This window comes from Vidua chalybeata, chromosome W (assembly GCF_026979565.1).
Source record: "Vidua chalybeata isolate OUT-0048 chromosome W, bVidCha1 merged haplotype, whole genome shotgun sequence".
Taxonomy (NCBI): Eukaryota; Metazoa; Chordata; class Aves; order Passeriformes; family Viduidae; genus Vidua; species Vidua chalybeata.
The window spans coordinates 961,708-1,105,886 of NC_071569.1; the positions used below are offsets into that span (position 1 = coordinate 961,708).

The 144,179-nt window shown below is 43.7% G+C and overlaps 1 protein-coding gene across 2 annotated transcripts; it reads right to left on the reverse strand.

The window, feature by feature from the left end:
• Positions 1–51,939: 51,939 nt before the first annotated feature.
• Positions 51,940–104,847, reverse strand: LOC128802379 (ubiquilin-1-like). Of its 2 annotated transcripts, none has more exons than XM_053968698.1 (11): positions 104,689–104,847; positions 84,565–84,716; positions 79,163–79,278; positions 77,787–78,049; positions 76,838–76,996; positions 75,894–76,134; positions 75,220–75,362; positions 74,043–74,126; positions 55,307–55,422; positions 54,810–54,978; positions 51,940–53,104 (listed from the first exon to the last, which is right to left on the reverse strand). In XM_053968698.1, exons 1-11 carry the CDS (start codon positions 104,845–104,847, stop codon positions 52,952–52,954), a joined length of 1,755 nt encoding a protein of 584 aa, XP_053824673.1. In that variant the 3' UTR covers positions 51,940–52,951. The 2 variants fall into 2 exon arrangements, with proteins under 2 accessions (XP_053824673.1, XP_053824672.1); XM_053968697.1 differs by having other exon boundaries at positions 51,940–53,107.
• Between the last annotated feature and the right edge of the window lie 39,332 nt (positions 104,848–144,179).

Below are 144,179 nucleotides of genomic sequence, written 5' to 3' on the forward strand. Positions count from 1 at the left end.
GCCTGGGTTGCCTAGAACATGTAAAAAGAAGGCGTGCACATATGCCCCTTATATGGGGCAATTGGTAATGGAAAAGCTTGTTGCTGGGGGAGGTGTGGCATGACAACACCTGACCCTCCAATCAAGTTGCAAGAAAGCAGTCTCCACCAATAAACGGCAAAGAAAAGTGTACTGACAGACTTTGGGAGGGGCCAGGGTTGGCTGATGCAACCCCCAGTAGTATAAAAGACTAAGCATCCATCTTGAAGATGAGTCAGACACGTGGTAGGCAGCCACGAGGGCAGCTTCCAGGCCTGTTTTTCCTTATTTTGTCCTTTTGTTGTATTTTTGTTAAGGTTTTATAAACCTTTTGAATTTTTGAAGTGAGCAGTCATTTCTCACATTTGGCATGGGGTCCTCCACAGACTGCATGTGGATCTCTGCTCCACTGTGAACATCCATGGGCTACAGGGGAATCTCTGCTCCAGCCCATGGAGCACCTTCTCTCCCTCCCTCACTGACCTTGGTGTCTGCAGAGTTTTCTCTCACATATTCTCACTTGTGTTGTTGGAAATTATATGACTTTTTAAAGTTTTTTTATTTTATAACTTTAGTCAGGTTTGTTTGCCTTTGCCCAGGGGAAAAGGGAATTGAAGTTTCTTTTCAAAAGAGACTGTTTCACAGGGCTAGGCCTGATGAGTTTAACATCTACATAGATTGGGAGTAGCCAGCAGACATACAGATAGCAGCAGGTAAGCAACCATCAACAGATATTAACGAACATCAACCCCAGACATGACCCCCTGGCATGGTTGGAAACACTTGGTCCAGAAAAGACTGTTAACAGAACCAAGGAATTAAGACCAAGTTAGCACCGGAGCCAAAGAAATCCATATCCAATAGGAAACTGAATACTAAGAACTGCGTGACTTGGGACGAATGAATGGGAACTGCATTGAGTTTTGTGTGTATAAATCTGCAGAAAGTCGAGTAAAAAGAATGTCTATATGGATTATTTTCTGTGACACATCCTGGCCAGAATAAAGTAATGCCTTATTCTCTCTCACTTCAAACAGGGTTAGAGGGTTTTTTCTTTTCTTCATGAATTTTGGTGTCAGTGTCTCACAGATGGTTTTACAGTGACTTTTACCCTTTCTTAAATATGTTATCACAGAGGTGTTGACACCATCACTGATTGTCTCATCTTTGGCCAGCAGTGGGTCCATTTTGGAGCCAGCTGACATTGACTCTATTGGACATGAGGGCAGCTTCTGGCAAAAGGTTAACCACAAGTAATAGTGTAACAAGATGTGCAGGTAAAGCAAGCAAGATAGCAGAGCTGTAGTAGTGGGATTTTGAAGTTTATGTTTAAGAAATTGTTTAAAATAATTGTAATGGTTTGTTCCTATTCACCCCTGTTCACTTTTCCCAATAGTCTCTCCCCAAAGTTGTTTTCCACCTGCTTTCCCGCCTTTCCCCGTGTCAGTCCTGGGGTATACCTCCCTTATTTCCACATCCTTCCCTGTCTATCTTCCAAATCCTGTCCCTGCAGCTTGTCTGTCATTATTTGCTACACCCGTTTGTCTAGAAGCTTCCCTGTCAGTTATGATATTTTCCTTCACTCATTGGCACATTATGTATGCACTCTCCCTTTCCCCTTCCCTATTGGTTTTATGTTTACACATATCCACCCCATACTCCTCCTATCTAGCCCTTGATTTGTTGTTAGGTTGCCCCCCCTGAAGGGGCAGCCCCCTCTTAAAAGCCGCCGTTTTCCCCTCCTTCGCGCCCTTTTGCCTTGCCTTTACTTCGAGTCGTTACACTGTAACACCTGTGCCGCTGAGATTGCTCGGAGAAGCAAGCAAAGGGTCCTTCCCTCTTCCTTCACCTTGGTCCCTCGACGTGGGTCCACTCCTATCGGCTGCTTCCGTCAGTAAGGGATCACAGCCAGCGGCCGAACCGCCACCCTCTGCTGGCTTGCGCCAGAGGCGGGGGGGCAGCCACTCCTGACACACACTTCGGGGAAAGCGGAGTCAGGGCTCGCTTGCAGGCAGCGCTGCTCCCTTCTCCTGTGACCGGGGCATGGCATCACAGAGCAAGCGAGATAGCAGAGCCAGTGAGATAACAAGCGCCATCAAAAGCAAGATAGCAAGTTTTAACAGAACTTACAACTTGCAAAATTAGCTAAAAACAAGTTAGACTGAAAAACAAGAAGCACAGGGCATGCATTGAAGGCAGAAGTAAAAAGTTCACACGTGTGAAAAACTAGGTTCATTCCCCTGTAAAAATTTAAAAGCTTAATAAAGGACAATAAGAGACAAAAATAAAGCAAAGTTTAATGGCTGGGTGCTTGGCATTCAGCCAAGAGTACACCTGCTATTTTGGAGATGCCCTTTACATACCTTTCCTATTGCATCAGACTATTGCATATTCATAAACAATTATGCGTATTTAAACTTTTCCCCAAACTAGTTTACATGTTCCAAGAACTGTTTAGCATGGCTCCTTCTCGGGTCCACCTTTTTAGAGCATGCGCATTTCTTGGCTGTGGTTTTAGTCCATTCTTATTATCACCTCCAACTTGGGCTTTGATCCATACTTTCTACAGATGGTAGGTGCTGATAGTTGGCATATCAGTAGCGGGGGTCCTCATCATATGTTCATTGGATGTTATTGTTGCAGCCAGAATTGCTGCTAGTTAAGTCCAGGGTAAGGAAGCAAAAAAGGCCTTTGCATAATATCCACAGATGTTTAATTCAGCTGTGCAGTAAGATGTTCAGGGTCCTGGGCACACTCCTGGGGAGACTCCAGGTTTCTCTCTCCTGAGGGGCAGGGGGTCAACCTGGTGTCCAGGCAGTACAAAGATAAGGGCCAATCAGGGACTAGGGAGGGAATGGCTCAGGGACATATGAACAGGGGAAGGAGACAGTGGGGTCTTAACAGCTTTTTGAGGGAAGCTTCTTGTGTCTCCCTAACATAGGGGATGTTCCCCAGGGTCTCCACATGTTATCCCAACCAAGAAGGCAGTTCAATTACCACAAGCATAACTATATCAGCTATTTCACTGCTATGTCTAAGTTTAGTTAATAGCAGAAATAAAAAATATCTTTATGGCAAAGTTATTTAAAATTATAGATATAGCATCCATTTTAATATTTGTGAAAAGCCAGTATTATAATATGTATTTATAACAGTCCTCCCCCTTATTTTTATAAATCATTTGGCTTGAGCAATAATTCTTGTTGTCTGACCTCCATTATTCGCTCTTTTTTTTCACAGATCAATTTTGCTTCTTCAAAAGGGTCTTCCATATTATTTTGTTTCTTTAGCACCATGATCTTTTGTGCCATCCCAGATATAGCCAATTTTGGGTTCATAGGCATTGTTACCACTTGCATGCCTTGTACTAGGCTGGTGATTAGCCGAATAAAACAGGGAATCAAGCAAGGAAGAAATATCAAACCAGCTGTAGCACATAAAAGGAAGAAGCCTAGCTTCTTCCACCATTCTATTCCCAATATGTTATCCCACCAGCTATTTTTTAGCATTGATTCCCATTTTTGGACCCGTACATGGGCTATTTTTCTGATATTCTTAGCTATATCCAGAACAGCATCCCCATTGTCATCTATTTTCAAACAACAATCTGATGTATTAAATTTTCCAAAAACATCCCCCTCTTTAGCTAATGAATAGTCTAAAGCCAATCTGTTCTGATACACTGCAGATCTTGTATGGCTTTGTTGACTTGATATTAATTCCCATGCCTGAGCAGTTTTGTTTGTTATTATCTCTACAATTGCTTGGAGTCTTATAATACGATTCAGCATATAAATTGGGGTTCCATATCCCTAACTCCCATCTTGTGCCCAGGTGGCTGGCCCATATGTTTTCGCTATGTGTTCAGGAGACCATTCCTCATCTCCCCATTTTGAAGTCCTCCAATCAATTCCCTTTTATTTCTTTTTAGGTCCTCATAAACTGGTACTTGTAATTGATCTCCATCTGGTCATGGTAAAAGAAAAAATCCTGGCTGTATGATTCCCGGAGTACAACTCCCTTTCCACTGGGAAGGGAGTCTTGGGTATGCTCTTTTTCCACATATCCAAAATAAGCCATCTGGTGCTTTCCAATAATAATTTTTCTGTTGATCTATCTTTTCCCAAAATTTGGATATTTCCTGGATCCTAAAATAAGGATTTCTTGCCTGTATCATGACATTGGAAAAGTCTGGTTTTGTTATTAGACTTGAAATTTTTTTCTTTTGTTTTTCTCTGAGTCCAATACAGAGTCGGTTCTTCTGGGATGTATCATGTAAAAGTTCCATTACTAACTTTATATCTCTTAGAGGGAGCATTTCCTACTTCGCTAAGAAAATCTTTCCCAGTACGCCAGAGACATTCTTCTCCTCTCACTGTTGAACTTAAAATCCACCCTTCTGGTCAGTTTTCCCTCCTTATATTTGTTCAGTTCCACTTAAGGAGTTCAACCGGGCCTAAGCTACTGTCTTTCCATGGCCATTCCTCTGTCATCAAAGCCCCTCCACAGACTGAACAGTTGATTATGTTAAGTTCCTTACTTATTCTTTCCCCCAATTCCACAAACAAGTTTTTCCTAAATCTCAAGATATCTATTTCTGTTTCTAATTGATGTTTAAGTTTCATATACAAATCTTGATGTGGGGTTGATACAGAGTTAGATTGCTGTGCTGGCTTTGCCTTTTTGTTTACTAATTGTTCTTTTACCAAATCTTGGACTCTACCCCTAAGGACAAATGTGAAACAAACACATCTCTCTCCTTTTGGACATTCACTTCCCAACCTATTACCACTTGTTCCTAAGTTTTCCGCAATCCAGTATTTTTTCCCATTTTGCATGCAGGTACCAAATTTGGATGAGTTATAACACTGACTGTTGACATGGGTGTGAGTAATAAAAAAGGAACCTCAGTTTTTTTCCACGTAAAGCATTCTGTAGCATTTGTGACATGATTTTGCTGGTATCCCGAAAGGGAAAAGACAAAAAATGAGTGACAGAAATGGGAATAACAGAGGTCCAGTATGGCTTATACCCCCACTTCCCATGCCTATGGGGTTGCTAACCATAGCAGCTGTATATGATCTTCTCGGTGACGAGTACAGCGGCCAACCTGGGCTTGCCCTCTATTTCCCTTGTCACTTCCTTTTTACTAATTTCCAGGCAAATAATTTTTGACACTCCTTAACTGTAGTTTCCCATCGTTCCTCAGGTATCTCCCGCTCAACAGGCACTAGTAATTCCCATCCACAAAGCAAAGTTATTATTTCAGTTGCTCTGAGTTCTATCTGGATAGGGAATAGATTTGGTGCTCAACACTTCATGCAATGAGAGCGTCGATTTTGTGAACTTCAATACCAATTTTTTCCCACAGTTTAAACAATTACATTTAACCCAGCTAGCATGTCCAGTATTGGGATGAATAAGAGTATACAGTATGGCACTGATGGAAATTGTAATTCCCCCTCTTCTTTGTATAAGTCACAGGCTAAGGCCAGTATATGAGAACTCTCTGACTGAAACAGTCCTGATCCTTCTGTTTGAAGTGGAAGTATTCCTCCCCAAGGGCGGTATCGGAGGTGTCTCAACTTGTTCAGGCAGTACTTGAAACCACTGATAAAATCTTGGCCTTATTTCCCAGTTAGGTGTGATTCTTTGTACATTTCTTGGGTCATTTGGGTCTTCCCCATTCATTACTACCCAGTCCACACTTAGGAGTCAATTTTGTAACACCTGGTTTAGATGTTATAGTCCTTTCCTCAGGTTCCTTCACAGGTCCTTTGATTCTGCTGGTGTGGATCCACCCTCTTTCCCTGGTTCGGATTGCTGCCTCAGTTGTCAGCAGTACCAGAAAAGGTCCTTCCCATTATGGAGTTAAAGATTGTTCTTTCCATGATTTCACTAGTACCCATTCCCATGGATTGATATTATGGATTTTAAATTTTAAAGGTGTGGTTTGATGGATTATCCATTTCAACCGCAAATTTTTAAGTGTTCTTGCAATTGTGGTGACATATTTTTTAACACTCATTTCCCCTACTTCATAAGTAGCAGTTTCATATTGGGTGGTCAGAAAGGGTAATTCAAACATTATCTCATAGGGTGACACTCCCAGGTCTGACCTGGGCTGTGTTTGGACCCTGAACAGAGTCAAAGGGAAGCATTTTACCCACAACATTTGGGTTTCAATCATTAATTTTGTTCAAGTTCTCTTTAAAGTCTGGTTCATTCTTTCTACCCGGCCCGAACTCTATGGATGCCATGGGGTATGTAATTCCCTTTTTATTCCCAAGGCTTGAATTATTTGCTGTAAGACTCTTGACATAAAATGTGTTCCTCTATCTAAGTCTATTCTATTAACCATTCCATACCTGGGAATAATTTGTTCCAAAAGGGTTTTCCATACCACATTAGCTGTAGCTCTGACAGTGGGAACAGCTTCTGCCCAATGAGTTAGATGGTCTGTTACTACTAATAAAAACTTCCACCTCTGCACTTGCAGAAGTTCAGTAAAGTCCACTTGGATACTTTGAAATGGTTGCAGAGCTAACCCGTGAACTCCTAATGTTGTTTTTATCATTAGCTTTTTGTTTACCTTTTGGCAAGTTATACATTTCTCAGTTATTTGCTTTGCCAATCCAAAAATTCCAGTGCACCTGTAATTCCTTAAAAAGTGTTCACACAAAGCCTGCATGCCCCAATGAGTTGATGCATGTCTTCTAATATTTTTTGAGTAAGTGGCTTATTAAGTAACGGTCTCCCATCAGGAAGTTTCCATTTCCCAGACTGATCTTTCTCTCCCCCTATCTTTCTTAAGTCCTTTTCTTCTGCTTCAGTAAACTTTAGAAATTCCAATTCTTCCTTGTCTGGGGTCAAAATTAACATAATCCTTTTGCTCCCATTTTCTGCTGCATCTCTAGCCTCTTGATCTGCCAAATTATTCCCTCTTATTTCTGAGGTCATTCCCCTTTGGTACCCTTTAACATGTACTACAGCTATTTCTTCAGGCAATTTTAATGACTCTAAAACATCTAAAAGGAGTCTCTCTTGTATCAGTCCCTTTCCTATTGAATTTAGTAACCCCCTTTCTTCCCAAATTTTTCCAGAGGTGTGTACTACCCCAAAAGCATACTTTGAATCAGTATATATGGTTCTTTTCTTGTGTGCTAAATATTCCAGTGCTCTTTTTAGAGCATATAATTCACAAGATTGGGTCAACCAATTTGAAGGTAATTTCCCTTTTTCGATGGTCTGCACATTTTTCCCATCAGCCAAGGCATATCCTGATGTCCTTTTTCCTTGTAAGCATCTGGATGAACCACCAACATATATTCTTTCCCCTTCTGGGAGGGCTTGTTCTGCTAGATCTTCCTGAACTTTAGTTTGTTATTGGATTATTTCTAAACAACTATGTGTTAAGTTACTTTTTGGTTCCCCATATAAAAATTGTGCTGGATTTGAAACAGAGTAGAAGTTTAACGGAGTAGAAATCCATTTGGATTTCGGTGAAATGTGTCACATAGTAGCTTGATAGCATGGGTAAAATATGCTGTTTAGTCTGTTAACTCTGCTGTGCTTGTAAAACTGCCCCAGCCAAGGAGAAAGAATCTCCAAGCTGAAGAGATAAGAGAAGCCCCTTGAACTCTGAAATGAAGAAGAAAAAAACAAAGCTAAGTCTGCAAGAGATGGACAAAGGGATTAGAGAGTTCTCTATACAAGGACTAATTGCAAATTGTAATGCGAAAACAGCAGAATGAATATGCATGAACCTATTGTGAAATTCTATGCATATGTAAATTAGTAAGGGGTAATTAAAAGGATCGGGAATCCTCAGGGGTGCACATGTCCTTTGAAGGGGAACAATCCCCACATGCACCTAGCGCTGTAATAAACATACTGTCCCTACAAATCTTTATAAGAATTGTGGGGTTTTGATTTTTCACCGCGTTTCAGATTCAAACTTTTGTTTACTTCTAATGTCAAGTCATCGCTGTCTATCAAAATTGCTTCATATTTTAACATCCTAGAGTCTGTTAACAATTTTTCAGCTTTTTGATTTAACACATTTCAGACTGAATGAGGTGTATTCACAATTAGTTTACTTCCAAAAGTAAGTTTACGGCTCTCTTCTACCAGAATATCAGTAGCTGTTATAGCTTGAATACATACTGGCCAGTCATGGCTCACTGGATCCAACAATTTTGATAAATAAGCTACTGGTCTCTTTACTCCTCTCCACTCCTGGACGAAAATTCCATGAGCTACTCTACCTTCCACATTCACATACAGATGAAAGGGCTTTTCTAATAAGGGTAACCTCAAAGCTGGTACTGAGGCTAGTTTCAGTTTCAGTTCTTCTAATTTATTATCATTTTCCCTGGTCCACTTGATATCATCTCCCTCTGTCAATTTTTCATATAAAAATTTTACTGCCTGTGTATACCCTTCAATCCATAATCTACAATATCCCAATAATTCGAGCAGCCTTCTAACTTCCTTCTTTGAAGAGGGAGGGGGAAGAGATAAAATCCTTGCAGTCCTCTCAGGATTTAGCTTTCAGCTACCTTTGCTTATTAAGTGGCCAAGATATTTTACTTTTGATTCCACAAATTGTAGTTTCCCTTTTGATACACAATCCTTTTTCCCCAAGAAAATCCAAAAGTTCTGTAGTAGCCTCCCTAATTTCAACTTCAGCGTCCCCTGGTAATAAAAGATCATCCACATATTGGGTAACTTGTATTCCATGAGTGGGGAAATTTTGTAATATTTCTTCTAAAACTTGTCCAAATAGGTTTGGAGATTCAGTAAATCTCTGTGGTAATTTTGTCCATCTTAGTTGCTGCTTTCTCCCAGTATTCGGATCCTCCCATTCAAAGGCAAAAATATTTTGGCTTTTGCCTGCTAATGGGCAAGCCCAAAAAGCATCTTTAAGATCCACTACACTAAATCACTGATGTTGGGGTGGGACTTTACTTAAAAGAGTATAGGGATTGGGTACCACTGGGTAACGGGTCCAAGTTCTCTTGTTAAATTCCCTTAAGTCTTGTACTAATCTATAATTCCCATCAGACTTCTTTACTGGGAGAATAGGGGCATTATGAGGAGACGTACAAGGTTCCAATGTCCCATCCTTTATCAATTCTTCTATTACTGGCTTTAAGCCTTCTCTTCCTTCTAAAGATATTGGGTACTGCCACACACATATGGGACATTCTTCTCTCTCAGTCGTGACCCTTATAGGGTCAATATTCAGTCTTCCCCTATTTCCTTCCCCAGCCCAAACTTCCTTGTTAATCTTTTCCTCATCTTCTTGGTCGAGTTTTAACAATTTAGCTGTCATCTTCCCTTCTTCTGGTATAACCCCTATTCCTAATTGTACTTGTAAGTCTCTTCCCAATAAGTTGCTACCTGCTCCATGAACTAATAAGACATCTCCCATCCCTACTCTGTTTTCTTCTTCAATTACTACATTTTTAATGACAATAACTTTAAACCCTTCTCCTTTTGCTCCTGTAACCTTCACAGTGTCATTACTCACATCACATCCATTTGGAATATTCACTACACAAGTTCTCTCTGTCCCAGTATCAACTATAAATTCTAATACCTCCTATTGTAAAATGCAGGCGAACCCAGTGGGAAGAAATTATGATGTCCGAGTCTAGTTCAGAAGGCTGAACGATTTCTTTATTATAACTATGCTATAATACATTAATATACTATATGAAGGAAGATACTAAAACTACATACCTACTTGTTCTAACTACCAAATCTAACTCACAACTCATGACCCTCTTCTTGCAAGTCCAGACACAGGTGGATCTGATTGGCCATCAGGCTCAAACAATCCTCACCAGAATCCAATCAAGCAATCACCCCAGGTAAACAATTCTCCAAACACATTCCACATGAGAAAACAAGGGGCAGAAATAGAAATTGTTTTCTCTCTCTTCTCTCTGTGCACCTCTATGAAAAATCCTGAGATAGAAATTTGCTTGCCACAACCTCCTCTTGGGGGCCTACTTTTAAAGTTATCAAAGGCTTTAGATGGTGTTTTTCCCCAGAAAATAGAGCCCATGACTTCCCTATTCTTCTTCTCGGTATATCTCTTGGAATATTTTCAGGTCCTTTTTTTAGGTGAGGGCATTCCCTCTTATAGTGTCCCTCTTCCCCACAATAGAAACAGGCATTTTTAGTTTGCTCCTGGGATTTTGATTGTGCTGGGATTCTGTTTCTTCCCTTTTCCCTTTCTCTAAAACCCGAATGCTTGGGAGTGGTACCTGAGGGCTTCAGATTCCTCTGGAAGTTACTCTCTCGCATAGTGGCTATCATAATTTTTGCTTCCACTTTGGCTTTTTCTTCATCTCTCTGTACATAAACCCTTTGAGCTTCTTTTAGTAGGTCATTTAATGATTTATCGTGCTAGTCCTCCATCTTTTCCAGCTTTTTTTTTAATATCTGGTCCAGCATGATTGACAAAATTAACCCTCAATAGGGTTTGCCCTGCTATGATCTCAGGGTCTATTCCAGAGTATTGTTTCATATTCTTTCAGAATCCCTCTAACCACCCAGTTGGAGTTTCTTCCTTTCCTTGCTGTCCCTCAAAAGCTTTTCTGACATTTTGCCCTCAGGGTGCTGGCTCTTTTATTCCTTTGATTATCAGATTATAATAACCATTCATATGTTCTCGCCCTGCCTCTTCATTTTGGTTCCAGTTAGGAGGTGCTGTTGGTATTTTCTGGTCCCATGGTGGACCTTGCTGATTCTCTCTTTCCCAAATTCTCATTCCAGCAGCTCTAATAATTTGCCTATCCTCTTGGGAAAATATTATTTTCATTATTGACTGAATTTCTTCCCAAGTAAAAATGTTGGGACCTAAGAATTGGTCTAATTGTTCAGCTGTACCTATGAGGTCTTCCAATAATCCTTTAATATATTTTTTAAAAATTCTGACTTCTGAAGAGGTCAAAGGAGCATTCACAAATCCTGTCCCTCTGGAAGTCCTCCCATATGTACTTCTCCCAATGGGAATAAACTAACTTCTTGATCCCAACCTTTTTTGCTCTTCAATCTTTATAACCCTTTTCCCTTGTTTTGGAGTAGTGGTAGGGGAGGGATTATTGAGCTGCTTTTGGGTTTTAACTGAGCTCCTAGTATTTTGGTATGGTGCCCCTCCGCTAGGAAGGGGGTTCACTTGGGCAGCAGGAGCCGGAATCGCCAAGGGGACAGACGCAAAGGCAGAGGTCAGCAGTGAAACCAGAATCGCCAAAGGGACAGAGGTAGGGTCATCTGGTGAAAGCAAGACCACGGAAGGGGCAGGAGTGGTTGGCTCGAAAGAAGCCATGGCAGGGGCAGGAGCAGGGGCACCCAGTACAGGTGCGGGAGCTGGAGTTCCTGTCATGGGTGGAAGGGGGCAATATTTCCAGGGGGTCCCAGCCCTTTTCTTTCTTTTCTTCTGTTTGCTCTGTCTCTGGGGTTTCTGATATCTTAAAAACTTTTACCCCCAGGGGTTCTGTGTCTCCTGTCCAACATGAGGCATAGTCTCTTTCTTCCGGATCAAACGGTTCCTTTGAATTTACAAATATATATAAGGCCTGGCAAATCCAAGCTAATTAGTAATTAATTAACACTGGAGGTTCCACTAACCAAGCTGGTCCTGCCCAATCTGAACCCCTGCATACAATAGATAGAGATATGGTTCCTATGGTACATATGTGTAGGAAATGGAAAGATAGAAACTTCCAGAGATACTGAAGGGTTTGATTTACAGCCTTGGAAGAAACTTGGATTGATGTAAAAATAAAAGTACACAGACAGCAAAAAATTTATAAACTTATGTTTCTATAGTTATAAGTAAGAATATGCCTTAAGTTAGTAAAAAACTGTATTAGGTAAGATGGTGAAGGGTTTTATAGTGTAGTAAAAATTGTATAGAGTAAGCTAAGAGTTTAGATGTTATAATAGAAGTATATGTGTGTACATGTAATAGTAGCCCATTGGATAAAAGTATATGCAGTGCAGCAGAATTAAATAAAGGTGATAGGTTAGAAAAACAAAATAAACTTAGTGGCAACTTTCTATTGGATTAGAATGTTTTATATTGCCTTGTAACGAAGAAACTTGTGACTACCTTGAGCTATGGCAAACTTCTTACTCCTCTAAAATCTCACGACCCTTTGAGGCTGATGTTTATCTGAGTAATAAATCGTTTTTAGCCCAACTGTGGTCCCGTTCTTTCAATTAAGGCATCGATAATAATATATACGAGAAGTATGTTAGGAAAGACTGTTTGGATTGATTATGTCTTGGGCAAAGACAAACACATCCGTGGTGTTGTCTTCGCTCAGGGACCTGGTTTCACCTGGTGGATGATGCAGAAAGATGGAGAAACACGATATATACCTCAAGGGGACCTTATTTTGAGGTGAATCATCCCTGACACTGTGCCTGTATCCATATCTGCATGTATATATGTATATAACTAGGATAATGCATGTATGTATGTAGTTTAAAAGTCTAAGCTTGATGTAACGTTGGTATGGGAAACAAATTCGGGTGGATAATGTTGGGGGTTAGGTTTCTTTAAGGAATTTTCTTCCCATTTGTTGTCATGGAAATAGCAAATGGACGTCCATTAAAAGACAATGCCTTGGCATACTGTTTGAATGGTGAGGAGGAGGAGTGGTGTGGTTATGGCAGTTTCTTAGCTGGGGTGGTTCGGTCTTTGCCCGGCTTGGAGAGGAGACAGTTGAGGTGTTTGGTGCTGGACTTCTCTTGGCCAGGGGGTTCAGCACTGCTGTGAAATTTCTCTTGACTGCCTACTGGTCAGGCCACTGCTTACAGTGAACTGTTGGTGGACTGGGACTCACTCTGCAGCACCCATCCTTGCTGGGAGAGACCCCCACCATCTGTGTGGGTGTTTCCAAGGGAAAAGACCACACCCCCTTCTCTCTCTCAGGAGAGAGCTGGTGGACTGAAACCTCACCAGAGCCACCATTACCAGGATACTACACTGGACACATGAGAGCAGGGGAAACTGAAAACCCTTTCCCCCCAACCATCTCTCTCTTCCCATGGCCACCATTAACCCCTGGGGAGGCTCAGGGCTTGCATCAGAGCGCCACCGAAGCTGCAGAGGAGTCACTGCAGCCTCTCTGCCTTGACATGAGCCAACAGTGCCCCCTGCCGGTTGTGGTCGTAACTACACCAAAGGGAAAATGGCTTGACACATGGGAAAAGACTGGTATTGGGTTTTCTTTTTTTTTTGCTGTTGTTGCTGTTGTTGTTTGTCTGTCTTTATACACATTCTAGTAAAGAACTGCTATTTCTTTTCCTATATCTTGTCCTGAAACCCCATAATTTCAAAATTATAATAATTTGGAGGGAGAGGATCATCTTTTCCATTCCAGGAAGGTTCCACCTTCCTTGTCAGACACCAGTCTTTTAAATAGGACAATGTATATTCATAAACATACTTGCAAGTGTTGGAAAAACATGGGCCCCAGGGAGCCAGTCCCTAGGGTATCTGTCTAGAAGTTTTTTGCTGGTATAGGGGCCTGCTGAGAAAAACCCAAGAGACCTGTTCAGTGTCCATCCTGATATGTAGGCCAAGAGCATGCCTCCCCCATTTTATTTCACTCACATTGTCAAATACCTTGTACATAATCATATTACCGGTGGGAGTCAAGGCCCCTGCAAAGTGCACTTTTGCTTTCAGAGGTCCAGTGTTAATCAGGGAATAATGATCAGCACATTCAGGTCAAAGGCATACAGAGTATAGCCACAGGAAAAATTCTTCTTTGTCATCCAGCAGGGAATGGTCTGCTGGTTGAATGAGCTGCATGTATTGTCTCACACAGCAACCACTCTCAAAACAGGCTGCAGCAGTTTTGCTGGCATTTGTTCACTATCCACATGGAGGGCCACAAAATTTATATCATAATGTTTAAAGTTGAAATGTTCTTAGTATAATTGCCACTAAAAGCATTGTTATCTACAAACCCAGTAACAACGAACTTGAGTAGCTCTCCCTGAAAAATTTTCCTGGTTGTTTGACACTACTGTCAATATGCTGAACACTTCTGTGACAGGCAGTCCACCTGGAATTCAGCACTGTCTGTAAGTAATGCCTCAGTATGCCCCAAATGCACTACAGGCATCACCCACACTTTTCTCACAAACATTGAGGCATAGGTAATGATCACTTGCAGGCTTCTGCTGCTGGGGAGCTCATCAAACAAAAGCTGGTTTTGCTATGCAGCAGCATGGTGATTACTCAGCAAAAAGCTGTCTTCTGCTTATGTTGAACTTCTAGCACCTGGTAGAACCAATGCAGCCACACAGACAGAGCTCCTGCCAGAGCAAGCAACCATATAGGCTTTAGGCTCCATGGTGTGTGTGGGGATACTCCCAAAGATAAATGGTGACAACAAGCACACCTGTGAGAGGTGTGCCCAGGTAGATGAACTCCTCTGCCTGGTGGCTGAGCTTCAGGAAGAGGTGAGCAGAATGAGAAGCATCTGAGTCTGAGGAGATTGACCATAGCTGTGCTCTGCTGTCTCTGGTACACATAAGTCAAGTCAGCATGGCCACTGGAAGTAGGTTCAGTATCTGTTCTGTAGCAGGAGGAAGGCAGTGGTACAAGGGATAGGGAGGAGTGGAAGGAGGTTACTGCATAGAGCTGTAAGAGGAACCCATCCTTACCCTCTCAGCTACCTTTACAGAATAGGTATGAGGCTCTGGGTATGGTAGGAAAAGCATATAATGAGATCGATTAAGAGGAACTTAAGCATTCTCATCAAGGTCAGATCAACCGTTCGCATCAAGACCCGTATTAAGACCAGCGCTGAGAAGAAAGAGCAGTGCGTTATGGCCATAGGTAACTCCCCCTGATGCCTTAAGTTTTAGCTTTTCTATTTTTCAGATTCTGTGCTGCTTTAGTGTGTAGTTCTGAGCTTCATATTAAGGGATGGTAAGCTCTCTGCACAGAGTAGGTAGACAAAACAATTCCTTTTCTAGCTTGGAACCAAGGACAACCAATCCAAATTTCAGGCCCAAGAGCATAAACAACGGTGGACTGAAGAGAGAAAAACAAGAAGGATGGGACTTCATAACCTAAAGCTATAATTGAACAAATAACTCCAATATGCTAATGAACCAGAACTTATAAAAGTGAGAGACCTCATGATGGGTCGTCCATTTTTGTGGCCATTTTGGGTTCATCTTGGGTGTCGCCCTGGCCGGGCTCTTGTACTGTCCAAGGTGTATCCACTGAGGCCTTTTAATAAATACCTACTTTATTCTTTAACTCCGTCTAGCCTCTGTTCTAGGTCAGCCTTCTCAAGGCATCACCCCCTGTGAGGAATGGAGGCACTCATTTGCAGATTGGACACTCCTTTTAGGGAAATTTGCTGCCTCCTTGGGGCCCAGATCAGGGATATCACCTTCATGGAAATTGGAAGGAAAAAGAAATTGTATGATCTTTGGAAACAAAGTCAGGCTTTGCAGGAAGATCAGAGCGCTGTGGTTTGTATATGCAGGAAGAAGACATAAAAGGCCAAAGCTCAACTGGAGTTGAAATTGGCCAGTGTTGCGTCAGACAACTAGAGGTTTTTTTAAAGTATGTGAGACTGTGATGAAAGATAGTCGGGTCAACTGGGCAAACTGGTCTCCCAAGGTTGCAGCCAGCTTCCAGGTGGATCCTCCACCCCCCACCCCTTCCCCAGCATGGACACCTGCAGGGTACATCCAGCCGGAAGACAGGGGACACTCACTTTTGGATAGGTGGCTAAAAGCGCCAATTGGGTTACATATGGAGATAAAATCCTGAAGTAGCTCCATAGCTGCTTTGTTGCTTTGTAATTGTGTATTCTGCAAGGTCAAAGACTGCAAACCTGTACATTTCTAGCTGAACCTGCTTATATTATATAATGCATTACCAACATTTAGGTAATGTATTAGTAATAAATCTAATCATAATCATCCACATAATCAGTGTCCTACTTCTCTCTACTACTCTGCCACAGTATGTTAATAGCAAGAGGAGGTCCAAGGAAAACATTGGACTGATACTTGTTGAAGATGGTCACCTGACAAATAGGGATGAAGAAAAATCAGAGGCATTCAATGCTATTTTTCCTTCAATCTTAATATTGATAGACCTTGGGTAGCCAAGTCCCCTTAGTGGCCTACTCTGGACTCATTCCAAGAGGTTCACATCCTTCTTGTGTTGGGGACCCCAGAGCTGGACACAGTACTCCAGGTGGAGTCTCACAAGGGCAGAGGGGGAGAATCACCTCCCTCGACCTGCTGGTATCTTTTGAGGCAGCCCATGATGCAGATGGCTATTGGAGGCTCCAATATAGAGAACGGGACATGCCCTGGCTTGTCTAGCCCCTGCTGCTGGACCAAATGGCGGCAACTGTGGTGTTTCACCCCAGAGACACCTTTGGCTAGCTGGATGTTGCAGCTGGGCGCATGGAGACAAGTCCAGACATGCCGGACCTCAGGTGACGGCGGGATGGAGCTTCCTCTCACAGAGGGTCTACTCCTCAGGTTTCCCGCTGTTATAAATAGAGGTGAATAATTTGTTCAGCCTTTCAAGAGTCAATCAGAAATTTATTGATTACAGCAAGCGATAGCAAGCAAACAGCGCTGGGTGGACCTGGGGAGTCCCCGCTCCGCAAACGGCTCACCCCGTTTCCCCCTTCCCACAGTCTTTTTATACTCTTTTTCTCCGGGTCCGCGGTATCTCTGGGTGTACTCTGCACTTGCGCCCTCTGTTGCTAGGGGGTGATCTTCTACTCTCTGGTGGTCGTTTGAAGGAAGCTCCTCTCTTCTTCCTTGGTGAAAGTCCACGGCCCTGTAATGGTCTTTTCCATATGCACCTAAGTTCTAATTACACAACCAGCTTAAGTAATCAACATACTAACTAGTTTCTGTCTGGCGGTTTTCTGTTATCTACACAAGGCTTCTCCTTTGATTTTCTGTTATCTACACAAGGCTTCTTCTTTCTGTCTTGATGAACAAAGAGTCTTCTCTAACTTATCACAATCCCCCCCTTTTCTTTTTCTTTATTTTGTTCATCAAACCTTTTTAGTTCTTGTAAGCTAAGGGCTAAGGTTTCATTAGTCTCAGGATCCTCCGGTACGGGTTCATATTTGGCCCTTATTAACATGAGGTGAGCAGCCTCCAATCTCCCCTTTACCATGTCTATGATCCTATTAAAAATGCACGGGCCAAAGGTTAGTCCCAAAATCAGCAAAATTAGGGGCCCTGCCTTTGTGGACAATAGGGTAGTCAGCCACGGGGAACTGTTGAACCAGGTTTCATACCAACCTTGTTGGGCTTCTCTTTCCCTTTTTCGTTTCTCTAATCCTTCCCTTAGTTTTGTCATTGTATCCCTGACTACCCCTGTGTGATCTGCATAGATACAACACTCCTCTCTGAGTGCTGCACATAGCCCTCCTTGCTGTAGGAGCAGGAGGTCCAATCCTCTCCTGTTTTGCAAAACTACTTCAGATAGAGATCTCACTGATTTCTCTAAGGCTGATATCGATTGCTCTATTCGCTCTAAGTCCTCATCTATTGCTACCCTTAGAGAGTGAAATTCTTTCGTTTGTTTTACTAAGGAGGCCACTCCCGTGCTTACACCTGCTACCCACATGAGCATTAAAGCAGCCACTGTAAGTGTAGTAAAAGGTTCTCGGTTTTGTAGATGGTGTGCTGGGGTAGTTTGTAGGTTATATACATAGTCTTGAGGGTGATAGATAATTTTTGGGATTATGACTACTTGTATGCAGTAATCTGAGGTCTCATTGAAAATTTCCAGGGAGATGCAGGGTGTGAGTCCTCCTTTTGCACAGATCCACTTTGTGTTTTTAGCAGGGAGTAACCACTTGGCTGGCTTATCCTCTCGTTTTGCTGTAGTTATTATTTCGCACAGGAATTCCATGTGCTGGGGCACTTGGCCAATGCATCTCCCCTTCCCTGTTACTGAGGCCAATGTGATTCCTTGCCCCCGCGGATCTTTCCAATTACATGAAGGGGGGTTACTGCCATTTGCACGTCTCGCCTTTTCTGATATTCCGATAGCTTCATAAAATGGGGGTTTAACATCAAAGCAGAGCCAACAATGCTCTGTAAGCCGGGGGTTAGTTACATTCAAGACCCGGTATGCTCCCTCTACCAGCTTCCAAAGGGTGTTAAATCGAGAATCCTCGCTAGGGGGTGCTATTGTCTGGGTGACAACCGTTGAATTTTCCATTCCTGCGTTACTTTGATTATTGATTATTTCAACATGGCTTGGCTCTCCATCTTTAGCTATTACCGGGTTAGGGCCTACTGGTCGGGTATCTGGTGAGATCGGCTCCTTCTTCATGGTGAACATGTTGCCTCTGTCCTTACCAGGTTCCACATACCGAAAACCCCATGTCCGTCCCACTGTCCATCCTGGATCTAATGGTTTAGTTACATTCAGATACACAAATTGACAATTCCCCTGATTGACTATGCCGCCCGACCAGGCCTTCTGTGGAGCTTTACAGCCGTAGGGTCCCCAAGAAACAGTAAGCCATTGATCTCCTTCTACTGACCAATTCGATGCTATTGTTTCACAGCCCCAATACCCACAGAAGTATTCCCCAGGGTAATTGCAATATCCCTTTCCTGGATTTGATGCTGGACACATATAGAAACCTATTTTATTTAGACATGGTTTGATGGGGGCCAGTGTGCATAATGACAGTGTAAAGCTAGGAGATCCGGATGATATCCGAGTTTGGATTTTCTTCCCATCTACTCGGGTTAGTATCCACTTAAAGGGTTGATGTGAAAATTGAGAATATCCTCCTGGCAATAACATAATCAGAGTTACAATAATGACAACTTGCCAAGGAGGATGGAGTCCTGTTTTTGCATTTAACTCATAACTCCCTACTATTCCCCTTTTAGTTTGTTGCCCTTTGTGTCTACCCGGGGTGTTTGAGTCGGTACCTTTGGGGAGATTATCAATACCCAGTCGGGAGTACTTCTGTATTATTCCACTTGGGATTGGGAAGAGCCTGGTTCTTTCCCCTCTGCCTCGCCCGCCAACTCGGGTGCTTCGAGCCGCAGGGATTACCATCTCCTCGGCAGCAGCGGTACTCTCCAGCACATCCATTCCCTTTTCCCCTTCTAGCCTTATACTGCTCCCAGTTCTTATCCTTGACCGGGGATGAGTTACACAGGATTTCTTTCAGCTCTTTCCGACAACACCGGTTTACAATATGGGCAACAAAGGGGGCAGGTTCATTCAGGTGGAAACAAAAATTCTCAGGGTTAACCCTTTTTCTGTAAACCTCCCACCACTCTTCTGATTTGAACCTTACCCACTTATTCTCTAATTCTCCTAACTCTAATATGATTCTTGTTAATCCTCGCTCTAGCTTGCAGCAGCTGGAGCAAATCCCAGTAGGTGGCTTTCCTTTGCAACAATGGACCCACCACCGTTCTTGGCAAGTTTTACAAACAAAGCACACAAAAGGATAACAATCACCACGTATTTCTTCAGATACTACTCTATAATCATCAGCTGAGGGGTAAGTGTACCCTTTCTGTTCCCCCTCTTGGTCTATTTGGATTACCCACACTGAGTCCGTTAGTTCTTCTTCAAGGTGACCTTCAGGTTTCCGGGTTGGCTCGTTACTCTCCAATGGTCAGCCGTAGTGATCGGTCCTTTAACTCTGCTTGCGTGGGTCCATCCCTTCTCGGCGGTCCGAATTGCAGTCTCTGTGGTGAGCAAAACAACGAAGGGGCCTTCCCAACGAGTTGTTAAAGAATTTTCTTTCCATGATTTAATGAGTACTCTATCTGTCGCCTTCTGATGAGAAGGCGGGCGACCTGGTTTCAAGACACAGCACGGCGACCCGGCCTCGCCCGGGTCACTCGGGCCACAGACATGCACAGACACCAATGTGGTGGATGGTCAAATGGCATTTATTATCTCATCTCGTGGGGTTAAATAGTCAAGGGGGCTTCACTACGTCAAAAGGGGATGGTGGGTCTGGCTAGGTTTAGTAAGGAGTGGAAAACTACAGAGTTAGGAGGGGCTGCATGCTTTAGGGGTGATTGATCACTTATAGCAGGAAGAAGGGGGGAAGGGTCTAGCTTTCCGTCACATCCCGAGATTTTCCGTTCGCCTGTCCCTATCTACCATATCTATCTCCAGGTTTAATCTTATGTATTGCTAGGTCTAACGGAGGTCTCTGAGTTAACAGCCCCTTTTCCCTCAATTCTCTCCTTCTGTTCATAATTTGCACAATATAGGTATTGGTCTGAGAATCTTTCAAACAAGGGTGATCTACAGGGGCCTCCATATCATAGGGCATTCCGAATAGCATTTCAAAAGGGGATATCCCCACATCAGTTCGGGGTTGAGTGCGGATATTTAATAGAGCCAAGGGCAAACACTTGACCCAAGACATCTTTGTTTCTAGCATTAATTTAGTTAGTTGTTTCTTGATTTCCCTATTCATCCGCTCCACTCTTCCAGAACTTTGCGGGTGCCATGGAGTGTGATACTTCCACTGGGTCCCCAGGGCGGTGAGAACATCTTTTGCTATTTTTGAAGTAAAGTGGGGGCCCCTATCAGAATCTAGGATCTCTGTCATCCCGTATCTAGGTATGATTTGTTCTAAAAGTATCTTAACCACCGCATGAGACGTTGCTCTGGCGGTGGGAATGCTTCTACATAGTGTGTCAAGTGATCTATCAATACCAACAAGTACTTGTATCTCCCTATTTTGGGTAGTTCAGTAAAGTCCACTTGTATATGAGAGAAAGGTCTTTGTGCTAACTCTCTCCCACCCATTGGTCTCTCTCTTTGTTGCTGCTTGTTTACCTTTTGACAGGTCAGGCAGCGTTGGGTTACCTGTTTAGCCAGAGTATAGATCCCTATACACATGTATTTGATAGCAAACTGATCAACTAAGGCCTGAGTGCCCCAATGGGTTTTATCATGTATAGCCTGCAGGATTCTCATGGCTACTCCTTTCGGGAGTACTTCTCGACCATCGGGTAATACCCACTTGCCTTCCTCCTTTTCCCGTATTCCCATTTGGTCTAATTTTTCTTTTTCTTGTACTGTGAATGTTAATAAATATTTCTTTGAGCCATGATACCAGCAATGTTTCTTTTGGGGGTTACCACAAGCACTTCTGATGGAATCATCTCCAAACATTTTACAACCTGACCAACACGGTGTTGTTCCTGAATCATCTCCACAAGCAGAGCAATCCTCCCTTTGTGTAACCTCAAGCTTATGTTTTAAAGTCAGTAGCGCAGCTCTCTTGGCCTCTTGATCAGCTAAATTGTTTCCCCTAATGGAGGCTCCTATTCCTGTCTGATGGCCACGGACATGCACTACTGCTATCCTTTCCGGATATCTGAGAGCTTGTAAAACTCGTCGGATTAATTCCTCATGCATTAACCCCTTTCCCTGTGAGTTAATTAATCCTCTCTCTTCCCAAATTTTACCAAAAGTGTGTACTACCCCATAAGCATATTTAGAGTCAGTGTAGATGGTTCCGGATTTTTCTTTTAACAATTCTAATGCTCTGAGTACTGCATATAATTCACATGCTTGTGCTGACCAGCTAGGGCTAAGGGGGCCAGATTCTATTATCCTGAAGGTTTTCCCATCCACCACAGCGTATCCAGATTTCCGTTTCCCCTCAACAACCCGGGAGGATACATCTACATATAACCGGGCCCCTGAGGCTAGTTCTTCCTCTTCCAAATCTGGCCGTATTTTGGTTTGTTCCTCAATTTGTTGGAGGCAATCGTGTGCCAGCTCAGTAGTTGGTTCCCCATATAGGAATTGAGCAGGATTTTGTAAACTGGTAGTTTCTATAGTCAATTTAGGGGATGATATTAGGATGCCCTCATATTTAAGCAGCCTGGCATCTGTTATCCATTTTTCAGCTTTTTGTTGCAAAACTCCCCGGATGTTATGAGGAGATAAGACCCGCAGCTCACTTCCAAAGGTTATTTTCCCTGCTTCTTCTACTAAGAGAGCAGCAGCTACAATTACTTGTAAGCAGGTGGGCCACCCTCTACTAACAGGGTCTAAAAGTTTTGAGAGATACGCCACTGTTTTTTTGTTCCCGGCCCAGTCCTGGGCCAGCACCCCATATGCAGTTCCCTCTTCCACATTAATAAATAGGAAGAATGGTCTTTTTAGGTCAGAGAGACTGAGGACTGGTGCATTTACCAATTCAACCTTTAGGGCCTTTAGTCGGTCCTCATCTTCAGGTGTCCACTTGAGTAATCCTTTTTGAGTTAATTTTTCATACAGGAATTTAACTTTCCCACTAAAGTTCACTATCCACTGTCGACAGTATCCAAAAAAGCCGTATCTGTCTCTTATTCTGTGGGGCTTGTAATGAGAGTATACCTTGGACCCTTTCAGCATCCAATTTCTTAGTTTCTTTGGTTAACTTATGTCCCAAGTATTTAACTTCTTCCTCTACAAACTGTAGCTTAGACTTTGAAACCTTAAGTCCCTTCAAACTCAGGAAGTTTAGTAGCTTTATGCTTTCTTTTCTTACTATATCCTCCTCCTTGCCTGCGATTAGCAAATCATCTACATACTGTACCAAAGTTGTTCCTTCACCTAAGGAATAATCTGCCAATATTTGCTCTAATGCTTGTCCAAATAAATTAGGGGATTCTGTAAATCCCTGAGGGAGGACAGTCCATCTTAATTGTTGCTTTCGATGGGTATCCGGGTCTTCCCATTCAAAGGCAAAATAATCTCTGGAGGCTTCTTTAAGAGGGCAGGCCCAGAAAGCATCTTTTAAGTCTATTACACTGTACCATTTATTTTCAGGGCCTAATTGACTTAAAAGTGTATATGGGTTAGCTACTACGGGAAATTTTTCAACAGTTCTTTTATTAATTTCTCTTAAGTCATGAACTAGCCTGTAACTACCATTCGGTTTCTTTACAGGTAAGATGGGTGTGCTAAAAGGAGACATGCATGGTTCGAGGAGACCTTGTTTTAAGAGTCTCTCAATTTCGGGTTTTAACCCTTGCCTCCCTTCTTGAGACAGAGGGTATTGTTTTATTCTCACAGGTGTTTCAGGGTCCTGGATGGTTACTTCAAAAGGTTCGATATTCAATCTTCCTACAGTATCGGGGGTGTACCACACTTCCAGATTGATTTTAGCTTCATCCGCAGTCCCTAGGGGACACAGTTTTACGCTCAATTTCTCCTCTATTACTTCCACTCCTATTCCTAGTTCAATCATCAAGTCCCGTCCGAGTAGATTATAGTCTGCCTCGGGAACTAATAAAAAGGATCCCACCCCCAATTTAGAATCAGTCTCCAAAAAGACATCTTTTATCACAGGTACTCCAAAAGGCTCCCCTTTTGCCCCAATTACCTGTACCGTGTCAGATGAAATTTTACACCCCCGAGGAAGGGTCTGGACGGTTGATCTTTCCGCCCCCGAGTCCACAAGGAACTTGTATTCTTGCTGCTGGGGACCTATCTTTAGCTTTACCAGGGGCTCCGTTCTTTCTCTTGTCCCCAGCAGATAGAGCCCCTGACACCCCTAGTCTTCCTGAAACTGTTTTTCATCAGCTATCCTTTGTCGGCATTCCCGCTTAATGTGACCCCTCCTCCCACAGTAAAAGCAGGCAATTCTTCTCTCCTCTTTCCTCTCATCAATCCCATCAGTCCGCCTTGGAATTTGCTTACTTCCCTGCACGGCTGCCCCCTTCTGTAAATGAGAGGGGGCAGTTTTCTGCCCTTCTCGAACTGCCGCTACCATCATCCTAACTTGCTTTTTATGAGTTTCATCCTCCCTCCTTACATAAACTTTCTGCGCCTCTCGCAATAATTCATCCAATCCTCTTCCTTGCCAATCCTCCAATTTTTCTAACTTCTTCCGAATGTCCACCCATGAGTTCGCTACAAACTGTGCTTTTAGCAAGGCCTCCCCTACTGGGGTATCAGGGTCCACTCCAGAATATAACTGAAAGATTTTTCTCAACCTTTCCAACCATTCTGTGGGGTCTTCGTCCCTTTTTTGCTGTTCTCGAAAAGCCCTGTGAATATTCTGTCCTCGAGGGACAGATCTTCTTATTCCTTGTATTATAACGTTCCGCAAATCTGCCATATGGGCTCTGTGTTGCGGATCCTGGTTGTTCCAGTCAGGGCGTTGCATAGGCCACTTGGTGTCTGCGAGGGGCCCTTGTTGGTGTTCATCATCCCATATTCTCATCCCTACATCTCTAATCATCCTCCTTTCCTCAGAGGTAAATAATATACCTAAAATAGATTGCATCTCATCCCAAGTATAAACGTTCGGATCCAGAAATTGGTCTAACCTTTCGGCGACTCCAAAGGGGTCCTCTAAGAGATGTCCCATTTCCTTTTTGAACTCCCTCACATCTCCTGAGTTCAAGGGTATCCAACATATCCACATATCCAACTCCTAAGATTTGGGCCGGTTGCCCCGGTTGCCCTGCATTAGGGTTAGGGAACATCCCCATTCCTGCTTCTTGGAGTGGGAACAATCCCAATTCCTCCCGCCTTTTCCTAGTCTGGCTTCTAGTAACCCTCTGGTTATTCCCCTGGAGCTCAGCATTCAACTCATCCCCCTCTGAGTCATCTTTTGCCGAGTCGTTTTGTGCTGGGGCAGAGGGGTCAGGATGTTGTGGTGAATGTGGAGGCAGGGGTGGGTAAAGGTTCCAGGGAGGAGAACGGGGAGGGGGAGCTGGTGGTAGAGGAGGTGATGGAGGGGGAGGAGGTATGTAGGGTGGAGGGGTGGAATCGGGTAGGTCTGTATCCTCTTTCAATCTTTTCTTTTTCTCCTTAGTACTAAGTGTAAACAACTTAGTGCGAGTTTCCCCCATTATCCAGAGGGAGGCGTACTCGCTGTCCTCTGAGTTCGAGGGCTCTTTAGAATTCACGTAAATATTTAAAGCCTGACATATCCAATCCTCAAATGAGCCAAACACTGGCCAGTACAAATGGTCCCCTCTTATTTGTTTCCCTCCCCACACCTCTATGCAGTAGTGCACCATTTTCACCTTGTCCTTTCCTTTCCTGGAGGGGAAGGAATCCCAACTTTTAATCATTATTCCTAATGGGCTATCTGGAGGAATCTGGGGAAGCTTTACAGGGTTTCCCCCACTCATGGGACCAGAGGGCTTGCTTTTCCTCTGTCCCATCTTCCGGAGTGCCTTCTCACACACACCTCTACGCTTCCCTCAATTCGTGGCCCAGCCCGTCGCCGGGTATGGGAAACGCACTACTATGAGGTCCACACTCACGTCGTCTCACAGAGACGTCTCACTCACCACACTCTGGGATCCCAACCCTGACCGAGCGGGCCCCGTCCCCTTTGAACGGAGCAACCTCAGTAGCCCCGAAGGACCACTGAAAGGTACTTACACAGTCCTGTGTCTTCGCCCGGGACTTCGTGCACAAAGATTAAGGGGTTGCCGGCTATTCTTTGCTTGTCACCGAATTTGGGTTTGTCGGTAAGGGTCCCAGAGGGGGACTCCTGAGCGGGGCCCGCTGCCAAAGCAGCGAGGGCGCCTCCCCGGGAGGAGTTTCCAGCGGGTAGCCCTTATCCGAGTCACGGCACCAGATTGTTATAAATAGAGGCGAATAATTTGTTCAGCCTTTCAAGAGTCAGTCAGAAATTTATTGATTACAGCAAGCGATGGCAAGCAAACAGCGCTGGGTGCAGCCGGGGAGTCCCCGCTCCACAAACGGCTCACCCTGTTTCCCCCTTCCCACAGTCTTTTTATACTCTTTTTCTCCGGGCCGTGGTATCTCTGGGTGTACTCTGCGCTTGCGCCCTCTGTTGCTAGGGGGTCGTCTTCTACTCTCTGGTGGTCGTTTGAGGGAAGCTCCTCTCTTCTCCCTTGGTGAAAGTCCACGGCCCTGTAATGGTCTTTTCCATATGCACCTAAGTTCTAATTACACAACCAGCTTAAGTAATCAACATACTAACTAGTTTCTGTCTGGTGGTTTTCTGTTATCTACACAAGGCTTCTCCTTTGGTTTTCTGTTATCTACACACGGCTTCTTCTTTCTGTCTTTATGAACAAAGAGTCTTTTCTAACTTATCACACCACTGTCGGAGAATCCTTTAAGGCAATGGTGAAGGAAAGGAGTTGGTTCTGATGGAGGGTTTAATCCAGAGTTTTTATTCTGGCCTGCAGGCCTCTGAATGTAGCAACAGCTCCAAGCAGAGCTCCCTGCAGGCCTCTGAATCCTGTCACTGCTCCATCAGAACTGCCCCGGACCGCGTGGTTCCCCTCTCTTTTACCTGGGGGACGGGAGGGGGGAAGGGATAGGGAGCCCACCAACCAGGTACAGGAGAGGAGGTCTCAGGGGACAAAGGACACCTGGATGGCCCAATGCCCCCCCCCCGGGGGTGGAGGGCATCCTTTGAATCTGCCAATCATTCAACGCACTTCTGGAATGCCAGGAGTGACAGACAGTGCTCAGCAGCCGTCAGGGTGGGGAAAGGAGAAGTGATTGGTACACCTGGGAGGAAATCTTCAGGGGAGAAAACCGGGGTTCTGGGGTAACCCATGAAGGCACACTGCAGCAGTTGGCTTTCTGGGCTGCCAGTGCACATTGCCAAGTCATGGTGAGCTTTTTATCTACAAACAGCCCAAGTATTTCTCCCCAGGACTAGTCTTGATACATTTTGTGCCCAGCCTGGTACTTGTGCAGGAGCTCGCACTTGGCCTTGCTGAATTTCATGACGTTTGCACAGACCCACCTCTCAAGCTTGTTAAGGTCCCTCTGGATGGTATCACTTCCCTCCAGTGTGTCAATTTTACCACATAGCTTGGCGTCATCAGTAAACTTGCTGAAGGTGCACTTAAATGCCATCAGCAAATCACAATGGCAGCTTTCTTCCATAAACTGGCCCAAGTCCTGTCATAAAATGTTGCATTGCAAACTGATCTGTAGTTAGCATTAATCCAGTTATGGATAAGAAGTCCAGATCAGCTCCATGAACTAGCCTCTGGGCTGACAGAGCTTCCAACCAATGGCAGCTCTTCTAAAATGCAAGCAATTGATTGGTTCGGAGTCTGGGGGCACAGAGACCAGATCAATGTCTGTGTAGTACCGGGAGTTTTTGAATTGTCTATAAAAGGAGGTCAGATACCATAAACGAGACTGTTTGGCTGAGGAAACACAGGTGGTCTGTTGTGTGTTAAGTCTCAGACATACGAACATCATGTACACACCCATGCGTCAATAAAATGGTGGCCAAAACAAAATAGCGCCCTGCCATAAAATAGTGACCAGAACAAAATGGCACCCTATTGCATATATAGGGAAAGGGTCTTCCTGGTCTGACATACCTCAGAGTAAACCAGAAATAGAACGTGCTCTTCCTGCCAGCCAATCACAATAGAGTGTGTGACCATAAGAGGGGACTTCTGGGGCAAATGACCCCTGAGGTTTCTGGGAGGAGGTAGGACTTCTACCAGAATCTGGGTGTATAGCATTTGTCACTTTTTGTCTTGTATATCTGTCGTGGGTTAACCTTGGCTGGCTGCCAGGTGTCCACAAAGTCACTGTATCATTACCCTTCTTCAGTGGGACATGGGGGAGAGAAAATACAAAGAAAAGCTCATGGGTCAAGATAAAAGCAGTTTAATAAGGAAAGGCTGCCTGTAAAAGCAAAGTAAAACAAACAAAAAGATTTATTGTCTGCTTCCCACCAGTGGGCAATGCCCAGCCACATCCTGGAAAGTAGAGCCTCAGAATATGTAGCAATTGCTTCAGAAGACAAGTGTCTCAATAACGGATGCTTCTCCACTTTTCTTTCTCTTCTCACCTTTTATTGCTGAACACAATGGTCTGTGGATGCCCCATCCCTGGAAGTGTTCAAGGCCATGTTGGACACAGCTTGAAGCAACCTGGTTAAGTGAAAGGTGTCCCTGCCCACAGCAGGGGCATTGAAACAAGATGATCCTTAAGGTCCCTTCCAACCCAAATCATGCTATGATTCAATGCTATTTTTACTTCAGTCTTTAACAATACCAGTAAACCTTGGGCTTCCCAGTTTCCTGAGTCAGAGGATCATGAGTGTGGGAACAGTGACTTTCCATTTGTGCACACTGAAAATGTAAGGTACTAGCTATATCAGTTGAATGTTCATAAGTCCATGGGGCCAGATAGGATTCATCCCAGAGTACTGAAAGAGCTAGTGGATGTTACAGCAGGACCCCTCTTGATCAGCAGGACCCTGACCAAAGGTCTTTGGAGTCTGGGGAGGTCTCTGCTGACTAGAAGCTAGCCAGCATTATTCCAATTTACAAAAAGGGCTTGAGGGAAGACCCAGGAAACTACAGACCTGTTAAGCTAATCCCAGTACCTGGGAAAATTATGGAAAATATCATACTGGGTGCTATTGAAAGACATTTAAAGGACAATGCAATCACCAGGCACAGTCAACATGGGTTCACAAAGGCAAAGTCCTGTCTAACTAATCTGATATCCTTCAATGATAAGTGTTCTGGGGTGACTATATGATGCTTGTATCCCCAGTCATCTGTTCTGTTTAAGCTGGATATTAAGTTCTGTACCTTTAAGACTGGTTCCGAGAGCGAAGGGGGAGAGAAGAAGCACGGAGTTTGTTTTCAGAAACTGTACTCACTCCTCTGCATTCCTTCTCACAGACTGAGTTGTCTGCAGCATGGAGAGGGAGAGAGCTCTCCTTTGCTTTTAGTTACTTTTTTTTTGCTAGGTGAGGCAGAGAAGTTACCTGGACTGTGGCTTTTCTTTTTTTTTGGAGCTGTTCAAACCTGCTCTGGACTGAAAAACTGAAAACCCAGAAAAACACTGTGAGCTCACATCTGTGGCCCACCAGGGCCTGGGACGCTACATTCCAGTGCCAGAGGGACTGATGAGAGACTGAGTGGGCCGAGCTGCACCTCATGAGAAGGACTTTCTGGGTTTGCCATCTCTTCAGAACAGCGAGGGGTTTTGTTGTCTGGTATTATTTTGGGGTTTTTTAATGCTTGTGAATACTTTGCTTGTTAAATAAAGTTTTTTCCACTTTTCTCCAAGGAAATCTTTTCCCAAAGCAATTCAGGGAGGGGCCACTTGAATTTGCTTTCTAGAGGGACCCCATTCAGAGGTTTTCTCCCAAATTTGCCCTAAACCAGGACAATAAGGACATGCACCTAGTAGATGAAGGGAATGTGATGGATGTAGTTTCTTTGGATTTTAAAAAGGCTTTTGATACTGTCCCTCACAGCATCCTTCTGGACAGGTTGCTTAACTTGTTCATCAATGACTTGGCTGAAGGGGCAGATGCCCCGTTGACAAGTTTGCTGACGACACAAAGCTGGGTGGCCAGTACCCCAAAGTGCTGTGCAGACCTCCAAAAGGACCTTGACAGGTTGGAGGGATGGGCAGAGAACTGTCTGAAGTTCAACAAAGGCAAGTGCAGGGTCCTGCACCTGGGGAGGAATAACCCTGGGCACCAGCACAGGTTGGGGACCAACCTGCTGGAAAGCAGCTCAGTGGAGAAGGACCTGGGTGTCCTGGTGGACAACAAGTTGTCCATGAGCCAGTAGTGCCCTTGTGGCCAAGAAGGCCAATGGGATCCTGCGGGGCATTGGGAAGAGCATTGCCAGCAGGTCAGGGAGGTGATCCTGCCCCTCTACTCAGCCCTGGTGAGGCACATCTGGAGTTTTGTGTCCAGTTCTGGGCTCCTCAGTACAAGAGAGACATGGAGCTCCTGGAGCAGGTCCTGTAGAGGGCGATAAAGATGATTTAGGGACTGGAGCATCTCTCTTATGAGGAAAGGCTGAGGGAGCTGGGCCCATTTAGCCTGGAGAAAACTTAAAGGGGATCTTATCAATGTCTTTAAGTAACTGAAGGAAGGTGTCAGAAGATGGACCAGGCTCTTCTCAATGGTGCTAAGCAATAGAATGAGATGCAATGAGCAGAAACTGATGCACAGGAAGTTCCACCTGGATATGAGGAAGAACTTTACTGTGCAGGTGACCAAGCACTGGAACAGGTTGCCCAGAGAGGTAGTGGAGTCTCCCTCACTAGAGATATACAAGAACCAGCTGGATGCAATCCTGTGCAACATGCTCTAGGAAGACCCTGCTTGAGCAGGGAGGCTGGACCAGATGAACCCACTGGTGGTCTCTTCCAACCTTAACCATTCTGTGATTCTGTAATATAGACTTTGAATTAGCATCCTTCACATGTAAAGCATACCCATTGATGAAATGCAGCACAGAGCAAATCAGCCAGTACAAGACTAATGGATATTTCCTTCTCTAAAACAAACAAACAAAACCACACAAAAATACCAACACCACAAAACAAACTCATTCTTATTGTTTTCATAGTTATACCTTCTTTACTTCCCTTTTTTGGCCTTCTTTACTCTTCCATATCAGCCTATACCCAGTTGTAGCAGTCAGAGACACTGTTAGGCCTCCCTGGTGGTCACTCGCCTAAGATAAGAAATGCCTAGTCATGATGACTGGAGCAAAGAAGCCCCTCTTCCACATTCGGACCCTTGTTATCTCTCTGTAAGACTATAGGTCATATTTGCCCTGACCCTGGCCATTGGACAATTTCCAATACCCCTGTACCCTATACAAAACCCCATCTCTGCCCAGTTCGGCAGAAGAGCCATCACTGGAACCCTTCGCAGGAGCTGCCAAAAAAGACACCGCTGTGGAACTTCAAACAGCCTTCTCGTCTCCTCTCCCCTGCATCTGCTGAGGCACTTAGCGAGCAAAGAGCTGAAATCACTAAAGGGCTGAATTCACCAAAGAGCTGATCTCACTTAAGAGCTGCTCACTAAGATTGCCTGCAGCTGGGAGCTAGCCTGAGGGACCCGTATGGGTATTCTCAGTTCAGTTAGAGAGAAAGAGAGAGGTTTTCTAACCAGGCAAGAGCCTGGGAAACAGTTGGGAAAGAATGTAAATTGTCGGAACCCAAGGTGTCCCTCAGACACTCTTGGATGTTCCGGGTCCAGGGCAGAAGCCTCTGAGACCCTGGCAGGCAGCCAGAAACCCCCGTGGTTTTGAGTTTGACCCATGGAACAATTTACCAACTTTGCAAGAAGAACAAGAAATCACAAAAGTTTAGATATTATAATAGAAGTAATCACAAAGTAAAAGGTAGGACATTGAGTGCTGTACAGGGGGGTTTTAGGCCTTGTACAGAGGGGTCTGAGTTTTGTACATGGGGGTCAGAGGTTCTAAGATGGAGGGATTTGGGCGTGCCCTGTCCTCCTTCTTTCTCCTTCCTATTCCCCATGTTCTTGGTGATGTTGGCACTCACAGATTGGTTTAGAGTAGAAAGCCACTGTTCAATATAGGTAATAGGCATTGGGGAAAAACTATAAACATCTAATACGTAATGTGTGATATAAAAGATGGCACCAGCCCCTTGGGCGGGGGAGACGGAGACAGAGACGAAGACGGAGGGAGACGGAGAGAGACGCAGAGGGAGAAAGAGTCAGGGAGAATGTCAGGAAGTCTGTGTGCCTTGAGATAACATGCAATAAACTGCCTTGAGACCAGACGACTGAAGACTACTGAGTCTTTCTTTGAAGGCACGGGTTGGAGGAGAGACTTTACCACCACCCAGAGTCACCCCAATCTGGGGGAAGACTCCGGCACTTGGCGTCCCTGGGTGGGCAGTGACAAGAAACCAATTTACCAGACGACCTCCAACTTCCACCCGGGAAACAGGCACACGCCGAAGACTCTGAAGAGAGAGAGAGTGGACAGCTCAAGACGAAACATCCTGACCTTCACCAAGACAAATCATCCCAAGAACAGCCCGGAGAGGAGAAAAACCAGAAGCACGCCTGGAATTTCTCGCCTGTGAGCTGCTGGACAGTAATCAGGATCATCTCCGGACCGACCTTGCGCTGATTCGGCTTTTGGTGAGAACAGTTGAGATTAAGAACATGGGGGGGATACTCCCAAGAGCAGATTCGAATTTTGTCAGCCCTACAGGGGGTGGCATCCACACATCCTGTGGAGATGGCTCCAAAAGAGCTAAAGGCCCTGTTGTTGTGGGTGCGGTGTAATTACCCGCACACAGAGACGCATCTCTTGTTCGAACCAAATTTCTGGCAAGAGATCAACAGGCATTTGCATTATCTGGCCACAAAAAGAGATAAGAATGCCGCGAAACTTTTGCCTTCAGCGAGAATAATGCTAGAGCCATTTTCACAGCGCGGCAAGGGGTCTCTCGTTTTACACCAGATAGCTCAGGCTCCTGGAGGAGCACAGGGAGAATTGCCCAGCCAGCAGCATGGGGCAGCTGTCTTCACCACAGATCAAGAGGAAGCAGAACCGCTTCCTGTGGAAAAGCAAGGGGACGATTTTCCATCACGTCCAGGGTCCCCGGATTCCCACAGGTCCTCAGATTCCCCTGAGCCCCCAGAATCTCTAGGGTCCTCCGATGCAGAAACCCCTCAGTCGGTTGCAGATCAGCCAGGGATAGTTATCACCCTCGGTGAGGGAGGAGATCGGGAACACCCCAAACCTACACTCACAGCGGGGGGGGGCTGCAGCGGCACTGGCGGGGGAGGGTGCAGATGGGAGTGCAGAACCCAGGGAGGAAGGGGAGCCGTCTCTCACAGCGGCGGCGGCGGGCAGTTTGCAACAGCCTGCGGCGCCAGAGGGAGTGGAGGGGACTGTGAGGGCAAAGGGGACCAATGAGAAGGCGGGGGATGCGGGCGTGGCGGTCGTACGTCCTGAGGGTCCCGTGACACGTGCCATGGCGAGAGCCCGTGCTGCCGCAGCGGCAGCCGCCCGGCAGGCACAGGGTGAAGGCTCTCAAACCACAGCAGCGGCGTTGGCCAGGCAGCAGGCTGAGACAGAGCAAAAAGCTACGGCAGATGCTCGTCTCGTGGCAGCGGCAGCGTGCATGCGTGTGATGGAGAAGCGAAACCCAGAAGCCAGGCCGGGGGATGGGACGGAAGTGACGTGCTCGGGCTGTGGGCGTCGGCACAGAGTCAGGAGAGGCGTGTCCCTGTGATGGGCAGTGTGGGGTGGAGACATCAGAGCCGGAGAGGGATTGGGAAGGTGGTGACGTCAGTCTCGGGGAGGATGAGAGCGCTCCCGAGGTCGCGGCTGCGCTGGGGAGAGCGAGGAGGAGGCGCGGTCAGGGTCGGGGCGGGAGCGTCCACACCCCCGTGGTGACACAGGCAGGGATGGGGCGTGTCCAGGGTGCAAACGTTTGCCAGGGCACCGCCCCCGCACCGTTCCCACGGCAATCGACTCATGCGCACTCAGCCTGTGCCCACAGCCAATCCCAGCCAGCCTCAGACATTGTAAAGCTGAAGCAGTTGATACAGCAAGAGTCGACATCCCAGACTGCGGGATTTGCAAGTGTAAATCAATTGTTACAAGAATTGCTCAGGGATTTATCAGAGATACAGATAGGGGAGCAAACGTCCGAGTCTTTTGCAGTGCCGACCTCAGCCGGTCAGACGACAGCGCCACCCAGTGGCAGGACCGCAACATTGCAGGAGGTTTTGCCGGACCCGGTTGCCCAAGCCATTGCGCCACCCAGTGGTGGGTCTGTAACATTGCAACACTTTTTTCCAGTTTTATACAAAAAGAAGTCTGGGGCGAGGAAGACCACACCTGCACGACAACAGGAACCTTCGCTGGTTCCAGAACGACATGAGACTCAGGACACTCCTGCTGAGGCGCAGCAACAGGATGATACTGTATGTATCACTGCTTCGGAGGGTGTCCCAGTCTGGACAATTCCAACATCAAGGTCTGCTGATTCTTCGCGTCAGGGAGAGTCAATTTTAATATCAAAAGGGGTTGTTGAGTTTCTTTTACAGTATCTGACCACAGCCTTGGAGTCACATCCAGAGCTGTTGATTCATCTTCCAAAAATTTTTCAAACAATACAGGGCAGCCATGTGTTTTCCCCTGCAGCAGACGTTCCATTCTCATCCGCAAGCACCCAGCCCTCATCTTCGCAGATGCCACAGATGCCGTGGATGTCAGTGAGTTCTGCTGCACCAAAGCCTCAGTCACAACAGATAACTCCACTCTACAGGCAAGTACCCACAAAACTTCCAGGTTTACCGAGCGCAAAGCTAGACTGGCAGGACATTCGAGCAGAATTGGAAAAGGAAAAAGGTTTATTGCAGGGCTCGGGAAACATCATTATGCCAGTGAGCTATGATGCTCAGGGACAAAACCCAAGGTGGGAACGCCTGGATCGTGGTGCGATCAAAGACTTAGCCAAAGCCATCCGAGACAATGGGTTGTCATCACCGTACTTCAAACAAATGTTGAAGAGCATTTTTGGTATGTATGATTTAACACCCTATGATCTTAAATATCTTGCAACATCAGTTCTTACAGACACCCAAGCTCTTGTGTGCCAGAAGGCATGGAGGAGATCCCTGGAGGAGCTGAGAGCCAGATACCAGGGCGGACCAAACGCGAACCTCACCATGGTGCAGCTTGCTGGTGATCCTCCCGAAGACGACCCGACTCAACAAGCGGTGAGGCTTCCACGGAACGTGCTCAGCGACATCAAGGAGGCGGCACGGAGAGCAATCCTACAGATTGCTCCGGCGGGAGTCCAGGACAACATCTACGCGGAGATCAAGCAGGGTCCTTCGGAGCCATTCTCCTCATTTGTGGATCGTCTTTCCCAAGCAGTGGAACGACAAGTGGTCGATGAGGGGGCGAAACCACATTTGATCAAAAGCCTTGATTTTTCCAATGCCAACCCGGAGTGCAGGCAGATCATCAGCATGATGCTGCATCAGACCACCTTGGCAGACATGATAGAGGCATGCAGCAAGGTGGGGACACCACAGCATGTGGCATCCATCATGGAAGAACAGTTGGGAGAGCGGACTGAGAAGCGTGTCAAGGAGGCTCTTGCAAATTACACAAAGAACAATGGCAACACAGGAAGGCGATGTTTTGGATGTGGGGCACAAGGACATATTAAAAAGAATTGCCCACAATTTGCAAAATCCAACAAACCACCAGACCTTTGTCCCCGATGCAGGAGAGGGAGGCATCTTGCGAGTGAATGCCATTCGCAGACAGATGTGGATGGAAGACCTCTACCGCATCCGGGAAACGGGAAAAAGAGCGCGAATCATCGCCAGCGCGCTCCGACACAAATCATGGCGGTGACGCAAAATCAGTAGGGACAACCCTCGGGGAACAACAAGCAGATCCCCTCAGCAGAGCAATCTCCAAAATCCCCAGCGACCCAGACTTGGTACCGCCCGGATTCCAGTGCGTGCTGGCAACCGCCAAATTGATGTGTCTTTTGGACAACAGCCACACAGTGATACCCACGGGTGTAACTGGGACTTCCTGGAAAAGGCAAGATTTTTTGATAATGGCCAGGGACAGAAGCAGTATTCTTGGACTTGTTGTTTATCCATCCTTGATTTCAGCAAATCACAAACAGGAGCTGATGGTCACGGCAAAAGCCCTTCAACCACCTTTGACAATTCCAAAAAATACACTGATAGCCCAGGCCATGGCTTTGCCGTCCCATGCAGAAAAACAAATTATGTCAGTGCTTAACAGGCAAGACTTCTTTTCTGGTGATCAAGCAGAAGTACATGCATCCTGGGTGAAACATTTGAGCCGAGACCGACCCATCGTTACCTGTCAGTTGACTTGTAACGAAAAAACAGTCGTCATTACAGGGATGCTCGACACAGGGGCAGATGTCACAGTCATTTCATACATCTTTTGGCCCCAGGAATGGGACTTGGTTGCACCTTTGGGTTCTCGCAGGCATAGGAGGAAGTTCCCTATGCATGCAGAGTGAGAACGCAATCGTTGTCACAGGTCCAGGAAGAAAAACAGCAATCATTCGTCCTTTCATTGTGCAAAAACCCATCACAGTGTGGGGAAGAGACCTCTTAGCACAGTGGGGACTGAGATTGGAATTGGATTTTTAACAGGGGTCACTGTGGCACTCACCACTCTGAAATTGACTTGGAAAACCAATGATCCTATTTGGGTGGATCAGTGGCCCCTTGAACGAAAGAAATTGAGTGCATTGAAAAAGTTAGTCCAGGAACAGCTGCAGAAGGGACACATCAAACCAACAAATAGCCCATGGAATTCCCCAGTGTTTGTCATTCACAAGAAAACTTCAGGATCTTGGAGACTGCTTCACGATCTCAGGAAGATCAATGAGGTCATTGAAGATATGGGGCCACTCCAGCTGGTACTTCCATCTCTCTCAATGATCCCGAGAGATTGGTCGCTTGTCATCATCGATCTCAAGGACTGCTTTTTCAGCATTCCACTTCATCCAGATGATGCTCCACGTTTTGCATTTTCCGTCCCCAAGTTTCAACAGGAAGGAACCCCTGCAAAGGTACCATTGGACCGTTCTTCCACAGGGTCTCAAAAATTCTCCGACCATCTGTCAATGGTATGTGGCTCAAGTTTTGCGTCCAGCGCGGGAGAAACATCCGAAAACAAAAATTGTTCATTACATGGATGATTTGCTCATCGCGGCACCAACAAAACAGGAGGTGCAGAGAGTCCGCAATTGTGTGATCGCAGAGGTTCAAAAAGCAGGAATGGAAATTAGTGCCTCAAAAATACAAGAAATTGCACCTTGGAAATATCTGGGATGGAGGATCACAAAGCAAACAATAAGGCCACAAAAACTGGAGATCAACACAAAAGTCACCAATCTGCAGGACTTGCAACAGCTTTTGGGGGAGATCAACTGGATGAGACCGATCTTGGGAATCACAAATGATGACATTTCGTCACTGCGCGATCTCCTGAGAGGGGACAACAACATCAGATCTCCCAGAACTCTCACGCCTGAAGCACGGAAAGATCTTGAAAAGATCACAGATATGATTCAACAGAGACAGGCACATCGCTTTGCGGAATCGCTGCCTTTCCACTTGGCAGTGTTGGGGGAAACAGCACAACTGTATGGGTTGATTTTTCAATGGGATTCATCTCAAGGAGACCCTCTTCTGATGATAGAGTGGGTTTTTTTAGCTTACAGGCCCTCAAAAACAATTCTCACAGACTTGGAGATGATGGCTCAGATCATCATCAAAGCAAGGACAAGGTTGCTGACAATGTCAGGCAGAGATTTCTCAATCATTCATTTACCTTTGAAGAAAGATTATTTTGAATGGGCAATGCAAAAATCACAAGATATTTCCATCGTGTTGTTAGGGTATCCAGGGGTTTGCACAGTTCATTTCCCACCTCACAGAATACTAAATGCAAAAATAAGTTTTAGAGAAAAACCAAAAATAAGTCAGGAACCAGTGGAAGGGGTGACAGTGTTCACTGATGGTTCAGGGAAAACCCACAAATCAGTGATCACATGGCAAAACCCAAAAACAGAGGAATGGGAATCAGACATCAAGACAGTGCAGGGTTCACCACAAATTGTAGAATTGGCAGCAGTGGTCAGGGCTTTTCAGTTGTTTCCGGAACCTCTCAATCTGATCACAGATTCAGCATATGTTGCAAATGTGGTCAAACGATTGGAGGGATCACTTTTGAAGCACACAGATAACAAAATTTTATATTCATATTTATCATGCATGAGAACAATCCTAGAAAATAGGGAACACAAATACTTTGTTACACACATCAGGGCGCATTCCTCACTTCCAGGGTTTTTAGCAGAAGGGAATGCTCGTGCAGACAAGCTCACAATGCCCATCTTGCAGACACTGCCAGACATTTTCGAGCAAGCAAAATTGAGCCATGCATTCTTCCATCAAAATGCTCAAGCATTGATGGAATCCTTTCGCCTTTCAAAAAGCCAAGCGAAGGAAATCATCAGTGCTTGCCCAGATTGTCAGCTTGTGCAGCCACCTGCATCCACAGGAGCAGTCAATCCAAGAGGATTGCAAAGTCTCCAGCTGTGGCAAACTGATGTCACAAAATACCCATCTTTTGGGCGGCTCAAAAACATCCATGTTTCAGTTGACACATTCTCAGGGGCAATTTTTGCATCATTACATACAGGGGAAACCGCAGAACATGCCTGCAGACACTTTTTACAAGCATTTGCATCATTAAGGGTGCCACAAGAAATAAAAACAGATAATGGACCAACCTACACAGGCAAAGTGCTTGACAGATTCTTAAAAAAATGGGGAGTCAAACACATTTTCTGTATTCCTCATTCTTCCACAGGTCAAGCAATCATCGAAAGAACACATCATACCCTGAAATCCCTTTTGGATAAACAGAAAAGGGGGGAGGCATTGATAACACCCAATTTGAAAACTTTGAGGGAACAGTCACGCAGGGAAATAAGATCCATTGAACAATATGGCCCAAATTGTGATGATGAGGTTTATACCTGGAACAAGGCTCGGAGAATTGCCGTAGCAATTTTCTCACCCCAAGCAGCATCGGGGGTGGCCTTGACACAATTGGACCACATGGCGTGTTGGTTGAGCAAACACACTCATGCCATTTCTTCTGCACCGAGCAACATGTTAACAGATATCGACAGTGCGAGACAAGCAACGCTTCAGAACAGGGCAGCAATTGATTATTTGCTGCTATCACACGGACATGGGTGTGAAGAATTTGAGGGGATGTGCTGCATGAACTTGTCTGATCACTCAAAATCTATCCATGAAAATATAAAACAAATGCAAAACAGCATCAGCAAATTGCAAAAGGTTACAGGATCCTGGTGGGATGACTTCATCAACCTTTTTAGTCTCTCACCATTGCGGAGGGAGTTTTTGAAGATAGCATTTTATATCCTTATAGGATTTCTAGTTCTTCTGCTTGTTCTGCCGTGCATTTTTCTATGCATTCGGCGGGTCATGGACAAAGTGGCAAGACAGATCTTCTTGGTGCAAACAGGAGGGGGAGATGTCGGAACCCAAGGTGTCCCTCAGACACTCTTGGATGTTCCGGGTCCAGGGCAGAAGCCTCTGAGACCCTGGCAGGCAGCCAGAAACCCCTGTGGTTTTGAGTTTGACCCATGGAACAATTTACCAACTTTGCAGGAAGAACAAGAAATCACAAAAGTTTAGATATTATAATAGAAGTAATCACAAAGTAAAAGGTAGGATTTTTGAGTGCTGTACAGGGGGGGTTTAGGCCTTGTACAGAGGGGTCTGAGTTTTGTACATGGGGGTCAGAGGTTCTAAGATGGAGGGATTTGGGCGTGCCCTGTCCTCCTTCTTTCTCCTTCCTATTCCCCATGTTCTTGGTGATGTTGGCACTCACAGATTGGTTTAGAGTAGAAAGCCACTGTTCAATATAGGTAATAGGCATTGGGGAAAAACTATAAACATCTAATACGTAATGTGTGATATAAAAGATGGCACCAGCCCCTTGGGCAGGGGAGACGGAGACAGAGACGGAGACGAAGACGGAGAGAGACGGAGAAAGACGCAGAGGGAGAAAGAGTCAGGGAGAATGTCAGGAAGTCTGTGTGCCTTGAGATAACATGCAATAAACTGCCTTGAGACCAGACGACTGAAGACTACTGAGTCTTTCTTTGAAGGCACGGGTTGGAGGAGAGACTTTACTACCACCCGGAGTCACCCCAATCTGGGGGAAGACTCCGGCAGTAAATAATTCACTATCTCTCTCTTGTTGTTCACATTGTTTACAAGATAGTTTCTGCTACCGTGTGTCATTAACTGCACACCAATGGTGTGAGATGTTTTTACTTCAAGACCAATGAAATTAGTCCTCACGATGTTCTCTATATATAGAGCGGTGCATTTGAAATAAATCAATTCATTTCTTGCCTTCTGAATTGGAGTAATTCTGTCCCTGTCCTGCCTCAACAGTGACATCTGGTGACCCCTCGTGAAACTGCAGCCTCGGCTGAAGGCCCAGGTCCCTGACAGATCGGGGGGAAGGGACATTCAGCCGCGGCTCAACGTCAGCAGCCTGGAGGCTCTGGTGACCCCTTGTGGAATTGCAGCCTCAGTTGAAGACCCGAGCCCCGGCGTCTTGCGGGAGGGGGGGTGGTTCTGTGGCCGTGGCTGGACGCCAGTAGCTTGGAGGCTCTGGCCGGACATCTTTTCCGTCTTGAAGAGGTAACGCTGAAACCGCATGGCTTCTGGAGAAGGATTGGTCCTGTCTGGACCGCGGGTCGGCTCTTAGAAGCCGAGAACTGAGTGGGACGGGTTTTTCCTGAAGTAGCGGACTGTCTGTCTCTTGAAGTGGATGTCTGCTAATGGAGGGTTTCCTAACAATGGGGAACCAGCTTTCTGCGGCTGACCAGTTGGTCTTGAACACTTGGCAAAGCTTTCTCCCTCACCTGGGGGTTCCGGTCTCTGAGGCCGAGCTCGTTCTCCTCCTGGGTTGGACTCGGGACCATGGATTTTTTGCAGACCTTGCACGCGCCTTTGATCGTAGAGCTTGGTGCGATTTGGGACACTGCCTCATGAAGCAGTTGGACAAGGGGGACGCAATAGCACCCGAACTGCTCACAGTCTGGTTGGACATCTACATAGCCCTGCGAGGCAAGACCCAGAGAGGCAGCGGCTCCGACCGGGACATTTTGGGATTCCGGACACTGACTGCACAGCAGCCCGCGCCGCGGCCAACATTGCAAGGACTGCACAGAGCAGCCCCGGACCAGCGGCCGCCGCCACCGCCCACGGCTCCGCAGTCTCCCCCTTTCCGGACTCCATTCACAGGGGGGGCCGGCACCGCCCGCAGTCCGTGGCGCAGTGGGGTCTGAAGCGCCCCTGACTCCTTCGCTAATGGAGCCTGCACAGATGTACGGGTCCCGCCCTCTTGTACTGCCGGGACCAGCAATGGAGACTTTGACTCGTCCCCTAGCACGGCCCCTGCTGCCCGCGGGGGCTCTGGCTCTGACGACAGCAGGGTTTGCCGCCCCGCCCGCCGTCCCAGTGGCAGCAGCAGCCTTGCTTCTCACTCCACCCTCTGTTCTGCTCGGAGCGAACCCACCGCTGCCACCACCGGGGCTGAGAGAAGTCACCCCGCCGCCGTGGCCGACAGCACCGAGAGACGCCGCCGAAACCACGCCGCCCGCTCCGCTTGGGCTGGCGGTGTGCCACGCTGCGGGGGAAACTGCACCCCCCACGCCTGATGCTGACTCATCAGAAGCAATTCCGCCATGCGATCCAGTGGCCGGCAGCCCTGTGCTGGACAGCCTGTTTGTTTCAGAGCCTGCATCCAGCCCACCACTCCCTTCGCTTCCCCCAGACTGCCCCGAGCTCTGTCCCACTGAGGCAGAGGCAGAGGCAGCGGGAGGGAGCACCAGCTTGGTCCACAGCAGCCCTGCAGGAGGGCACAAACACCACCTTTTTCTTTTCTTTTTTCTTTTTTGTAAACGAAACAGAGGAAATATGGGTATTCTCAGTTCAGTCCTGAAATGAACAGGGCTAATGCCTTTATTAATGTTCAGCTCTTTATTAAAAAGATCAGCTGGGCAGGGGCTCAACGCAGAGCTCGCCCCTGCGGTCGTAACTTTCCCAGAAAGCCAGAAGGAAGGAGGCGCGCAGAGTCTGTCACTGGAGTCCAGAGCAGCAGCTGTCCTTTCTTCTTTCCTTGTGGCACACCGGTGCCCCGAGGATGAGGAGGCGTGGTGTGCAGAGTCTGTTGCTGAAGTCCAGAACAACAGCTGTCCCCACTCCTTCTGTGGTGGCAGCACCAGGGCTCTCTGTCTCTCTCTCCCTGCTTCTCAGAGCCTAATCTAGTCTGTTCTTTCTTAGGTGATGGCGACGGTTAAAAGTAAATCAGGGGATGTTTCCCTCTTCCTCAGCTAGGGCATTTGTCTAGACTCCTCCATTGTGTTCAGTTTTTGATTTATATTCCTTTTTATCTCCTAAAAATACTCCCATGGTCCTAAGGGGTTTTTATTTGCACGTTAGTCCCAGAATGGCAGCGTGGAGGGGTGGGAGGCCAGTTATCTCCAGGTAGTTTAGAGAAAACAAACAGAGCAATTAGCTAATTAGCATTTCAATATCGGTACTTAGCTAGAGTTAGTAGTTTTTTAGTGTTGCCATGGGAACTAGGAAGGCCCTGCCCGTGTCTCTGGGGAACATGTGGAAACTGTTCATAACAAATCCCTCCTCTATTTCTTTGATCGGGCTTAAGCCCGCATCAACTTACAGTCTTTGGCTTTTGAGGGCTAACTTCTTTTGGCTTTTGTATGCTTTTACTCATGTCTGATGGTAATTCTCATGTACTTTAGAAACCAAGTAAGACTTAATAATATTCTAATTAATTTTTTTTCAGTTAACTCCTTTGGCTAAAGGACACTTAGTCTTATTAAGCAATTACCAAGTACTTAAACCTTTACTATGGTACTTTAACTCAGAAACAGTTATTAACACCTTACTGTATATCAGTCTCTAGCAAGTCTTCCTTAAAGTTAAAATTAAGTCCTCTGGTTTCTTAATTACTGTCCATGTACAAGAGGAGGCAGGTGACACTGTTGGGTCTGGTGGCTGGGGGTGGCACTGGTCCTCTGACTCTGGTGACGTGGGTCCAGCCTTTTTCTTGAGTCCGCACCGCAGTGTGTGTGGTGAGTAGTACCTGGAAAGGTCCTTTGAATTTGGGGGTTAATGGAGTGGTAGTGTACCAGGACTTTATCAACACCCAATCCCCAGGACTGATGTGGGCATTGGCGTCCAGAGGGGAAGTTTGGGAGATACCCCTTCTTTCAGAGGCCTTCTAGGGATTTTCCTATGACCTCTAAATATTTCTGAGTTGCTGCCTCCCCTTCCAGATAATCTGCTGTACTGAAAGGGGTGATTAAAAAAAAGGGAGTCCAAATATTATTTCATAGGGAGAGACCCCTATGTCGGACCGAGGTCTGGTTCTGATGCGCAAGAGAGCGAGAGGTAAACACCTGAGCCAATTCATCTTTGTTTCTTCAATTAATTTTGTTAACGCATTTTTAAGAGTTCTATTCATCCTTTCCACTCTTCTAGAGCTTTGAGGATGCCATGGGGTGTGCAATCTCCACCTTATCCCCTGGGCTTTTGTTACCTGATGTAAAGTTTGAGCGACAAAATGTGGACCTTGGTCCAAGTCAATGTTATTGACTAGCCCATATCGTGGTATGATGTTTTCTAAGATTATTCATGCAACTTCCTGCACGGTTTCCTTTTTGGTTGGGAAAGCCTCCACCCAGTGAGTGAGGTGATCCACGATCACTAGTAAATGTTTGTACTTTAATTTTCCCTTGCAGGATCAACTTTTGGGCTTCTTTGAGCAACTCATTCATGTTCTTTTCTTGCCAGTCCTCTATCTTTTCCAGTTTTTGTCTAATATCGGGTCAGGATTTGGTGACAAACTAGACCTTTAAGAGGACTTGACCCTCTGGGCTATCTGGGTCTATATTTGAATATAACTGGAAATTTCGTTTTTAGTCGGTTAAGCCAAATTGCCGGGGTCTCATCCTTCTCCTGAGTACCATCAAAGGCCAATTTCGTGTTGCTTCCCCTAGGGATACTCTTTGATCCCTCTTATCATGAGGGACCTATAGTCTCTCATGTTTTGCCTACCTTCTTGCTGGCTGGGACTCCAGTTGGGGTCCACCAAGGGCATCCCCTGGTTCCGTGGGGGCCCTAATCCACCCTCTCTTTCCCATATCTTCACCCCTGCCGCTCGGATCATCTGGACCTCTCTCGGAGAGAACAATGCTTAGAATAGCTCAGGTCTCCCCAGGTACAAATACTCAGCCCTAGAAATTGGTCCAACTGGCTAGATATTCCAACGGGGTCTTCCACTAAATTTCTTAGCTCTTTCCCAAATCCCTAGACTTCAGAAGCTACCAAAGGTGCATCCACAAACCTAACTCCCCCAGTTGCTCTACCCATAGGAACCCCTCTAAGGGGAAAGAGCCCCTCCACCCTTGGTGCTTTGGATTGGGTGCCACAATACGGCCCTTTTTCTAAGACACCAGACAGGGAAATAGTAGTGGAGACAGACCCTGGAGGCCAGGGGCCATGCCAGGTGGTGAACCAACCCTGGGCAAGGGTGGCCTCAGCTCCCAGGTGGAAGGAGGCAAGGAAACTCCAGCTGGAGAAGGGGAAGAGGGAGTTGGGGAGATGGTTGAGGAAACTAAGAGAAGGGACGATGAAACAGAGGTGGGAAAACAGGGGAAAGGAATCAGGGACTCAATAGGAGGGGCTGAAGGACCAACTGGGGAAACTGTTGGGGAAGTAACAGGAGCAGAAGGGGACAGGCAATTGAGGAGGTCCCATTCCTTTATTTTTCTAGTCTCGCCCTCTCTATTCCCTTTGTCTTCCTCTCTATTTCTTTGTAACTTGCATATTCTCAGTCTCATTATTTATAGAAGTCTCCAGCCAGCAAGCTGCATAAGATAGTTGTTCTATATCAAGGTCCTTTCGTTTTTTTTTTTTAGGTGTTGGTTTAACTGATTACACATCCACTGATCTTGGGCTCCATACCACGGCCACTCTCCCTGTAATTCTAACTTCGGCCATACTTCCATACTGTAATGTATCATCTTACTCTTGTCTAGACCCTTCATGGTCTCCCGAGAATCCCATTAGTCTAACAGTTGCCCCAAGGGGCTGTTAGGGGGAATTCTCTTTGCTTTGGAAGGATTTGCTCCTTTACTATAACCTCTTCCCATTTTCAGGCCTCAAAAACAAAAACATATATACGTTAAATGGTACTTCTATCTAAAATGGAATATACTGACAGGCAGCTAAAGCTCATCTGGCCCCTCCCAACTTCGTATTTTGAATCACTTGACTAAACTTAATATCTTTTAACTAAATTCCCACTCTTGGTCCTACCCTCTTGGCACTTTACATTGTCTCTTGGCCAGGACAATCACTAGTCACACTCTCATCTATCGTCTTCTGTTCTTTTTCACTTTGGCCTAAGTTTTGAACTTCTTGATGGACTTTCTAGGCTTGTACCCCTGCTAAGTCCTGCCCAAACTCTTACTTGACCTTTTGCCTAACCTTCTTACTAGGCTTGGGAAGCTTGGTCTCCCTGCCGAGGTAAGGTCGAACGTCCTGCCGAGCCTTACACTCGAACTCTGGCCAAGCCCCCTTGCCTGACTATCCTACTAGGCTTGGGAAGCTTGGTCTCCCTGACGAGGTAAGGTCGAACGTCCTGCCGCGCCTTACACGCGAACTCCGGCCAAGCCCCCTTGCCTGACTCTCCTACTAGGCTTGGGAAGCTTGGTCTCCCTGCCGAGGTAAGGTCGAACGTCCTGCCGAGCCTTACACTCGAACTCCGGCCAAGCCCCCTTGCCTGACTATCCTACTAGGCTTGGGAAGCTTGGTCTCCCTGCCGAGGTAAGGTCGAACGTCCTGCCGAGCCTTACACTCGAACTCCGGGCAAGCCCCCTTGCCTGACTCTCCTACTAGGCTTGGCTTGCTTGCCTTCCTGCCTTTCTGCTTACTCGGGTTAATGCCTGCTCTGACGGGGACATCCTGCCCCGCCTTCCAGGGACATTCCCCGATCTGCTCTGCTGGGGATCTCCATCCATGCCTGCTGTGGACATCCTACCTCCCCTGTTATCCTGTCCTGCCTGCTGGGGACATGCCCTCTGCCTGGCGGGACTTGCTGTTCCTGCTTGCTAGGACATCCCGCCCTACCTGCCCTCTTATCCGGTCCTGCCTGGTGGGGACATGCCCTCTGCCCGGTGGGGACATGACACTCCTGCCTGCTTGGACATCCTACCTGCCCTGTTGTCCTGTCCTGCCTGGTGGGGACATGCTTTCTGCCTGCCAGTTACATGCCCTCTGCCTGCCAGGGACATGCCACTCCTGCCTGCTAGGACACCCCGCCCTACCTGCCAGGGACATCCCACCTGCCATCCTATCCCATCCTGCCTGCCGGGGACGTGCCCTCTAGGACCTCCACATCCCACCTGCTTTGCTGGGGACATTCCCCTTGCCCTGATTGCCAGGGACTTACTTTTGCCCCTAGGGCACCTCCACACGCTCGGAGGAGGGCCTGCTTTACTTCTAAGGAGACGCCTCAGTCGCTCCTCTATTCCACTCGCTTCCCCCCATTCCCAGCCGGCCCCTTCGCAGGAGTCCGGAAACGCGGTACTAGTGGGTCCCTCTCACTTCGGGGGTCCGAGCTGCCGGCCCCCGTCTCACTCACTCACTTGCTCGTCTCCTGGTTTTTCTTACCCATCCAACACTCCTCTGCGTTGCTCGTCTCACGCAGATCCTAGGGTCCGAAGGTAGCCAGCGACTCCCGAGGGTCCCTCGAGGCAGGTGGTCGAGCTGTCCAGGGGTCCTCTTCGAGCGTGGCTATCCCGGACGAGCCCCCAATTGAAATGAACAGTGCTAATGCCTTTATTAATGTTCAGCTCTTTATTAAAAAGATCAGCTGGGCAGGGGGCTCGACGCAGAGCTCGCCCCTGCGGTCATAACTTTCCCAGGCAGCCAGAAGGAAGGAGGCGCGCAGAGTCTGTCACTGGAGTCCAGAGCAGCAGATGTCCTTTCTTCTTTCCTTGTGGCACACCGGTGCCCCGAGGATGAGGAGGCGTGGCGTGCAGAGTCTGTTGCTGAAGTCCAGAACAACAGCTGTCCCCACTCCTTCTGTGGTGGCAGCACCAGGGCTCTCTGTCTCTGTCTTCCTGCTTCTCAGAGCCTGACATAGTCTGTTCTTTCTTAGGTGATGGCGACGGTTAAAAGTAAATCAGGGGATGTGTTTCCCTCTTCCTCAGCTAGGGCATTTGTCTAGACTCCTCTATTGTGTTCAGTTTTTGATTTATATTCCTCTTTATCTCCTAAAAATACTCCCATGATCCTAAGGGTTTTTATTTGCATGTTAGTCCCAGAATGGCAGCGTGGAGGGGTGGGAGGCCAGTTATCTCCAGGTAGTTTAGAGAAAACAAACAGAGCAATTAGCTAATTAGCATTTCAATACCGGTACTTAGCTAGAGTTAGTAGTTTTTTTAGTGTTGCCATGGGAACTAGGAAGGCCCTGCCCGTGTCTCTGGGGAACACGTGGAAACTGTTCATAACAAGTCAGAGAGAAAGAGAGAGGTTTCTAACCGGGCTTTGGCCTGGCAAAGTGTTTCAAAGGAATGTAAATAATTCTCTATCTCTCTTGTTTTTCATATTGTTTACAGATATGTTCTGCTACTGTGCGTCATTCACTGCACACCAATGGTGTGAGATGTTTTTACTTTAAGACCAATGAAATTAGTCCTCACGATGTTCTCTCTATGTAGAGTGGTGCATTTGAAATAATTCATTTCTTGCCTTCTGAATTGGAGTCATTCTGTTCCTGTCCTGCCTCAACGGCGACAGACCCAGACTGGTTGTGCTTATCAGCCCAGTGCTATCCGGGACACCTATGGCTGCCCAGGATCAGACGGACCCCGGGAACCCCAGGCCACATTACCTAGTCCAATATACGCTTATGGATAGGTTTTCAGACAGCTGCTTTAAAGTGAAGATCAACTTCACATACATGTTTCAACTTTTCTGTGATCAGGAAATTCTGAATATAGTCAGTTACATAACTCACAAAATTTAAGGTCTAAATCCTCTTTTCAATTGCGACAATGTTTTAAGTCCTTATTAAACAAGACATGTCTCTTTAGCTTAACTTCATGAAAACTCTGTAGATAGTTTATGTAAGATTCTACAAGTCAGACCTGAATAGGATCATCCCTATATACAGTTAGCATAGGTTATTATTCTTAACTTTGCCATGCAAATTTATTTACTATGCAAATTAAAGCAATGGAAACGTCTTGTGGTACCTTTGCTTTTAATGAAGTCTTCCTATTTTCCCAGCATACCATTTTACAAGCAAAGAGCTTTTCTAATATACCCACTATTAAATGCAAAGTTATGCTTACTTTTTTAGACACAATAAAATGAAATAATTCATGAAACTACAGTGATAGAAAAGCAGCTGCATGACATATTTACCAATCAGTAATATTAGATTTCAAAACCTTATAACCAAAAAGAAATTGGACATCTTCAAAAGTGAGTGCCTAAAAGACTAGAGACAGTGATGAGAGTGTGCAAACAAAGATTCTATTATGCCATTAAACCAAGTGTGATGTATCTTTTATCATTGAAGACAATACATTTTACCCCACTACAAACCTTGTTCCACCTGCTACCACTTTTAATAATTGAAGTCTTCTTCAACAAAACCAAAAGTTCTTCTATACTAAATATGTCCCAGTGTTTTACCACTACTCAGTTACTAATTGTTATTACTACCTGACAGTAGTTACATAGTTAAATTAATTATTAATTGCATCTCAAGTAGCCAACTTAGCTCAATGGTTCATTGTACAGTTTAGGTCAAATTCTACTTTTTCTTAAATTCTAATAGAATTTGACTTAAAATATTGCATCTCTGTTTTACTTACATAGGTGAAGTGAATCTTGCCTCAAAAAATGTTCAATGGAGTTCACATTCAGTATCTTAATAAAGTTTGGCAAAAGTCTCTCCCCTCTGTACATCCCTTTTGTTCTTTCCATTTGACAGTTGCCTTTTTGCAAGTTATGGATTGTATTTTTAGAAGGATATACCTTCTGAATGACTAGATATCTCAGTTTTTTAAAGCAAAGTTCCTATAAGGCATACTCTAAGGTCAAGTCAAATTAGTTACTTTGAAGATCCTAAGAGTAATTGTGAAAAAGTAGCAATTATTCTACAGAAACTACTTGCTATCACTTCCCTATCAGAGCCTTATGCTCAGCACATTGAGAGACCTACTCAAACAGAAGGCACTATGGCAGTCTAGTGACTTGCAGGTTTACTATAATTGACTAGGAAGCAAAAGTAATGATAATTTCCTACCCAAACTTTAAGTATTTTTAAAGGCTTTGATTGTAAAAAACTCCAATTACCATGAGATTCTATTTTAATTGCTTCATTTGTTTAATATTTTATGTTGCTTATCTATGAGACTTTGATCAAGAGGCAGAGAGGCCTGCCAACCAATATATTTTCTTGAACTTTACCCAGTACTGTGCATCAGCAGTATTTGATCTATTTACTTACTGCTGAAGTAAAAGCCAAGATTACTGGACAGCAAAAACTTCTGAGAGAAGAATACAGTACAGTTACTCTCTGTAAAACCTACATGCTTATCTTACCCTGGTGGTCTAGTGGTTAGGATTCGGCGCTCTCACCACCGCAGCCTGGGTTCAATTCCCGGTCAGGGAACCAAAAATGTCATGGTTTGACGATGGCCAGTGCCAGCTCCCCCAATGAAAATATACCTTCCCAAAATGAATGCTGTGAGATGCGATCAGGAACAGAGCAGAGCAGGCCCAAGCTTAGAAATAAAGGAAAAAAAACTTTATTAAGCTACTTCTACTATAAAAGACACACACTAAATCCAAAATGAAAACCTTCCTAAACAATACTCCTCCCCCCCGTCACGATCTGCTTGTGCGGGGTATCATGATGGTTCTTTTCACCGATCCCAAAAGTACAAAAAAGGCAAACAACAGGGGACTATCAGTTAATCACAACAAATGCACCTTTATTAAGGGCCAAAACAGTAAATGAGATAGTGGGGATCAGAAAGGAGATAAAAGGATAGAGAGAGAGAGAGAAGAGGGGGATGGGAATAGCTACCAACACAGGTGAGATCCTCAGTGGTCCGGACGATGGGGATCTGTCTTGTCATGTTGGGGAAGTCTTCGACATTCTGGTCAACTCAGGGGTCCAGTTATAGTCCACAGAGGAAAAAGGGGGGAACATGCAGGACAATGAGAGTCTATTGTGATTGCTGCGGGGGAACAGGTGAGTCCACTGAAACCACCAAGGCAGGACAAACACAATAAAGAATAAATCCATTGGAATTACTGAAGAAGAACAGGTCATGTCATTAGTGGTTTCCCCACTCCCTGTGGTAGGGGTCTCAGTCTCAGTCCTTGGGAGGAGGGTTCTTGATCTCCGTCTGTCACGGTGGTAACGAGGCAGATGACAGGTCTTCAGTGAGAGACCACTAGAGTCACCCCAAAAGTTCATTCGGCTTAAAGGGTGGAGAGTGAGCAAATATGCAGTAGGCCATTCCTTGCTGGGTTCATGCCAGGTCTTTGCCACTTCCTTGCCAAGTCCTTGCCAAGTCCTTGCCAACTCCTTGCCAGGCCTTGTTCGGAACAGCTAACGTAATGGTACAGCAGTTGCACCTGCACTGTCGTTCTCTCCAAGCCGGAACTGCAGTGGGGGAAGGGGTTTCTCCTCGTGGCAATCGAAAGGCAAAAGGAGAATGAGGGGGGCTTCAGATGGCCTCTTATACCCCCTCCCCAATTTCCACCAAAACACAGTGAGACACCACCCGGGATTCCTGATCACGTTGCCACCTTTCAGGTAATCAATACTCAGTCCATCAAGGGAGAGAGGAGTCTCTCTTGCACCATTGACCCCCCCAGGAAACACAATTGCCACCCTTCTGTGTTTCCATGTCACACATGGCAACCACCTGGAGAAAATCTGCCAGTGTGACACTCTCCTTTCCATGTCACAGTGCTCTCGCCACCGTGCATGGACAGACTGCTCATAGGGCTCCTTTAAGGATGCTTTGCCAAGGACCAAAAGAAACAACAGTTCAGCTTCTCATTTTGGGACCACAGTCCCCCCCATTTTCTTCTTCCCTTGGGGCCAAAGGTCTCGAGAACAGAGATCATCTTCTTCCTGAAGACAGAGGGCATCACCACACCCTCCTCAACTCTTCTCTGTTCACTCCATTCCTGTGTTGGTAGTTGCTGAAGCAGGTCTCTTGGCTCACTATTGCATCCACCTAAAAATGCAGTCTCTGTTGCAGGAGAAATTGGTTCAGTCTATGGCTATTAAGAAAAGTCCAGCCACAAGCCACTCCATCATCTCCTCCCACCCAAAATTTTCCTCTTCCAACATCTCAGATTCCAGACTGTCTCTCTTCTACTTCAAATCAAGGAGGAGTAATATTTTACAAAGCCTTCATTTCCCAGGAAAGGGTTAAAAGTCTCTGACTCCCCAGACAGCTGAAATCTCTGCCCAGAACTCCAACTCCCACGGCTGGGCACCTTCCAACCCCCTTCTCCTTCTCCTCTGCCGGCAAATTCCAGGTGCTGTCAGGCTCTCTGTCTCTTTCTCTCGGGGGGGGAGGGGGGGGGGGGAAACAAAGGCATCACCGTTTCTCTCCACCTTTCCATCCACAGGGGGCTGGCCCGGTTACAGTCCTTCAGCCCCTGGCCTACCTCTCTCAAGCCACATGGTTTCCCCTCCCCCGCCCAACCTGTGGCTGGGCAGGGGAGAGTGCACTCTCTGACAACCGGAACCAAAGAGACAGTTCCCCTGGGAGTTCTTGCTTTTAACCCCCTGTGTTCTCAGAGGCGTGTCCATGCCTTTAGTGGTCACTCCAGGTGCCAGTATCCAAACCTGACCACTGATTGGTTTGACCCTAACTTTCTGAAAAAATTAACTTCCATGTCAAACCACGACAAAAAGAAGGTGTACTCAACACTCTTCTTTATATCCCATTATAAATTTTTTTCCTTTAACTTATTAACAATTTTGAGTCAAAGCCAGTAAGTTTAAACCATTTGAAAGCAAAGGGTTTTTAGAATTAACTGACTTTATATATGTGCCAAAAGAAAAGATTGTTCAAATTAAGTGTCTAATGCAATACCAGAATTAAATCAGAATGTTCACAATTACACTGACACCAAAGATCAATAAAAAGCAAGTGCTATTCTGTAACACACAGCAGAATGCTTTATTTCACTGCTTTTACTTTATCTAAATAATCTTCAGTATCACATGACCCTTCCCCTCTGTCCTCCACTTTATACTTGCAAGTATTGTTAATCTTAGCCCAAAGTCTGCAAATAGTCCCAAAGCTAACACTTAAAAGGTCAGTCATCTTGAATGCTGGATAATCACCAGTTGCAAACACATTGAAACAAAATGCTTAAATACTTTTAAATTAATTTATTACCTGTGCACAAGAGGTAACTACCAATAAAAACTCAAAAGATATACAGTATTTTTTTACATGGTGGGTAAAAGTAACTAGAATATCACATGACAATGGCTGAAAGTAATGTTTCCAAATACAAATCATAATGCATGTTAGAATCTCAGTGGAACAAGACAAAATGCCTTAGAAGACAGTTTCAGAGCACGAGGCAGTGCTCCTTTAATTCGCACAAAGGTAATTTACAGTTAATCTGTAACAATGTTGCAATGAGACAATGTTACAGTGCAGGTTTCTTTGTGGCTAGATGTGAAGATATAACTAGAACAGCAATTCAAATATATTTTAAATGAACTTGCCCAAGTATTTTTTGTGAGATGTTTACCAAATATGCTGGAAGATTCTACACTAAGCCCTGTGTCTTACTACTTTTTTTTCCCCTGGCCTTTTTTGGTTACTTATAATTTCATTCTATTGCAATGTGAAATTTATAGAAACGAGCTGTCTCCATTGTATATGTTGTGTTTAAACTTCATACAATTAAAAGCAAAAATGGTAGATTACTCAAAGTAGTATAAATCTTACAGCATTTTTCTAGCAAAAAAATACACGCCAAAATCACCATAAGCATCACTAGTACCCACACATTATAGCCTTCAATTTTTTCCTTTTTAATTTGTATCTTACATAAATTACTACTGAACATTAATGGTTTAGTAGTAAATAAATTGGACAGTTGCTAGTCAGACAAAACCTGCTTAATCAACTGTGAAAGCTGACATTGTTTCAAAAAAATAAGAAATAATGAAGAACAAAAGTGATGCATGCAAGAACTGATTGAAAATGAATCTATTCCCTATTTGAAGAAAACTACTGCACTTGACTTTAAAATGCATGACTTGGTTAAAACAAGACAAACTCAACAGTCAGAATGAAATAAAGCAACTGTTTTAAAGATTTAAGGACTGCTATCAAAAATAAATTACATTTGTTCAAGTTAAAGAAACAGTGCTATGAAAGGTGAGCACCAAGGAGCCTTTCAATAGCTGCACTGATATCTCCTTCTGTTGCCATTAGAGCTTGTAAGTTTGCTTCATGGTTCAGAAAGCCCATTGCAGTCAGCTGCTCCAGTTGTTGCTGAAATCTAACTTCTGGATTTTGTAACTGCTAAGAAGAAAAATCTCAAGCTAGAAAAGCATAAAACATATTTGGCAAAATACAGGATTTAAACATAGCTAGTTCAAAGCCACTTCTTGTGGTTCTAATTTCTGAATGCATCTTTTTCAAATTCCCCAAATTTCATTCACAACTGAATTATTGATCAAAGAAGTCAGATTAGCCTCAAATTTTAAGAGTATCTTCACTTATGTGACATTTTTGAACTACAAGAGCAGCTGTTTGTTTAATAAAAAAGGAACAGTTAAATCTGATGTGCGTCCCAAGAACAGTTTTTAATGATGTGCATGCAGACATTTTTTTTCTATTAATTAATCTAACCTAGTAATGTGGAATAGCAAAATTTTGAGAATTTCACTGTTGGCAACAGTGAATGTGGTAGGCTCTTTCTTTTTCCTTGACATAAATGTTACCTCTTTAATGCTCCAAATATTTGTTTACTAAACTTACCAAAATTCTAGTTAGGAAAAGTTCAGCATACATCAAAGTGACAGCTGTGCTTTATGAGTTGATCTTGCCCAAATAAATTGCTCATAAAATAATAGCAAAATTATCAATAATTTCAGTTGTATGATCATCACCTCAGAGACATTTGTGAAACAGCAATTATATGAAAATAATATGCTTTAGGTATATAAGGTCAGAGTAATACTGAGAAGCCATTTTTTGAAATGAGTGAGACTATTTACATAGCAACACAAGATTTTTGCACCTACTGCTAATGTTCCTTTTGTTCTACTTAAAGTTTCATCCACTGAGAAATTCCTAGCAGTATTTTAAAACTGCATATAATTCTAAACTAATAAAATGCAAACATACTGGCTGAAATGTAAATATTCCTCTCACCCCATCTGCTTCCCCCCTCCACCAGAAAAACCAAACAGAATACTGAATTGGTAGCGTAAGATCTACCAGGATAAAAATAACTATGAGAACATGGCTTCCTATAGCTATGCTTACCACCACTTTCTCATGCTTACATAATTTTTTTCTGTCAGATCAGCAAGCTGAAATGACTTATTTTGTGGCAACAGAGGAGGTAAGATTAGGACTGTCCCTTCTCCCAGCAGTTTGCCATTACACTGGATATGTATCACAATGTAATGGTGCTGTTTCACAAAGCTGCCACCTTTTCTTGACTTCTGGAACTGTCCAGAAAGCCTAAATCCCACATGGTATGTTAACACAATGTATATTGTGCAATCTGAAACTGCAGGATGTCAGGGAAGCATGCTACAAATTCAGGCCCCAAATAACCTGAGCTACAACCAGCAACACAGAAGTACAGAGACAATGATGTTCAGTATGCTTAAGTTCCTTTCTTGTCTGAGCCCACATTTCACTTGCCAGGGAACCAGTCCTCCCTTTCACACCTTAATCTTCTTTGCAGGCATTTCAGAAACTCAGGGATATGAAAATAGGTGTACCTATCAATCAACCATTCAGAGGACACTTTTAGTCAAATGTGATGCTTTCCCAGCATTGATTTGCACAGCTAGAACATCACTTTTAATCTTCCTCTGCTCTCCTTTGACCAGAAGCATTTTGTTGGTTTACAGCGGGGAAGGGGATGTGTGAGTGGGTGGTGGTGAGTGGGGGGTGGTGGTGCTCTCTGTGTGTCTGGATATTTTTAAAAACCCAAACAAAAAAATCACCAACCACATGCACACTAGAATACAGTGATCTACTTTACCTGAGCATTTGTGCCAGCAAGTGCCTGCAACATTTGTTGGACAAACTGCTGGTGACCAGGTCCAGTGGCCCCTGATACTGGACTTGTATTTTCACTGGGAATTGAACTAGGTACAGCGGACCCTGTAGGAGCTCCAGTGCTTCCCAATCCACCTAAAACAGGATTGAATCTACACAAATGACAGAGAAATACATCATTAACATAGAAAATGGCTTAGTTATCATCTCTTCCCATGCGATGTAAGTACTAAGTAAAAATTCTGTCAAATAAAAAATGGATGACAAGTAAAGCATTAAAACAAGACCATAGACCATTGCTTAAAAGTGTGTTGCAGACAAAAGTGTGACAGATTCTAAAACAAGTTGAGTGAAACTAAAAAAAGCAAGAGGAACAGTCTGTAAAAACTGGATAAACCTTTATGTGTTAAAAAGAAAGACAAAAGCTGAAAAACCCAAAACACAAAAGTCCTGATATACATTTTTATGACCAGTTCTTACCCTGGTATAAGTCCTGGTGCTTCCATTGCTAATGTCTGCAAGCCCTGCTGAATCTGTAGCAAAGCCTGCATTGCTCTAGCGTTTGACATAGCTGATAATGTGTCAGGATTCTGCATCTAAAAAACAGGAGAGAAACTCATAATTAAATAATATACAGATATTCAAAGTTGGCCTTTATCACTAGATGTTTTATAGGATCTGATATCCTTTCAGAACTTGCTGATTTTCAACTTTGTATTTAAATGTTTACATTAAATCCATCAGATTGTTTATTTTAATTTTGATAGATAACCAATGAGCTCTTCAGACTTCTTTTAAATAAGGAGAACATAAAGAAAAGTATTTTTCATTACTTCTGGTAGACTTTACCATCTTTCAAAGCCATAGGAGTATATCAGTTCAACATAATTCTAAATTAATCTCCTATATAATAATAATGGTAAAAAACAGGGCTGAATACAGTGAAACCTGACTAAGTAGTTGCCCTGAGTAACCCAAAATGTTATTGTATTTCATATCTCTCTGTGCCCAAAATTGTTACTGTCTCTTTAAGACCCAATGCCAAAGCCGGAAACAGAACCGCAGGAGACTGAGGGGAGGGGTTGCCAGAGTCCCTTTAAAAAGCCACCCAAACTGACCCGCTTTTGCATTGTGGAATTTGCTCAAGACAGAGGTTCTGCTTCATGTTTTTTTTGGTTTTTTTTTTTTTTTTCCTCTCTTGCCTTTTGCTTTTCCCTTTCGCTCTTGCTGAGAGAGCTGAGGCAGCGCGGGTAGAGGCTCCTCTCCGGAGGGGCTCGCAACAGTAGCAACTTGAGAAGCTGCATTTTGCATTCAGAAACTGTTTCAAAGTGAATTTTACAACACCTGTCGGCAGTGCAAAGATTGAGCCGGTCCTGGCTTGAGCCACCACTCATTGGTGCTCAGGTTTTCCTGTCCCCCGTTGGAGCAGACCCAAGGCAGCAGCACCAACACCGTAAGAGTCCAGTGGGTGGCAGGGGGAGGCAGCGAGCGGCAGCACTGATCTCACACATACCTGCAAGTTCTTATCTGCAACTAGAACTGCTTCATAAGTGCCTACTTACCTGGGAGGGTTTGTCCACCATTTCCCTTTTGTCTCCCAGACCACGTGGTCGCCTGTGGAGGGAGCCATCTTGGGGGGGGGGTTTGTCTGCCATTTTACCTTTGTCTTTTGAGCCATGTAGTCAGCTGTGGGGGGTACTCTGCCATTTTGTTTCTCTTTGTTCCCAGGGAGTTAATGAGATTTAGAAATTTTGTATCTAGTGATTATTTACTGTTATTTTTTGCCTGTTAATTGTGAAAAATGCATATTTTATGACTGGCTCTTCACAAATATTAAATTGAATACTAAATGTATTACGGAGGGTTATTTTGTAATACTGTATTAATCCTTTTTAAGTAGTGTGTTAAATATAGTTTAAGGTTACAACATAATGTTAAAATAGAAACTATGTGATGTAAGATATTTTTACTAGCTCAAGAAAGGGATAAGATAATCAAGAAACTCTGCACAGAGATAACAGCAACACGAAACCTGAAGAGTTACGGCCTCCTTATCGGAAAAGACAAACGTTCTTCCACCTTCTCTCCATGTTTATGGAACCACCAGGATTAAGGGGAAGAAGTTGACAAAAACCAGAAAAATTCTTAATTTGCAAGAAATTTATGCATCATGTATGAGATATATGAATATGCAACAGGCTATTGCTTTTAAGGGTTATTCCTTTGTTCGCAAGGCATGTTTTTGGCAGCTTAGTGCCCAAAAACATCCAGTCCATAATTCTTTGCTTTTTATTGTCTCGTAGTGTCCTAATCCTCATTGTCCAAATTTTTATTACTCTTATTACTATTTTTAATAACTATTTTATTACTAATAAACTTTTAAGATTTTAAAAAACAAGTGATTGGTGTTTTTCACATTAATAAACTATTATTTTTTTCACTTATATCTACTGAAAGGAATGAGAAGGAGGTGTCTTTACAAACAATGGGCCTGCTGGTAGATAAACCCAGATACTGATAGGTGAAAGAAGCAATGGGGGGGGATCCATAAATTCCAGAGCAATTCCACTAATTGACACATACTGTTATTCACTCAAGGCTGTGCTAAATCCCTGGATTAATGATGCCTATATAACTTAGGTCAAAGTTACAAGGTGCTTGAGTTATAAGATATCAATATAACCTGATATCAATATAACCTAAATCATAACTTTCTATACTTCTATAACCTGAATCATATCTTTTTGTACCTATATAATTTGATATAAATAACTTTCTATACCATGTAATGGCTAGTATATGGTTAACTAGCTGCTTAATGCTGAACAGACAAAAAAGAAGAAAAAAATTCACCAGATGGATATCTTCAGAGATAGATAAGTATAGTACTAATGAGAAATTGGCAAATGTAAAGCAAATTAGCCACAAAATAAAGAATTTAGACCAGTTAGGATCAGATGGACCAAGAAACAATGTAACTGTGCATGCTCCGAAGAAGAAGTTGAAAAGTTCAAATGCAAAGAAGACCTTGGAAGCCTTCATCAAAGACCCCCGATGATGCCTGAATTGGGGAGTCACAAGCATAGTGCAAAAGAACTATCTAATAACCATGAGATCATGCTATGTAAATTAGTTCCAGCACGTATATGATGATGTTATAGTGACATAGTAACACTAAGTAATACTTACTATATAAATATACCACAGCACTTGACAAGGGTGGGTGAGTTAGGAGGAGAAATCCCCCTCACCTCCAGCATTGCAATAAACAAATACCTGCTCTATAGACACCGGTCTATGGGGTTTTATTACCAGCCTATTATTTGAGCATCACTTAGAGAAAAAGAACAGAGACACAAAGAAGAAAAAAAAAGGGGGGGGATACACAAAGCAGAAGGGGGTCTGTATTAGGCAATTCAGAAAGTCTGTACCTATCAAGTACCTCAGTCAATGGGGAAAGAGAGAGGGAAATGCGACCAGGAAATTAGGATAAAAAGGAGGCTGTGTCCTCCAACAACTTGAGAGACCCCATAGGGAGTGCCTATGACCTCTCCCTTTATTCGAATAAAGTTACAGGACTCCTCTGTCTCCTTTTTGGACATAAACCTCTGATGTTTGTGGATTAATTTTCCTGAACAATTTGGGGACTCTTGTCTGGGATATTTCCACCATCCAGGGCAGCGGGCAGTGAGCAGAGCTGAAGGCGTGCCTCACCCAGTTTGGGTGATCAGCTCCCCTTGGTGGCCGCTGGCACTGCGCAATTGATTGGGTTCCCGAGACTGTCCAGGAGACAGACAAGTGGTGGACCAGGAGGGTCCGTGAAGAGTCCGCAGGTAAGGACCCCTGAAAATCTCAGTAGTGAGTAAAATGGGATCTTCAGGGAGCAAACCTGGGAGGGCACCCATGGAGGGTAGCAAAGGTAAAGCTGGGAAGGGGTCCCAGCAAAACAGATGATGATCCCAAAATATCTCTGAAGAATCCCTTGGAAGAAGGTTGAGTTAGTTTACACATTCTCCCAGAGGTAATTAAGGACATAGATGCCCAAAGGGGGCAATAAGAGAAAGTTGAGAAGGGGTCTCGACAATCCATGCCAGGGAGGGCAATAAGGGGAGTTGAGAAGGGGTCTTGACAACAGGGGATGGACAGATGGTGTTGGTATGTTGGGAAAGAATTGGTTGAAGGGGAGTGTGGAGAGATATGGTTGAGGCAAGGAGTGGCAGGACCAGGCATGGAGGTGTGGAACCGGGAGCATGGGCTGGGGGCCTGTGGGGGCTGAGGGGCAGCCGGGACTCAGTGCCGGGCAGTGCCTGACCCTGCCACCACCGGGCAGGGGCACCAGAGGCACCCTGGCCCCCATGAAGCTGCGGGACACCCTGGCTACCTGTGGAACAACGGAGGGTGGCAGGGGGGAGGGGGCATCTGGGCACTGGAGAAGGACAGAGACTGACTGATATATAGTGTGTGGTGAAGAGGGTGAGTGTGGGATGTGCCCATGGGGAGGACAGTGTGGGAATGCCATGGGAAACTACAGTCGTTTAGCATAAGGCATTTCCCCAGAGCACATGCCCATCACCTGTCAGTTTGTGGTTGTCATCTCCCCAAGTTCTGGAAAGTTCCCCGTTCTCATTGCTCCTAATGGTTCCCTCTGTAAACCACTCCTTCCCTTTACCCTCATTGGCCCAGTTTATGTTACCCCATCCCTGTTCCTCCCTTACACCCTCTTCCAATTGGATCATTTGTACCCTAGTCACTCCTTCCCTCCCCAGTTATATACTCTGGACCCTCCTTCCCCAGGGCTCTCAGAGTCTGCTTTCCCTGAGTGTGGTTGTCTCCCTGCTCCTATTTCTGCCTCCCTACTCCTTCGATCAATCCTCAATAAATCTGCTCGGATTCCAGCAGCTCAAGAGTCCTTCTGTCTTCCTGGTGGGGATTTTAATTACGCTATCCAGGCACCCATTGACCAGCCAACTGAGGGTCACCCTGTGGGACTCGGTCTGGGGTAGCCCATAGGTGAGCACAAGGAGGAGGAAGGAATATCTGGGAAATACAAAATGTACGTGGAAGGATTAGGATTTTCTTTTAAGGATTTTGTTTGGTTCACTGGAGAAACAAATGACTTTGAGCTGTGGGAGAATGAGTACCTACATGCAGTAGTCAGGGGGACTAGAGGAAGGGCAGAATAAGTCCCTGGATGAACTGGTTAGAAAGATAGAAAGATACAGCAAGTGTATGTAAGAAGAGATGAGGAAAAGGCAAAGGCAAAGATGATGGCAGAGTTTTTGCAGCCCCAGAGGGATAAACTGCAGGACCCAAGGGGTTCCCCAGGATAGAAGGGACAGGGTCAGCCACAAGGAAGTGACAGAAGCATTCCCTCCTCAGCAGGGGAGAGCCAACCCAAACAGCAACTGGGAAAGAATCAGCGTTCTATCTGCAGGGCAGAGGGACACTGGAAGCGGGAATGTCTGCAGACACAGCTGGATCCTCAAGAGGAGGAAGTCCAGAGGATAATGGAAATGGATTGATATGGGTGTCAGGGGCCCCCATTATACCAGGGATCCACCCCACTGGAGCCCTTGCTAACTTTTAAGGTTGGTCCGGATCGAGGTGTGTTTCCTGATAGACACAGGGGCCTCTCAAGCCACTTTGAATTTTATCCCCAGCAGGGGAAAATTGTCAAAAAGATCTTTGATTATTCAAGGGGTGAGTGGAAGGGATGAGTGGGTGCATTTTATTCAACCACTAGTAGTAGATCTGAGGAACAGGTTTGAAATGCAGGAATTTCTGTTTGTTCCTAATTGTGATTGTAATTTACTGGGAAGGGATTTGATAGCTAAAGTGAGAAGGCAAATTAGTATTGTGAAAGATGATATAGAGGCTAACACTGTGGTAACTTTGTGTGAAATGTCTGAGAAGTGTGGGCAGGCCCAGGGAAATATGGAAAATTAGATGTAGAGCCTCTCCAAATTATTTTGAAGCAACCAGGACAAGTGGTGTCTAAAAAGCAATACCCTATTTCAAGGGAGGGAAAGAAGAGATTACAGACTGTCATTGAGTCCCTACTAAAGGCAGGTCTTTTGGAGCTGTATATGCCTCCCTATAACACTCCTGTCCTGCCGGTTAAGAAACCAGACGGAACCTACAGAATGGTGCAGGATTTAAGAATAATAAATGAAATTGTCAAACCAAGGCATCCCACAGTCCCAAATTCCTATATCATCCTGAATCAGATCCCTTCTTCACATCAGTATTATTCAGTACTGGATTTGAAGGATGCTTTCTGGGGGTGTCCGATTACAGAGGACAGTAAACAGTATTTTGCCTTTGAGTGGGAACAGGAGGAAGGAGGGAAAACGGTAAAACAACAACTGACATAGACAATCCTCCCGCAGGGATATACAGAGGCACCAGTTTTGTTTGGGGAAGCCTTGCAGAAAATACTAAGAAAGTTTACTCCACCCTCAGGAATCAGGTTGTTGCAGTATGTGGATGATTTGCCTTTATTAGGGGAACAGGAAAAGGTGGTTGAAGAGGCTACTGTGAAGCTGCTTAATTTTCTTGCTAAAAAGGGACTTAAGAGTGTTTGAAAAGAAAGTGCAGTTGGTAGAAAAAAAATTAAATATTTGGGACATGTTTTGACTGGAGGTCTACAGTGTATTGATCCAGAAAGAATACAAGGAATTTAACAAGTACCATTACCAGAGACTAAAAAAAGAGTTATGGCAGTTTTTCAGAGTTGGTGTGGTACTGCAGAGCATGAATTGAAGATTTTTCTGGTTTAGCCAGACCTTTATATGACTTTTTAACCCAAAACAGTCCTAATGTTGTGGCATGGACACCAGAAGGAGAGCAAAGCTTTAGAAAATTGAAAGACAAAATGGTTAACGCCCGAGTCTTGGCTCTTCCAGACTCAGAAAAGGAATTTCAGTTATATGTGTATGTTAAACAGGGCCATGATAAAAGAATTTTGGTACAAGAGCATGGGGGAACACAGCAACCTGTTGCTTATTTTTCTAAGCTGTTAGACCCAGTGGCCAGAGGCTGGCCTCATTGTCTGCAGAACTGTTCAGCCACAGATTTGATGGTAACTGAGGCCTGAAAACTGACAGTGGGAGGATATGTGATTGTTAAAGTTTTGCATCAAGTTAAAGGTTTGTTAACTGAAAGAACGTCTGAGTGAATGACCAGTGCTTGGTTATTACAGTATGAATCTTGTTTAATGGAACAGGAGGACTTAGAATTGAGAAACTGGGAAGGGTTTAACCCAGCTTCCTGTCTAAACAGCCCTGAAGAGGGGGGCCAGGAAGAAACCCATTGTTGTACTTTGGACCTGATTAGCAAAAGAGATTTGATAATCAGAATGCCTTGGCAAGAACAAACAGAACTTTGAAGATTGCAAGAAGATTGGATCAGACTGGCGACAGGGAAGAAGATTGAATCAATTTCTACAAGTAGAAGAGATGTTGCAAAAATGTATAAGTTTGTTTGTGTGACGATTAACCCAATCGTTGCAGTAAAAATTTATTAGCCTTCCTAAAATGGTATATAAGCATATGTAGTCTACAGTAAATTTGGATTCTGATCACCTGTCAGTCGTCCCTGTCTCTCTCCATTGGCCGATAACCCATGACTGCATTCAAGTGATAGATCTCCAGACCTGGGCTAGGGAAGATTTACAAGACACTCCCTGGCCTGAGGGAGAAAATGTGTTTATTGATGGGTCTTCAAGGGTGGTAGAAGGAAAGCGAGTTACAGGGTCAGCTCAGACAGCAGAGCTGTATGCTCTTGTAGGAGGCTGTGAATTATATCGGGACAAGAGAGTGAATATTTTTATTGATTCTAAATATGCATATGGGGTGATACATGCATTTGGGAAATTATAAGAAGAAAGATGCTTATTAACCTGCAGGGGAAAAAGGTTAACTCATGAGAGCTTAATTTCTCTCTTATTGGAGGTGGTGATTTTACCAAAAGGGGTGGCAACAATACCTGTTAGGGGACACCAGGCAGGGTACTCAGAGGAAGCAATAGGTAATCAACTGGCTGATAAAGAGTCTCAGAAAGCTGCACTGTTTCCAGAAATCTTTAAGATCCTCCCCTCATTCCCAGTAGCCCCATAGCTGCCAGAGGAACTGTCTTTTCCACTAGAAGAACTTGAGATAAAGAGCCATTCAGGAACAGGAGGTGGAGCTTCCTTTGTTCATGAGTGACTGATTATAAGAGGCCTCTGGGGAGCTTGGTGACCTGACCCGGAGCGCGGCGAACAGGAACAGGCAAACAGGGCTGTGGTCACTGCAGTTTGAGCGGCAGTTCGCGCAGGAAGGGCAAGCAGGCAGGTTTGCAGGTCTTCTTGCTAGTAAGGTGTTCTGTGTGTTGTTTGAATTGTTTCTGTTGGCTGCTTGATTTTGGACTTTCTGCTAATAATGGTTTTAACACGGTCGAAAACTGTGGCTGGTGTAATGAATAAAGTTCCTGATACTCCTGGGCAGGGCCTTCCTAGTTCCCATGGCAACACTGAAACAACTAACTCTAGCTAAGTACCGATATTGAAAAGTTAATTAGCTAATTGCTCTGTTTGTTTTCTCTAAACTACCTGGAGATAACCGGCCTCCCACCCCCCCATGCTGCCATTCTGGGACTAAAATGCAAATAAAAAAACCCTTGGGAGCATGGGAGTATTTTTAGACGGATAAAGACACCCCTAAATAAAGAACTAAACACAGTAGAGGGGTCTAGACAAATGCCCTACCTGATGAAGAGGGAAACACATCCGCTGATTGACTTTTACCCGTCACCATCACCTAAAAAAGACTAGACTAGATTAGGCTGTGGGAAGAGGAGACGGAAAGACAGAGAACCCTGATGCTGCCACCACGGAAGGAGCGGGGACAGCTGTTGTTCTGGACTTCAGCAACAGACTCTGCACGCCACACCTCCTCACCCTCTGGCTGCTGGTGTGCCACAAGGAAAGAAGAAGGGACAGCTGCTGCTCTGGACTTCAGCGCCAGACTCTGCATGACTCCTTCCTTTCGGCCACCTGGGAAAGCTACAACAGTGGGGGCGAGCTCCGTGTCGGGCCCTCTGCTCAGCTGACCTTTTAATAAAGAGCTGAACATTAATAAAGGCATTAGCCCTGTTCATTTCAGCTGATACAAGTGAATGTGACCAAGTGGAGCCCTCCAAAAAGGATGTGTCTGTACAGACTCATTCCTGCCTGGAGTGTCTGAGCTTATCCATGGTTTCAGGGGGTGTTGTGGAGGAGGCCTGCCTACGGTGTGAACAGGTGAACGACCTCCTTTCACTGGTAGCTGAGCTTAGGGAGGAAGTTGAAAGATTAAGGAGTATCAGGGAAAGTGAAAGGGAAGTAGACTGGTGGAGTTCAGCCCTTACATCTTTAAGGGAGGCCCACCAAGAGCCAGAGGACTCATATACCTCTCACTCCTAGGCAATAGAAGGGTACCTGGTAGATGAAGGGGAATGGAAATGGGTCCCTGCTCGGGGAGGTGATAATAAAAATTCCTCCAGACCCCCATCCCCTAGCCAAGAGCCACCTCAGAATAGGTATGAGGCCCTGGATCGAGAGAGCCAGCCAGATGATGTAGACAAAAATGATCTGCCCAGTGAGTCTCCCAATTATGACTCATCTGTAAGATGGATCACCACCTCTAACATCAAGAAGAAAAGAAGGGTAATTGTAGTGGGTGATTCCCTTCTGAGGGGAACAAAGGGCCCCATATGTCGATCAGACCCATCCCACAGGGAAGTTTGCGGCCTCCCTGGGGCCCGGGTATGAAATATCACTGAGGGACTTCCTGGGCTGATTCAGCCCTCTGATTATCACCCACTGATGATACTCCAGGCTGGCAGTGATGAGATTGAAAAGAGGAGTGTCAAGGCGATTAAAAGGGACTTTAGGGCACTGGGTCAAGTGGTTGACAGGACAGAGGCACAGGTAGTGTTCTGCTCAGTCCCTTTGGTGGCAGAGCAAAATGATGAAAGAAATAGGAGAACTCACATCATTAACAAGTGGCTCAAGGGTTGGTGTCATCGGCAAAATTTCGGATTCTTTGATCATGGGGCAACTTTTACGGCACCTGCTCTACTGGAACCAGATGGGATACATCTCTCTGTTAAGGGCAGAAGGTTTTTAGCTCATGAACTGGCAGACCTTGTTGAGAGAGCTTTAAACTAGGTCTGAAGGGGGAAGGGGTTGCATCTGGGCTGTCTGGAAGCAGGCCCAAGGGTGGTAAGCCTGAGTTAGGAGCGAAATCAGTGGCCCAGCGGAGGTGCATGAGGAGCCCACCAGGGGAGGGACTATGGTAGACCTGTTTGCAAATAGACAGGCTGGTGGGAGATGTTGTGGTTGGAGGCGGCCTGGGGCAGAGTGATCATGAAATTATAGAGTTCTCGATATTTGGGGAAATGAGGAGGAACACGAATAAGGCTCTTACACTGGACTTCCGGAGGGCAGACTTTTGGCCTACTTAGGAGACTTAATCAGAGAGTTCCTTGGGAAGTTGCCCTTAAAGACAAAGGAGTTCAGGAAAGGTGGGCGAGCTTCAAAACAGAGATCTTGAGGGCACAGGAACAGACTGTCCCTCTGTGCTGAAAGATGAATTGACAAGGCAAATGTCCAGCTTGGATGGGCAAGGAGGTTTTGAAGGAACTTAACAATAAAGGGAGGATGTATCATCTTTGGAAGGAGGGTCAGGTCTCTCAGGAAATATTTAAGGGGGCTGCTAGAGCATGTAGGAAAAAATTAAGGAGGCCAAAGCTCAGTTTGAACTTAAAATGGCGACTTCTGTAAAGGATAATAAAAAATGCTTTTACAAATATATTAATGGTAAAAGGAAGGGTAAAAGTAAAATTTGCTCTTTACTGGATGAGGGAGGGAATTTAGTAACTGCAGATGAGGAGAAGGCAGAAGTGCTTAACACCTTCTTTGCCTCAGTCTTTAGTGGGAAGACGGATTGTCCCCAGGACAACTGTCCTCCTGGGTTGGTTGATGGTGTCAGGGAATAGAATGGTCCCCCTGTTATCCAGGAGGAGGCAGTCAGAGAACTGCTGAGATGCTTGGATATTCATAAATCTATGGGACCAGATGGGATCCATCTCAGGGTGAAGAGGGAGCTGCCATATGAGCTTGCAAAGCCACTCTCCATCATTTACCAACAGTCTTGGCTCACTGGTGAGGTTCCAGATGACTGGAAGCTGGCCAATGTGATGCCCATTCACAAAAAGGGTAGGAAGGAGTATCCTGGTAATTATAGTCCAGTTAGCCTGACCTCAGTACCCAGTAAGGTAATGGAACACTTTATATTGAGTGTCATCACGCAGCACTTACAGGATGGCCAGGTTATCAGAACCAGCTAGCATGGGTATAGGAGGGGTAGGTCATGTTTGACCAACTTGGTCTCCTTTTATGAGCAGGTGACCTGCCTGGTGGATGCAGGAAAGGCTGTGGATGTTGTCTATTTGGACTTTAGCAAGGCCTTTGACACTGTCTCCCACAGCATACTCCTGGAAAAGCTGGCAGCCCACAGTTTGGACAGGAACACTCTTTGCTGGGTTAGGAACCAACTGTATGGCCAGTCCCAGTGTGGTGGTGAGTGGTGCTGCATCCAGCTGGTGGACAGTCACCAGTGGTGTCCCTCAGGGGTCTGTGCTGGGGCCAGTCCTGTTCAATATTTTTATTGATGACATAGTATTTGAGTCCTTCATTAGTAAATTTGTAGATGACACTAAGCTGGGAGCGTGTGTCAATCTGTTGTAATGAAGGATAGCTCTGAAGAGAGACCTGGAACGGTTGGATAGATGGGCAGAGTCTAACAAGATGAAGTTTAATAAGTCCAAGTTCTGAGTCCTGCATTTTTGGCCACAATAACCCCCTGCAGCGTTATAGACTGGGGATGATGTGGATGGACAGTGCCCAGGCAGAAAGGGACCTGGGGGTACTGGTTGACAGCCGGCTGAACATGAGCCAGCAGTGTGCCCTGGTGGCCAAGAAGGCCAACGGCATCCTGGTCTGTATCAGGAATAGTGTGGCCAGCAGGAGCAGGGAGGTCATTCTTCCCCTGTACTCGGCACTGGTGAGGCCGCACCTTGATTGCTGTGTCCAGTTCTGGGCCCCTCAGTTTAGGAAGGACGTTGAGATGCTTGAGCCTGTCCAGAAGAGGGCAACGAGGCTGGTGAGGGGCTTGGAACACAAGCCCTATGAGGAACAGCTGAGGGAGCTGGGGTTGGTTAGCCTGGAGAAAAGGAGACTCAGAGGTGACCTTATCACTCTCTACTACTTCCTGAAGGGTGGTTGTAGTCAGGTGGGGTTTGGTCTCTTTCACCAGGCAGCAACTGACACAACGAGAGGTCATAGTCTCAAGCTGCACCAAGGAAAATATAGGTTAGATATTAGGAAAAAGTTTTTCACGCAACGGGTGATAAAGTACTGGAATGGTCTGACTGGGGAGGTGGTGGAATCACCATCCCTGGATGTGTTTAAAAAAAGACTGGATGTGGCACTCGGTGCCATGGTTTATTTGATGTGTCAGGGAACAGGTTGGACTCGATCTTGAAGGTCTCTTCCAGCCTTGTGATTCTGTGAGATAATTAAAAATAGTGAATCAGAGGAAAGAGGGGATAATTTGATTACAAGGGATGGTAAGCAGTGGATAGCAAAAGCTCTGGCCTTACAAATATTAAAACAACTCCATGAAGGGAGTAATTGGTCCTCGAGGATTGGCAGAAGTCTTCCTCAAAATGTACACTGCTGTGGGTCTTTTTACTCTGGCAAAACAAGTTATTGAAGGTTGGTTGATTTATGCTAAAACCAGTAATATGGTTACAAAGAAAATTGCGAGGGGAGGGAGGTCTTGGTCTGTACATCCCTTTCAAAGATGCCAAGTGGATTTTACTGAAATGCCCCAAGTGGCAAGGTTTCAATATCATCTGGTAATAGCATGTCAGCTAACAGGGTGGCCAGAAGCATTTCCAACTGCTTCAGCAACTACAGGATCAGTTATTAAGGTATTTTTGGAACAAATAATTCCAAGATATGGGATTATGGAAGCAATAGACTCAGATAGGGGAACTCATTTTACAGGAAAAATCCTTCACGGAGTTATGACTGCTTTAGGAATACGATGGAACCTCCATACCCCCTGGCACCCCCAGAGCTCAGGCCAGGTTGAAAGAATTATGGAGAAATAAAGAAACACCTCCTGAAGCTGGTGATAGAAACTAAGATACCATGGGTACGGCTTTTGCCACTGGCTTTGGCAAGAATAAGGTCAAGATCCAGAGGTGATATTCAGTTATCTCCCTTTGAATTGATGTTTGGAATTCCTTACCCTTGTAATTCTCAACCTAGTGGGGGGGGGTATATTTAAAACAATATGTGGCCAGGATACTGTCTCTTGTGAAATCTCTTCAACAGGAAGCTCAGCTGACACAGATACTGCCTTTGGACTTTGCTGTTCATAATATCCAACTAGGAGATTGGGTCCTAGTTGAGTGCAAAGAAGCAGCCCCGATGGCAAAGTTGCGTGGACTTTTCAAAGTGTTACTGACCACAGAAACAGCTGTCAAGACAGCTGAACACGGGTGGACCCATCACACTCTGGTCATGGTCTCTGAGGCCCCAGAGATTTGGACTTCTCAGCTGGAGGAGAAGGATGGGAGCCCACGACTGACACTCCACAGGAGTGGATTGGGGCAGTAGCCAGTGCATCAACATCAGGGGAAGCCCCGTGTTCTTACCCACAGGTAGTCTGCTGAAATAGTCTGTATGGACATCCCTCCTTTCGGATCTCCAGTCACTGGGGGGCTACTACTTGCTGTCATTGTTTTCTTTATGTTGTTTCTGTGCTTTCACTTGCCACAGGTGGTGCAGAAGACAACGTGAGAATTAGATTAGGAAATCAGATTACACCATTACAATGTTTTTTTTAAATAATCTTATCTTTATATAGTCAGCTAGGTTTGGGGCAGAGGTGGGAAAATAGTTTTTTAGTTTTAGGAGAAGTAGCAAAAACCTTTAACCTTAGCAATTGTTGGTCTGTGAAGGGTCAGGAGGATCTAAGGCCAGCCCAGTCGAACCTAAATGGTGAGTGCGGTGGTTTTGCATGGGAGGCATTTACAGAAGTGATGCAAAGCTTCCAGCCACTGTCTAGGCTGGGCTGGGCCGGGCAGCCCACCAGGCCCCGTCCCGGCCGGGCTGGGCCCCAGTAGCTGCCAGGCAGGGGGCGGGGAGGCTGCGGGGCCCTGTCTGAGGCAGGGCTGGGCCGCAGCTGTTAACATCTTGCCGCCAGGTCCCCTCCCCCAGCACGGCCGCCGCACGAGATCATACGGCTGAGACCAGAGAGGGCCCTGCAGCCCGTGCGGAGTGGCCCTGCGGCTGGAATTGAATGCAGCAAAAACCAAAGACCAGCCATGCAGCCGATCCTGACACAGCCGCAGCCGCAAGCTACCGAGCCTGGCCGGGGTCAGGTGACCATCTGCAGGCCCCAGGCGAGATGTTAACTCTTTCAGTGCTTCAAGCCTCCCTCGAGTGAGACAAAAGAACAAAATGGAGGCAATGTAGAGGAGCAACATGAAGACACCGAGGTCAGTGAAGGAGAAGTCAAGTCCCAGATGGGAGGGATGAGGAGATGCCTTAATCTTGGGGCTGAAATCCTCTTGTAAAGCTATGGAGAGAGATGTAATTGATACATCAGGCTCTGTTTCCCTGTAACACATGAAAGCATGGGGAGATGAAGGGTTCAAATTGATATTGAGCAAAGGCTTCCATGCCAAAGTAAGCAGATGTTAAAGTATTTGTGATCTATGAGAAGTTTGAACAGAGAGAGAAAGAGAGAAGAGTGATGAAAACCCTGTGCCCCCAGGGAAAGAAGACCTCTGTTCCCAGGGATGAAGATGGTTTTAGAGATAGATAATGAGAACCTTTCCCTTTGAACAGCTCATCTTTAAAACAGTACCCCATAAGTTGACATGGCCCATAAACACAGATGTGGGAAAAGCTTGTGGAAAATGGGAGGGATTTCACGATTGCAGGTCTCCCTGGGTGGCTGCTATTTGTGAAGAGAGACACGAGAGAACGGTTTTCTTGTGGAGAAGTCCCCATAACATTAACAAGAGGGACTTCTCTCCCTAAGTGAACTAAAGAAAGACTATTCTAGAGGTGGTAAACTGACTGAAATTTTAGGTTTTGTTTCTTTACATTGTCATTGGGAAAGAAAAGGTTGTGGGGGGAGGAGAAGTGTTCTGAAGGTTTTGTTCTGAATCTTATTACTCTTTCTTTTAGTTACTGTTAATAAACTTTTCTTTATACCCTTTTAAAGTTTTGATCCTGCTTTGCCTTTCTCCTGGTCCTACCTCACAGTAGGAAATGGGTGAGTGCATCCTAGTGAGTGCACTGGTAATTGGCCGGCACTGAACCCACCACACTCATTGGTGCATTGACTGGGAAATCTCAAATTGGCAAACCAAAACCACTACAGTGGGTCAGCACCCTGAGTGAGGTCCATAATGGAATGGGATTTGGGGAGGAGAAAGCAAGTCCATGGCAGCTTCATTCTTCTGAAAGAGGCATTTATTGTCTAAATAGGACAGGAGTCATATACATGGGAAAAAGTGTTTGGACTTTATCTTTGAGTTTAGATTGTTGGACCCCCAACTGCCCTCCTAATGATTGTTCAAAATATTGAAGCAGATGGAATCAAATGCATGTTAAGCTCACTAATGGTACCTGGGTAAGGTGTTCCTACCATAATTACCAAAGGGATTTTGAAGGCTGTAAAGCAGTGGGAAGGGACAGGTTTTTTGACCACTTATTTTTAAGCTGGCCCCGAGATAATTCTGCAAGTAGGACACATGTTGTCCGTGACTATCAGTGGAAGTGACAACACCAGAACAGAACTCGCACCCTTTTTAATAAGTTCTGGTCCAGATCTAACAAAACAGATCTGGGATATAACTGCAGGTGGAAACCTCATGTGGGAGCTTGGACATGCAAATATTGTGATTCTTATGGTGGGGCAGCTATTGTTGGAGGACCATTAGGCCCAGGAAGCAAGCTGTATTTTGACCTACCCATTGATGATGAAAATTGGGAAGGCCCCTTTGCCAACAGGACCTGGGCTTTGAAAGGATATTGGATTTGTGGCCAACATGCTTATCACAGGTTACCTCCAATTTGGTCAGGAATTTATAATATAGGGTGTATTAGACCGTTGTTCTTTTTGCTACCACAAGTTGAGGGAAATCAGTTAGGAGTCAAGGTATATGATGATCGAATTAGAGAAATGCAGTCAATTGATGCATCCCTGGCTGGAGGGAGCACCCAAAAATGGGAAAAAAGATGAATGGCTGTGGGTATTCTCAGCTCAGTCAGAGAGAAAGAGAAAGGTTTTCTAACCAGGCAAGAGCCTGGGAAACAGTTGGGAAAGAATGTAAATAATTCTCTAATCTATCTTGTTATTCACATTGTTTATAGATATGTTCTGCTACTGTGCGTCATTCACTGCCCACCAATGGTGTGGGATGTTTTTACTCTAAGACCAATGAAATTAGTGTTCTCAATGTTCTCTATATATAGAGTGGTACATTTGAAATAAAGAGAGTTCATTTTCTTAGCCTTCTGATCTGGAGTTCTCTGTTCCCGTCCTGCTCAACAGCGTCAAATGGCCACCTGAGCAAATCATACAACACTATGGACCAGCCACTTGGAATCCAAATTAATTAATATCAGGTGCCAGAGAACCCACTTATAATTTGAAACAAATAATTAGGTTACAAGCTGTCTTTGAAATAATAACCACCCAGACAGCTCCAGCTCCTGACCTTCTTGCTGACCAATCCATTCAAATGAGGAATGTGATATTTCAACATCAGATGGTATTAGATTATCTATTACCAGAAGAAGGGGAGATGTGTGGCAAATTAAATGACTCAAACTGCTGTTTGCAAATAGATGACAATGGAAAAGTGGTGAAACAAATAACAAAGACAATAAGAAAGTTTGCTCATGTACCAATCCAAACATGGAAAGGATGGGAATGGGACATGTTTTCGTGGTTATATGGTGGACTATGGGTTAAACTAATGTTTTTTTTTCCTCCCATGTGCTATAGGAACTATAATCTTTTTACCATGCATGACACCTTGCTGAGCACAGCTCATTCAGCAGGTGATCAAGGAAATGCAGGTATTAGCCATGCCTACTGATCCAGAGATGGCTACAAAAGGACAGATAATGATGTCACTGCAATCAATTGCAAAACCAAAAAGGACCCAGGAACAGAAAATTAAGTCAATGGTAGCTAAGGTTTCTAAATACAATTATTGAGAAAATAAGAAGAGGAGGGATTGAATGGAATGAGAACGAGGTATCTTTACAAACTGTGGGGCTGCTGGTAGATAAACCCAGATACTGATAGGTGAAAGAAGCAATGGGGGGAACCATAAATTCCAGAAGAATTCCATTAATTGACACATACTGTTATTCACTCAAGGTTGTGTTAAATCCCTGGACTTAGAGAAAAAAGAACAGAGACACAAAGAAGAAAAAAAAAGGGGGGGGGTGGGGTGGATGCACATTAAAAGGGGGTCTCTTTTAGATGAATTGGGAAGTCTGTACCTCTCAAGTACCTCAGCCAGTGGGGAAAGAGAGAGGGAAATGCAGCTGGGAAATTTGGATAAAAAGGAGGCTGAGTCCTCCAACAACTTGAGAGACCCCATGGGAAATGCCCCATGGCCTCTCTCTTTATTCAAATAAAGTTACAGGACTCCTCTGTCTCCTTTTTGGACATAAACCTCTCGTGTTTTTTGATTAATTTTCCTGACACTACTCATGTTCATTTATCCTTATTGATGGAAAGGCATTGGTTAAAACTTGTCTTAAGCAGTAGTTATCTAATACAGAAAGCTCTTTGATCATGATAATTTGTGCATGTGTTCTTATCTGTATTGCCATCAACATCTACTCTGCAAAACATACTAGCAAACATATTATTCAAGAACCCCCATTTTTCAATGATAAGGACATGCACCTAGTAGATGAAGGGAAGGTGGTAGATGTAGTTTTTCTGGATTTTAGGAAGGCTTTTGATACTGTTTCTCACAGCACCCTTCTGGACAGGTTGTCCAACTGTGGTATGAGTAGGTTCACGGTGCACTGGGTGAAGAACCGGAAAAAGGTCAGGGCTCAAGAGATTGTAGCGAATGGGGCTACATCTGATTGGCAATCAGGCACAAACAGTGTTACTCAGAGCTCAATTCTAAGCCCAGTTCTGTTCAATATATTTATCAATTATCTGGATGCAGGAGGTGAATGCACCATTAGGAAGTGTGCTGGTGATACTATATTGGGAGGTGCTGGTGACTCTCTTGAGGGACAGGAGACCTTGCAGAGAGATCTAGGTAGACTGGAGAATTAGACAATCACTGATGGCATGAAATTAATGTTATTTATTTTACTCATAACACTGCCTACATGCAATGAGATCCTGGCAATACACACTTACTTTGAATTGTAAAGAGTGCCTAATGATGGAACTCACACTAGATTAAATTTTTAATTCCTAAAAATTTCACTTAGTCCTATTTAAAGGACACAGTCCTCATGTACACTGTGACAGCTGACATAAAGCTAATACCAGGGATGCAACCACAATGGTGTAAGAGGGAAAGCTGGTGGTAAGGCAATCTTTATAAGCAAACATCTTCAGAACCCATTCTACTTATTTTGAATTAGCTTATGACTTACATCTTTTAAGGCATGCTGTAAAATCTCTTTACCCCAAATAATTTGGGTAGGCTGGAAGAGGCATGAGAAAAGTACAGTTAAAGCTTATCTTAGTAGTAGGAAGAGTAATAATATTTTTTCTTTATTTTGTCAAAGAAATCATGTAGGGAACAGGTTCTCTCTGGCTGGCGAGCAGTAAGAACAAGTCATTACTTCTAAGCAAAGGCACAAGAGCAAATCAAAGCAGTTGTGCTAGTCACAGACAAAAACATTCACTAAAAGCCCAATTTAACTTTTGAAAGGGATGGAGAGATAAATCAAGCATTTAATTATCAAGGGATAATGCAACTCTGTCTAAAGCTAATGAAAATACACACATCAGAATGTAGTTTTAAGTGAAATCAAGAGAAGGCAGCAGTTTATTGCAAAAATTTTTCACTAAATTTCAGACATTTATTAACAACACTTAGTATCGCATCTTACTTGTTGAAGGAAAGTAGGAAGCTGTTGTCTCATTTGCTCCTGAAGCTGAGAATTTCCAGCAAATAAAGGATTATTCAACATCATCTATGGGCCAAAAATATTTGATATCACAAATCAAGCAGTAGATGAAAAAGTAAATACTAGAGTGTATTTTAAGACAACTATTTACCATTTATGAATCAGATAACAAGATAAGAGTCCATGATTACCTCAGAGTAATTATCTCCCACTTCTCCTTTGACCAAAACTTGTTCTGAAACAGTAAACCACCACCCTGAGAACTGACTGAAATAATCGGCGGCGTGGAGTTGGTTTTTTGCTATTCATTTTTTTCTTTGGGTTTTTTCTGTCCTTTTTTTTTTTTTTTTTTTTTTTTTTTTGGTGTGGTTGTTGTTGTGGGGTTTTTTTGGGGATGGGGAGGTGGTGGCATTAAACTTCTGAAGTGAATCCTTGCCAGTTCCATACCAAAGCAACCTAACTTATGTAACAAGAAAAGCCTTTTCTAATCAACCTCCACTACTGATGTGATGGTTTCTCTGTAAATACTGTTTGCAAAAAGCCTGGGATATTTCCAATTAACTGTTTAATATACAAAATAATATTATCTACATTCAAGATTTGACTTTGGATATTATTGCTTTAAATTAAATTGAAAAGCACTTCTACAATACCATTCATAAAACAACAGTATCAGTACTTTTATTGCAAGCAAGGATCACAGGTGAGGAATCAAAACCAGAATAACAGCTAAATATGGCACCAAATCCTTCCCCTCCACTTCTGTCCTCCCAAATTAAGGTAGGTATTTATTTACTAGCAGATCTATTTGATTTATAATCAAAGTATTTGTTTTGTTTAACTGGTTCTTATGCTAGGCCACAAAATTATAGAGCTGTATGAAACATGCACAAACACACATTGTTACAAGAAAATGCCTAACATGATGCCCAACTGCAAATTGAAGAAACTTACTGCAACAGATTGCAAAAGGTAACTAGGTAATAATTTCAATAAGTCAGATATTAACATAATTTAAAAACGGAACCATTTGCAACAAACAGGTTATTGTTGAGAAGTTGGCATGGTTATTGTGCATTGAAAATATTACTGTATCATAAATTCAACTCCTTTTGTCACTTCAGTGCACACAACTCATTGCTACACCAAAAGCATTTACCTGTACTGCAAGATCAGGATTCTGGCCCAATGATTGCATCATACTTCTCATATAGGGTGCAGACAACATATTTTGCATAAGTTGTGGATTTTCTGTTATCTGTTGGAACAAGCTCTGCATTCCTGGTGTGTTGAAGATACCAACTTAAAGAAAAAAGTAAAAGGTCACTTTAATAAAAATCTACTATAATCAAATTAATTAGACTGCCTAGAACTGGGATACAACTGTGTGGCTTTTTTTGTTTTTTTTTTTGTTTTTTGTTTTTTTTTTTTTAATGAGCTTTAGCTCCTTAAATACATCTCAACATGGTTTTGCTTGCACAGATGCATCTGCCCTAGAAACAAATTAAGCCAGAGGTCATATACAACAAGCAATCAGGCTAAGTATCTACATTATTAACTGTTTTCCTGTTTGTCTCCAAACAGAAAAAATATTATCATTCATGTACAGATTCTCTACTTTTGTTATTTTAAGGCAGTACACAAGTATTGTTAGCACTCTTGGTTTATTTTTCATGTTTGTTTTTCCACAGAGGACTTTGATACTAGTCAATTGTTCTATGGAAATAAACAACAATACAAAGTTTTAATCAAAACATCTCTTTCTAATAACAGAATCATTTCACCAAAGTCCAGAATATTTGCAAATATATACAACTGCAATAACAGACACACCTCCTAGTCCAGGTCCCAAATTTGGTATCGTTGAGCTCTGTCCCATACTAGCAGAGGTGCTGTTTCCAACATTACTACTGCCACTGCTCTCACCGCTGGTGCTGCTACTTGTGGAATTCTGAGAGCTGGACTGAGGAGCCCAGGGATTTGGTAAAGGATCTCTATTTTCTGTATGAGACGGCTGACTGTCCCCTCCTGATGATTCATTGCTTACTAAGCAAGCAAATGGGTTACCTCCAAACTACAGAAGGAGAAACAAACACGTATCATCTATTAGACAACTATTTTTAAGTCTGCTAGAATCATCAAGTTACCATTCCAAAATTACACATGAAGACAAATGTTGATGGCTCTTAATCAATTATAATCACTATCCTAAAATAAGCCACTGTAAATATTCTGAAAAGATACCAGCATTGAAAGAGATATTACCTCCAACAAGGAAAAAAAACATTAATCACACCTCATTTTAAATGCAGCATTTGTTGCTACACTAGTGCTTTGATAAAAGTAAAATTATATCTTGCATAATGGTTTCCAACTTGGAAAAATTTCAAAGCCTTTTTTCTTCCCACCTTAGGTTCCAAGTTACTGAACACACTCTTAATTTTTCCTGGAACTCACTAATTTTATAATTCCAAGAATTAAACATCAATTTAGAATATCTATAACAAACATTTATTAACATTAAAATAGCTTATTAAACTCACATAACAATCTTTATCCCTTCAAGTTTAAAAGAGGATAGGAATAAACCACACATTGACTTCCAGCTTCAAGAAATTGCTTTGTCAAGTGCACATTTGAAAAGTTACATTATTTATCTTCTTTCATTTTTGAAAAAAATCAAAAAACCCCACAAAACCACACAAAAACAACCAAAAATGCCCCAACAAACAACTAAAACCCACTTACTTTCAGTGACCCCTATAATCATTTCTCACCTGTTCCTGAGCTGCATTCAACATTGGCTCCTGAATATCTGTGTACATACGTCGCAAGGCATTGTAGCCACCTGGTATACTTTCAAGGTTGCTCAAGGCTCGATCTTGGTTTCGCATAATTTCCTGCATCATTGCAGGGTTTCTAGCAAGTTCTAGTGTCTAATGAAATAGAACATGTAATTTGCATTAATTAAAAATCCATTCTAAAGTGAAAATATCAGCATTTAACAGTATCTTAGTTATTAATTTCAAACTCCATTTGAAATTAGGATTAGAGCCAAATCAAGACATCAGCTTAGTGGGAGGGGAGTCAATAGAATTTTGTATTTAGACAACATTCTGCCACAACTGTCAGTATGCTAGCAGAATCAGAAAGCATTGACTAAACAGAAGAAAAAATACTTGAATGTACCATCCTGTTCTTTCCTGTCTCTTCTCAACACAATTTTTCTTCAATTTCTAACATCAATACAGCATGCATTTTATAATGTGAACTTGAAAAATAAATACATAAATTTTCCAAAGCCTGCACTTGTTTCTTGATGCCTTCTGTCACATAACCTTACATAACTTCAGAAGCAATCAAAAGTACTCACAGTTATATAAACTGGAAATAAGCAGTATTTTTGAGAATTATTAATTTATAGTAAACTCACTGTTGACTAGACAACAGGAGATTTCACATGGCATTCAACTCTAAACTCAGAATACATGATTATACAGCCTTCAGCATCTTTCAAAACTATGGGTTTTTTAAAAATTATCATCTTATTTTAGACATCAGCAGCTAGAAATAAAGCATCCATTTCCTATAGTGACCTTTTACAGATTGCCTAACAAGCCTAAATTCCTCAAAAATATTTCAGCACTCATATAAGCATGTCCAATTACTGCTCTTTTGTTCCCAGTTGCAATATAATCAAAGGTCATGAAAGTTCTTTCAACATACCTGTCTTATTATATCTGGATTATTCAGCATGTGACTGATTTCTGGATTTCTCTGTACCAGTTGCTGCATTTGAGGGTTAGCCATAATTAACTGTCTCATCAGGTCAGGATTTGAAAGCATGCTCTGAATAAATGGATTTTCCATTATCCGAACCATAATTTCTGGGTTGGACATAAGTTGTCGTTGCATCTGACTTTGCAACTCTGAGAAGTTTGATGCATTTAAGCCCAGGCTACTCAGGCCTGTCAAACCTCCAAGGCCACCTTTAAGATGAAAGGAAAAAAAATTAAACTTTCAGCTTCTAAACTTATCCAGGTTCTTTTAAAGTACAAAGTACATAAACATAACTCATGTTTCAAAATCATGAAACTCAATGGAAATTCTGTTTTTGAGAGGCTGTTAAGGAGTCATCCACTAAGAGTTTGCTTCTTTACATAATGAGACGTCTAGAAATCCAAACTGCATCCAAAATATAACTTGTTACAATTCTAACAGCTTTTATTCTATTTTACTGTAGCTGAAGTACAAGGGATGTTTGCATTTTGAGGCCTCGGGTTAATTCCCAACACTTTCCAATACATTAGAAATAATCATTTATAGACAGACCATCACCATGAGGAATCTCTTAACATGATGCATACTCTACTCTAAACAAAAAGTAGAACTCTTCTTTTTACTGCTGCAACAAGAACTAGTAATGCTTTAAATTCTCCTTTGTAGAGTTCAGCAAACAGAAGTTTCACATTTTTAGAAGGTACTAGTCAATCTGGAGAACTGTTTGCAACTAAAAAAAGCAATTGCCTAACACAGTTTTCTGTTGTTTCATTTTTTTGTTTTTTAAAAAGAAAGCAAACAAAGAGCATGAATAACAAAATGCAGCAATTATGAAAAGAGATAATATTTTAAAATCAATAGCTTTCTGTCTTTATTCCTAAAAGAGAAAATTGATAATGCAGTCAGACTCAGAACCTGAAAAATACTGGTTTGTAGGGTAGGAGCAACTTTGTTACTTCTGTTCCAAGTTGTGATGCTATGGGTCCAACTTCAGTACTTTCTTCAAGCCAATTCAAATGCACTGTTAAGGAGAAGGAGGAGACTGGAAAGAGTTTAATTGCCTATAGTGCCAGAATATGAGATCAGTGGTGCCTTATTACTGAAGATAAAACAGCACAAGCCTCAAGTTCTGTACATAAAAATTAAGGAAACAACTTACCTCTGATAACTTACTGATCAAAAACTTATTCCAACCAACATCACAGTTTTTTGCAATCAGTAATTTTAGAATTTTTTTAAGTCCCATTTAGATTAGAATAAAGCTCCAGAGATACTTAACTGAAACCAAGATAGCCACCATGTTCTCTAACAAATATTCTTACCCCAAGCAAAAGAATTTATATTTGTTGAAGTTGGTGTTGAGGTATTACTGCTCGATATTGATGCGGTAGTAGTACTGCCAGTGGTGTGTGTTTGTTGACCTGGATGGTCTTGTGATCTATAAAAAGCAAGTTTAAAAATTACAAGTTGAACAAGGTGCGGTAGGTTGACCCCAGCCAGTTAAATCCCCACCCAGTTACAACATTATTTTCCCCTCACCCCAGGCATGATGGGGGAGAGAATCAGAAGGGCAAAAGTGAGAAAAACTCATGGGTTGAGATAAAAACAGTTTAATAAGCAAAGAAAAAAAACATCCCCAACAAAATCAGAAAAGTGATGCAAAGATAATAACTTAGCACCTCCCACCAACAGATCACTGTCAAGCCAGTCTCCAAGCAACAGCTACTTCAGAAAAGTTTCCCCTTGCTTATCATGACATTATATGGTATGCAATATCTATGGTCAGCTTGGTTCAACTGTCCCAGATGTGTTCCCTTCCCAACAGGGAAGTGTGTTGTCAGCAGGCCAAGGAAGGTGATCCTTCCCCTCTGCTCAGCACTGGTGAGGCCATAATTAGAGTCCTGTGACTAGTTCTTGGCTACCCAGTACAAGCAAGACATGGACATACTGAAGGGAGTCCAATGAGGAGCCACAAAGATGATGAAAGAACTAGAACATCTCTCCTATGAGGAGAGGCTAAGAGAGCTGGGAATGTTTAGCCTGGAAAAGAGAAGGCTCAGGCAAGATCTCATCTATATATATAAGAACCTGAAAAGGAAGGTGCAAAGATAGAGCCATGCTCTTTTCAGTGGGTCCCAGTGACAGGACCAGAGGCAATGGGTACAAACTGAAACACAGGAGGTTCTGTCTGAACACCAGGAAAGACTTCTTTTCTACTGTGATGGTGACCAAGCACTGAAACAGGTTGCCTAGGGAGCTTGTGGAGTCTCCCTCCTTGGACATGTTCAAAAGCCATCTGGACATGTTCCAGGGCAACTGGCTCTATGTGGCCCTTCTTGAGCAGGGGTGTTGGACCAGATGATCCCAAGAGTCCCTTTCAACCTCGATCACACTGTGATTCTCAGATATCGATAATCTCATCACTTCTTCAGAAGAGTAATTTTTAAGACTAAGAAAATGGAGGACACCTGGTAGATGAAGGGGAGTGGAAATGGGTCCCTACTCAGGGAGGTAATAAAAATTGCTCCCAACCCCCATCACCTACCCAGGTGCCACTTCAGAATAGGGATGAGGCCCTGGATCTAGAGGGTCAGCCAGATGATGTAGAAGAAACTGATCTGCCCAGTGAGCCTCCCAATTGCGCTTCATCTGTCAGACAGATCACCACCTCTAACATTAAAAAGAAAAGAAGGGTAGTCAATAGTGGGTGACTCCCTTATGAAGGGAACAGAGGGCCCCATATGTCGACCTAACTCATCCGACAGGGAGGTCTGCTGCCTCCCTGGGGCCAGGTATGGGATATTACCAGGAGACTCCCTGGGCTGATTTGGCCCTCTGATTATCACCCATTGCTGATACTCCAGGCTGGAAGTGATGAGATTGAAAAGAGGAACATCAGGGCAATTAAAAGGGACTTTAGGACACTGGGTCAAGTGGTTGATAGGACAGGAGCACAGGTAGTGTTCTGCTGAGTCCCTTTGGTGGCAGAGAAAAATTATGAAAGGAATAGGAGAGCCCACATTATCAACAAGTGGCTCAAGGGTTGGTGTCATCAGCAGAAATTTGGGTTCTTTGATCATGGGGCAACCTCTATGGCACCTGGCCTGCTGGAACTGGATGGGCTTCATCTCTGTTAAGGGCAGAAGAATTTTAGCTCATGAACTGGTGGAACTCACTGAGAGGGCTTTAAATTAGGTTTGAAGGGGGAAGAAGATGCAGCTGGGCACTCTGGAAGCAGGCCCAAGGATGGTAAGCCAGAGATAGGAGTGAAATCAATAGCCCAGCTGAGGTGCATGTATACTAATGCATGCAGCATGGGTAACAAACAAGAAGAGCTGGAAGCCATGGTGCAACAGCAGAGCTATGATGTAGTCACCATCACGGAAACGTGGTGGGACGACTCACATAGTGGGAGCGTTGCACTGGATGGCTACAAGCTCTTCAGAACAGACAGGAAAGGGAGAAGAGATGGAGGGGTGGCCCTTTCTATTAGGGAGGTTTTTGATGCCATGGGTATTGAAACTAATGATGTTGAATGCCTATGGGTAAGAATTAAGGGGAAGGCCAACAAGGCTGATATCCTACTGGGAGTCTGTTATTGTCCACCCAACCAGGAAGAAGAGGTGGACAACTTATTCTACAAGCAGCTAGATACTGTTTCAGGATCATCACCCCTTGTTCTTGTAGGTGACTTTAACCTACCAGACATCTGCTGGGAACTTAATACAGCAGAAAAGAGGCAGTCCAGGAAGTTCTTAGAGTGTGTGGATGACAACTTTTCATCGTAGCTGGTGAGTGAGCCCACCAGGGGAGGGACTATGGTAGACCTGTTTGCAAATAGACAGGCTGGTGGGAGATGTGGTGGTTGGAGGCCGCCTGGGGTTCTCGATATTTGGGGAAATGAGGAACATCAATAAGACTTTTACATTGGACTTCCGGAGGGCAGACTTTGGCCTATTTAGGAGACTTATTCGGAGAGTTCCTTGGGAAGCAGCCCTTAAAAACAAAGGAGTCCAGGAAAGGTGGGCGAGCTTCAAAACAGAGACCTTGAGTGCACAGGAACAGACTGTCCCTCTGTGCTGAAAGATGAGTCGACAAGGCAAATGTCCAGCCTGGATGGGCAATGAGGTTTTGAAGGAACTTAGAAATAAAAAGAGGATGTATAATCTTTGGAAGGAGGGTCAGGTCCTTCAGGAAGTATTTAAGGGGGTTGCTAGAGCATGTAGGAAAAAATTAGAAAGGCCAAAGCTCAGTTTGAGCTTAATTTGGCAAATTTTGTAAAGGAGAATAAAAAATGTTTTTATAAATGTATTAACAGCAAAAAGAAGGGTAAGACCAACCTTTGTTCTCTACTGGATGTGGAAGGGAACTTAGTAACTGCAGATGAGGAAAAGGCACAGGTGCTTAATGCCTTCTTTGCCTCAGTCTTTAGACAGCTTGTCCCCAGGACAATTGTCCACCTGGGTTGGTTGATGGTGTCAGGGAATAGAATGGTCCCCCTGTTATCCAGGAGGAGGCAGTCAGAGAACTGCTGAGCTGCTTGGATGTTCATAAATCTATGGGACCAGATGGGATCCATCCCAGGGTGATGAGGGAGCTGGCAGATGAGCTTACGAAGCCACTCTCCATCATTTACCAACAGTCTTGGCTCACTGGTGAGGTTCCAGATGACTGGAAGCTGGCCAATGTGATGCCCATTCACAAAAAGGGTAGGAAGGAGTATCCTGGTAATTATAGTCCAGTTAGCCTGACCTCAGTACCCAGTAAGGTAATGGAACACTTTATATTGAGTGTCATCACGCAGCACTTACAGGATGGCCAGGTTATCAGAACCAGCTAGCATGGGTATAGGAGGGGTAGGTCATGTTTGACCAACTTGGTCTCCTTTTATGAGCAGGTGACCTGCCTGGTGGATGCAGGAAAGGCTGTGGATGTTGTCTATTTGGACTTTAGCAAGGCCTTTGACACTGTCTCCCACAGCATACTCCTGGAAAAGCTGGCAGCCCACAGTTTGGACAGGACCACTCTTTGCTGGGTTAAGAACCGGCTGGATGGCCGGGCCCAGAGAGTGGTGGTGAGGGCGGTGCTGCATCCAGCTGGCGGTCAGTCACTAGTGGTGTCCCTCAGGGGTCTGTGCTGGGGCCAGTCCTGTTCAATATTTTTATTGACGACATGGATGAGGGTATTGAGGCTTTCATCAGTAAATTTGTGGATGGCACTAAGCTGGTAGCATGTGTCGATCTGTTGGAAGGTAGGAGGGCTTTGCAGAGAGACTTGGAACAGTTGGATGGATGGGCAGAGTCTAACAAGATGAAGTTTAATAAGTCCAAGTGCTGAGTCCTGTGTTTTGGCCACAATAACCCCCTGCAACGTTATAGGCTGGGGATGATGTGGCTGGACAGAGCCCAGGCAGAAAGGGACCTGGGGGTACTGGTCGACAGCCAATTGAATATGAGCCAGCAGAGTGCCCTGGTAGCCAAAAAGGCCAACGGCATCCTGGTCTGTATCAGGAATAGTGTGGCCAGGAGGACCAGGAGGTCATTCTTCCCCTGTCCTTGGCACTGGTGAGGCCACACCTTGAGTACTGCGTCCATTTCTGGGCCCCTCAGTTTAAGAAGGACATTGAGATGCTTGAGCGCGTCCAGAAGAGGGCAACAAGGCTGGTGAGGGGCTTGGAACACAAGCCCTATGAGGAAGGACTGAGGGAGCTGGGGTTGTTTAGCCTGGAGAAAAGGAGACTCAGAGGTGACCTTATCACTCTCTACAACTTCCTGAAAGGTGGTTGCAGTCAGATGGGGGTTGGTCTCTTTCTCCAGGCAGCAGCTGACAGAATGAGAGGACACAATCTTAAGCTGCACCAAGGAAAATATAGGTTGGATATTAGGGAAAAGTTTTTTACAGTAAGAGTGATAAAGTACTGGAATGGTCTGCCTGGGGAGGTGGTGGAATCACCATCACTGGATGTGTTTAAAAAAAGACTGGATGTGGCACTCTGCCATGGTTTAGTTGAGGTGTTATGGCATGGGCTGAACTCGATGGTCTTGAAGGTCTCTTCCAACCTAGTGATTCTGTGATTCTGTGGATGGGCATCACTCCAGCTGTTACCATCTTTTTATACTATCCTTAAAGGAGAAAAGTCTACCAAAATCTATAATACAGGATCTATTCCATAACATATTGTTAGTAGGTCACCCCACTGAACATCAAATTAACTTAAAGTCTTATTTCATCACAAGACTATTATCAGAAATTTAATATTCTTTAAGACTGTAAGAGCATGGTAACAATGTAGTCACACAAAGTTAACGCCATCATAAACTAGCACAAGCACTAAAGGCTGCTTGTGCAATTCATATGCTCACAACATCTGTCTATTGCAGAAGCATAAGCATGGGTGCTACCATGCAGTGAAACAGATCAAGGATTTTTCAGATTGTATTCAGACTGTTATTCTGCACCAACTGAGACACCAATTGAAATTATTTAATAGTAATGTCTTAGTTTAGAAAACAACATTAACATTCAAAAAGTGTATGCATGATATTTAGGGACACAACCTTACATATTTTGGGGTTGCTTCTCTTGTTTAATAGCAGTATTTGTACTGCTTTTGAATACATTTTAGTCAAACCTAGGTTTGCCCAACAGAAAGCTATCACACTAGGAATTAAGTATATTTTTATTACTTTGAGGTAAAAATAAGATTGCTCATCAGTCAGGTTACCTGTTTTGCATTTTGATGACCAGGTGAACAGTAAGTCCATCATGAATCCCATGCTGAATCAAAGTATCTTGATCTTTTAAAATTTTTCCAGCAAATATCAAAACAAGTTGATCAGTGTGGGACTTGAAATGCTTAGAGATTTCTTCCTTGAACTAAACAGAAGTTAATATTATATAGTTACATAATTGAATAATGAACTATTTAAAAAATAATTTAAGGAAGAACTATTTTGCTCACATTTATTATAATAACCTACTTGCTTGATATGTTTTGCTATGTACAATCTAGAAACATATTATTGAAATAATCCATTGCTGACATGCTGAGAATGCAACAAAACATTATGTTAATTCAGTCCACATTTATGCAGGCACTGAAAGGAGGAGTATCCTTCCTTCTTGGACATATTACTGTTACTTTTCATGTGTCAAACTAGCAATCCTTTCCACACAGTCAAAAATCATTTCTTGGGTGGCTCTGTTCTCTCATCCAACTCATGACAGCTACACAAAATGTGTTTCTGGCCCAGGGCACGGTGAACAGACACATAGTTCAGATGACTGTTAAATCATACCTTCATTAAAACAACTGAACCTGGAAAAGCAATTGTATTTCTTCCTGCCTTCTTAACCAATAACAACCATGTTATACTTTGACTGATTTCTGACTGAGATTCATTATTTTTCATAAAAGTACTCTCACATAAAAAGCAAAATATAAAAAGGGAAATATAATAAAATAAAATAAACCTGTTCAACATGGCTAGTCAGTAGATCTAACAGATCTTAGGCAGCTGGAAAGCCCTTCAGAAGTCAACAATATTTAACATTCTTCAAGTAGTATGGTCACCTTTATTTTTAAAAGAATCGTATTCCAAACATCCTAGTCAACTCTCATACAGGAAATTGTGCTAAATTAAGAAAGAAGAGGCTGAGAAACCGAATACCAAGACTGCAAGAACTAGATAACAGAGGACTGTGAAACACCTGGACTGTAACCAATCACATATGGTGAGAAATGCAGACAGAAAACGAGTGAACAAGACAAAGGTACCAATCAAGAAACGTGTACTTAGTAATTTGTAGAATCTATAAATATGTGTGCAATGTAAACAATAAATGGCTTCTGCTTGATCACATTGATTAGTTGCACAGGAGTCCTGAATTTCCCACAAATTACTTACTATTAAATAATTATATAAGAGGCAGGGCTAAAAATCCCCCACAAAACAGAAACCCCTACTGTATTAATACTCTGAAGGCAAGTTCCTAATTGAAAATGTTTATAGCATAGTAAAAGACAAAACAGAACCTCAAAAAATTAGTCTGAGATACAACAGAGGTAAGAAATCTCTATGCCTGTGTAGCAGGTAGCATTTGTTCAGTTAGCAGCCTGCTCACAGAGTTGGTTCCAGTTCTTAGAGAAACATCTTTTAAGTCTACTTTTTACTGGTGTCCTGATTCCAGCCAGGACAGTTAATTCTTTTCAGTAGTTGCGAGGGGGCAGAGGCTGGAGATGTGTGGGCATAGCTAGATTGTTATTCTATAGGACCTCAAGTCATTGCAGGGGTAAGGGACTCTCTGGCTTCAAGATGGCAGGAGGGAGAAAGCTGACTGCGCTTTGTTCATTGTTGCCTGGGTCCATGGTGAGCATTTTTGCATGTGAATCATCCTCTCTTTGGTACATTTTTGTTATTAATATTGTTGCTGTTCCTGTTTGTTTTCTTACCTCATTACTGTTTTCAGTAAATTGTTCTTATCTCAACCCATGATCTCTGCCTTTCCTGCCTCCCATCAGAGAGGGGGAGAGGGAGCAGCTAGTAGACTTTTTAGTGGGAGTACTAAATTAGGGAGTACCATTCCTAAACCACAACAGCCTTAACTGGTGCCCAACATGAGATGAGAAGGGTTGAGATAACAACAGATCTGCCCAGAGCAGGCTGGAAACAAATTTGATCCTAAGCACTTACTGTATTAGATACAGAGCCACTGGGCACAATCTTGCTTAGTCTGTTCATGTGGGTGTGGTACGTACCCCTGTATATATTTCCATACGTGCTCCTTGCAATGATATTTTTCAGAGCAAGGAGAGGGATCAGGATTGCTCTGTTGGTGTACTGTGGGATATCAGTTTATGACATGATAACATCAAGGGAAATGAGGGTCATTTAGGATGTGTCTGCAGTGTTGCTCTCCTGCCCTGGCCTTGGGTGCTACCTTTGGGAGTCCATTAATAATCATACCCAGCCTGTGGGGGAAAGAGAGGAGGACAATTTTCCCCAGCTTTTCATCCCCTTTTCCTCCTACAGGCCTGTCACAACAGCTTTTGAGAATTCTGAAATTCCTTTGGATGTTAAGGAAAGCCTCTTCTTGTTGCTAAGTCTGCCAGGTCCCATTGCGGTCCACAATATGTTTAGAGTCAGGACAGAGATTTCTGGGGAAGTTATTCAGAGATCTGCCCCGAGGGTAGATAGTCATGAGTGGCATGGAATGTGGGAGAAAATGTGCCAGTTTTTGGAGGACTTTTCTGCTCTAATGGTTTGTGAGTTCACCCTTGAACAACTACAGGACCCTGATAAAGTGACAGAATAGCTTGCAAGGACAATGCTGTGGCAACTCCAGAGAGGAACAACTTATTGCAGTGTGCTGGGCCCTGGCTACTATTTATCGAACACTGATCATCACTAGACAGCACCCTCAGGGGGAAAAGGAAGAAAGCAGAGTAACAGGCACAGTGGCCACTCAAACTGCAGCTGAATCAGAGGAACAACCCGTGCTAGTAGCTGTCGCCCCGATACAGAAGAAGAAATCCAAGACCAAATCAGTTCATGTAGTGAGGGATGAAGAGGAAGTAGGGCCCTCCAAACAGGAGGAAGAGGCAGGGCAAGAGATAATCACCCGATCCCTATCTCACGGTGAGATGCAAAATATGCAAAAAGATTTCAGCCACCAGTCAAGTGAGCCCTGGTGACCCAGCTGCTCCGATGCTGGGATATCGCAGCCCATGATATGGAACTAGATGGTAATGAAGCCAAGCAACTGGGATCCCTGGCCCAGGATGTGGGCGTTGATCGGGTGATTCGGAAGACAGAAACTCTCAGCTGCTGGAGGCGACTCCTGTCAAGTATGACGGAAAGGTATTCTCTCAAGAATGTTTTAATAGTGTGCCCAAGCAGGTGGAACGTCATGGAGCAAGGTATCCAGTGCCTGAGAGTTATGCCTCAGGTTTTAGCTTTTCTATTGAAACATAAACTTTAAGGGATTTAGAGATTTTAGAGGAGCTAAGATTTTAGTTAGAGATAAGCCTTACTAGAGTTAATTAAAATAAATGAGCAGGCCTTGATGACATTAAGAGTTAGTAGTTAACTAATAATTGATTGCTTGTCAACACAATGTTTAGTTAGCTGGGTTTATAAGGAAGAATATAGAAACTGACAAATAGCTTTTAGGAACATAAGACAATTGTGGGCCTCCTCTGTTCTGAAACCAATTGAAGACAAGGAATGGGAGTTCTACCAAGGTTCATTTGTCATATTTGCATTGAAAAGGTAGAAAGGTCAGAATGAGGAAGACTTCATTTATTTCCTCATTTTGGGACCCCTCCCCATGAAAGGGACCACCGACCCATTTCAAGGAACAAACTACGCATGCTTAATAGCTTTTGAAATTATTAGCATACGAAGCGAGGAATGGGATGTACCAAAATTATGAATATGTATTTGTATTTTGGGTATTCAATTCTTGTGTGGATAAAAGGACTCTCTAATCATTTGAAAGGCGCGGTGTGTATTTGGGAGCTATCCCGCATGCTGCCCGGCGTCGCAATAAACATACACTTTCTAACTTTAAAAATGTTAAAGAGTTTTTATCCGTCACAGTTGGATATCAGTACTAGATCAATATCCATATTTCTTTAATAAATCATTTTGGCAACCGTGGCAGGACTGCTGCTCTCTCTGGCCGTGGGGCCAGTGGGGTCCAGGACCCCTCTGGGTGCCCACCCAGAAATTTCTAGGAAGGGGGATCCTGCGATCTCGCTGACTACCCGGGGAAAGACCAGAACCTGCTGGAACCAGGGACAAAAGGTATGTTTATATTTGAGGAAAGGTACCTTATTATATGAGCAGTTAATAGGACACGAGAGACGTCTCGTATCAGTAGTCTGGTAACCCGTGTCCCGTAGTGGGGACCCAGGGTTTGGTGGTCCATGTCTCGTAGTGAAGACAGCGGCACCAGGGGTTGGTGGTCTGTGTCTCGTAGTGGAGACGGCAGCACCAGGGGTTTAGAAGTCTGTGTCTTGTAGTGGAGACGGCAGCTGTGGTGTTGTGAATTTGGATTGGAGCACGGGTAACTCTGGTTTCAGTTTGTAATTTAAAGGTGCACCTTAGTAATCAATAATTTGGGTGGCTAGTCCAAATTTTTGGGATGCGAAGAGTCCCATTGTGGGTTGCAGACAATTTTGGTTGTGACCCCGAGCGCTGTGTGTGTGCATTGTAATCGGATCCGTGTTTGTTTGGTGGGTTTGTAATTTTGTGTGTTTAAGTTGTGGAAAACTATTTGTGTATTGTATTTGTTGTGGTTTGCAAGAATTTGTGTTGTGAGCATTATAATTTGTGTGATTTCGCATGTGTTACTAACCTTTGTAAGTGTTTTTAGGAGTTTTGTGAGATTAAAGTAGTAAAAGATTTGTGAAATCCCTGCCTGCTTTGCAGAGGGACACTGACACTTTGTTTGGGAGAGCGGACTGATTTAAAGTATTTGCACTGTATTTAGATTGTGTGTTAGAGGGGAATTAAGCTGTGTGTGAGCTTAGACAGCATGCATTTTTGGCTGTGAAATTTTATTTGATATGTTGTTGGGTGAAAAAGGCTTTGTGAGTTAAATTTGTTTATTTTATAGTTAGAGAGCGAAGTGAAAAGCCCAAACTATTCCTCATATAGTCCAGGCGATTGGGAAGTCATTTGTTTCCCGGGTAACCAGAGGGGAGTTCAGGCTCTGTAACCTCGGGATACATTTTTCAACTAACTCCCTGGAAAATTTTAAGTTTGGCAAGTGTCTGTTGGTAACTTACCCCCCACTTTTGTGGAGGGATTTGTGCTGTGCTCCGGCTGGAGTTTGCGTGATTTTTAGCAAGATCTTGTTAAAACTTTTGTTGAATGTGTTTGAAGTAATGAAAAAACCCCTGGCTGTTTCTTTGATTTAATGGGTGATTGATAACCTGCAACTTGGAGTGTTTAACTACATTGTGTGTTTTTTTATTTAATGAAAGAGAATTTTCTTCCCATTTTTCCTTTTTGTATAACAAGTTTTTTCCTCAACAGCTGCTGCTCTGAACCCTGTTTTAGAAGGACTGCTAACCTTTTTTTTGAGAAAAGAAGAAAATTAATTAACAAGTTGCTTTATCCCTTTTGTTTGCTAGCACAGCTATATGACCAGGACCAGGAGGCACAGGAACCGAGAGCCTGGTTCAGAGGTATTCTCTTGCCAAAAGAAAGACTGCTGCTGTAATCCGTGGATTGTGTTTCGGTGTGCAGTCTGTCAGGACTCGTAGGTCCAAAAAGGGTATAGGTGGCTAATACCTAAGACTGGAATTTGTGCTCTCTGTCGTACAAAGGAACAAGAGGCTACACAGAAAGTTATACGAATTTTGTTGGCAACTGGTCAAGAGGTCCCTGGTAGCAGTAAAATATTTGAGTTGTTAGAAAATGGGGTTTCAGGTACCTTGAAGAAACCGGTGGAAATTCTTAGAGTTGAGTGTGGCCAGTATATTTTTGTACCAGAGGAATACCAAGTGAAGCTTAAGAACTGGGATAAGATCAAAAGGCATTTTGAAAAGGAAAATCCTAAACATGGGGGCAAATGAAAGCAAAGAGATTCCCAGAGGAAGCCCTTTAGGGTGTATCTTAACACACTGGAAAGAGCTGGTGGGCTATGGTGGTAGTGAAACTAAAAGGGAACTTGTCAAATTTTCTACGCAGTGGTGGCCACTCTATAGACTTGATAGGGGAGTGAAATGGCCAGCAAATGGTACACTAGACTATGAGACTCTATTACCGTTAATGCTTTTCCTTAGGCGTGAACAGAAGTGGCAAGAGGTGACTTATGCTGATATGTTTTTCAGTCTGCGAAATCACCCTGAGTGGCAAAGGGATTGTGAGATTAGGCCACCATCTGATCCACTGGTACTGGCTCTCGAAAAAATAATAAAGCTAACAGGGAAAAGCTCAAACAGTGTTGTAGCACATGTTCAATAAATCAAAGATGCTCGCACCCAAGTAAAGCGTATGCAATAGAGATCTTAGAACAAGAGACAGTAGAGGCACTTTTACCACCCCCTAGAAACCAGGAAGGAGAGAGGGTAGAGGAGAGGGTAGGAAAACAAGTAAAATCAGAACCCTCACCAAATTCAGCCTCCCCTAACTTATCTTCTGGTTCATCTGCCCTGGGAAAAACAATAATTGAGGTAGGGGTTTCCCCACCAACTCCTAAATCAAGGGAGCCCTCGAGGCTTTATCCACCGTTGCCTAGCAGTGATAGTGAATGGGATGAATCTGGACCAAGCCCCGAGCCTTCCCCACAAGGTCCAATAGCATCAAGGACCAGAAGGCAAACCAGAATGAACCCACCCCCACAAACAACTAAAAAGCAAACTAAAAGAGTCATACAAGCACCCTTAAGGCAGGCTATGACCTCTGACAGGGAACCAAGGATAATTAAGGTCCCCTTTTTCTCAATGGATTTGGAGGCTTGGGAAAAGACTGCTAAGGGTTATCGGAATGACCCAATAGGGGTTGCCAAAAGGTTTAAGTTTATGGTTAAGCAGCATTTACCTGATTGGGCAGATATGCAGTTACTACTTGATGCCTTAACAGAAACAGAGAAGCAGTTGATTTTGAAGGTAGCCAAGGACTTAGCTGAAGATGCTTGTGTGCCAGCAGAAGAGGATATTAAAGATGTATTTCCTCTTCAGGATCCGATGTGGGATCCCAATGAACCCGATGAATTAGCACAGCTTAAGAGATATCAAGACTTTATAGTGAAAGGACTAGAACGAGCAATTCCTAAAACCATAAATTGGTCAGCCTTATATGCTGTTAAACAAGGTCCCTCTCAAACACCTTCTGGATTTTTAGATCACCTGTGGGACGCAATGCGGAGATATACCACCCTGGACCCTGGATTGGATGAAGGAATACAACAACTAATAAATTTATTTTTAGGACAATCCACAGGAGATATTAGGCGGAAACTTCAGAAGATCCGGGGCCCAAATAGCCGAGACTTGGAGACTCTATTAGATGAAGCATGGAGAGTCTTTAGTAATCGAGAGGAAGGATATAAACAAGGGATGAAGAAATTAGTAGCAGTAATAAAGGAGGAAGGAAAGGAGAAGCATGAGCAAGACCCGCCAAGACAAGGACCACCCCGACTGGGAAAAGATCAATGTGCATTTTGCAAGAAATTTGGACACTGGAAAAACCAGTGCCCAGAGCGAAGAAGGGGTGATGAACAGAGAAAAAGCGATCGGGGGGGAGAAAGGGTGCTTGCTCATGCGAAGGAGGACTGAGGAAGACTGGAGGGCCCTACCCTAGGGGACCCTCTGGTTGTAGTTAAACTGGGGAATAAAGAAAAGGAAGTGGAATTTTTAGTGGACACAGGGGCAACATTTTCGGTGTTGAATAAGGCCCTAATAGCTCTAACAAATGATTATGTTATGGTAAAGGGGGCTACTGGTCAATCTGAAAGAGCTTATTTTTGCAAACCATTAAAGTATAAATTGGGAAAGCAATGGGGAATTCACTGATTTTTATATATGCCTAACGCTCCATCTGCACTTTTGGGCAGGGATCTGCTAGAGCAGCTGGATGCAAAAATAATATTTAAAAATAGAGAAATTAGCTTGGAGGTAAAGGACCAACAATACATGGAGTTGTTATGCCTAATGTTAATAACCAAGGAAATTGAAACTGTAAGTGAAGAAGAGAAAAACTTCAAGAAAATAATGGATCAAGTATTCCCTGGGGTATGGGCTTCTAATATACCAGGGAGAGCAAAGAATGCATTACCTATACAAATCAAGCTCAAGGAAGGGGAATGACCAGTGAGGGTTAAACAATAGCCCCTGAAGAAAGAAGACAGAGAAGGGATTAGCCCAATTATAGAAAACTTTTTGCAAATAGAACTGTTAAAAGAGTGTCAATCTGATTTTAATACTCCCATTTTGCCAGTAAAGAAGCCTGATGGGTCATACAGGTTAGTACAAGATTTAAGGGCTGTTAACAGAGTAACTGAAGACTTGTATTCAGTAGTTGCTAACCCTTATACCTTGTTAACTGATTTAACACCTGAACTAATCTGGTTTACCGTTTTAGATTTGAAGGATGCTTTCTTTTGCCTCCCTCTCCACAAAGCCAGACAGAAATTTTTTGCATTTGAATGGGAGAATCCCCAAAACTGGACGGAGGAACCAGCTCACATGGTGTGTACTACCACAGGGATACAAGAACTCCCCCACTATATTTGGGGAGCAGCTTGCCAAGGACTTAGAGTCTTGGGACCCTCCACCAGGAGAAGGGCAGCTGCTCCAGTACGTGGATGACCTCCTGATAGCCACCCAGACCCAGGAAACATGTGTGGACTGGACGGAAAGCCTCCTAAACTTTTTGGGCCTGCAAGGGTATCAAGTATCCCAGAAGAAAGCCCAGATGGTGAGGCAAACAGTCATTTACTTGGGTTATTAAGTGAGTGCTGGACAATGGACCTTGGGCCAAGATCGCAAAGAGGCAATATGCCAGACCCCGAGACCTCAGACAGTGAAAGAACTGAGAACCTTTCTAGGCATGACAGGGTGGTGCAGGCTATGGATTTATAACTATGGGTTGCTTGTTAAGCCTTTATATGCCCTGATCACGGAAGGGAACAGCGATCTCCAGTGGACAAGAGAAGCAACCCAAGCCTTCGACCAACTAAAGAAGGCCCTCATGTCAGCTCCAGCTTTAGGACGTCCAGACGTGAGTAAACCATTTTTCTTGTTTTCCCATGAAAAGCAAGGGATTTCCTTGGGAATATTAGCACAGAACTTAGGCCCGTATCGGAGATCAGTGGCTTATCTCTCCAAACAGCTGGATACGGCAGCTAAAGGATGGCCAGGGTGTCTCAGAGCCGTTGCAGCAGTAGCAGTGAACATCCAGGAAGCACGCAAACTCACCCTGGGCCAGAAAATGACTGTGCTAGTATCCCACACATTGTCTGCAGTCCTTGAGGCAAAAGGGGGACATTGGCTCTCTCCACAGAGCTTTCTGAAGTACCAAGCTATACTAGTAGAACAAGATGATGTTGAAATTGTGGTAACTAACATTGTGAATCCAGCTTCCTTTCTCAGCGGGAGTATGGGAGAACCAGTGATCCATGACTGTCTGGAGATCATTGAAGCCACCTACTCCAGCCGCCCGGATCTGAAGGACATCCCACTCGAAGGTGCTGAGACTTAGTTTACTGATGGAAGCAGCTATGTCATCAGTGGAAAAAGGCACGCTGGATATGCGGTTACCACAAGCAGAGAGGTAATAGAGTCTGGACCCTTATCAGCAATCACCTCTGCACAGAAGGCTGAAATAATCGCCTTAACTCGAGCCTTAGAGCTGGCAAAAGGAAAAGAGATTAATATCTAGATGGACTCAAGGTATGCATTCAGGGTGGTTCATGCACATGGAGCCATTTGGAGAGAGAGAGGACTATTGAATTCGCAAGGAAAGAATATTAAACATGCACAAGAGATATTGAGACTACTAGATGCAGTACAACTACCTGAGAAGGTAGCCATCATGCACATTAAGGCACACCAAAAAGTGAGCTCTGAATTAGAAGAAGGGAACATGCTAGCAGACAGAGAGGCAAAAGACGCAGCCAAAGGTGAGGTATTTGAGAAGACAGTGGAGGCAACATTGATCCCAGATGGAAAGATTTCTATTGAAGGTAAGCCAGTGTACAATAAAAAGGATAAGAAACTTATTAAGGCAGGAAAAGCAAATTATAATCAAGAAGGATGGGCTGTAACAGAGGAAGAGAGACTTGTAGTGCCTTCCTATTTGTTGTGGTCATTAGTGCAAAAAAAACATGAAAAGACACATTGGGGAATAGATGCCCTGTATAACCATCTGAAAGGAAAAATTATAGCTAGAAAACTACAGGGCACAGTTATACAAGTAACTCGTCAGTGTAGCCTTTGCCTCCGAACTAATCCTAAAAACATCCCAAAGCCTAAAGTTGGACAAATTGGGAAAGGTTGCGGACCTGGGCAGCAGTGGCAAATCAATTTCACAGAATTACCCAGGAAGGGGGAATATCGTTACCTCCTGGTATTGACTGATACCTTTTCAGGTTGGCCAGAAGCTTTTCCTACTAGGACAGCTAAAGCACGAGAAGTAACCAAAGCACTGTTGCAAGAAATAATACCAAGGTTTGGAGTTCCAGCCACCATATCCTCAGATAGAGGGCCGCATTTTATTTCCAAATTAGTGCAACAAATTAGCCACCACCTGGGGATAGACTGGGAGCTACATACCCCATATCATCAATCGAGTGGCCAAGTGGAAAAGATGAATCATTTGATTAAACAACAAATTGTGAGATTGGGACAAGAGGCAAACCTACCTTGGCCCCAGGCTCTCCCATTAGCATTATTGCGAATCCGGACAAAACCAAGGACAAAAAAAAAACTGAGCCCCTTTGAAATATTATATGGGAGGCCATATGCAGTTCAAGAAGGAGCCATACTGACACAAGTAGGGGAGGAAACCCTACATAAGTATATGGTAGCCCTGAATAAACAACTGAGGGAAGTTGAAAAATATGTGGCTGGAGCTCAAAACAGAGAATTAGATGGACCAGTACACAATGTACAACCTGGGGATTATGTATATGTTAAGTCTTTTGCAGAAAAAAACCCTGGAACCGCAGTGGGAAGGACCATTCCAGGTGCTCCTCACTACCTTTACTGCAATCAAGATCAAAGAACAGAAGGCCTGGATCCATCACTCCCGAGTGAAGAAAGCCCCTGAGGGAGTCTGGAAAGTGACACCAGGCGACAACGAACTGAAGCTGAAGCTTACCTGGAACAGTGAATAAATGGACCTATAGAAATCATGGACATAATGGAGAAGGTCGTAACTATTATAGCCACTGCTATAGTTGTAAGAGGAGCCAATACAATATCACGCAGGTAACAATGTAATTGGAATATACTGGTGCCAAGGAAGGGCCTACGATCCCCACTCTCGTAAGGCCCTAAACGAGATTCTAAAGGTCACAAATGCACGTTTGTGGGAAGGGAGAAATGTTTGGGGATGTAATTATGCATTTGTGCAAGATGGGTTCCATGAGGCTTATTATCCGCCTATGAAACTCATTCGGATTAGCCCTGAATGCTGTGACAAATGTTTGAGTAAATGTCCTAAATTTAGACTAAAACTAGAGGGATGCACAATAAGAGGTTATGATCTTGACTTTAATATCACTCAAGTGTGTATTGATTATCATAAGAACAGGACTAGAACTACCCCACTAAGACAAAAGAAAGCTGTTACTACCCAAAGACCAATTATCCCAGAAATAGAAGAACAGCCTATAGCTCCCACGATTACTAGAATTGGGCCGTATGCTATTAAGAAAACAGGAATCCAGAAACTGCTGGTCAATCCAGAATGGTCTCTGAAGCAAGTAGAAATGGGAATACAAGTAAATGCTTCGGACATCCGGCCAGAGTGTGCCCCATTTCTCAGAAATCCTTTCATGGACTGGACCACTTGGCTTCAAAAACGAATGCCCTCTAACTTTAAGAGTAAAAGGGATCTCACTGGGCTGCTAGGGACTGGACTGGGAGTGCTAAACACCATAGATTCAGAAGTATTGATGAATAAATTAACCACAGTGGGGAATGACTTGGTTAAATTACAGCAACCTTTACAGTCCTCCCTATTAGCACTAGGTGACAACCACTGGAAGTTATCCAAAGTATTACCAGAGTGGGAGAATACCGAAGAGCAAGACCATGAAGTAATAATTAATGCATTAGGCACAGCCAGTGAAAACGTTTCACTAGCTCTTGGGTGTACTCAAGCACAACTATGGATGCAGTCAGTAGCCGCTGCAGTTATCAGGGAAGGCGGAGAGGGAATATTCCCCACTGAACTCCATAAAATTGTTTGGGATAGTGCATCCGATATAGAAAGGGAACTGCAAGCTTGGTGGACTTTGGTCAATTTTACTTATAACCCTATGACTAGTAAAGTAACAGCCTTTGTTTTAACAATACATAATGCATCAGTGAGCTTGATTCACCCAATAGTTTCCCTGGGATTAAACCATGAAGGGACTGTGTTGTATCCTTCTGAACATAGAACATGGGCACGAGAAATTAGAGCAAAGTGGCAAACCATCAACCTAGAGCCCTGTTCCATGAGGAAACAACTGGAGTACATATGTGAGGGGACATTAGAAAGTAATAAAGACACATGTCTGGATATGGACCAAAGCATTTGCCACTTCGAAACACATTCAGGCAATCAAACAACTTTGCTTGTATATATAGGACAAGGTTGTGTCTGTCTCAGGACAGCATGCCCCACCGTAATGATAGACAATCTAAGCATGAATGAGACTCAGTTTAATTTATGTGTCTGTAACTTTGTCAAAATCGAGGGATGTGACTTCACCTACCAGGCACCTGTAGTATCACACCAGTATATAAAAGCCAATTTAGTTACTGTACAAGAAATAGTGCCTGTGCCCATAGGAATGAATTTGACTTTAGTTGCTCAGTTGTGAAAACATCAAGAACTGAGAGAAATTTTGAAAGGGATTAGAGACGCAGGGAAAAAGACTTTAATCACTATACACCATGACACAGAAACCACCAAAGGAGTTTTTAAACGATTTGAGGAACATTTGTCTCATCATTGGTGGGATGTGCTCTTTGGATGGTCACCAACAGCAACCAGCATACTTAATACTGTTAGAGAGTTTTTGTCCGTCACAGTTGGATATCGGTACTAGATCAATATCCATATTTCTTTAATAAATCAATATTTTTCAGATTCTGTGCTGCTTTAGTATGTGGGTCTTTGTGGACGCTGAAAGTCTGGTCAGAGAAAGAGTCAGATATACTTTCCCAGGCCTTGCTCTGGGAAGTTTTGAGAAAGCTCAGAGGAAGAATTAAAACAATCCTTAATCTTTGCAGCCAGTGTTTTGAACATGTTGGTTTTTTGTAAGATGTTTACAAGAAGGGTGTTGTTCCTAATTAGCCAATTAACAACCAATCAGGTCCAGCTGTATCATAACTGTCTATAAAGGAATGTGTGGTGTCTAAAAAATTCACATTTGCCTTCTGAGAACCTAGTAGTTTATGTTGCTTCATTCATCTGTCCTTAATACAAGAGTGACAGGTCTGGGCTTCATATTAGGGGATAGTAAGCTCTCTTCACAGAGTAGGTAGACAAAACAATTCCTTCTCTAGCTAGAGACCCAAGGACAACTGATCCAGATCTCAGGCCCAAGACCATAAACAACAGTGGACTCAAGAGAGAAAGACAAGAGGGATGGGACTTCATGGGCTGAAGCTGTAATTGGACAATTAACTCCAATATGCTAATGGACAAAAACTTATAAAAGTGTGAGATCCTGTGACTGGTCGTCCATTTTGTGACCATTTTGGGGTTACCTGGGGTGTAGCGGTGTAGCCCTGGCTGGGCTCTTGTGCTGCCCAAGGTGGATCTATTGAGGCCTCCTAATAAATACCTACTTTATTCTTTAGCTCCATCTAGTCTCTGTTCTAGGCCAGCCTTCACAAGGCATCAAGAGAATTAGCTGTGCTGGAGGTACTCTATAGGGATTCAAATAATGAGCAGTCCCCATAGATCTGGATGAGGTCCAGTGCATACAGTCCATGCAGCAGAAGTTTGTACGGAGTGTGCTATTGTCGTACATCAACTCATTGCCATTGGTGTCAATGAAAGAAAGAGAACAAACAGTGTTTTAGGTGACTCCCCAACCCTGGCAATATGAAGATCATCTTTTTTCTTCCCTACCAAACTGCACCTCAGCTGTGGAAAGACTGTCCAAGACTGTGGACAGATTTGAAAGACTCAAACAAACTAGAGAGGAAATGTTTCATGCCCTGCCAGTACAGACCAGAGTCTCTGCTATTGGAAGCAAGTGCCCCCCTGCTTGAGAGAGAGGGTCCACACCATAAGGTAACCTGCGGTTTTACCTTCATGATCACAGAGAGGACATGAGGAGGTGGGATGGAAAACCCACCTCTGCCCTAGAAGCAAGGGTATGTGAGTTGAGAGGAATAACAACTACCATGGGAAATTCTTCAAGGATAAACAGCGCTCCAGTTTCCCATGGGAAAGTCCTCAGACAGAATAGGAGGGCTGATGTTACTTCTGATCCTCTTGAAGGGGCCTCCAGGTCATATTGACAAGAGGTAATCAACGAGTGCTATGACCAGAACTAGAGGGGCCCTGCCTCCAGCCAGGTGGAAGAAAGTGAAAGTAGGATCTATTGGACTGTGTGGATCCGATGGCCTGGCACGTCAGACCCACAAGAGTATAAGGCTTTAGTTGACACCAGTGCAAAATGTACGCTGGTGCCATCAAGCTACAGTGGGGCAGAATCCATCTCTGTTTCTGGGATGACGGGGATCCCAATAGCTGACTGTACTGGAAGCTGAAGTGAGCCTGACTGGGAACGAATGGCAAAAACACCCCACTGAGACTGGCCCAGAAGCCCTGGGCGTCCTTGTCATAGATTACATCAGGAGAGGGTATTTCAAGGATCCAAAAGGGCATTGTTGGGCTTTTGGGATATCTGCGGTAGAGACAGGGAATTAGACAGCTGAACACCTTAGCTGGTCTCTCAGAGGACCCTTCTCCTGTGGGACTGCTGAGGGTCAAAGAACAGGTACTGATCACTACCACAACTGTGCACTGGCAACAATACTGCACCAGCCAGGACTCCATGACCCCCATCCATGAGATGATTCATGAACTGGAGAGCCAGAGTGGTCAGCAAGACTTGCTTACCCTTTAATAGCCCCATATGTCCAGTGCATAAGTGCAAGGCAGAATGGAGACTGACAGTGGATTATTGTGGCCTGAACAAAGTCACACCATCACTGAGTGCTGCTGTGACAGACATGCTGGAACTTCAGTATGAACTGGAGTCCAAAGCAGCAAAGTGGTGCCACCATCATCATTGCTAGTGCATTTTTTTTCTTCATTCCTTTAGCAGCAGAGTGCAAGCCACAGTTTTTTTCCACCTGGAGGGGTGTCTGGTACACCTAGAGCCAACTGCCCTAGGGGTGTAAACACAGCCCTGCTATTTGCCATGGACTGATCCAGACTGCACTGGAAAAGGGTGAGGTTCCAGAACACTTGCAGTACAATGATGACATCATTGTGTGGGGCAACACAGCAGAGGAAGTTTCTGAGAAAGGGGAGAAGATAATCTGGATCCTCCTGAAGGCCAGTTTTGCCATAAAGCAATGTAAGGTCAAGGGACCTGCCCAGGAAATTCAGGTTTTAGGAGTAAAATGGCAAGATGGATGTCATCAGATCCCAATGGATATGGTCAACTAAATAGCAGCTATGTCCCCACCAATCATCAAGAAGGGAATACAGGCTTTCCTAGGCACTGTGGGTTTTTGGAGGATGCATATCCCAGACTAGAGTCAGATGGTAAGCCCTCTCTATCATGACACAGAAGAACGATTTCAAGTGGGGTCCTGAACAACAACAAGCTTTTGAACAAATTAAACAGGAGATTGTTCATGTAGTAGCCCTTGGGTCTGTCAGGACAGAACAAGATGTGAAAAATGTGCTCTACACCACAGCTGGAGAGAATGGTCCTTCCTGGAGCCTCTGGCCAAAAGTACCTGGGGAGACTCGAGGATGACCCTTGGGGTTCTGGAGTCGGGGATACAAAGGATCCGATCCTGATACGCTCTCTTCACTGACAATTCCTGCTATATTGTAGGGATACATCAAAAATGGAAAGCTGCTGTATGGAGTCCTATGCAGTGAGTTGCAGAAGTTATTGAGGGACAAGGTGCATCAAGTCAGGCTGCAGAGCTGAAAGCCATCCAGCTGGCTTTAGTTATCGCTGAACGAGAGAAATGGCCAGCACTCTACACTGACTCATGGATGGTGGCAAATACTCTGTGGGGGTGGCTGGACTGACAGAAAAAGACCAATTGGCAGCACAGAGGGAAACCTATCTGGGCTGCTGAATTGTGGCAAGACATCACTGCCCAGGTAGAGAAGTTGGCTGTAAAAGTACATAATGTAGGTGCACACGTACCAAAGAGTGGGGCTACTGAAGAACATCACAGCAATAGACAATTGGCTCAAGCTGCCAAGATTGAAGTGTCTCAGGTGGATCTGGACTGGCAACAGAAGGGTAAATTATTTCTGGCTCAGTGGGCCCATGATGCCTCATGTCATTGGGGAAGAGATGCAACAAACAGATGGGCTCGTGATTGAGGGGTGGATTTTACCATGGACACTATGTCCCAGATTATCCATAGCTGTGAAACGTGCTGTTGGCAAGCAGGCCAAACAGGTAAAGCCTCTGTGGTATGGGGGATGATGGTCAAAATATAAATATGAGGAGTCCTGGCAGATCAATTACATCACACTGCCACAAACCCTCCAAGGCAAGCGCTGTGTGCTGACAATGGTGGAAACAACCAATTGATGGCTGGAGATGTACCCCATGTCTCATGCCACTGCCTGGAACACCATTTTGGGCCTTGAAAAGTAAGTCCTGTGGTGACATGGCACTCCTGAAAGAATTGAGTCGGACAACAGGACTCATTTCAGAAATGGCCTCATAGATACCTGGGCCAGAGAGCTTGGGATTGAGTGGGTGTATCATATTCCCTATCATGCACCAGCCTCTGGGAAAGTTGAATGGTACAATGGACTATTAAAAACCACATTGAAAACAATGGTTGGTGGGACCTTCAAACATTGGGATCTACATTTAGCAAAGGCCACCTGGTTAGTTAACACTAGAGGCTTCACCAATTGAGCTGGCCCTGCCCAATCAAAACCTTCACGTACCATAGAAAGGGATAAAGTCCCTGTGGTGCATATGAGATATGTGTTAGGGAAGACAGTTTGGATCAATCCTGCCTCAAACAAAGGCAAACCCACCTGTGGGATTGTTTTTGCTCAAGGACCTGTGTGCGCTTGGTGGGTAATGCAGAGGAACAGGGAAACACATTGTGTAACTCAAGAGGATTTGATTTTTGGGTGAGAATAGCCTGTAATATTGAATTGTATAATATTGGTTGCTGAATGGCACTGCCATTGTGTGCCATAACTACCATGGACAATGAGAATGGACTGCTCCAGATACACCAGTCATGAGCTCTTGATGCAGCAACCAGCCAACAGCACACCAGCCCTCCCGTCCGGGAAGACATCTAGGATGGATAGAACCCACAGTCATGTGTGGTATTCACATGCCCTCTGAACAGAGAGAGACTTAGCTTTCTCAGGATTTCTCCTGAGAGAAGCTGTGAGAGAAGAAGAGAAAAGAGAATCAAAACAATTATTATCTCATTCAATCAAAACAATTATTATCTCATTTGCTGTTCCTGTGTTTGTGCTCATGTGGAGTATGGTATGGAGATGGTTTACTCAAGGTACTTGCTTGATTGGATTCTGGTGATCGTGTTTTGGATTCACTGACCAATTGGATCCATGTGTGACTCTCAAGAGAGAGTCACGGGTTTTCTAGTTAGCTAGTTAGTAATAGTTCTTGTTAGTGTAAAATAGTGTAATATAGTTATAGTACAATATAGTATAATAAAATAATTAATTAACCTTCTAAAATCATTGGAGTTCAAACATCATTCTTCCCACGTCAGGCATCCCAACACTGATAGTCATGGGCACAGAATCAGCAATAACAAACCCTGTGTTACTGAAGTCTTCTAACATAGGAAAATCTTCCTCAAATTTGAACTGTTGAAAACCTGACTTACATCAACGGAGCAACATAAAATACACTTTGTGTAGCCCTAAATTTAGTCCAGACAAACCAAAATATTTATCTAAAAGTCTTAGAGGGTATTTTTGGCTTTATTCTGAAGTGACTGTAAACAAAACCAAGTCACTAAGTCATATTAGTTATAGGAATGCACAGCATGCTAAAAGCTATTAGGTTGTATGAATTTAGACATTTCCTCCTCCTCCCCCCCAAATACGGCAGACACTGCTGGATTGCCTATACCAAAAGAATAACCCACTTGCTGATCCCATATGCATTTGAACAGATGCTCAATTTGTTTATTAGAGGCTAATCTATTTTCAGGGCTGGCTCTAGAAACATCACATCTATTGTTATTATGCTACATAATGCTTATTAATAACAGCAACTTATTTTGACTGTTTAAGCAAAACAGCCAATACTAGTCACACGACAGTCTTGCATATTTTTTTGTGCTAGCTGTAAGTTTGTCCAGAAATCAAAGCAAATGGCAGACCCACAGGGGCAGCAGCAGTCTTACTTCACAGGAAGATTCAACTGCATATCTAATCTGTTAATATCAGCTCAAAGGGATACCAAGACAATACTTAAAGATATCTATATACAATGAAGACATTTTAAAGCAATATGTTCTATTAATCACTTTTTTAAAATTAGCTTCTTCAATAAAAATGGATGGTTTTGTTAGCTTGTATAACTATTTCAGTTTTTAAGACGACCATCTACTAGGAAAACCTGATACTCCCATTGGGATTCACATTTGAAATTATGCTGTAAAGTTAGATATATTAGGAATTTGCATCTTAAATGAATTTATTTATAATTCCTGAAGTCCCCAATATTATTGCAATCAAACTGGTTTTCAGGTCAAACGTGAGCCTTAAATCAGAACCAGCATATTATATAAAAAACTGAAATGAAGCTACAAAGAATTTTAAAATTAGGTGGCACACTCTGGCTAGAAGATCACTCAGAGCTTTTTAACTCATGTTTTGCATTTCCCTCCTGAAAACAAATGTCTTCTGCCTCATCAGCAACTAAAGATTTAAAGCTCAATTTCAATACATCAATTGCACTCTTACATATGTAATCAATTTTTTGGTGAGGTTTGCAGTTACCAACTGCACAAAAAAAAATCCAACATGATGTCAAGCTGCATACACTGAGTTTCAGAGAAATTGTATAGAAAATGAAGTAAGCTCTGAATATCCTTCAGGGACCTTCATCTTTTCAAGTATTTTGGCATAGCAATATCTGCATCCTTTACAAATAGGGGAGACTGGCTTTATCAATATCTGCCTTATGCTTTGACCACACATTTCCTACAATTTGTAGCCTCCCATGCTAAACAAATTAAGTCCTAGTAAATACTCCCATAGAAGGCCTCCAAAAACCTGAAGTGCTGCAGGAAGTACTATCAATGATTCAGTAGGTGCCACTTTTTCTCTTGAAACAAAGGCACGATGAGATACTAACTTTCATAAAAACTTAGAACAAAGGCCCTAACAATTAACAGTTATCAGACATTACTACACTGAAGCATGGCAGAAGCTGTGCTTTATTTGTAGTGGAAGCTTTGTACAGTCTAAAGATGTGGCTTTTCTAAAATTAAGAGATCTTTGCCATAGCTTACCCGCTGTTTCTAAAGCAAATTTTAGATCAAGATAGTTATTGGCACTATAGCACGGCCACGTAGGTGACTGCATGTTTTCTACAGTCGTACTAGTTAGCCAGCGAGCCTCCTATTGCCAGACTGAGTCAGCTCAACAGGGCAACTCAGAATTACGAAACGAGCTGTCCACTTCCCGGGCCGGCTCTCTGCATCGCAACAAGGAGGAGCTGTGGAGGAGACGACGCAGAAGGTTTCTTCACCACTCCCAATATCAGCGGCCCTCCACAATGCCAGACAACACCGATAATCGCCCAACAGCACCAAAAACAGGTGGGATAAGCAGAAACTGCTTTGTCATGACGAAGGGCCCTCACCCTCCAGCGTGGGAGGCGGAAACCACAGACCAAGGCTCTCTCCCCTGGCTGCGCTCCCCACCCACCGCCCCCAATCCCTCACCTGCTGGATGCTACTAGTCTCGGGCACAGCGAACTCTTCTTTCTCCTTGGGAGTCTTCACCGTGATTTTGATGATTCGCGGCTGGGCAGCAGCGACGCCCTGAGAGGAGGACTCAGAGGAACTGTGGGCCCCCGCGGAGCTCTCCGCACTCTCCGACATGGCAGGTAGGGTCCGACTCGCTCCAACCGTAAGGTTCCAGGCGAGTCTTCGCACGCCACGGTCTCAGTCTCAAAGCGGTGGACAGAAACAACCCAACTGACCCACGGCGCGCACTGATGACGCCCCGAGTCGAGGCAGATACTGGAAAGGGGAGCTGTTTCCCCGGGCGAGTCCGCTTTCGGCGTGCTTGCGCGCTAGGGGCGGTTTAAAGATTTTAAATCTGAAAAAGAGACAGTGACAAATAGTTCCTTAAATTGCCATATGGAAATTTTACATTTATTTTTTATATAGTCATGTGACTTCAGTACTCTGAAGATCCAAATAAATACATTAAAATATTATTATGAGTTTTAGAATATTAAAGTGTTGATGTCCTACATATAATTACACTATTACTTGCATATAACATAATGCACAATGATATTGTATGAAGTAACAAAGCCGTATCATGCATGACCTGTATGACTTACATGTTAAAAAGAGGGAGAAAAATTACATACAGCTTATGAACCTATGTAAAGAGAGATCATAAAATTGCCTTTTCCTTCTAGGTTACTTGTTTAGCATCAACTTAAGGGTAAAACTTAATATCACAAATAACGATCTTTTACTACTTTAAAACTACAAGTACTATGGAAGCATTCCATAGCTGGGAATCAGATTTTCCTCAAATTCAGACCAAAAAAAAGACACAAAAAAACCCCATACCACACCACCACCATACTCTTAATCCATACTTAAATTTAGTATCACCAAATCAGGTCCTTTCCCAAAACATTAGTGATTTCCCTATACACCAGATCGTAAACTCCACATTCATATCCCTGTTTTAGTATCAAATATATGGATGGCTTTGAATTCTAGAGTCAAATGTCCTTTCTTCCTTATCCTTTGTTGGCTTGGTCTACTACTGAGATAATTTCATATAAACTATTTAAATTGGTTCAATAATTTTTTTGCTAAACAAATTAAAAACCTGTGAAAAAGTTTTAAAGTGCAAAATGGCTAAAGGCTATCCCAAATTTTGTCTGTCCTAGAGCTTCAATTTGTTACAGTAGAAAATATCTCAGGCATATTTAACCACTAAGCCTTTCCTTGGTCATGCTGTTTCCTTTTCCACACATAATTTGACCCTACAAAGTGTTGAATTCTGATCCAGGAGAGCACTTTGATACATGCTAGTGATGTATTGTCCTATTAACTAGCAGATTGGGAGCCATTATGAAATAACATTTTGCACTGCAATCAAGTGGTGATTTCAAGCAGAAATCAATTCAAAGAACAAAGAGATGTTCCTCATCCATGGCTCTTAGTTTATATGTGGTCTTATGCTGACTATATTATTTTACACTGCTGTATGGTATTATTACTTTGAATACAGTTTGTACTGAAATAGCACAAATGCTACCTGCTTTAACTTACTGCAGATTTACAAATGTTCATGTTTACAAGTCAGATGAGAGAATTAATAATGTGTTATTTACTAAGAATACCCAAGGGACAAAGTATACAAATTCATAAAAACCCCTTAAGTAAGCAAAAAGAAAGGTTTAATGGTAGTTTCATAATCTTAATTTTGGTACAGATAAATGAAAAAGAGAGTTTATTTGCCTATATTGAAAGTGTCAAGGTAGAAAATACTCTGAAACATGTCAACATTTGTGTGTTCAAATTTAGATAGTTCAGAATACATCTTAGATACAATGCATAGAAAATGAAAATAATCCAGCAAATCATTTTGAGTTCTTACTCTTCCATAGGCTGTTTTTATTTTGAACTTCTTTTCATTTTTAATTTCTTTACTCTTGGTTTTATTTTTTTCCCCACTTCCTTCTTCTTGTGCTTTTATTTCCTCTTTCTATAATCATTATGATAGATGGGGATGGAGTAATCCTGGTTACACATACAAATTAGGGGACGAGACGTGGGAGAGCAGTCCTGCAGAAAGACATCTGGAGGTTTGGGTTGATGGTAAAAAGATAGAAATCTTGCACAGCTCTCCTTCCAGTGAAGTCTCTAGACTTCAACAGCCAGGTCAGACCACTAATGTGAACTTTACCAGGTGCTGTAAATATTTATTAAAAGTAAAATTCTGAGCATTCTTCCAAATACTTTAAAATACTTTCTATTCCTAATAATTCCAAATAATGTAATTTTCAGAATTGTTTTATTGTTTCTTGTTAATACATATCTGAAAAGAAGAAAATTCTACCTTCAGTCTAATAGATCTGATTTACTTCAAGTCAAACATCTCACTAGTTTTCATTTCACCTTAATTCCCAGCTCTGAATAGACATCTCCAGTTTGTGATTTTTCCCCAGAGGTAATTGATTTAATCAAATGTAGTTGTTAGAGTTCAGGAACACACATAATCACGGAATATGATTATATGCAGGTGCTTTTATTGAAGAGCTCTGGGAATCAGAGGTACAGACCCATATCTGACTCCAACATGGCTTTCGAGCTGAATGTATTTTGTATTCTATCGTTATATAACTTGCATATTAATTATTAAACTTATATTGTTCTATTGTATACATTGACCTTATTCAAGCATGAATTTCTCGTGATCTCTCTCAAGCCCCTGACCACAGTTTCTCATTATTATTCTTACGATTAAACAGTAATTATATTTAATTACTAAACAATCATCGCATCTAACAATTATATCATTTATCATATGCTAGTTACACAGGTGCAGTTCTAGCAAGTACAAGGCCTATACTTTCCCAGGGTATTTTCCCAGGGCCTACTAAGCCTAACTTTCCTTCTAACTCCCCAAATCCCCATGATTTTAAAACCCTTTTACTATCATAGTCACTTAAATTTGCAAAATAACCCCACAAACCAAAATAAATGAAAAAAACACATGCCACACACAACTGAAAATGAACTTGCAGTGACCAGTGAATATTTTGCATCAAGATCAAAATACTGGCTGTGAAAAACGCCATAAAATCTTAGAAGATTAATATTAATGAAAATAGAAATGGCAATAGTAATAAAAATTAGGATAACAAGAGACAAAAAAAATCAAAGAATTATGGACATCCGGGTGCCTTGCACTCTGCCACAAAGCACACCTTGCTAACAAAGGATTACCCTTTAAAAGCAATAGCCTATTGCATATTCATATATCTCATACATAATTCAAACCTTCCTTTCAAACTAGAGTGTTTCTACTTAATTTTAGCTTCCCCCCTCATCTTGTAAATCAATTTTCTTGGCTCCTTGAATTCTGAGCGTTCTGATAAGGAGGCAATAATTCTTTTCTTGTGATCTTGGTGTCTTGTTGCTGTTATCTCTATCCAAATAGGATAATGCAAAGAATTTCTTGATTATCTTTTCCATTTCTTGCACTACTTAGAAAAAGTATCTTAAATCACATAGTTTCTATTTTAATATTATGCTTTAGCCTAAAAAACTATATTTACCACACTACTTAAAAAAGATTAATACAGCACTACTTAAAAGAGATTAATACAGCATAACTTTCCAACATAACACATATAGTATTCATTTTAACATTTGCGAAGAGCCAATCATATAATATGCATTTTTCACACTGACTCAAGCCAAATTGAATCAAATTGAGAATATCAGTAAAAGGTTTTGAACCAATTTAGCTAAATTCAGTTTAAAGTCACCTTAAGTTAAAACAAGACAATTCTGAGTTTAGACGAGGTCCCAGGTGGTATAATTACATTAAAACTTACAACCAAGATCTCCAGTTTTGCTATAAACTAGACATAAATTACTTATATTTCTGAACATTAAACCCCAAAGATGATACATTCGCCTTTCAAGTTTTCCATTAATAGGGGAAGAAAGAAAAAAAGTATTGGGGTATCCTGAGCAGGGCCAGGAGTTGGACTTGATGATCCTTATGGGTGCCTTCCAACTCATTCTATGATTCTATAATTCTATGAGTCTTGTTTAACCCCAAGTGGCAACTAAGTACCATGCAGCCACTCACTCACTTCCACCTCCACCCCTGTGGGATGGAAAGGAGAATCAGGAGAAAACCTAAAACTTGTGGGTTGAAATAAAAACAGTTTAATAACAAAAACAAAGTAAAATATAATAATAGCAATAAAGGGGGGAGAGAGATAAAAAAAACAAGTGATGTGCAATATAATTGCTCTTCACCTGCAGACTGATACCCAGCCTGTTCCCAAACTGTGATCAGCTCCCCCAGTTTATATACTGAACATGACATTCTATGGAATGGAATACCCCTTTGGCCAGTTCAGATCAGCTGTCTTGGCCATGTTCCGTCCCAGCTTCTTGTGCACCCGCCCACTGGCAGAGCCTGAGACACTGAAAAGCCCTTGACTCAGGGTAAGCACTGCTCAGCAACAACCAAAACATCAGTGTGTTATCAGCATTATTCTCATACTGAATCCAAAACACAGCACTGTACCAGCTACTGAGAAGGAAATAAATTCTATCCCAGCTGCAACCAGGACACTTCTACTTTCATATGTCCAAAAGAATAAAAAAAAAAAAGAAAAAGAAAAAAAACCTACATGAGATGTGTATTAAGTTTCCTTTCCCATTCCCGAGTTGAGGTTAAGACTCTTGTTTTAGTAAATTAAAAAGGTTAAATTGAAAATGCTGCATGCTGAAGTGTAACTGGATAGACAACAATTATCTTCTACTGATGTTATGGAGCTCACTTTCTGAATACCCTGCCTTTATTATAGCAAACCACAGGCATAATGCTTTTCTAGAACCAGAGTGCAACATCCTTTTTAGTTCATTAATAATTGCAATAAATTAAGTGCTGTTATCTCACTTTGAGTGGAATTTGTCTTTACTCTCTAGAAGACATTAAATAGTTCCATAAAAGTAGTGTTGCAAAATGTGGACTATGTAAAAACTTTTTTAAGAAAGGATGTTTTTTTGATGTTTGATCTTTGTGACTTTCAAGCCTAATCAACAAGAAGGGAGATTTAATCCATGAAACAGAGAGCAGCTAACAAGCTCTAAGTGATGTCCAGGTGTTAAAAAAACAAATTAAAGTTTAGGGCTTGACATGTGTCCTAGGGTGATGTTATGATGCTCGTATCCCCAATCGTGTGTTCTGTTTATGCTGGATATTATATTCTGTCCTTCAAGACGGGCTCGGAGAGCAAAGGTGGGGAGAAGAAGAAGCACAGAGTTTGTTAGCAGCCTGCACTCACTCCTCCACAGTCTGCTGGAACACAGAACTCCACTGTGTTGTCTGGGCACAGACGGGGTAGAACACCATGCTCCTTTGCTTTTTAGTTAGTTTAGCTATCTGAGGCAGTCCAAGTTTTTCCCTGGACTGGTTTTCTTTCCCTCTTCTTGGATCTATTCAAACCTGCTCCGGACTGAGACCCGGGGAAACACCGAGAGCTCTCACTCTGTGGCCTATGGGGGCCTACTCTGGGCAGCAGCAGCCTTTCCCAGCGCCAGAGGGACTGATAACAGAGTGACCACCCACTGGAGAGACTTTCTGAATTTGTCATCTCTTCAGAGCGGCTAATGAGTTTTGTCATCTGGTATTGTTCAGGTTTTTTGTTTGTTTGTTTGTTTGTTTGTTTTTGTGCTGGGGAGTGCTTTGCCTGTTAAATAAACAGTTTTTTTCCACTTCTCCCTGAGGAAATTCTTCCCAAACCAATTGGGGGGAGGGGCCATGTGGGTTTGCTTTCTGGGAGGGAGGGGGGGGGGGCTTTTTTGAGGTTTTCTCCCAAATTTGCCCTAAACCAGGACAACATGCTTCTATGATTGCAGACCTGGGGGGAGGAGGTTAACATAGCTTGGGAAAAAAGGATGCTCACTGATACTGGACACAAAGAATACAGAATTTATGGGACACCTGGTAGAACTCCCAAGATAAGGAAGAAACTAATAAAGTCAACTCAGCAACTGTGCTGAAATCAGCTCCAACTGGGTAAAAGGTAATTCTGGTGTGGGCAGATCACGACCACTGAATTATGGTGAAAAATTAAGACCCTACAATTCTTATAAAGATTTGTAGGGACGGTATGTTTATTTCAGCGCTGGGCGCATGTAAGGGATTTTTTTTCCTTTTCAAAGGACATGTGTGCCCCTGAAAACTCTTGATATTTTTTTGTCCCCACGACATCTAGCTAATTTACATATTCATAGAATTTTACAATAGGTTCATGTATATTCATTCTTCTGATTTCGTGTTACACTTACAGCTAGTTACACTTGTACTCAGTTTTTGTCAGAAAGTACAGAGAGAACTCTTGGGTCACTCTGCGCTGTCTGTTTCAAGGTCTGAAGAGTCTTTCTTATTTCTTATCTTTTTAGCTTGGAAATTTGTATTCTTTTTCCTTAGCTGGGGCAGTTTTGCTAGTGCTGCAGTTACTAGACTAAACAGCATATTTTACTTATGTTAGCAAGCTCAAAGCAGCACAATTCACTTAAATCTAAATGGATTTCTACCTTGTTAAATTTTTACTCTGTCTCATTCCCCCCTTTCTCTGATGCTAAGTAAATTCTTTTACTTTATGAAAATCTTTACATTAAGTGTCTCTTAATGCTTTACTATGTACATTTGACTTACTAGGCACAATTACAATAGTACAAGGAGTTCTTAAGCATACACAGTCTTTACAAGCACAGTTTTCTGATCAGTGACTGGATGAATCTCAAAGTGGTAGATACTTTGTTTAGTGTCAAGACACACATCTACTGTTTGCTACTTTTTGTTTACTTTTCATGCTTATACTTTATGTTCTGAGGTGTAGAGTACTATTTTTCATTATTTAAACAGTGGCATTGCATACAGTAAGTACAAAAGTAGTGGCTACATTAGAAACAGGATCATAGGTCACAGATGCTTCTGAGATTTCTTTATATAATCAGCAAATTTACTATAGTCCACCAGGATTGGAACTTTATGATTAAAGCTGTTGTTGCCTGCATTTAAAACTGTGCTTGTATAAAACTGAAAGCTAAAGACATTATTTTGAACTATACTAAGCACTTCTTCTATTAACTTGTGGTCTTGGACCTTGGCCTTTTAGGGATAATTCTAGGGGTTGTTTTAAGTTTGCTAGTCTACTTGCTGCAGTGGCTAGCTCTTTCATAGATCTAGTGTACTGATTAGAATCTGGGACTAAGACTATTTGGCATCAATTACAATCATACACAAAACAATTTTATAAATAAAATTACAAACTAACTTCTTGTAATACACTTATTTTGACCGAATAAGTTTTAGTCTTAGTTCATTGTCTCTTGGTGTCAAATTCTAAGTGGCTTCTGGTGCTTGTTTCATTCATGCATGGTGAATTTAGGTATTTTGCTTCTTAACTTTGATTGCGGTGTAGGTGGTGAGAAGTATCTGGAATGGTCTTTCTCACTGTGGTTCTAAAGTCTTTTCTGTAAGAGACTTAATGTATACTTAATTCTTAGGCTGTATGTTATGTATTGGTTACTTTGGTCACTTTGACAGTTCTAGTGGGGAATGCTTCTGGCTACCTTTGAAATGTATTTGCTAATACTCATAAATACTGACACCTTCTTTCTCATAGGGGTTTTGATAAGCTAATTTACTACTGCTGTCCAGATCTATGGCCCCTCCCAATCTGATTAAGTTTTTTTCTGGGGGTATTCTTGGGGTTAGTCTGGAGTCAAGGATTACACTGTCAGTTTACTTGAGTGATAGTGGCATATAAATTTTTGGTAATGGTCCTTTAAATCAGATATGTGTAAAAAGCTTGTAAAAACTACTACTTAAAAGTCAACACTTCATTTCGATGCACTCTGTAACACTGGCAGTCTTGGTCATTCTGGGAAAGGAGCTACACTTTATAAAAGCTTTTAAGTAGTTAGGCTCTAGTGTGTTTTCTGGTGCTCCTTTTTTACTAGTGACTACATAAATGGGGAGGGATTACTAGCTCCCCTTCAATGGTAGCTTACCCTTCTTGGATATATGTCCCTTTTGATTAGTATTGTTATTATATTCTGGCTTACTTTTAAGGGAAATCTGTCTATAATTACCTCACCTTTTGCTGCTTTCTTTGCTTTTCTATCTACTAGCTCATTTTTTTTCCCAATTTTGAGCTTACTCTCTGGTGTGCTTTAATATGTATATTTTTAACAGCTGGATTATCTCTTGTGTATGTTTGATTGTTCTTTCTTTGTGAGGTTAGCAGTCCCCTCTCTCTCTTGACAGCTCTATGTGCGTGCACAACTCTGAATGCATATCTAGACTCTATATAAATGTTTATTCTCCTTCCCTTTGCCATTTCTAAGGCACAGGGCAGTGCAATAATCTTGGCCTTCTGTGCAGAGGTGCCTGTTGGTAAGGGTGCAGATTCTATTACTTCTCTGGTAGTACTGCATATCTAGCATGTTGCTTTCTACTGGCAACATAGCTACTTCTGTCAATGAACTAGGTCTCTGCATTATCTAAAGGAATGTCCCTTAAGTCTGGATGGCTGGAGTAAGTAGCTTTAGTAGTCTCTAGGCAATTGTGGTGTACTGCTTCTCTTTGATTTCTACTGAGAAAAGAAGCTGGATTGACAATGTTAGTTATTACTTTCTTTATATCATCTTGTACCATGATGGCCTGGTACTTCAGGAACCTCTGTGGTGAGAGCCGGTGGCTGCTCTTTATTTCTAGTACTGCGAACACTGTGTGGGACACCAGTACAGTCAATTTTTGTCCTAGGGTAAATTTGCATACTTCTTGTATACTTAGTACGACTGCTGCTACAGCTTTGAGGTAACTTGGCTATCTTTTGGCATTGCATCTAGTTTCTTGGAAAAGTAATCAACTGCCCTCTGGTAGGAATTTAAGTCCTGAGCCACACGGGAGAATAGAAAGAATAGTTTATTTACATCTGGAAGTCTTAAAGCTGGAGCTGACATGAGGCACTTTTTAGCTGGTGAAAGGCCCATGTGGCTTCTTTTGTCTACTGAAGATCTCTATCTGACAAACAGTCTGTAATTATAAACCTACAGCTGGTACTACCTTGCTATGCCTGTGTCTTTTTCTTTAATACTCTGTATCTTTGGAGTTCTAGGAAATTTGAAAGGCTTTTTCTTTCTTCCTGCAGAGTTTCCCAGAACTCTGGTTCTTTGCAAGTTGTTCTCTAAACAGAGTGGGGGATTTTGAAGCTTTGAGGCACATGGACCATGTGAGCTAGGTTTTGTGCGCACTTTTAGGGCTTTTCTATTCAAATGCAAAAATTTTTTGGCAGGCTTCATGAATAGGGAGGCAAAAGAAAGCATCTTTCAGATCTAAAACAGTAAACCAGTTTAGTTTAGGTGTTAAACAAGTTAGTTAGGTATATGGATTTGCTACTACAGGATATAAATCCTTTGTTATCTAATTGACAGCCCTCAATCCTGTACTATCAATTATTGTGCTGATTTCTTCCCTTTTTCAGGGGGTACTGCTTAATTCTTACTGGTTGTGTTCTTTCTTTAGGCTTGATTACTATGGGGGGCGTTCTTTGCCTTCCCTGGTACATCAGAGGCCTATACCCCTGAAAATACTTGTCCTAATATCTCTTCACTAATTTCCTCCTTATTTTCAGTGGCTGTTAATATTAAACTTAATACCTCTATGTACCTTTGATCATTTACCTCCAGAGTAACTTCCTCATTTTAGAATGTTTAGCGAGTTGGGTATATACAAAAACTTGTAAATACCTCATTGTTATTTTAAAGGTTTGCAAAAGTATGTCTTCTCAGACTGGCTAGTTATTCCCACTAAAGCTTTATTTAAAACTGAATACATGGCCCTTGTATCAACTAAAATTCCACCCTTTCCTTTCTCCTGGTCCCACTGCCTCTCGCAGAGCGGTCTGTTACTTCTTAGTTCTGGATGAGATTGAACTGTCGGGAGGGGGATGGGTTTGAGTGGGTATACCTTTGGAGCCTGAGTCCTCTTCCCTTTTGGGGAGGTCTTCTTCATCCTCCATTACCTTAGGAGGAGCCTTTTACAAATCATGTATGTTTTTGTGTTTTAGGATGCTAAGCTTTGTCTGATTTCATACATCGCTGCCTTATATGGCTTGCTGAACAACACATCTGATTTGCCTTCTCTTTGCTCTGTTTTCTTTTTCAAGAGCTAACACCAGTGGGTCAGAGGGAACTCTGAACCCACAGTTAGTTACTCTGCCATTCTGGCTGATTTTTTAAGGTGAAAAACATATCAGCATACAAGACCTCATCTTATTTGCTTTCCTGCCTTAAAACAGCATTGATTGCAATAAGGTATTATAAATCTTTATTTTCTGAACTGCCCTTACTGGTGGTTTTTTCCCAGTGAACCCCCCCCCCCCCCCCCCCAGAGGGGCTAGTTTGGGAACTTCTTTGCTCTGGTTAGTTCTCATTCCTTACACTATTTTGCTTCCACCTAAGCCTCACAGTCTTTTCTCAGTTTTTCTCACACACAGACCTCCAAGTGGCAGGCATCAGATGTGTTCTTCTACACATAAACTTTAGGATCTTAGGTTCTGAATCGGCTTGATCAGGAACCTCCAATTTACACTCGGGGCATAGAACAGTAATACCAGCTCCTCTCACAAACTCTGTATTGCAATCGTACTCACGCAAGCTGCTAGCCTCTCAATGCACCAAAAACTCCCTTTCACAAAATCTCAGTCTTTTCTAGTTCTCTTCTTGCACAATCTAATTAAAGCATTGTTTCTACTGACACTTACTTTGTTGTCCTGCAAAAGACTGTGCCTGTTACAGCAAAAACTCTGATATGCTCAAAAACACAGACCCCCCCCCTCCTTACTCCTTATCTCAAATTCCCAGGAGTCAGGGCTTAAGTTGCGGTGGGGGGGAGGAATTCCTGGAATTCCTCTAATTTGTTTTACCACAGTTAAACATAAATCACTATACTGTAGCTCTTCTGCATAAAATGCTACACTTGTTGCAAACAGAATCTTAAAATCTCCACAATTACAACCATACAATCTCGAGAATCAAATTACTACAATGAGGGGGAAGAACTACACAAACTCACTGGGAAAGGTGGTATCTCTTAAAGTGCCCACTTTTCTTAACACAACACAGCATACAACACTTCAGCACCTATTCACACTAGCTTCCTCTGGTCCCCACACACTCTGGACACAATCAGAATAACAGCACACAGTAAAATTCCAGGAATCAAGTCCGAACCACTGGGGCAGAGGAACTCCCCCCCCCAGTTCGTCTAACTATGGTTAAAATGTGCACAGTCTACACAAATCACTACCTTTAAACACAGTAAACATCTTCACCCACATTTCTCCACTTGTTCTACTTCCTTTCGGGGCACTCCCTGCCCCCACAGCTTATCCCAGCCAGCGCCCCAGGCCTCACTCAGCTGCCTCAGACGCCGCTTCAGACACGAGTAGAACTTCCCCCCCCCCTGCACTGCGGGTACACTCACTCGTTCGCTTATTCGCTCCCTTTATATACTACGTACTCACACGATTACAAACACATTAACCACATAATGTCCGGACACTACAAGTACACAAATTTCGGGTTCACTCGACTTCACCCCCAGAAGACGCTAGCGGCTGCTCTATCGGATCAGTGAACCTGTCTCCAGCCCAGCCGCCCTATCGGCTGGGTGCCTGCAGGCACAGGAACGAGGCTGGGCACTCAAACGTCTTTGAATGTCTTACCAGCAGTCCTGTCTCTCTCTCTCCCCTCAGGGCCCTTTCGATACATACCGTTTATCCGCACACCAGCAGGTCATTGTCTGTCTCCGCAGGTGGCAAGCCAAGGCAGAGTGGAGCCCCCTCCAGGAAAATTCCCCGGGGCACGCCAAGGAGGTCCGTTCTCCCCTCTGCCCCTGCGAGGACAGAAACCCTCCTGGCTGGCTCGCCATAATGAATTATGGTGAAAAATCAAGACCCTACAATTCTTATAAAGATTTGTAGGGACGGTATGTTTATTTCAGCGCTGGGCGCATGTAAGGGATTTTTTTTCCTTTTCAAAGGACATGTGTGCCCCTGAAAACTCTTGATATTTTTTTATTCCTCTAGCTAATTTACATATTCATAGAATTTTACAGTAGGTTCATGTATATTCATTCTTCTGATTTCGTGTTACACTTACAGCTAGTTACACTTGTACTCAGTTTTTGTCAGAAAGTACAGAGAGAACTCTTGGGTCACTCTGCGCTGTCTGTTTCAAGGTCTGAAGAGTCTTTCTTATTTCTTATCTTTTTAGCTTGGAAATTTGTATTCTTTTTCCTTAGCTGGGGCAGTTTTGCTAGTGCTGCAGTTACTAGACTAAACAGCATATTTTACTTATGTTAGCAAGCTCAAAGCAGCACAATTCACTTAAATCTAAATAGATTTCTACCTTGTTAAATTTTTGCTCTGTCTCACCACCACCCCAAGAAACCCACTGTCTCAAAAGAAGAGAAAGACTGAGCATGTGGACTAATTAGCATGAGAAATGACAGAATTATTAATGAATAGAAGATACAATACTAACTAATAAGAGAACTATGTAACTTGTAGTCAATCAACATTAATTCCTTTTTTTTGCTAAAATGTATAAATAAAAAAAAGTTTTGATAGTTGGGGTGCTTGATTTGTGGAATACCACCAAACACCCAGGCTTGCGCAACTCTGAAATAAATAATCAATGTCTCCCTCAAGTGTGTAATTATTGGCTTGTTGCACGCTGGGTAGCAAATCCGATTTTGCAGACAACAGTAGCATTAGACAGGAAAAGAGCCCTGAGCTTCTGAACTATGACTGCTAGTTCTTAGATGAAATCACTCTTTCAATGTCTAGAGAGTAAAAAAGAAAAAGAAAAATGAAAAAAACCAAACCAAAACCCCCAACACTAATCAGTTTGCTTATCCTAAGCAGTCAACAGGTAGTTTCCAATTGGACTCTACTATCTAAGCATCAGTCCTACTTATTTTTCTTGTTTTATTCACACTATTATCTCAGTAAATAGGAATCTTTCTCTTCCTTCTCTCTGTTCAGAATTTCTGTCACCTCATCTCATCTTTGGTCTTGAAATTCTGGTTGTTTTTTTTTTTTTAAGTATAATCTTTATTTGCTGAATTTTGCTACATATGTTGCTACATAATGATTTACAGCTTATTTCAAAGAAACTAGGACATGTACAGAATACTATTGAAGATTTGTACTTGAAATCAGAAGAGTGACAAACCTGTAGCAGTAAGTTATATACACTCATGATCTAAAATGAATCAGATTATGGGAAAATAGCAAGAGAATTGCTAACTTTTCAGAAGAAAGCATACTGGGAGTGTGTGTGTGTGTCCCTGTACCCCCCCCCATCTTTCCTCCTCCCACCCCCCCCAAAACAGGCTGCAACAACTATAAAATAAGCCTTCTCTTTATGAACATTCAGTTATTACAAATATAAAAGGAACAAGATATGGAAAAATAGCATTCCTTCCCCTTAGCAGTCATACACAACTAACATCTAAGAATAAGGGTGACTTAGTGGAGAACAAATCAGCTGATTAAAGAATTTCCTTGCAATTTATACTGGACTGTTTAGCTAATGTATCATGTGGTGAAGTGGGAAAGGAGGACAGATTAATTTTTGAACAGTTAAAAACAGAATAAGCTTTTTTATGAGGAGATGAACATGCACTTTTACAATACTACTTCTTTCTCCATTTAATAGAATTCCTTCTGCTGCTAATCAACAGGCATTATACAAGCTAATTTTCATTTATGTCAAACTAAATAAGACAAGAAAAAACTGTTCCGCAGTGCTGGGGGCGGGGGAGGGGGGAAGATATGATGATGGACAGATGGACAGACACCTTTTATTGATGGTCAGGGTATTACAAAATGTGGAATATGTCCAAATTATTTTAAATCAGGATGTTCTTTGATGTTTGATCTTTGTATACTTTCAAACCTAATCAGCAAGAAAGGAAACTTCATCAGTAGAAGAGGTGGTAGTTAGCATCCATTAGTCAAGGACCTCCTGAAACTAACAAGCTTTAAGGATATAGTGGATCAAAATGTTAATGTATATGTTACCAAGTTGGCAAAATACTCAAGGTCCATGTATCCGATAGCTGAACTATCTTTGTTATAATACTAAAAATCACACCTACAGGTCAAAAAGACCCCTGCCCAGGTGAAGACCCTTCCCCTGAGCATACAGAGAAGTTAGATGGGATTATGTAATTTATATGGAAATTACTAACCAATCACAGACAATCATGTACTTGTGAGGTTACTAACACTGAATTTCTGTGTATAAATAATGGAATGGAAAGTCGAGGGGTGTGCTTGATTTGTGGCATACCACCAAGCACTCAGGCTTGCACAACTCTGAAATAAATAATCAATGCCTCTCTCAAGTGTGTAATTATTGGCTTGTTGCACACTAGATAATGAATTTGATTTTTGCAGTTAAAAAGTGGTGAAATCTATGTCAAGGAGGGACAGAAGGGTAATTTAAAATATACAGGAAGACAGATTTAAAGAATAGTGGAAGCCAATCTGTTGGCTTTTGGCTTTGAGACATCTGAAGTAATACAGCTTTGAATTCTTGTCTCTAAATATAATGTAACAATTTAGTGATGACTTGAAACAGAGTGACTGGATTTCAGGAAAAGCTATTTCCTGGATTTCCTAATTCAAGATTGCTCACAAATATGAATATATTGAAAGAAGGTATACATTAAAATTACAAGTCTTTTTGGGGAAAAGAAATATTTCTTAAGGAACAACAGAAAATGAAAAACAAACAAGCAAGTTAAAAAGAATCGGAGTTTTAAAATTTGAATTAAACTATTAAAAGACAGATTACTTTGATCCACCTAGTAGTGTTTCATCTGTTAGAACAAGATGCTGCAGTTACTATTTGATCACAGTACCCAGTTCTGAAAAGCAGTATCAGTGCAGGTTATACCAATTCTAAGTCCCAAGGATGTGGTATTGGCAAGTAAATTTTGAAGAGCTGGTCAGAACAACAAGCACCATGCAAACACACACACACACCCCCCAAAACTTCAACAGTACTTCCAGTATTATGAAATTTAAATAATTTTTTACTATTAGCTATAATGTCTAATTTCTTGAAGTTTTATTCCACTGTTAACACCTTCATGCTTTTAATTTTCACTGATAACCATAACAGTTTAATATTCATGGTATCAAGAAATCAATTGATAAAGACCTTTTTGCTACTTTCTGCTCCTATCTCCCAATGAAGTGTCATCTTCATACATATTTTGCTTTGGAAATTGCTCAGTGCTTCATTGGATTAAAAAAAAAGTTTACTTTTTGTTATTTTTTCTAGTTTTCTATTTTTAGAACTACAGGTATATTGCTTTGTTTCCCCCTTATTCTCTTCTGGTTTTTTCTTTCCGTATTGGGTCTGACCGAAGTAAAGTTCACAGCCCTCACAGCACTGTGCTTTACATTAGTAGCTGGACAGGTGTTGATAACAGACCAGTGTTTTGGCTACTGCTGAGCAGCGCTGTCCCTCTGACATTCCTTCCCCCATCAAAGGGGATGGGAATGGGCAAGATCCTGAGAGGGGACACAACCAAGCCAGCTAACTCAAATTAGCCAAAGGGATCTTCCATACCATACCATACCATACCATACCATACCATACCATACCATACCATACCATACCATACCATTCCATTCCATTCCATTCCATTCCATTCCATACCATATGACATCAGCTCAGATATATAAAGCTAAGGGAGAGAGGAGGAAGGGGAGGTATTCATGATTCTTCAGTGTTTGCCTCCCGGAGGAACCATTACGCACGATGAAGCCCTGCTTCCCAGGAAGTGTCCAAACATTGCTGCTGATGGGAAGTAGAGACTGACTTTTTTTCTCTTTAGTTCATGCTCACACAGATCTTTGCTTATTTCTTTCTTTCACTGTAATAAAACTACCTTATCTCACTTGCTGATTGTTCTCCATCTTATTCTCTCCCCTGTCCCAGTGGGAAAGGGAGTGATAGAGTGACTGAATGGGCACCTGGCACCCAGCCAGGGTCAACCCGTAACACCTTCCAACTTCTGTGTTCTCTGTTTACTGCCCAGGCACCTAATAGGGATTTACTAACCCAAATTAATTCAGGCAGCTCCTATTTCTACTCTGCAATACTCCACTTCAAAAACTATCCCAGTATAAGCAAGATCCCAGGATTTAGTTCTCAATTCAGTGCTGCACAAACAATTCTGCATTTTCTTAACCATATCACATTCACTGACAGTACACATGGAGCAAAAAAAAATGTTTTAATTTTGTCTCTTAGCACAAGATGAACGATTTACTACTGGTCATGTTCTGAGGCAAGACACAGGGTATTTTTCAGAGCCAAAAGATACAAAAGCTCTTTTTACATGGTAGTTGCATGTGCTGGCTTCTGTATATTGCAGCTCAAATACACATATATACACATATATTGGAAATAAAATAGAGATGTGCCATACAGGGAGAGAAAATAATGACTGTTAATTACATTCAGATTCACCAACAGTGAGATCACTTTGCATGAGCTGCCTAATTTTTAGTTTTGCTTTGGTGAAACACTCACCATTTACATCTTGATAGTCATTAAATAAAGTATTCCTAATTGAGAAATTTTAAGAAAGCAAGAATTCAAGCATACAAATGAAAGAGTAAGTTTTATTGAATTATTAAAAACTATCACATTTCAACTAGAGTCTAAGCTTTTGTCTCCCTGTTCTTTTAAAGGTTTTAAAGATCTTTTAAAAGTTTTCTATGCCTTCTGATGTTTACATATTTCTACTGGAGTTTCTCACGGATGTTCATGTAAATAATGATTGTTTTGCATTCTTCTTTGTTGGAGGAGAGAATTGATGGACTGTTGGTTTGACCAGTGTGGTTGGAGAGGTGGCAATTTAATCTTCCAATCCATTGTCAAATTTGGAATTCTATATAGTGCGAGGTCAGAAATAAAACTTCCTCTTTTCCCTCTTTTGCATCTAGTGTGAATGTGCGAGTTATTTCGTGTCATAGTGCGACATCTGGTGGCCACCGTATGTAGTACAGCCGTGGGTGAGGTCTTAATTCTTTTTCCCTGCCTGCCTTCCTGTTTGCCTGCAGTGCTTGTGGTCAGGGCAACCCCTGTGATTTCTATGGAGAACTCTCTGGTCTTGGATGTCTGGAAAGCTCTTCTGGAGCGAAAGAGGGCTTCTGTTCTTTGGGATGGCTTTAAGCAACTGTTTTACTGGGGCAAAGATTATGGGTTCTTTTCAGCCCCCGAGGAGGCGTTCTCCAGGGAGGCGTGGTGTCTCCTGGTAGAACACCTCATTGGCTCTCTCTCTGCTGGTTATAGTGCAGGCGTGGTGGCAATGCTGTTGGAGACGGATTGATCAGCTTTGGCAGGACTTCAGCCCCCCAGCCTCTCAACGGGGTGACGCTGAAGTCTTTTCGGAGGCTGAGGTGGATGTTGAGTCTTTGCGCGGATCGGTGCCTTCCCCTTCCCCCCAGGACACTGCGCTGGGTGATGGTTCCGGCTCGGATCGCGACTCTCGTTCCTCCGGGGTGGATTGGGCTCCCGGCCAGAGGATGGGCGGAGCCCCGCGGGCTTCTGGGGGTTCCGCAGAGTCGGTGGTGCCAACCCCGTCCCTTTTCGCGCGGGAACGCCCTCTCTACGTGCCTTTCCGGTGCTCGGGGGCTACGGGGAGCCCCTGGCTCAGCCTCCGCCTCTGCTGGAGCCTGATTTGGTGACAACACTTTGTCCGAACTGCGGGGCTTCCACAACGTATCCCTTGGGAACGGAGTCAGTCGCTCCCCCACTCTCCCGTTCGGGGTCGACGTCATTGATTGATTCTGCGTCTGCGCAGCCTGCCGGGCATGTGCAGGGGGAGGAAGCCGCTGGAGGCAGGACATTGGTCGACTTTCTGTTGGACCCCGCCCTAGTGGGCGGGCGGCCTGTTCCGCTCCACCGGTGTAAGGCGGTGTCTGCTATGGGGTTCCGCGTCACGAGCGGGACTCTTTTGGGTGCGGTCCCTGACGGCCCCATCCCCGCGCAGCCTGTGCAGGGCCCCGTGGCCGGGGCGCGGAGCGATGGAGCAGCTCTGCGAGCTGCGTCTCTCTCTGCGTACCGCTCTCCCCCCATGCCGGAGGAGGCTGGCCCCAGGGGGGCCCCGGCGGGGGCTGGCCCGTCTCTGCCTCCCGTCCCTCCTGCGGGTACCGGGGCTGCAGCGAGTGTGCACACTGCGGTGTTTACCTTTGCCGCGAAAGGTGACGCGGCCGGCGGGAGACCCGTGTTTCCCCGGGGCCGTGGGTCTTCTTCCTTGGCCTTGTGGACAGCTCCGCCATGTCAGGTGACTGTACGTCCGAGGGAACACGAGCGGTTTTGGCGAGAAGTCAAAGCTAAGGTCGAGAATGTGCTTTATCGTGCCTCTGTGCGTAGCCTCCCGGGGTGCGGAGATGGCTGCTCTGGCCCTGCTGATGCTGCAGGGGACGCGATATTGGGTGGTGTTGAGCCGACTCCTAGTCAGGCATCTGCTTCTGTCCCTGTGGAGTCCACGGGATGGGACTTAGCAGGTGCTGCCGCCTTACCAGGGGGTCTCCAGGGTTTCCCTATGCTCAGAGGTGTTGCTTATAACGCCCATCAGCCTTTACCATTGAAAGCTTTGATGGAACTCTATGATAAGGTTGGAAAATATGGTCTGGGGTCTGTGGAAGTCATGCAGATGCTTCGAGTGTTTGTTGCTGATTTGCTTATGATATTCGAAGCTTGGCTCGTGTTCTTTTTCAGCCTGTAGAATACGAACTTTTTGAGTCTAAATGGACTCAGCTGGCAGCTAGAGCAGCGGAGCGAAATGCTACGTTGGGCCAACAGGATCCCAGACGTGTGATTGGTACTGATGTGCTGCTAGGCACAGGCAATTATGCCGATCCTCAGGGGCAGGCTGGCTTTGCTCCCCTGGTGCTGGATCAGTGCCAGACAACAGGCATGGCAGTGTTGATTCAGACCATAGAAGTGGCTGCTCCAAAGGAGTAATTTGTGACTGTTGTCCAGGGAGCTGATGAGTCTTTCCTACGATTTGCAGACAGGCTGTCTGCCTCTGTGGAGAAGCAGGTGGGAGATCCTGAGGCAAGGAAGCTTTTGATTAAACACCTTGTGAGAAGTAACTGCAATGCCAATTGTAGGAGAATCATAGAGGCTCTTCCTGGTGATCCTTCTGTCCCTCAGATGGCAGAGGCCTGTGCAAAGGTAGGCACTTCAGGTCATAAGATGGCTGCCTTGGCTACTGCTGTGCATCCTGCCGTGGCTACTGCTGTGCAGCCAGTCTGGGTGATGCTGCAGGGCAGGCAGCGACAGCAGGAGAATGCTCAGGCCAGCAAGAAATGGAGAAAGAAGGTACAGCAGGTTACAACTCCCTTGTTTTTGTGTGGTCACTGTGGAAGGCCAAACCATACTGCAAATGTCTGTAAGGCAACTGTTCAGGCTAATGGCCACGCGTTGCTGGGCTAGGGAAACGGGAAGTGGAATGCGAAGGGGAGACGTGCCCACACACAAGCTTTTCTCCAAGCCCTGGAGTCGATGGAGGTCTGCTTAGCCAGCTTGCAGCCAGCACCCGCGGCTCAGCAGGTGTTGATGTCTGCACAGCAGTAACAGTTGTCATAGATTCTTGCAAAATACCCAAGGTTCCCCTGGATGCCTTTGGTCCCTTGGGTGAGGGCATGAGTGCTCTCCTTATGGGGAGATCTAGTGCCACCCTTCAGGGCATCATTGTGCACATGGGACTCATTGATGCAGATTTCATGGGACAGATTTGTGCCATGGTTTCCACACCCACCCCCCTGTCACTATCCCGAAAGGGACACGAATTGCTCAACTTGTGCCTTTTAAGTCTTCTGTTCGCAGGACAGTTGATTGGTCGCGAGGTGACAGCAGCTTTGGATCCACTGGGACGTCTCAAGTTCACTGGTCTGCTGTCCTGACCGAAAAATGTCCCGAGGTGCTGTGTACCCTGTCCATCCCTGGTGCAATGCTGCCAGAGATTCGTCTCCGTGGGCTTCTTGACAGCGGCACAGATGTCACAGTTCTCTCCCTTGCCGCCTGGCCCCCCGAGTGGAGATGCTTATTGCATGATTGGGAGGAACAGCGCGTTGCTATGTGAGCCAGCAGCCCGTGATGATCGCGAACCCAGAGGGACAGAAGGCCATGAGTCGGCCTCATGTTACTTCAACTAGTGTTAACCTCTGGGGAAGGGATGTTCTTTCCGCGTGGGGGGTGCGCATTGGGACGAATTTTTGATGGGAGCCACTGTGATGAAGGGCGCAGAGTGTCCTACACCTCCTTTACAGTGGCTGGTGGACAAACTCGTCTGGGAGAACCAGTGGCCCCTCCCTCAAGACAAATTAGTGGCCCTTCAAAACCTGGTGCAGGAGCAGTTGGACCAGGGTCATCTGGAGCCTTCTACCAGTCCCTGGAATGACGCTGTTGAGCAGGACGGGAACAGAGAACTCCAGATCAGAAGGCTAAGAAAATGAACTCTCTCTTTATTTCAAATGTACCACTCTATATATAGAGAACATCGAGAAGACTAATTTCATTGGTCTTAGAGTAAAAACATGTCACACCATTGGTGTGCAGTGAATGACGCACAGTAGCAGAACATATCTATAAACAATGTGAATAACAAGATAGATTAGAGAATTATTTACATTCTTTCCCAACTGTTTCCCAGGCTCTTGCCTGGTTAGAAAACCTTTCTCTTTCTCTCTGACTGAGCTGAGAATATCCACACTGGAACACTCCTGTCTTCTGCATCAAGAAAAAATCTGGGAAATGGAGCTTGTTACAAGACCTCCGAAAGGTCAGTGCCGTGATGGAAAGCATGGGAACATTGCAGGCGGGCATGCCGTCGCCTACCATGCTTCCCGCAGATTGGCTGATCCTCATCATGGATTTGAAGGATTGTTTTTTATCAGTTCCTTTGCATCCTGATGACAGACCAAAATTTGCCTTCTTGGTGCCAGCAATCAGCAATGCTGAGCCCGCACAGCGATATCAATGGAGGTTTTTGCCCCAGGGCATGCAAAATTCTCCTGCCATATGCCAGTGGTATGTGGCCTGTGCCTTGTCTGGAGTTCGCAAGCAGTTTCCTGATGCCCATCTTTATCACTATATGGACGACATTTTGGTGGCTGCGTCCACCCAGGATGAGCTGCTGAGGATACAGCCTCAGTTGCTGGATGCTTTGCATTCTCATGGGCTGCAGGTGGCTCCAGAAAAGGTTCGTTCAACAACAACCTCCTTGGAAGTATTTGGGGGTCAAAATTTTGGAACGGACAATCTGACACCAGGAGGTGTGATTTGTGCATTCGGTGAAGACACCGAATGATGCCCAGAAATTGGTAGGTGTCATCACTTGGTTACATCTGTACTTGGGACTGACCAATGCACAACTGTCTCCTCTGTTTGATTTGTTAAAGGGAGACTCTGATTTAAAGTTGCCTTGCACATTGACCCCTGAGGCACGTCAGGTGCTGGAGGAAGTTCAGCAAGCTGTTTCTGCTTGCCAGGTTTATGGCATTGATCCTTCCATTGATGCCACTGTGTTCATTACCACTCCAGATTCGCATCCCACAGGTATCATTGGCCAATGGAGTGACAAATGGTCCGATTCTTTGCACATCTTGGAATGGGTTTTCCTGCCCCATCAGCCGCAGAATATGGCAACTGCATTGTTTGAGCTAATTGCTCACTTGATAATCAAATGCCGGCAACGGTGTTTGCAATTGATGGATGCGGCTCCCGCAAAGATCATACTCCTGGTACAGTGGGAGGATTTTGACTGGAGCTTTGCACACAGTGTGTCCCTGCAAAGTGCTCTGGAAAACTTTTCAGGGCAGATCACTTATCATCTGCCCAGCCACAAAATACTGCAGGTGGCAAAATTCACACAAATCTCTTTGCGGCCCAAAAATAGTCAGGAGCCAGTGCAAGGACCCACTGTCTTCACTGACAGTTCGGGGAAAACAGGGAAGGCCATTGTTACTTGGAGAGATGGATCTGAGTGGAAGGTTCTGGAAGGTCATGAGCATGGGTCAGCCAATTGGTTGAATTGAGGGCTGCTGTCATGGCATTTCAGAAATTTTCCCAGGAACCTTTCAATTTGGTCACGGATTCAGCCTATGTGGCCGACATTGTACAGCAGTTGGGTTATTCAGTTTTGAAGGAGGTCAGTAATCCTGCCTTGTTTCATTTACTGAAGACTTTGTGGTGTGCCATTCAGGCCCGGGTTCATCCGTACTACGTTCTGCATGTAAGGAGTCACACCGATTTGCCAGGGTTTGTGGCAGAAGGTAATGCGAGGGTTGACAAGTTGGCTAACCCAGCACGGATAGCACCTCAGCCTGATACACTTGCGCTGGCCAAGGCATCACATGGGTTTTTCCATCAGAACGCACATACCTTGCAGAAGCAGTTTCAGTTGACACCAACTGAGGCTTGTGACATTGTCGCGTCATGTGACGACTGTCATGCGCTTGCTGTGCCTTTGCCAGCAGGGGTAAACCCCAGAGCCCTTAGGGCCTTGGAGCTTTGGCAGACCGATGTCACCCAGACTGCCAAGTTTGGCCGGCTCAAGTATGTGCATGTCACTGTGGACACGTTCTCTTCTGTGATGTGGGCTTCCGCTCACACTGGAGAAAAGGCCCGCAATGTCCTTGCCCACTGGAGGCAGGCCTTTGCTGTTCTGGGCATACCTTCTGCTGTGAAAACCAACAGTGGTCCTGCTTACGCATCACAGAAGGTGCGGCAGTTCCTGCAGTCGTGGGGTGTGTCACACAAGTTTGGTATCCCTCATTCTCCGACTGGTCAAGCTATTGTAGAATGCGCTCATGGTACTCTGAAGCGGGTTCTTCAAAAACAAAAACGGGAAATGCAGGGTGAAACCCCACACAGTTAGTTGGAAAAAACTTTGTATACCATCAATCATCTTACTGTGCCACAGAATTCAAATAAACCTGTCATTTTGAATCATCACCTTTCTTTGCAGGCTTCAGATGAGACACATCAGCCTTGAGCGAAGGTTCGGGTGCAGAATTTAGTCACCAAACAGTGGGAAAGTCCCTATGACCTTATCGCTTCGGGGTGTGGGTATGCATGCATATCCACAGATACTGGGGTACGCTAGGTACTGTCGAAATGTGTTCGTCCTGACCTGTGACCGCAGAGACAGAATCCGGCTGACAGGCAAAATGGAAACCATGACCAAACTGAAAGTCACCAAGTGGATGAATCATTGAGTGATGACTCAGATGCAGACGATGTGAGTGATCACTTCGATGATTCCTCCACAAGTGGACACTGAACATTGTTCAAATTTTTCCCTTTTAACGTTGTTCATTTTTCTTTTTTTTTTTTAACGGAAAAAGGGTGAGATGTTGCCCTGTTTGTTTAAAGGTTTTAAAGTTCTTCTAAAAGTTTTCTATGCCTTCTCATGTTTACATATTTCTACTGGAGTTTCTCACGCATGTTCATATAAATGATTGCTTTGCATTCATCTTTGTGGGAGAAGAGAATTGATGGACTGTTGGTTTGACCAGTGTGGTTGGAGAGGTGGCAATTTCATCTTCCAATCCACTGTCACTTTTGAAATTCTATATATTGCGAGGTCAGAAATAAAACTTCCTCTTTTCCCTCTTTTGCATCTAGCATGAATGTGTGAGTTATTTCGTGTCGTAGTGCGACAAGCTTTGCTAGAATAGTAGCAGAAAATGCAACAAATCAATTATTTAGAATGTTATTCAAACTAGTAATTGTTAATTTTTCTTCAAAAGCTTCCTAGTTGACATGGGTTTGGTTTTTTTTTTTTTGAGGGCTTTTTTGTGTTTTGTTTTTTGGGTTTTTACTGTTGTAAAATTATACAAGTTGTGGGAAATTCAGGACTCCTGAACAACTAATCAATATGATTAAGCAGAAGCCATTTATTGCTTACATTAAGCACTTATTTATACATTCTAACTGTACTGCACATGCTGATCACGCTCTTCTTCATCCGTGCCTCTATTTTGTCCATCCGCCTTGCATGCACCTCTCAGAATACGTGATTGGTTACTGTTGTAAAATGCAGGCAAACCCAATGGGAAGAATGATGATGTCTGACTCCAGTTCAGAAGGCTGAATGATTTATTTATTATAACTATGCTATAATACATTAATATACTATATAAAGGAGAATACTAAAAACTGCATGCTACTTTCTCTACCTACCATATCTAACAACCAACAACTCATGACCCTGTTCGCCAGAGTCCAGACACAGGTGGATCGGATTGGCCACCAGACTCAAACAATCCTCACCAGAATCCAATCAAGCAATCACCCCAGGTAAACAATTCTCCAAGCACATTCCACATGAGAAAAGCAAGGAGCAGAAATAGAAATTGTTTTCTCTTTCTTTCTCTCTGTGTACCTCTATGAAAAATCCTGAGAGAGAGAAAGAAATGTGAGAGAAAGACAGGTTATAGTCCAGGTGCCTCACCGCCCCTCGTTATCTAGTTCTTGTGGTCTTGGAATTCAGTTTCTTAGCTTCTTCTTTCTTATTTTAGCACAGTTTATATCTTAGTAACCTTGACGAATTCCAGAGGGCCCTGAGAAAATCCTGATAAGAACAGTTACAAGCTGTATGGCTGGTGCACACTGAGGCCTAAGTTGTTCAGATACAGTACTGCAACAAGTATATTTATATGGGACACAAACCTATCTGAACACCAGATATAGATATATACAAAACTGAGATAACATCTGGGGATAAAACCCACACTGGTTTGTTGCTTGCCTTTTTTTTCCATCTTCTTTTTCTTTTGAACCCACTCACACATTTTTAGTTGTTTGGGGTTTTTTTAAAAGGACTTCCTAGTATTTCAATAAAGAAGGCAAATCCAATGTTATTAAAGACAATACCACAAGAAAATTAGTAGTAGTTAGAAGGGTTATTCTGGACAGACTGGGAGGATTATAGGAGAGAATAATAACAACAGTAATGATGATCCCTGCAAGGTAGATGAGACTGAATTTTAAAAAAAGAATGATGTGTAAAGATAGTAGCATATTACACAGGGAGGGGGGAACAAAATGAGCAAGAGAGGGAATGATTTTGTAGTAATTATGAGACATGAAACAAAGACCAAGGTTTTTTCTCAATTCTTTTGTTCTTATTCTGTTAATTTATTACAATTAATCGCAAAACAGTAATTCACAAGTATAAATCCTAATTCTCATAGGACCAAATAACTACACTCTCAGTCCTCAGAAGTTTAAGCAGCATACTATTTATATGAAAGACAACTGAAATTCACTAACACGAGATGCATTTGCGGCCAAGTTGAACAAAACAGCATATGCGCAATCAGCAAGACATGGATCTTATCACTCATGTTTCAACATAATTTGCTTTGAATCTCCTACAAACACTTGACTACATACAGAAATAAGATATAGAATACGTGGCAGAACACATGGCAAAAAATGTCAAGAAGACTAAGTTATTTAGGTACACACAATAAGAGTATGAAAGGAACTTGTTGGTTTTGCTGTTTATTTACCAGCATACTTCAAGAAGTTTCAAAACACAAAATGAGCAAAGTTCTATTTGCCAAAACTGTGGTTTAGGTTTGCTCCTGGTTTTTTTTCCTTGCAATATGAATCACTACAGATTTTTTTTTTTTAAATCTGAAAAAAAATCCAGAGCTAATAAGTCAGTTCAAAGTACATTACTTTATTGAAGCAGTGACCCTTGAAGGGAGAATAATGCGCTCTGACTCCATATTGCAGAAGGCTGAATAAATTGCTTTTATTAAACTAAGTTATATTGCATTAATACTATACTATACTATAACTATATCATGCTAAAAAGATACTAAAGAAAAACCCGTGACTGTCTCCAGACAGTCACGACACAGCTTTGACACAATTGGCCAATCAATCCAAACAACCATCACCGGTGTCCAATTAACAAATCACTCTTCAGTAAACAATCTCCATAACACATTCCACATGTGCCAAACAACAGGAGCAGTGAATAGAGATAAGAATTGTTTTCTTCTTTCTCTGCGCTTTCTCACTGTGTCTCACAACTTCCCTGGAAAAATCCTGGGAGAGAGAATCATGTCTCTTTCTGTTCAGAGAATGTGAATACCACATTACTTGATGTAACTGAGACCATCTTGAATAAAATGATAAACATATAGCTACAGAAAATAAGAATACATTATATTTTATCAATTCTGGTTCTTTCTTGTTCTAATGCAGCATGAAGCATAGTTACCTAAAAACACAGAGAATGTTAACTTACAAAATGTGCTTTACATCCACAAGTTTACCAAATTAAAATAGTACTGTTAATATCATGTTGAACAAACAGGCAATGCATGCTGGTTTCAGGAAAGATTAACAGTATGATTGTACATGAACTGAAAGTACAAGTAAAATATTGCATAATGACAATTATTTCCCAAGCAACATTCATTGGTCTGCTTCTATAGTGTTATATGAAAACTACAAAGTTAGAAACTCTTCCAAGTTTTGGATTCAGCATTAATTCCCACCATAGAGCACTTAAGTGATATAATATTATGCAGTACAGATGATCTTATTGCATCAAAAATTATAAGTGTTCTACAATACTAGGTTTGTGCCAGTTAAGGACTTAGAACTAATAGTTACTGCAAAACAAAACTAAACAGAGAAATGTTGTGTCTTCTCTACTACAGTGGCTTATTAACAGTTATCACACAATATGCTGAGTTGGAAGGGACCCCCAAGGATCACTGAGGCCAACTCCTAGCCCTGCACAGGACCATCTCCAAGAGTCACACCATGTGACTGAGAGTATTGTCCAAATGCTTCTTGAACTCTGTCAGGCTTGGTGCTGTCATCACTTGCCTGGGGAGCCCATTCCACTGCCCAACCACACTTTGGGTGAAGAACCTTTTTCTAATATCCAACCTTACCCTCCCCTGACACAACCCCAGGCCATTCCCTCGGGTCCTGTCACTGGACACCACAGAGAAGAGATCAGTGTCTGCCCCTCCTCTTCCCCCCATGAGGAAGTTGTAGACTGCAATGAGGCCTCGCGACAGTCTCTTCTCCAGGCTGAACAGACCAAGTGACCTCAGTTGCTCATCATACAACTTCCCCTCAAGAACTTCACCATCTTCATAGCTGTCCTTTGGATGCTGTCCTGGGGTGATTCATAATGATATTGTATTCCACATCAATGAGAAAGGAGTTAAACAAAGAATTTTGGGGGTTTTGCCTGCATTGGTAGTTTGTTTTTACTCATATTTGTAGTTTCCCTAAACATTGTCACTTTCATTTTATAATTTAGCTTTACTTACTTGATTTTGCTTAAACGTTGTAACTTTCAATCTATAGTTTAGTTTTACCATATAACCAACATTCGTAGCTTTGTTTTAATTGCTATTGAGATTATTAGCTCATAGTAGAACATTGATAACAAGGGACTGAGAAGTTGAGCAAACCTCACCAGCTGTGGCTTGATTACAATAACTTCAGACCTTCAGAACACTAGATTTGTGGAAACAAGTCCAGTTAAAAGAATCCTAGATTCCACTTGGCTACGGTTAATTGCATAAGTCTCATATTACCAAGATAAGAGGTGGATAAGTCAGCACAAATTAACAGCGCATGCGCAAGCATGGAAAGTCAAGCAGAGAAACTGATGAGGAAGAGACTGGAATCATATAACACACCCGACATCCCAAAAAAAAGGGCTGCAGTTCTGAACAACGGACAGTAGATGACAATCTTGTTCAACAAACACATAAAGGACCAAAAATCCAAGAAATTATGAGCTTACGTAAGAAGGGGGACAAACTCTGGGCACGGCTTGGGGAATTCACAACTATATCTTCATAACAAAGCTACTTCTGCAAAAATTAACATTATATTATAATGCGCAACACATAGCATCCACTTGAATATTTATGAAAGCCAAAACTATAATATGTGTTTATCACAATACCTCTTCTTTTTCATAAATTATGTAGCTTGAGCAATAATTCTTGGTTTTTAATTTTCATTATTTGCTCTTTTTTTTCATAAATCAATTTTGCTTTTTCAAAGGAGTCTTTCATATTTTTTCGTTTCTTTAACACCATTATTTTTTGTACAGATAAAAGGGCTTTTCTAATGAGGGTAAACTCAAAGATGATACTGAGGCTAGTTTAAATTTCAGTTCCTCTACTTTACTGTCATCATCTCTGGTGCACTTTACGTCACTTTCTCTGTCAACTTTTCATATAAAAACTTCAGAGCCTGAGTATATCCTTCCATCCACAGCCGACAATATCCCAATAATCCAAGCAGTTTTCTAACTTCTTTCTTTGAAGAAGGGGGGCGAAGGGATAAAATTCCTGCAATCCTCTCAGGATTTAGTTTTTGGCTACCTTTGCTTATTAAGTGACCGTGGTACTTCACCTCTGACTCCACAAATTGCAATTTCCCTTTTGATACTCTCAATCTTTTTTCCCCAAGAAAATTCAGAAGTTTTATAGTAGCCTCCTTAACTTCAGCTTCGGCTTCTCTTGATAATAAAAGGTCATCTACATATTGATAATCTGTATTCCAGGAGGAGTAGGGAAGTTCTGTAATATTTCTTCTAAAGCTTGCCCAAATTTGGAGACTCAGTAAACCTCTGTGGCAGTTTTGTCCATCTTAATTGCTGTTTTCATCTTGTACTTGGATCCTCCCATTCAAAAGCAAAAATATTTTTACTATTTTCTGCTAATAGACAAGCACAAAATGCATCTTTAAGATCCACCACACTAAACCACTGATGTTGAAGTGGGACTTTACTTAAAAGGATATAGGGATTAGGTACCACTGGGTAGTGGGTCCAGGTTCTTTTGTTAACTCCCCTTAAATCTTGTACTAATATGTAAGTCCCATCAGATTTCTTTATTGGGAGAATAGGGGTGTTATGAGGAGACATACAAGGTTCCAATGTCCCATCCTTTATCCATCCTTCTATTACTGGCTTTAAGCCTTCTCTCCCTTCTAATCATATATGGTACTGACACACACATATGGGACATTCTTCTCTCTCATTCCTTATCCTTTTGGGGTCAATATCCCATCCTCTCCTATTTCCTTCCTCAGCCCAAACTTATTTTTTAATTTTTCCTTCATCTTCTTGGCAGAGTTCTGGCACTTTAGCTGTCATTTTCCCTTCTTCAGGTATAACCCCCATTCCTAATTGTACCTGGAAGTCTCTCCCCAAAAAGTTGCAACCTGCTCCAGGGACTAATAAGACATCTCCCACCTCTATTCTAGTTTCCCCTTCAATTACTACATTTTTGATTACAGGAACCTTAAAACCTTCTCCTTTAGCTCCTGTTACTTTTATAGTGTCATTACTTACGTTACACTCCTTCAGAATAGTAACTACACAAGTTCTCTCTGCCCCAGTATCAACTATAAATTTTAACGCCTCCCCCTGGAGGCCTACTTTTAAAGTTATCAAAGGCTTTAGATGGTATTTATCCCCCAGAAAATAGAGCCCCTGACATCCCTAGTCTGCTGATTCTTCTGATTATCTCTCTTGTAATACTTCCAGGTTTTTCTTTAGGCAAGGGCAATGTCTCTTATAGTGTCCTGTAGCAAAATTTCTGAGAGAGAGAGGACATGATTTGTATGTTTAGAGTGAAGGTTGAGCTACCCCAGTCTAGGCCTCAGATAGGGGCCTCGGTGAGGCCTTGAAGCCTATGACACAGTTAGAATTAGTCTGTGGCGCAGTTAGAAATTGTGTTAAGGTGTAACCACAGTGTAATGAGCTTTTTGGGTGTGAATTAGTATAGGTCTGCAGTGTGAAACTTTAACCACCTTAAGACAAAGACAAACAATGTTTGCTTGCCAATGAGAGTGTGCTCACAACTGTAAACTATGTTGAAGTGTATATAAAACTGCCATCTTATAAACAATAAAGGGAGAACGTATGATTAACCACATTGGTTTGGATCTGTGTTCATCCTGTCCAGCCTTCCCGGTTTTATAGATCCCCTGATTCAGTTGGCGCCACTGAACAGGGATTTGAAGTGTCTGATGAGTTGCCGAATCACCTCTATGATAGTGACGGGCGACGGCCTCCGATTCGCATGAAGGAGGACGCGATGGGAGGTTCAGATCCCGAATCACTTGTATAGCGATGGGGATTGGGATGCCAGAGCACTGAAGCCTCCTCTCTCCAAATCATGCTAGTCGTGATGGGAGAAAGGTTTCCAAATCATTTGTTTTGCGACGGGAAACAGAAGACTCCGTGGTTCATGCAGAGCCTGCTCGGCGGAGGTGAACGAGACGGAGCAGGGAGCTGGAGCGGTGTCGCTGCTGGGTCGTGTGGAAGATCGGGGGCACCCCGCACTGGTTGGAAGGTAAGCCGCATGCAAAGAGAGTGAAAGAAACAGGGATAGCGATTGGAAGGCAGTGCTGCGGCTTCTTTTGCATATTCTCTCAAAGAGAGGTGAAAAATTAAAAGAATCTGATTTGGAACAGTTGGCCCTGTGGGCCAGAAATAAAGGCAAATTACAGAAGCCCTCGCGCATTTTTAGCAAGACCGAGTGGCAAGAACTAGGGCAATTGCTTTGGGATTCTGCCGTTGAAGGCGGAAAAGACAAGAAGACAGTGCTAGAACTTGGTGCAGTTTGGAAGAAAGTCTTACATACCTTACAAAGTATGTCCGCTGAGAAAAAAGCGGCAGAAGCCGCAATTCAGACATTTGAAGGGTCCGTGGTAGAGAGGACAGAGGTGCAGCAGCCATCTCGAGTCGAAAAGTTTTTTGGTGTTAATAATATGTGTCCAATGAGAGGACAAAGGGCTCCAGTCAGCTCTTCAGTGCAGGAGGTCGTGGCTCGCATGGAGGCGGTGGCAGGACCCAGTCATGCGCAAGCGGCAGAAGTTCGCGTGCAGGCAGCGGAAGTGACTCGGCCAGCTGCCAAGCAGAATGAAGGGCATCAGGAAGTGGGCCAGCCGCCCCACTCTTGGGGCGGGGTTAAACCCGAGGAGACAGGCAGAGTTGATGACGAAACGGGGCTGGCTCAGGGGACGGAACACAGGGGCAGAGACCAAGGCGGAGACTGGAGAGAGGCAGTGCCGCCCCGTCACCCCCTGGGAGGCACGGTCACGGCGGCTGTGTGCGAGCTGGGGGGGGCGGATTCTAACACGGTTGCGGTGGCGGGATGGCAGTGGCGACGACACAGATGATAGCAATACAGCCCGCAGCAGTCCATTCACGTCACACTGCTGCAGCGCTGCAATGTCCCCTTCCACCAAACTCTGATTTGGACGAATCAGAATCAGATCCTCTCAATTTTAATTGTCACAAAAAGAAGCGATCACAGAATAAGATACTGAGAACAAATACCTTACAGCAAAAGATAGCCCACCTCGCCAACCTTTCAAATCAACAGGTTCAAGTAGAGGTACCTTCCTCTGAGCAGCAATTGATATTACCAGCTGTTTTTAAAAATCCAATTCAGTCCCGGTGGGCTTTAGTGGTGAAACATGCTATTTTAGATGGAGACTGGGATGCTGCCAAATCTTTTGCCTGCCCTGTCATTATAAGAAATAATAATGCAGCCTGGGAACCTCATGAATGGAAAATTCTCCAATCAGCCAAACAAACAGTCACAAATTATGGGATCAGATCAGAGGCAGCCAGGAACATCATTCAATATATATTTACAGCAGATGTGCTTTGTCCCTCTGATTCATCTAGTATTGCGTCCTTGTTGCTGACACCTTCACAATTCCTCATGTTTGAGAGGGAGTGGAGACGTTTGGCAGTTGAAGAAGCCAACAAACATGCAGTAGTGGGAGATCCTTTTTTATGGAGTCCAGCCAGATATGCTGACTGGGCATGGACCTTATGCAACAACCCAGGTCCAACTCACCTACCCAATTGAAATGCATCAATTGTCTCAACAGTTAGCTCATCAAGCTTTGCTTTCAGTACCAGATAAGAAGAAACCAGCACCTTATGCAACCATAAAACAAGGAACCACAGAACCATATGGACAATTCATTGACAGGTTGTCAGCCACTTTGAAGGATGCTCCTGATGTGCCACCAGACGTTCAAGACCACTTGTTTCACTCACTTGCCTTTGAAAATGCTAACTCACATACAAGAACTATCCTGATCACCCTTCCTCAAGGCTGTCCAGTCGACCAGATGCTTGTCAGAGGCACACGGGCAGAGCAAAGCAATCAAACTGCAGCATTCACAGCAGCCATCCAAGATTCAATGCAACAACAAGGACACATAATTGCAGCTGCTTTGTCAGGCAACAACTTCAATAACCTTCTCCGTCGCAGCAAAAGTCAACCCAACATCAGATCAACTAACTTCATCTGCTTTCAATGCGGTGGAACAGTCCATCTCCGATGAAACTGCCAAAAGGCTGTGTGGTGCCACAAGTGCATCAATGACAACCATGCCACAGAAGTTTGTCGCAAGTCAGGAAACTCCCAGTGCAGCGCGTCGAGGCACTGCACAAAGAAATAAATTGATGCCTTGATCCCACAGACTCCAAGAACAGCTTCCTTCTGAAAAATCAACCTGCCACTTGGGGGAGCCTCTGAGTGGATGTGGCCACAGCAACAGAAGTGACTGTAAATGATAAAAAGGTAGCCTTAATTCCGACCGATGTATATGGTCCAATGTACAGCACAACTTCTTTAATTGGAGGTTTGTTGCTTGGAAGATCCTTCACAAGTAAACAAGGTGTGATTGTGATTCCAGGTGTCATTGACGCAGATTACACCGGACAAGTGAAAATAATGGTTTATGCCTTGCAGCCACCTGTGACGATTCCAAAAGGAAGCAAGATTGCACAAATTATAGCAATCAAAAATATCCTGCCACACCGACAACGTCCAAAAGAACCAATCGAATTTGAAAGACAAGACAATGGCTTTGGATCAACTGGCCACGATGCCTTTTTCACAATTAACATGAAAGATCGTCCACACAAGAAAATACAATTACAACGTGGTTCTCACTGCATTCGATTAGAACCACTCCTTGATACAGGTACAGATGTTTCAATTATTAATCAGATGTACTGGCCATCTAACTGGCCTTTGCAAGCTCCAAGTTCCCACATTGTAGGAGTGGGTGGAATGAAAATGCCTTCAGTAAGCAGAGACCCCATCAGCATCATCTTTGAAGACAATCAAGTTATTGTAACTCAATTATACGTCATGCCTTTGCCCAAACTACTTCCAGGATTGATAGGCAGAGATGTGCTTTCCCAGCTTGGAATGGTTTTGACCACAGACCAGCATTTTCCTTAATGGCCACTGCAGAGCAGCCGCCCATCCTCAAGATCACCTGGTTGACCGAGACACCCATGTGGATTGAGCAGTGGCCAATGTCAGGAGAAAGGCTGCAAATTGCTGAACAATTAGTACAAGAGCAACTTGAAGCTGGACACATTCAACCCTCTGTAAGTCCATGGAACACTCCAATTTTCATTGTCCCCAAGAAATCAGGAAAATGGAGATTGGTACATGATCTACGAAAAGTAAATGAACAAATGCAGGTAATGGGTGCCTTGCAACCTGGTTTGCCAGCACCAAGCATGATACCACAAGGGTGGACCATTGTTGTCATTGATTTAAAGGACTGTTTCTTTACCATTCCACTTCATCCACATGATACCCAGTGATTTGCCTTCACCGTACCATCTATCAATAGGACAGCACCAGCAAAAAGGTATGAATGGATTTCTCTTCCTCAAGGCATGTGCAACTCTCCCACCATGTGTCAGCTCATTGTTGATTGGGCCCTGCGACCAATTCGTCAACATTTTTCCAATGCAATGATTTATCATTATATGGATGACATTCTTATTTCCAGCAAACAGCCATTGACAGATGCAGATTTAAATTGGCTCTTTTCACAACTGAAGCATCATGGACTGAGAGTATATCCAGAAAAAGTACAGCGATCAGCTCCTTGGAAATATTTAGGCTGGCTGATCACAAATGCACAAATTCGACCTCAAAAAATTACCTTACACATTGATATTTCTACCTTACATGATGCTCAGAGACTCTTTGGAGACCTACAGTGGGTTCGTACCATTGTAGGAATCACCAATGACGATCTACAACCATTTTTGCCATGGCTCCATGGCAGTGATGCCAACAGCCCTCGAGTTTGTACCCCTGAACAACAACGAGCTCTGATTCAAGTTTCAGAAAAATTACAACGTGGTTGGAGTGCTCGTCGCATTGAACATGTGCCATTGTCATTGTTCCTCTCTGTCATGGTTTGACACTGGCGCAATGCCAGCGCCCCCATGAAAATACACCTTCCCAAATAAATGCTGTGAGATGTTATCAGGAACAGAGCAGAGCAGGCCCAAGCTTAATAACAAAGGGAAAAAAAACTTTATTAAACTGCTACTACAAAAGACACACACACTAAATTCAGGATGAAGACCCTCTAAAACACCCCTCCTCCTCCCAATTTCCAAAACACCCACCATGAAACATCACCCGGGATTCCTGATCAAATTACTACCCTTCAGATAATCTGTACTCAGTCTATCAAGGGAGAGAGAAGTCTTTCTTGTACCACAGACCCCCCAGGAAACACAGTTGCCACCTCCTGTGTTTCCACGTCACACATGGCAACCACCCGGAGAAAATCTGCCAGTGTGACACTCTCCTTTCCATGTCACAGTGCTCTCACCACCATGCATGGACAGACTGCCCATAGGGCTCCTTTAAGGATGTTTTGCCACGGACCAAAAGAGACAACAGTTCAGCTTCTCATCTTGGGACTACAGTCCCCCCCCATTTTCCCCTGGGGTCGAGGGTCCAGGAACAGAGATCATCTTCTTCCTGAAGACAGAGGGCATCACCATTCCCTCCTCAGCTTTCCTCTGTTCTTGCCATTCCTGTGCTGTTAGTTGCTGAAGCAGGTCTCGTTGGGTCATCACTGCATCCCCCTAAAATGCAGTCTCTATTGCAGAAGAATTTGGTTCAGTCTATGGCTAACAAGAAAAGTCCAGCCAAAAGCTACTCCATCATCTCCTCCCACCTAAATATTTCTTCTTCTAACATGTCAGGTCCCGGACTGTCTCTCTTCCACTACAAATTAAGGAGGAGTAATATTTTACAAAGCCCTCATTTCCCGGAAAGGGTTAAAAGTTCAGACTCCCTGGACGGCTGAAATCTCTGCCCAGCATTCTCGACTCCCATGCTGGGCATCATCCCCACCCCCTTTCTCCTTCTCATTTGCTGGCAAATTTCCAGGTGCCGTCAGGCTCTCGGTCACTTTCCCTCTTGGGGGGGGGGGGAACAAAGGCATCTTCGTTTCTCTCCACCCTTCCGTCTGCAGGAGATGACTCGGTTCCAGACCTTCAGCCCCCCTAGGCCTACCTGGACAAGGCCGCATGGCTTCCCCTCCCCCACCCAGCCCACGGCTGGGCAGGGGAGAGTCTGCACTCTCTGACAACCGGAACCAAAGAGACAGTTCTCCTGGGAGTCCTTGCTTTTAACCCCCTGTGTTCTCAGAGGCGTGTCCATACTTTCAGTGGTCACTCCAGGTGCCAATATCCAAACCTGACCACTGATTGGTTTGACCCAACTTCCTGAAAAAAAATTCACTTCCATGTCAAACCACGACACTCTCCAACGCTTATGCCTGTCCACTTGCCAATGCTTTTCAATGGCAAAAGAAAAAGGGGGAGTCCCAACCTGGTTCAGCAGCGATTCTGCTCGAATGGCTGTTTTTACCTGTTCAACCAAAAAGTTGTGTTATGAGCAGGACAGATGCTCTTGCTGCATTGATACGAAAAGGCAGAGACAGAATTCTATAAATAGATGGAAAAGAACCAGCAGACATCAGTGTTCCTGTGAAGAATGAAGATCTAGAATGGCTGCTCAGACACTCCGTTGCGCTGCAAGAAGCACTGTTGGGTTTCACAGCAGTGGTGCACAACAAACAACCAAAAGGCTCGATGTGGTATTTCATCAAACATTATCAGTGGCTGGAAAGACCTTTGTGTTCATTGAAACCAGTTAAGGGAAAAACAATTTTTACCGATGCCAGACGAAGAACAAAAAGAGCTGTGTGCGTTTGGCAACAATGAGGAAAATGGTTGAAACATTGTCGTGGGGACAGGACATTTTTCATGCTCATTATCCCAATCGTGGTTTCTGTTCCCTGTTCTCAATTTGCTTTGTCTTCCTTCCCCCCCCAGCTCGCTGCTGGCTTGCTGCTTGGCTTGCTTGCTGCTTTTGCTTGCTGCTGGCTGCCTGCTTTGCTGGCTCTGTTTTCCTCTCTTTTTTCTTTGCTTTTCGCTTGCTTGCTTTTTTGCCATTTTTTTTTCCTTTTTCCCCGGTTTCCGTTGTCCCCTTTCCCCCACCCCCTTCCCCCGAAGATATCGGACCTACTCCGGGCAGGAGCTCCCCCGGGGTCTGCGAAAGAAGCTTTGTACCCTCTGCGGCGAAGAGAGATACAGCTCAACCCCCTTGGAATGGTGAAAACATCCGTGGTCATCTCGGGCTATTTCTCTTGTGCTGGGGAGTGTTTTTGTTGTTCCTTAATAAACAAGTTTTTTCCACTTCCCCTCTGAAGAAATTCCTCCCGAACCCGGTGGTGGGGGGAAGTTGCGGAGGGTTTTGTTTCCTATAAGGGGCTCCTTTGGAGATGTTTTCCCTTAATTTGTCCTAAACCAGGACAAATAATTTGGTGGCCCGTACGGGGAAGGCCAGACAAAGTGGAAAAAACTTTATTCTAACAATATTTTGGCTTTAACTGTTTTGTGGGAATATTGGTATGTCTCTTTTTAAAGGTATAATGTCATTTGGAGTGAAAGCCTGCCTCTATTTGTGGTCATTAGGGTTCTTTGAAGTTTTGATAGCTTTATGGTCCCTGGAGTTATTTTCTTATCCAGAAGTAGCTCCAGTATTGTCCCTAATACGTAGCTTTTGTAGCAGAGGGGCACTAACTAGAATATTTATCGGGCTGGGCTTGGCTGTGATACTTTGCAAGGGGCTTATAAAAATGTTGTTATCGGCTCCAGGAATGTATAATTCGTGGTTGTGGCTGTGTGCTAAATTTGTTATGGGGGAGGAGGTTTTTCAGCCTTTGCTTTCCTTTTCCTCCTCCGAATTGTTTACATCTCTATTAGAAAATGTCCTGTCCTCCCTGACTGCCAAGGATACCATCTTTCTGTTATTTAATTTAATAATCTGTCTCTATACTGTCTGCAGTTTATATAAGATGAAGGCTGAGATTTCTAGAGGGGCTGGTGAGACCTCTGATTTAGGAGTACAACCAAGGGTGAAAAATCCTGAGTGGTGCGGGAAATGGGAGGATATGGGCCAAATTTTAAAGGAGTTTTCTGATCCTGTAGTTTGGGACTTTCCATCTGAACACATCCAGAACCCAGCTGAGGTGGCGAAGTACCTGAAAGGGAAATGCCAGGATAACCCTAAGGAGAAAAAGATCATTGCAGTGAGCTGGGCCCTGGCATATGCTGATCGCACTCTGCTTGATACTGTAGGGCAACAGACAGAGGAAGGGGGGCAGGGAGATAAACCAGCAGCTATCCCAGTCACTCAGGCTGCAGCCAACAGCCCAGGCTCGCAGCCAGCAGCTAAACCAGACTGTAGGCCTCAACCAATGGCTGTGGCTACTAGCACGCGGAGTGGAAAGTGCACAGAGAAGACCGATCGACCAGTGGATGACAATGATGAGTATGATGCAGGAGAAGGACCCTCAACACCTCCTGACATAAAATCAGGAGTCAAAGCAACTGGCACAAGATCAGAGGCTAATATTGATTCCTTCTCCCTGAAGGACCTTCGAGGCCTAAGGAAGGATTATCGGCGACAGCCCGACGAATCTATAATTAGTTGGCTGGTCCGCCTTTGGGATGCGGCAGGGGAGGCTACCATTCTGGATGGCACTGAAGCGAGGCATTTGGGGTCCCTGTCACATGATCCTGTCATCGACCAAGGCATGATGAGGGGGGCTAGCCCTCAAAGCCTCTGGGAACGGGTCCTGGACAGCGTAGCACAAAGATATCTGTGTGCCGATGACCTCTATGTCCAGCAGACACGATGGAAGACCATAGAACAGTGGATCCAACGCCTGAGGGAGATGGCAGTGGTGGAGATCATTTTTTCAGAAGACGTAACAATTAGGAATCCGGACCTTGTACCATGCACACCTGTAATGTGGAGGAAACTGGTGCGACTTGGGCCACCTGAATACGCTTCTGCTCTAGCAATAATGAAGCGGGAGGAGGTATATGAGACTGTACTTGATATGGCAAAGAAGCTTCGGGCATATGCGGATGCTGTACATGGCCCGACTCATGCCAGAATTGCAGCTGTGGAAACACGACTGCAGGAATTAGAAGACAAAATAGAGGAAAGCCGCAAGAAACTCAGGGAAGAGATTAAGGAGGACCTCCTCCAAATCTCAGCTGTACAAATTAGAGGCCCTGGCACCCAACGCAGACGTTCCCTTGTTGGGGAAAGAAGGTACACCCCACGAGCTGAGTTGTGGTTCTTCTTACATGAGTCTGGAGAAAACATGAGGAAATGGGATAGGAAGCCTACTGCTGCTCTGGCACAACAGGTGCGTGAATTGAAGGAAGGTAAGAAAAGGAAAGCAGCCCCAGTTGCCCGTAGCCGAACAGCCAGGTATGATGATGATGATGACATGTCTGATCCCCTCGAGGGAACCTCCAAGACATATGCCCAAGGAAAGAAGGATAACCAAGCATAGAGGGGCCCTGCCTCTAGCCAGGTAGAGGCATGGGAAAACCGTATTTTCTGGACGGTGTGGATCCGATGGCCTGGCGCATCAGAGCCACAAGAATATAACGCTTTAGTGGATACTGGTGCACAGTGTACGCTAATACCATCGGGATATGTGGGGGCAGAGCCTGTTTTCATTGCTGGTGTGACAGGGGGATCACAACAACTGACCCTGGTGGAAGCTGAGGTGAGCCTGACTGGGAAGGAGTGGAAGAAACATCCCATTGTGACCGGCCCAGGGGCTCCATGTATTCTGGGTATAGACTTCCTCCGGAGCGGCTATTACAAAGACCCGAAGGGACTCAGGTGGGCCTTTGGAATTTCCGCTGTAGAAGCAGAGAACATTAAGCAATTAAACACCTTGCCTGGACTGACAGAAAACCCATCTGCAGTAGGGCTCCTAAGGGTGGAAGAGCAACGAGTGCCAATTGCGACCTCGACAGTGCATCGCCGGCAGTATAGAACGAATCGAGATGCCGTGATCCCCATCCACAAACTGATTCGTGAGCTGGAGAGCCAAGGGGTGGTTAGCAA

Bases quoted from the DNA above. Each gene is read 5' to 3' on its own strand.
- LOC128802379 (XM_053968697.1), bottom strand. From the start codon at position 104,847: ATGTCGGAGAGTGCGGAGAGCTCCGCGGGGGCCCACAGTTCCTCTGAG. The intron at 74,127-75,219 runs GTAAATGCTTTT...TTTGGCCCATAG, and splicing joins ATCCTGATCTTGCAGTACAG to ATGATGTTGAATAATCCTTT. The intron at 53,108-54,809 runs GTAAAGTAGATC...TTTTCTTCTTAG, and splicing joins TTGCTGGCACAAATGCTCAG to CAGTTACAAAATCCAGAAGT.